The sequence below is a fragment of the Dendrobates tinctorius genome, unplaced genomic scaffold (assembly GCF_039654945.1).
Source record: "Dendrobates tinctorius isolate UK_male_01 unplaced genomic scaffold, ASM3965494v1 ptg000037l, whole genome shotgun sequence".
NCBI classification, from domain to species: Eukaryota; Metazoa; Chordata; class Amphibia; order Anura; family Dendrobatidae; genus Dendrobates; species Dendrobates tinctorius.
Window position 1 is genome coordinate 10,361,604 of NW_027361705.1, and position 144,179 is coordinate 10,505,782.

At 45.2% G+C, this 144,179-nt stretch overlaps 1 long non-coding RNA gene across 2 annotated transcripts; it reads right to left on the reverse strand.

Annotated features, from left to right (window-relative positions):
- Positions 1-3,735: 3,735 nt before the first annotated feature.
- Positions 3,736-99,100, reverse strand: LOC141088130 (uncharacterized). 2 transcript variants are annotated; one of them, XR_012231841.1, is made up of 3 exons: positions 98,990-99,100; positions 12,652-12,988; positions 3,736-3,931 (listed from the first exon to the last, which is right to left on the reverse strand). It is a non-coding gene; the product is annotated as an uncharacterized lncRNA (long non-coding RNA). The 2 variants fall into 2 exon arrangements; XR_012231842.1 differs by having other exon boundaries at positions 98,835-99,048.
- Between the last annotated feature and the right edge of the window lie 45,079 nt (positions 99,101-144,179).

Consider the following 144,179-nt stretch of genomic DNA (forward strand, 5'->3'; position numbering starts at 1 on the left):
CCCCAAAGCTTGGAAAAATGCATCCACATCAGCCAAAATAGGATTCCCAGGTGTCAGAGAAAAAGCCCAGTCCTGGGGATCGCCGCGCAACAGGGAGATGACAATTTTAACCTGCTGCACCAAGCTCCCAGAGGAGTTAGGTTTCAAGGCAAAAAACAGTTTACAATAATTCTTAAAGTTCAAAAATTTAGATCGATTCCCAGAAAATACATCAGGAATAGGAATTTTTGGTTCTACAGCAGACGATTGAGCGAGATAGGCAGAAATTCCCCGAACTTCAGCAGCAAGCCGCTCAACACAATCGGACAACTGCTTAGTCTTCATTAAAGCAAAAATCCTCCTACGATCCCCAGAGAAAAAGAGGAAAAAATATATAAAAAATTCTGACACTTTTTTTTTTTTTTTTTTAATTTTTTCCTTCTTTAAAGTACCCTAGAGTCTACAGTTTTGGGCTGGTGAATCTGTTATGATTCGGTCACCAAGGAGGATTACCGGGGAATTAGCTAAGCAACCAGGAAACCAGAAAGGTTGGCAACTTAGCGGATTGCAGACCCCTAACCTAACAACACAACTAGCATTAGCCGTGGGACGTGCTTACGATGCCCTAGACGCCTCAGCACAGCCAAAGCGTTAACTAAGCCTAAAGCAAGAAAGGGGAAAGCTAAACTGCCCCAGAGTAGAACCCCAAAGGAATAGATAGCCTCTAAACATATATTGCTGGTGAGACAAGATGAGGCACAAATGTAGGCAGAAAATAGAATGAGCAAATGATGGGGCCCAAACTGTCTAAATAGGACAGGACAGAAAAGATACTGTCTGCAATCACGTAAAAACCCTAAAAAAATCCAACACGTTTAATATACAAAAACACTGAGGCCACACGACCTCTCCCCCGCTAGATCAGCATTCTGGTGTGAATTGGAAGCAAAGCTGAACTGTCAGCCTGCTCTCACATACATTTGTTAGATCATGCACTGTACATAATCTAATAAGCTTGCTAGAGCCTGGTGACGCCGATCACAGCATTTAGTTGGTTAAAATGCTTGAAGCAATGTGGGTACTGGTGCTGGCACTGAGTGTCTGGTGTCAGATGTCATAATCTCTGAACATTCGGTGAAGATTGAGCATGCATAGCCTCTGTGCACACAAAATCGCCTGGATGCATCCATACGGTCATGGTCAGTAAGTACCTACCAACCTGGATGTATGAATGAATATGTCCAATATCGTGAAGGGGTTAAAGGGATAATTTTTGGATGGCTTGTGAAGAAGCTCCTGCTTCTTCATTTAGCAAAGTGCTAAGCTTTTGATACTTCCTAAACCGGGATCATTTTTGCACCCAACTGTATGAAAATTAAACTGCTTCTTCAGTTTGTACCATACTGTATGTGCATAAACATAGTAAGGAATGCATCTGTCTACAACAGGGATACCTTTTTGGAATTTTTTTACCATATACGTTGCCTAAAAGATTAAAATTGCTGCTTGTGGTTAACTAGACTGCTGGTTCCCACTGCTAATCATCCATTTTCCCCTAGCCTTATAGTAATATGTCACTTGGACATAAAAAGGCTGTGTTTGCATTAAAGAGCTCAAAATGGATTGAATAGACTTCAATGGGAACACTGAGTGTTATGCACATATTTTCCAGACAAATAAATGCTATTTAGTTATGTGATTTGATGCAAATTGATTGACCACAAATTGACCTTTTGGGGGAAAATTTGGCTTAGTTGGTTAAACCCAATTTCAAAACATCCACTGATCTTAAGCTACCACCTATAAAGTTTTCACTAAAATATGGAATAATTTGTTCAACACTAACTAAAAAAAATTCACACTCATAATATATTGTATTTTTTATTTAAGGCTGCTGCTCTCATTGTATTGCAGTTGTTCTGCATGTTATCTTCTAGAGTATTCTGTGGTAATTGCTGAGCTCTAACTTCCTCATATTAGTGTAAAATCACTCCAAAAAGGCATCTGTATTCTCTGCCCAGCCTTTATACAAAGTAATCCCTCTGATTGGCAGCACTAGACCATATGACTGTCTAAAGCTTCAACACTGTATAAAATGGGCAGGGCATTTTTATCTTTTTGGCAATCCTCATGAATCAAATTGCAAAATGTTTGCATTTGTAAGAGTCTGCAAATTTGAATAAATTCAATTTAAAGCAAATTTATCAGCAATATTTTGCTAATTAAACTACAGGCATTGTCATGAAGACATTGTTACATTGATTAAAAGTGTTAAAAGTTTTCAGTTAATGAGATGCTCATGCTCCGGGGCGGGACTGTAGCAGAGTCTTATCTTGGTGCCCTAGGCCACAGAATCCAAGGAAAGACCTGCACAAAGCATAAATGGTCTGTCTCTCTCTCTCTGTCTCTATGTGAGGAACATGCTTGTGCTTCGGGGTGGCCTGTGGGTAGATCTATTCTTGGTTTCTCTTGCCTAGAGCACCAATATAAGATTATGCCTACAATCCTGCCCCCATCTTATTAACTGAAAACTTCTAACAATAATCACACAAGAACCACAAGATGGATTTCTTCAACTCAAGTATCAGTTAAATCAATGCATCGTCAACATGACAATGCCTGTAGTTTACTTAACATAATCCTGCTGACAGGTTCCCATTAAAGTTGATCTTCTGCAGATCGATCTGCTCATCTTTAACCAGAATGAACTTTGCTGTGGTTTTACTGCACCATTCATCGCTGTGTCAATACTTTTTGCCTAATTTAGACCGTCATAATGCAGCTTCATTTTAGTACCCATATCCCAGATGCAAAGCCCTATCCGATCTATCAGCATCCTAGGATCAGTAATATGGTAAAATATGATTGCATTGCAAGTTAATGAAGACAGTATTACCTAGAATTTCCCTAAATTAAGTTTAATACACCAGTCTTGAACAAAAGTCCTTTGGCATGAGATGTATAACACAAGGAAATCTACACCATCTGCAAGTGGACATATAATTCTGATATTATTATTTATTATTATATAATTAAGGCCAATTTTTGTTGTAGATTATAATTAATATGTTGGGGCACAGTTGAACATGCCACATTCTAAGTCCCATATAATTTTTAGAAAAGTAATTAGGTCAGCATTTTGGCTTTTAAAACTGGTGCTTTACATGTTCTGAATTGGTGGTTCTTAAAGGGTTATAGAAACTATAAAGATACCCATAACTTTTCATTCTGCTGATCAGAGGTTTAGGGGGTGGGGCCCCTACAAATTCCCCTTTAATAACCTACTTTAAGATTCCATAGCAAACCTTTAAAGTAAACTATTGCCACTAAAGCTGGTTCATCAACTTCTATGCAGCTTTTTTTGGACTTTGTGCACTGCTCGACACAATACACGATTACGAGTGCATTAACAGATCAATATTTTATTATTTTTTCCAACGCGTTTCGAAGTATAAAAAAGAAGAAAATGGAAAAAAAAGAAAAAATCATATCAGAAAAAATCACAAACCAGTCTGAGAAAGTTCTAAAAAAAGTGTGTATTATTATTATTGAATTTTAAAAAATAATTTTTTAATATATATAATACACACACTTTTTTTTAGAATAATATATAATTTATTAAATGCATTTTTAATAGGATATATATATATATATATAACAAATTTTAATAAATTTCAAAGAATATACAGTTTGCGGTAAATATAAGCAAGTATATTTTTTATACATTTTATACATTTTTATTATATAGAATCTGCTTTTTTGGGGGCAGTAAGGATTTCCTTGGAGATCTGCTCAGCTGTCCACGTTCCGGTTCCGGTGGTTAGAGTGTCTTGTTGGTTCTCCCTTTTTTGAACTTTCTCAGACTGGTTCGTGATTTTTCTGATATGATTTTTTTCTTCTTTTTTTCCATTTTCTTCTTTTTTTCGTTTCTTCTTTTTCTTATACATTTTATCTGTGAATTTAATAAAGAAATACTGTTATTTTATATAGAAATCAATGATCGCGCTTTATCATGTGATAGATTCGCACGTCACAGTGTGAACTTTGACTTTCTTTCAAAAAACATGTGACTATTGGCGCCAATTTTCAAATGTGAAGTGCATTTAATCTGGAAGCAACGCTACTTTTTCATGTACAGTATGTCATTCCCTGAGGAAGACTATACTTCGAAACACGTTGGGAAAAAGAATAAAGTATTGATCTTTTAATGCATTAGTAATCGTGTATTGTGTCAAGCAGGCCAAAAAAAGCTCCATAGAAGTTGATGTTTCGGCGGTCACTTGCCTGACCTTTGCACGTGCAGCAGCTGATTAATAACTCTATGCGCTATACCTCTCCAATAGCAGGTGAGTAGATCCTTAATACGCTTTTATTTTTATCATCGGATAAGACCCTATTTGCGCTTTTTCCGTTCCTACAGTGCAATACACTAAAGCTGGTTGTTATACATCATATAGAATCATATAGAGATGGATGTGTTTGCCTTTTCGCTGGAGTAGAAATGAAACACCAATTGTAAATGTATGTAATACTTCATATTTCCAAAAAGTAAATGTCCTCTATTATGCAAAAATGTTTTCCTTGGGGATAAAACCAGTACAAGCAGTAAGAACTCTACCCGCAGCAGCAAACATGCCAACTGGCTAATATCCTACATTAACCACAAAACTTCTAAGTAAGCAACATTACATGCGTCAATTCAACAGTACATTGATCTCTTCAAGGAATTTATTAGATCTCCCAAAGTTAGAACAGATCCTTGTGTCTAGACTTAGGTTTTCAGCCAATTTCGATTAAAACGCTTTGCAGAATTCAGAAGAGGCATTTACTGTTAGAATAAAAGGAGAGATTCATGAAACTCCCATTGCTTATGTCAGAATCTTGGATCCTTTGCGCCAACACTTTTATTTGTATATCTACTACACACTAACTAGTTTATAACATTTGTCCTTAGGTTGCTTCAGATTTAATAAGCTCCAAATAAAATGTCATATCTGCTGGCACTGAATGAAAAACAATAAAAACACTTGGCCACAACAATCAATGATTATTAATGTAGATGACTTCCCCTTTCTTCATTTTTTAAAAATATAACTATACTCATAAGACCCTCTAAAATACAACTTGTATCACCCTATTAAGTGCCTTCCTACTAGAAAAGCTTTTGGAATGCAAAGGGTTATTACCTTTTCTAAAGAAAAAAAGCACCATGTGACATCATAAACCAGGAAAGGGTTACATAGATCCCAGAAAAAAGAAGAGAACACAAAAATCCAAGAAAATATGAAATTTTATTAGATAAATATTCAATAGATAAATAGAAGATGAATACATTAAAAAAGTGTCTCACTGAATGGGACTCAGAAAAAGACCAATGATTATAGATGTTATACAGGTAGGTAAAGATAATGTAGTCAACTGACGAGGTACTGCTCAAACAGTAAGGGAAACTCAACATTCAACTGATACATTTAACTAAGGTAATGGTTATACAGAGTACCATGCAGCCTGAGACAACAATATTAGTGTAACTGTAATATTACCTCCTAAATTAGGTCTGTATTGGCCACAATAATATTGGGCACCTCATTCTCCACCCCTACGCATGTTTCACCTTGCTTCTTCTGGGGGCATGTAACTCTTTCCCCATATTATGATGTCATACTTTGTAACTAAAGTGCTATCCTGAATTGCTTACTCACATAAAAGGGACACTTATTTTATGTATTTAAAAAAATAAAACACCAGTTAAATAAAAAGATAGCAATATCTCCGAACCTTCTATTATCATTAGATGTTGGGAAAGAGTCACTATCAACATCTCTGATGGTCTAAGATAATAAAGGAGTCAGTGTCAGTATCCAAATATTGATGTCAAAATTGGTGTAGAGTCGTAGGAAGGTTTAATATAATCATAATAGTAATCTTTATTTAAATTGCGCCAACATATTCCGCAGCGCTTTACACTTTAACAGTTTCAAAACACAAGTCATAAGTAGCAACAATAACAATACAATAATTAAAGCAAAATTAGACCACCCTGCTCATTCGAGCTTACAATCTACAATGAGGTGGGGGAGATACAGAGTACAGGTGTGTATTTACAATTATGTATTTACAATGATGGTCCAGCCATCTTGAGGGAGTGAGGGATAGATGGAGATAGTGAATGGGCAACACACGCACACTTACACATAAAATGACTTTGATTAGTGAACGCAGTAGGCCGCTCTGAGCAAATGCCTTTTCAGGGAGCACCTAAAACTGTGCAAATTGTGGATAGTCCTAATTTCTTGGGGTAGAGCATTCCAGAGGATTGGCGCAGCGTGGGAGAAGTCTTGGAGTCGGGAGTGGGAGGCGCAGATTTGTACAGAGGTTAGTCAAAAGTTGTTTGCAGAGCGCAGTGGTTGGTTAAGCCGATAGACAGAAATGAGGGAGAAGATGTAGGGGGGTGCTGCACTGTGGAGAGCTTTGTGGGTGAGAAGAAGTACTTTGAATTGGATCCTATAATGAATGGGCAGCCAATGTAAGGACTGGCGAAGAGCGGATGCAACTGAGTACCGATTAGCCAGATGAATGACCCTGGTTGCTGCATTAAGTATGGACTGGAGAGGGGAGAGTCGAGTAGCGGGGCAGTTGATCAATATGACAGTGAGGGTTTTTGTTGTTTCCAGGTGAGAAAAGGGCGGATTCTAGAGATGTTCATTAGGTGTAAACGGCAAGAGTGGTGAAGAGATTGTATAAGGGATGTAAAGAGGAGATTGGTGTCAAACATAACACTCAGACAGCACGCCTGCTGCCAGGGTGTTATTATAGTGCCACCCAAAGAGAAGGAAATTAAAGATTTAGGGAGGTTGGTAGACGGCGGGAGCAGAAGAAGTTCAGTTTTTGAGAGGTTAAGTTTCAGATAGAGAGCGGATATGATGTTGGAGACTGTGGACAGACAGTCACTGGCATTCTGTAGTACCGCGGGGGGGGTAAGGTGGGGGGATGACGTGTATAGTTGTGTGTCATCAGCATAAAGATGGTATGCACTAAAAGGTTGAGACAAGAGCGCAATAGGGTCTTATCCGGGTAAAATGTATAAATAAAAAGATATTTATACTCACCTTTTCAAAGAAAAAGTAAAGCCTATATAGTATGTCAGCCTGCTGCACGTCCAACGGTCCACAGCGGTGACCGTAACAGAGTTTCTTTAGGAATAAATTCTTGGACTTTTAGGTGCGCTGCCAGACAAACTCCATAACCACACAAGGTTAAAAAGTTAACCCTTTAATCCCTACGCGTTTCGAAGCATAACACTTCTTCTTCAGGGGTTGACACATGAATACAGAGTGCTGTCACCACATTTATACATGCAGGATTTAAATTTGGCGCCATGAAAGACATGTGATGCGCCGCAGAGGTCAAAGATCAGAATAATTCAAGTGTCATGAAAAGTTCGTAAAAGTTAACTAATCTATACTTAATAAAACCAGTTGTATATTTATTTCATTTTGCAGATAAAAAGAAACGAAAAAAGAAAAAAAGGGAAGAAAAGGAAATGAACCCACATCGTGGGGAAAAAAAGGGGAAAGAGGACCGCAGTCCAACAAACACACCACCACACCAGAGAGAGTGCGTGGATCGGAGAAAGAAAGAACAAAATGTAATCCCATGTGATCATCAGAATAAAATGTGTCTCCAAAATGTATATGTATGAAAAAATGCGTGTGAAAATGACATTAAAGGAATAATAAAAAATATAATTTATATATTAAAATATCATTTATATATTAAAATTATTGAATGATTAATTAAAATGTCCAAGTTTTTATATTGCCTTCAATTCTAAAGAAATCAGTGGCACAACTCGATGGGCAGAAAATGCACATGAAAAAACAGCCCCACAAAAATCAGATATCTCACTGATCAGGACAGAAAATAATCTAATAGTATATAAGATCGATATTAATTTTATTAAAAAGGGGGGGGGGGGAACGTTGAAAACATGATAAAAGAAGGAAAACTTTTTACCGGGAAATCAAATTAACCCATGACTCTACATCAGGGAAAAACGCAAGGAAGGGGTTTAATTAAAAAGAAGTTGTTCAAAAGAAAAAACCCCATGAAAAAGAAACTATATCTATGTGCACACGTGATTGTGAGAATTTTTGTTAAATTATTACTGGAGGAATGTAAAATGTATATCTGAAATAAAAAACAAAAAAACGCATTAGTTATTAGATTCAAAAATTTTAGTGCAGGTCAAGGATTACAGGAAAATGAAAAGAAGTGACAGGAATAAATTGTTGGAAACGAAAAATTATAATACCGAAAATAAAAGATAAAAATAAGATTAACCCATTGTTAATATGTTATGTATAAAAGGAAAAGGGGAAACTGGATATTGATGAGGGACCACGTGTGTTGGAAAAGGGGAAAGAAATACAAAGTACATCTATATATGACAATGTATAATAATAATATAATAGTATACAAAATCGATATTAGTATTAAAAAAAAGGGGGAACATTCGAAACATGATAAAAATGATGAAAGAAGATAAAAACTTTATACCGGAAAATCAGTCTACGCAAGGAAGGGGTTTAATTAAAAGGACGTTGTTCTAAAGAAAAAACTAAAGAGAAAACTATGAAAAAGAAAATATCCCTATGTGTGCACGTGATTGTGGAAATTTTTAATTTATTACTAGAGGAAAGTAACTAAAATGAAAAAACAAAAAAACGCATTAGTTATTAGATTCAAAAATTTTTAGTGCAGGTCCAGGATTATAGGAAAATAAGACAAAGTGACAGGAATAAATTGTTGTAAACGAAAAATTATTATTACCGAAAATAAAAATAAAAAATAAAAATAAAATAAACCCATTGTGTTTTGTATAAGAGGAAAAGAGGAAACTGGATATTAATAAGGGACCAAGTGTGATGGAAAGGTGAAAAGGAGGGGAAAAATACAAAGTACATCTATATATGACAATGTATATTAAAAAATATTAAAAAATACATATAATATGAAAATGCACTTAAAAAGCTAAATAAAATTTATATGTATAAAAAACTATGCTAAAACGTGATATAAATGGATTAACACATAAGTGAAGGTTGGAGATAACAAGATAACGAAAAATATTAGAGAAACACTTCAGATATTTCATTTAACCCATTGGGTTTCAGGGTATTCAGCCTATAGATCCAGAATATTTCTTTCCTATTTAATTGCCCCATCCTATCAGAATGATTGATAGGAATTTGTTCAATGGGGCTTATCCTTAATCCTTGAGGGTTTTTATCATGTTTCAAAGTGAAGTGCCTAGACAGACCATGTAATAAAAAGCCCCTTTTAATATTGTATCTATGAGAATTGATTCTGAGATGTAGTGGCTGTGTGGTTCTACCAACATATTGTCTCCCACAGTCACACTCAATTAAATAGATCACAAATTCAGAAGTACAATTAAGAAAATCTCGGATGGGGAAAGATTCATCCGTGGTGGTTGATCTAAACCATTTCATTCTATGCGTTATAATACTACAGCAAGCACAATTTTTCTTCCCACATCGGAAAATGCCTCTTGGTGGACTGCTGGTCATTACAAGGGTTTTTTTCTCATTTTTTAAACAACTGGGGGCTACAAGATTTTTGATATTCGGAGCCCTCCTAAAAGTGATCCTCGGATTATTTGGGAGTACTTTTTGCAGAAGTGGGTCATTAAGTAAAATGTGCCAATTATTGTGCAGGATTTTCCTTATTTCTTTGTTCTCTATACAAAATTGCGTTGTAAAATTAGTGGTAAATTTATTATCATCAGCTTTAACTTTTTTTATTCCATTGACAAGAGAATTTTGGGACACATTTAAACATCTATTATAGGCATTTCTTATTAATTCTTCGGGATAGTCCTTCTTATTAAATCTATTCATCAGGATTTTCGCTTGATTTTTATAGTCCTCTACGTCTGAACAATTTTTCCTTATCCTTCTATACTGGTTATCAGGGATATTCCTAAGCCATTTTCCATAATGACCACTGTTAAAAGGTATATAGCTATTAATATCAACATTCTTAAAAAAGGTTTTTGTTGCAATGCCATTATCCTTGATAAAAATTGTGAGATCTAAGAAGTTGATTTCATTTTTATCAAATATTGAGGAAAAAGACAGACCCCAATTATTCTTATTTAGGTCATGAATAAAATTATCAATATCATTGTTAGAGTTATCCCATATAAAAAATAAGTCATCAATGAATCTTTTGTAAAGGACTATATTACTATACCATTTAGATTTAAAAATATAAAACTCCTCAAAGATACCCATAAAGATATTTGCATAGGTTGGTGCGACCTTAGAGCCCATCGAGGTCCCCAGCTGCTGATGATACACACATCCTTCAAAAGTGAAATAATTATTTTTTAAAATGAATTCCATACCTTTTAAAATGAAGTTTTTTTGGTCTTTTGTTAGTCTCTTATCCCCTATTAAAATTTTATTAAAACAAGCCAAACCCAAAGTGTGAGATATGTTGGAATAGAGTACATGGAATACATCCATACTTAGAAATATAAAATCTGATTTCCATTCGATGTTATGAAGATACTGTATTAAATTAGTTGAGTCTCTAATGAAACTCCTAAATGATGGGACATGTGTAACCATGATCCTATCTATGAAATGGGACAAATTACTAGTAACCGAGTCTATGCCTAATATAATGGGTCTCCCCGGTGGATTTTCTAGATTCTTATGAATCTTAGGTAAGTGATAAAAAAATTGTGTGCGGGAATGAGCACCTTTCAAAAATTTATATTCATTTTTATTAAAAATATTTCTCTCTTTTCCCTCCTGAATTAATTTGTCATAATTGATTTTAACATTAGGAATGGCATCAAAAGTGGTTCTTTTATAATATTTGGTATCTGATAAAATTCTATAAGCCTCATTACAATAATCTGACCTATCCTGTACAACAATACCACCACCTTTATCAGCTGAGCGGATTACTATATCAGTGTTGGACTTCAAGGATTTTAGTGCTAATTTTTCACTTTTTGTTAAATTATGTTTCGATTTTATAGGATTTAGTTCCTTAAATTCCTTCTGCACGATATCATTGAATACATTGAGGTGGTGCCCTCTGCTCTCAATCGGATAAAATTTGGTTTTAATAGGTACATCTAAGTGGAAATCATCTTGATGTATATTTCCATTATTAGATGGATCAATAATAGGACTTTCTGGGACTGGATTCAATTCCTTCATTAAAAAATGTCTTTTCAGCGTCAATTTCCTAATAAAAACTTGCAAATCAAGAAAAAGGTTAAAATCATTGATTTTATGCGTTGGACAAAAAGTTAGTCCTTTGGATAGGACATTGGTTTCATCTTTCGTTAAAGCATAAGAAGATAAATTAAAAATGTTGTTATTACCGTCATCTGGAATTAAGCCACTTTTTTTCTTTCTTAGGCCTGTTTCACACTTCCGTTTTTGTGTCCGCCAAACGGATCCGTTTCCGTTTTTTTGACGGAAACTGATGCAAACGGATCCGTTTTTTTAAAAACGGATCCGTTTTTTTTACGGATCCGCGGTAACCGTAATGGAAGTCTATGGGACAAAAAAAACGGATCCTGCAAAAAATGGCGGATCCGTTTTTTTACGGAAAACAACGGATTTTGACGGATTTGAAAAAACGGAAGTGTGAAACAGGCCTTAGACTTTTGTTTTCCCTTTCTTTTTTTCTCCCCCCTCTGGTTCCTCTATAGGATTTTTTCTTTTTCCGTTTTTTGGTGAGAAAAAATTCTTGATTTCTGTATTTCTCAGGATTTGGGGTAAAAAAGGAACCGTGGCATTATTATCTAAATTGGTATTGTCAATGAGAATTGTTTCACTGGTTGGAGTACTGGAAATATCATTATCATAAACAGAAAAATCAAAAAGAGATTTTTGTGTACACTCTGGAAATTCGATTAAGGAAGGAGACGGGATGGCTACAGGAATAGGTGTAATAATCTTACACATATCAGTAATAGGATTTACAGAATCAATGAGATTTTTATTATTATTCTCATTGAATCCTTTCATCTGTTCCTTGATGCTATCTAATTGCTTCATAGCCTCAATCAGAGGTGCTGTCATCTTGGTAATTTTTAACTGGGGGGGTTTTGAAAAAATATTATTATTGGTTCCCCCACTGATTTGCTCTTGTACTGGGGTTAATCCATTTGTCTTCAAAACCGGTAATTTAATGCTATGGTTAGTATTAATATTTCTTTCAGAAGCATTCAATTGACTTATGCTACCGCAAACATTTATTTCGTTACTATCAGTTTGGTTTGTGATTCCTTTACCAATTTTATTTTTATTTTTATTATCATTAAAATTCCTGTAGTCCTCCCTGTCTCTTTGTAATTTCTTAGATTTTTTCAGAATGGTCTCATGCTCAACTTGCATGACGTGCGTTATTACATTTGAATTAATTTTCTTATATTCGGGATGTTTAAGAAATGGACCCAAATCTTTAGATAAATTCATCACTTTAACTGCTGCTAATTCAGCAAGTTTGGACCTTTTTTTATATAATAACATTATCATCTTATGCATACAAATGTCCAAACTCTTATCCCATTCTTGTGTAAAGTCTGAGTCCATGGGAAAGGGAGAATCAAAGACTAACCTTAGTCCACGTGGGCAAATATTCTCCTCCAAATAAATGGATAAAAACCGGGCATCCAGGCTATAATGTAGTTCTTCTTTCATGGCCTCTTTGAAGTTTGTAAAGATTTTCCGAAACAACTTGGTCTCTTCATCCTTAAAGACATCTGGAGTTTCATCATTATGAGCTGTATATCCAATGTTCCCGATGGTCTGTAGAATTAACCGTTCCCCTGATGAAAGCCTATTTTGGAAGTATTCCATCCTTTTCCACTGAAACGAACCCTCTGCTGCTCAATCAACCAGGACACCGGCCGTACTTTCCAGGAACCGCCAGAGAAATTCAATAATGGTATGCACTAAAAGGTTGAGACAAGAGCGCAATAGGGTCTTATCCGGGTAAAATGTATAAATAAAAAGATATTTATACTCACCTTTTCAAAGAAAAAGTAAAGCCTATATAGTATGTCAGCCTGCTGCACGTCCAACGGTCCACAGCGGTGACCGTAACAGAGTTTCTTTAGGAATAAATTCTTGGACTTTTAGGTGCGCTGCCAGACAAATTCCATAACCACACAAGGTTAAAAAGTTAACCCTTTAATCCCTACGCGTTTCGAAGCATAACACTTCTTCTTCAGGGGTTGACACATGAATACAGAGTGCTGTCACCACATTTATACATGCAGGATTTAAATTTGGCGCCATGAAAGACATGTGATGTGCCGCAGAGGTCAAAGATCAGAATAATTCAAGTGTCATGAAAAGTTCGTAAAAGTTAACTAATCTATACTTAATAAAATCAATTGTAAATTTATTTCATTTTGCAGATAAAAAGAAATGAAAAAAGAAAAAAAGGGAAGAAAAGGAAATGAACCCACATCGTGGGGAAAAAAAGGGGAAAGAGGACCGCAGTCCAACAAACACACCACCACACCAGAGAGAGTGCGTGGATCGGAGAAAGAAAGAACAAAATGTAATCCCATGTGATCACCAGAATAAAATGTGTCTCCAAAATGTATATGTATGAAAAAATGCGTGTGAAAATGACATTAAAGGAATAATAAAAAATATCATTTATATATTAAAATATCATTTATATATTAAAATTATTGAATGATTAATTAAAATGTCCAAGTTTTTATATTGCCTTCAATTCTAAAGAAATCAGTGGCACAACTCGATGGGCAGAAAATGCACATGAAAAAACAGCCCCACAAAAATCAGATCTCTCACCGATCATGACAGAAAATAATCTAATAGTATATAAGATCGATATTAATATTATTAAAAAAGGGGGGGAACGTTGAAAACATGATAAAAGAAGAAAAACTTTTTACCGGGAAATCAAATTAACCCATGACTCTACATCAGGGAAAAACGCAAGGAAGGGGTTTAATTAAAAAGAAGTTGTTCAAAAGAAAAAACCCCATGAAAAAGAAACTATATCTATGTGCACACGTGATTGTGAGAATTTTTGTTAAATTATTACTGGAGGAATGTAAAATGTATATCTGAAATAAAAAACAAAAAAACGCATTAGTTATTAGATTCAAAAATTTTAGTGCAGGTCAAGGATTACAGGAAAATGAAAAGAAGTGACAGGAATAAATTGTTGGAAACGAAAAATTATAATACCGAAAATAAAAGATAAAAATAAGATTAACCCATTGTGTTATGTATAAAAGGAAAAGGGGAAACTGGATATTGATGAGGGACCACGTGTGTTGGAAAAGGGGAAAGAAATACAAAGTACATCTATATATGACAATGTATAATAATATAATAGTATACAAAATCGATATTAGTATTAAAAAAAAGGGGGAACATTCGAAACATGATAAAAATGATGAAAGAAGATAAAAACTTTATACCGGAAAATCAGTCTACGCAAGGAAGGGGTTTAATTAAAAGGACGTTGTTCTAAAGAAAAAACTAAAGAGAAAACTATGAAAAAGAAAATATCCCTATGTGTGCACGTGATTGTGGAAATTTTTAATTTATTACTAGAGGAAAGTAACTAAAATGAAAAAACAAAAAAACGCATTAGTTATTAGATTCAAAAATTTTTAGTGCAGGTCCAGGATTATAGGAAAATAAGACAAAGTGACAGGAATAAATTGTTGTAAACGAAAAATTATTATTACCGAAAATAAAAATAAAAAATAAAAATAAAATTAACCCATTGTGTTTTGTATAAGAGGAAAAGAGGAAACTGGATATTAATAAGGGACCAAGTGTGATGGAAAGGTGAAAAGGAGGGGAAAAATACAAAGTACATCTATATATGACAATGTATATTAAAAAATATTAAAATATTAAAAAATACATATAATATGAAAATGCACTTAAAAAGCTAAATAAAATTTATATGTATAAAAAAACTATGCTAAAACGTGATATAAATGGATTAACACATAAGTGAAGGTTGGAGATAACAAGATAACGAAAAATATTAGAGAAACACTTCAGATATTTAATTTAACCCATTGGGTTTCAGGGTATTCAGCCTATAGATCCAGAATATTTCTTTCCTATTTAATTGCCCCATCCTATCCGGATGATTGATAGGAATTTGTTCAATGGGGCTTATCCTTAATCCTTGAGGGTTTTTATCATGTTTCAAAGTGAAGTGCCTAGACAGACCATATAATAAAAAGCCCCTTTTAATATTGTATCTATGAGAATTGATTCTGAGATGTAGTGGCTGTGTGGTTCTACCAACATATTGTCTCCCACAGTCACACTCAATTAAATAGATCACAAATTCAGAAGTACAATTAAGAAAATCTCGGATGGGGAAAGATTCATCCGTGGTGGTTGATCTAAACCATTTCATTCTATGCGTTATAATACTACAGCAAGCACAATTTTTCTTCCCACATCGGAAAATGCCTCTTGGTGGACTGCTGGTCATTACAAGGGTTTTTTTCTCATTTTTTAAACAACTGGGGGCTACAAGATTTTTGATATTCGGAGCCCTCCTAAAAGTGATCCTCGGATTATTTGGGAGTACTTTTTGCAGAAGTGGGTCATTAAGTAAAATGTGCCAATTATTGTGCAGGATTTTCCTTATTTCTTTGTTCTCTATACAAAATTGCGTTGTAAAATTAGTGGTAAATTTATTATCATCAGCTTTAACTTTTTTTATTCCATTGACAAGAGAATTTTGGGACACATTTAAACATCTATTATAGGCATTTCTTATTAATTCTTCGGGATAGTCCTTCTTATTAAATCTATTCATCAGGATTTTCGCTTGATTTTTATAGTCCTCTACGTCTGAACAATTTTTCCTTATCCTTCTATACTGGTTATCAGGGATATTCCTAAGCCATTTTCCATAATGACCACTGTTAAAAGGTATATAGCTATTAATATTAACATTCTTAAAAAAGGTTTTTGTTGCAATGCCATTATCCTTGATAAAAATTGTGAGATCTAAGAAGTTGATTTCATTTTTATCAAATATTGAGGAAAAAGACCCCAATTATTCTTATTTAGGTCATGAATAAAATTATCAATATCATTGTTAGAGTTATCCCATATAAAAAATAAGTCATCAATGAATCTTTTGTAAAGGACTATATTACTATACCATTTAGATTTAAAAATATAAAACTCCTCAAAGATACCCATAAAGATATTTGCATAGGTTGGTGCGACCTTAGAGCCCATCTAATAGGGGATAAGAGACTAACAAAAGACCAAAAAAACTTCATTTTAAAAGGTATGGAATTCATTTTAAAAAATAATTATTTCACTTTTGAAGGATGTGTGTATCATCAGCAGCTGGGGACCGCGATGGGCTCTAAGGTTGCACCAACCTATGCAAATATCTTTATGGGTATCTTTGAGGAGTTTTATATTTTTAAATCTAAATGGTATAGTAATATAGTCCTTTACAAAAGATTCATTGATGACTTATTTTTTATATGGGATAACTCTAACAATGATATTGATAATTTTATTCATGACCTAAATAAGAATAATTGGGGTCTGTCTTTTTCCTCAATATTTGATAAAAATGAAATCAACTTCTTAGATCTCACAATTTTTATCAAGGATAATGGCATTGCAACAAAAACCTTTTTTAAGAATGTTGATATTAATAGCTATATACCTTTTAACAGTGGTCATTATGGAAAATGGCTTAGGAATATCCCTGATAACCAGTATAGAAGGATAAGGAAAAATTGTTCAGACGTAGAGGACTATAAAAATCAAGCGAAAATCCTGATGAATAGATTTAATAAGAAGGACTATCCCGAAGAATTAATAAGAAATGCCTATAATAGATGTTTAAATGTGTCCCAAAATTCTCTTGTCAATGGAATAAAAAAAGTTAAAGCTGATGATAATAAATTTACCACTAATTTTACAACGCAATTTTGTATAGAGAACAAAGAAATAAGGAAAATCCTGCACAATAATTGGCACATTTTACTTAATGACCCACTTCTGCAAAAAGTACTCCCGAATAATCCGAGGATCACTTTTAGGAGGGCTCCGAATATCAAAAATCTTGTAGCCCCCAGTTGTTTAAAAAATGAGAAAAAAACCCTTGTAATGACCAGCAGTCCACCAAGAGGCATTTTCCGATGTGGGAAGAAAAATTGTGCTTGCTGTAGTATTATAACGCATAGAATGAAATGGTTTAGATCAACCACCACGGATGAATCTTTCCCCATCCGAGATTTTCTTAATTGTACTTCTGAATTTGTGATCTATTTAATTGAGTGTGACTGTGGGAGACAATATGTTGGTAGAACCACACAGCCACTACATCTCAGAATCAATTCTCATAGATACAATATTAAAAGGGGCTTTTTATTACATGGTCTGTCTAGGCACTTCACTTTGAAACATGATAAAAACCCTCAAGGATTAAGGATAAGCCCCATTGAACAAATTCCTATCAATCATCCGGATAGGATGGGGCAATTAAATAGGAAAGAAATATTCTGGATCTATAGGCTGAATACCCTGAAACCCAATGGGTTAAATGAAATATCTGAAGTGTTTCTCTAATATTTTTCGTTATCTTGTTATCTCCAACCTTCACTTATGTGTTAATCCATTTATATCACGTTTTAGCATAGTTTTTTTATACATATAAATTTTATTTAGCTTTTTAAGTGCATTTTCATATTATATGTATTTTTTAATATTTTAATATTTTTTAATATACATTGTCATATATAGATGTACTTTGTATTTTTCCCCTCCTTTTCACCTTTCCATCACACTTGGTCCCTTATTAATATCCAGTTTCCTCTTTTCCTCTTATACAAAACACAATGGGTTTATTTTATTTTTATTTTTTATTTTTATTTTCGGTAATAATAATTTTTCCTTTACAACAATTTATTCCTGTCACTTTGTCTTATTTTCCTATAATCCTGGACCTGCACTAAAAATTTTTGAATCTAATAACTAATGCATTTTTTTGTTTTTTCATTTTAGTTACTTTCCTCTAGTAATAAATTAAAAATTTCCACAATCACGTGCACACATAGGGATATTTTCTTTTTCATAGTTTTCTCTTTAGTTTTTTCTTTAGAACAACGTCCTTTTAATTAAACCCCTTCCTTGCGAAGACTGATTTTCCGGTATAAAGTTTTTATCTTCTTTCATCATTTTTATCATGTTTCGAATGTTCCCCCTTTTTTTTAATACTAATATCGATTTTGTATACTATTATATTATTATTATACATTGTCATATATAGATGTACTTTGTATTTCTTTCCCCTTTTCCAACACACGTGGTCCCTCATCAATATCCAGTTTCCCCTTTTCCTTTTATACATAACACAATGGGTTAATCTTATTTTTATCTTTTATTTTCGGTATTATAATTTTTCGTTTCCAACAATTTATTCCTGTCACTTCTTTTCATTTTCCTGTAATCCTTGACCTGCACTAAAATTTTTGAATCTAATAACTAATGCATTTTTTTGTTTTTTATTTCAGATATACATTTTACATTCCTCCAGTAATAATTTAACAAAAATTCTCAGAATCATGTGTGCACATAGATATAGTTTCTTTTTCATGGGGTTTTTTCTTTTGAACAACTTCTTTTTAATTAAACCCCTTCCTTGCGTTTTTCCCTGATGTAGAGTCATGGGTTAATTTGATTTCCCGGTAAAAAGTTTTTCTTCTTTTATCATGTTTTCAACGTTCCCCCCCCCTTTTTAATAATATTAATATCGATCTTATATACTATTAGATTATTTTCTGTCCTGATCGGTGAGAGATCTGATTTTTGTGGGGCTGTTTTTTCATGTGCATTTTCTGCCCATCGAGTTGTGCCACTGATTTCTTTAGAATTGAAGGCAATATAAAAACTTGGACATTTTAATTAATCATTCAATAATTTTAATATATAAATGATATTTTAATATATAAATTATATTTTTTATTATTCCTTTAATGTCATTTTCACACGCATTTTTTCATACATATACATTTTGGAGACACATTTTATTCTGGTGATCACATGGGATTACATTTTGTTCTTTCTTTCTCCGATCCACGCACTCTCTCTGGTGTGGTGGTGTGTTTGTTGGACTGCGGTCCTCTTTCCCCTTTTTTTCCCCACGATGTGGGTTCATTTCCTTTTCTTCCCTTTTTTTCTTTTTTCGTTTCTTTTTATCTGCAACATGAAATAAATATACAATTGATTTTATTAAGTATAGATTAGTTAACTTTTACGAACTTTTCATGACACTTGAATTATTCTGATCTTTGACCTCTGCGGCGCATCACATGTCTTTCATGGCGCCAAATTTAAATCCTGCATGTATAAATGTGGTGACAGCACTCTGTATTCATGTGTCAACCCCTGAAGAAGAAGTGTTATGCTTCGAAACGCGTAGGGATTAAAGGGTTAACTTTTTAACCTTGTGTGGATATGGAATTTGTCTGGCAGCGCACCTAAAAGTCCAAGAATTTATTCCTAAAGAAAATCAGCATAAAGATGATACTGTAAGCCAAATCTGCTGATGGTCTGTCCAATTGGGGCTGTGTAGAGAGAGAAGAGAAGGGGGCCAATGACTGAGTCCTGAGGTTCCCAGACAGCGAGAGGAAGAGGAGATGACAAGGAGCCAGCGAACAAAACACACTGAAGGAATGGTCAGAAAGATAGGGAGAGAACAAGGAGAGAGCAGTGTCCTTAATGCCTAGTGACTGGAGCCTAGAGAGTAGGAGACTGTGGTCAAAGTTGTCAAAAGCTGCAGAAAGGTCAAGAAGAATGAGCAGAGAGTGGTCACCGTTACATTTTGCTGTCAGAAGGTCATTGGTAACTTTGATGAGTGCAGTTTTAGTTGAATATAGGGGGTGGAAGCCGGACTGTGAAGTATCTAGGAGCAAGTGAGTGGAGAGATAATGGGTAAGGCGGGAGTAGACTATGCGATGCAAAAGTTTAGAGATGAAGGGGAAATTGGAGACTGGTCTGTAGTTGTTTGTGCTGGATGGGTCGAGAGCGGGTTTCTTTGGTAATGGAGTAAAGAGAGTGTTTGAAGGATGATAGGAAAATGCCCGAGGAGAGGGAGAGATTAAAGATTGTAGTTAGGTGAGTTGTGATGACTGGAGGGAGAGACTGGAGGAGATGTGAGGTAATGGGGTCTGTATTGCATGTAGTTGGACAAGAAGAAGAGAGGAGTCTGGAGACTTCTTCTTCTGTGAAGGGATCAAATGTAGAAAGTGAGACAGAGGAAATGCAGAGAGGGATGGGAGTCACAGCACTTGGTGGTTGGGAGCGGATTTCCTGATGGATATTATCTATTTTTCTCTAAAGTGGGAGGCCAGGTCATCCGCACAAATGTCTGTGATAGAGGTTTGTGCTTTTTGCCTGAGGAGGGAGTTAAAGGTGTCAAAAAGTTTCTTGGGTTTGTTGGCTAGTGAGGAGATCAAAGTGGTGAAGTAGGTCTGTTTGGCGAGGTGAAGGGCAGAGTTATAGGTTCTTAACATAAATTTGAAGTGGATGAAGTCTTCTGTTGTGTGGGTTTTTCTCCATCGATGTTTAGCACTCCTAGAGCATCGCTGGAGAAGTCAAGTTTGTGATGTGAGCCAGGGCTGTTTTACTCTGTGTTTGAAGGTTCTGAGGGTGAGAGGCACTACTTGGTCAAAGGTTCTTCTAAGAGTGTTGTAGTGATGTACAGCCAGAACAGGACAGGAAAAAGAGGAGATTGGGGAAAGGGATGAGTGTAGGGAGCATGAAAGTGTATGAGGGTTAATGGCATGTAGATTTCTGAATGTGTGGTAGGTAGGAGTGTGCTGGGGTGGGTGAGGATTTTTGAGCATGAAGGAGAGAATTTTGTGGACAGAGGGGAAGAGGTGAGTTATTTAGTTAGGAGATTGAACAGAGCTGGACAAAGACCAGGTCAAGGGTGTTACCATCTTTGTGTGTCTCAGAGGTTGAGAGCTGTGAGAGGCCAAGAGAAGTGCTTAGTGACAGGAGCTGGGATGCAGATGTGGAAGTGGGGCTGTTAATTTGGAATGTTGAAGTCTCCCAGGATAAGGGTTGGTAGTTCTGAGGACATGAAGTGCAGCAGCCAGGCTGAGAAGTGGTCAAGGAAGTGGGTGGATGAGCCTGGGGGCCGGTATATGACCGCAACTCTGAGGGAGAGGGGACAGAAGAGCCTGATGGTGTGGACCTCAAAAGAAGGGAATGAGAGTGATGGACCTGGGGGATAACCTGGGAAGTGCATTGTGGGGACAGGAGTATGTCGACTCCACCACCAGGTCTGTATGTGGGTCTCGGGGAATGGGTGAATTGAAAGCCACCATGGGAAATGGCAGCAGGGGAGACAGTGTCAGAATCTTGAATTCAGGTTTCAGTGAGGGCCAACAGATTTAGAGAGTTCAGAAAGTAATTGTGCAGGAAAGGAAGTTTGTTACATATAGACGATGGATTCCAGAGGGCACAATTAAAAGAGGGAGACGAGGGAGTACAAGTAATATTAATAAGATTATTATGGTTTTGATATGGGGTAGAGTAGGGGTTGAGGTTGGGGGATGGTGGATCAGGATTGGGAAAGATGTCCCCTGAAATCAGTAGGAGTAGGAACATAAAGAGCAAGTAGTTCTTTGAAATGTAAGAAGCTTTTTTGTGCGATGTGTTTGGGCAAGATGGGCTGAGGTTTTTCAGGAAGGTGAGAAGGGCATGGGAGCTGTACATGGGAGACAGAAGTATAGAGGGGCTGATGAGTATGAGTCGTGATGGAGGGGGGATGGGGCAGTGAATGTAGATTGCAAGGGAACACAGGAGAATAGAAAAAAACTCATGGTTAAAAGGGAGAGCTGTTGTGAATTTGCTTTCTGGCCTCCCTCTGGTTATTACTGAAGGTAGTGGAACTGGTCAGATCAACAGAGGGGTTGCGAGTTCTCTTTCTGGGCTCCCTCTGGTGGTTATTGGAGGTAATGGAGCTGATCTGATTGACAGAGGCTTGCAACCTGATAATGATGATGACGATTGGAGATCTGGGGTTTCAGATTGGGATTTAAGACAGCTGACTCCCTCTATCCCTGCTGGTGATTTGCTTCCAGTTCCTCCTGAGGTCTGATTTCTCCAGCTCTGTCCCTGCATGTTCAGCTAAGTGGTTTCTTTGCTATTCTGTTAGCATTTGATCTGGTTTTGTCTATCTCTTCTTGGTGCAGGTCAGCCAGCTCTGGCTGGGGCTGTGCTGAATCACCGCCCATATTTTACTGCTTGTGCCAGTTTGTTTTATCCCCTGTTAGATTGGTCTCTTTTTGCTCTGCTTTCAGAATATAACAGAGTGCTGATATAGTGGGGGGCGAAGTCGTGTGACATCAGTGTTTTTTGCATCAGACGTGTTGGACTTTTTGCAGGGTTTTTTGCGTGATTGCAGACAGTGTCTTTCCTTTCCTGTCCTGTCTAGTCAGTGTGGGCCCCATCATTTGCTCAGTCTATTTTCCTGCCTATGTTTGTGTTTTCATCTTATCTCACTGACAATATATGTTTGGGGGCTATCTATTCCTTTGGGGTCTGCTCTGGGGCAGTTTAGATTTCCCCTTTCTTGTTTTAGGCTTAGTTAGCTCTCCGGCTGTGCCGAGGCATCTAGGATCATCATAGGTATGCTCCACGGCTACTGCTAGTTGTGTGGATAGGATCAGGGGTCTGCAATCTGCTTAGGTACCAGCCTCTCTGGTTTTCTGTGGCTTAGCCTGGACTTCCTCTCCTCCTCAGTGACCCATTCATAACAGAATCACCAGCCTAACTGTAGAGTCAAGGGTACTCCAAAGAAGGAAAGAATTAAAAAAAAAAAAAAAAAGTGTCAAAATTTTTTTTTTAACATATTTTTCCTCTTTTTTTTTCCAGGGCTGCAGGAGGAGATTTTTTTTTTCTCTAAATGGAGACTAAGCAATTGTCTGATCGTGTTGAGCAGCTCGCTGCTGATGTGTGGGGAATTTCTGCCTATCTCGCTCAATCATCTGCTGTTTAACCAAAAATCCCAAATCCTGATGTGTTTTTTGGGATCGGTCTAAATTTTTGAATTTTAAGAATAATTGTAAACTATTTTTTGCTTTGAAACCTAACTCATCGGGGAGCTCTGTACAGCAGGTTAAAATTGTCATTTCTCTGCTGCGCAGCGATCCACAGGATTGGGCCTTTTCTTTGACACCTGGAGATCCTATTCTGGCTAATGTGGACGCATTTTTTCAAGCCTTTGGGGTTGTTGTATGATGAACCTAATGCTGAGAAAACCTTATTGGCATTGAACCACGGTCAGGATTCTGCAGAGTTATATTGTCAAAAATTCCGAAAGTGGGCTGTCCTTACTAAATGGAATGACGATGCCCTAGCAGCTCTCTTTCGGAAGGGTTTGGCAGAAACCGTAAAAGATGTTGTGGTGGGATTTCCTGTTCCCTCTGGTCTAGACAACTCTATGTCATTGGCCATTCAAATTGATCGGTGTTTACGTGAACGTGAAACTACACGAGAGGCGTTGCCGCCTTTCGAACGAACGTCTGAACCCATGCAATGTGATAGGGTTTTGTCTAGGGCGCAATGTTTGGAGTTTAGAAGGCGTTATAAGCTGTGTTTTTTCTGTGGAGACTCCTCTCATACTATTTCTGCCTGCCCTAAATGAGTAAAACGTTTTGCTCACACATTTGCGGTGGGCAGTGTACAGCCTAAGTTTCTTTAGGCGATTACCCTGATCTGCTCCTTGTCTACATTTTCCGATTAGGATTTTGTAGATTCAGGAGCAGCTTTGAATCTGATGGATTTGGACTTTGCTAAACATTGTGGTTTTCCCATGATACCCATGCAGACTCCTATCCCTTTGAGGGGTATTGATGCTACTCCTTTGGTGGAGAATAAACCCCAGTTTTGGACCCAGGTGATAATGCGGGTCGCCCCGGACCACCAAGAAAATTGTAAATTTTTGGTGTTGCACAATTTGCATGATACCATTGTTCTGGGTTTTCCTTGGTTGCAAACTCATAATCCTGTTTTGGATTGGAAATCTGTGTCTGTGGTGAGTTGGGGTTGTCAATGTGTTCTTAGTGACATTCCTATTTTCTCCCCTCTCCCCAGTCTCATGATATTCCTGACTATTTGGCTGATTTTTCTGATGTATTTAGTGAGTCTGTGTCTTTGCCTCATCATAGGAATTATGACTGTGTAATTGAGTTAATGCCCAAATGTAAATTTCCCAAGCATCGGCTTTTCAATTTATCCATACCCGAACATGATGCTATGTGATCTTATATCAAGGAGACGTTGGAGAAGGGTCATATTAGACCATCCTCTTCACTTTTAGGTGTTGGGTTTTTTGTGGCCAAGAAAGATGGTTCATTAAGGCCATGTATTGTCTATCGTTCCCTTAACAAAATCACTGTTAAATATCAGTACCTGTTACCCTTGATTTCTGATTTATTTTCCAGAGGTAAAAGTGCCTGTTGGTTTACCAAGCTTGACCTCAGGGGGCGTATAATCTTATTCACATCAAGCACGGGGATGAATGGAAGACGGCGTTTAATACTCTGGAGGGACATTTTGAGTACCTGGTGATGCCTTTTGGGCTCACTAATGCCCCCTCTGTCTTCCAATCTTTCATGCACAATATTTTCTGGGACTTCGTGGATAAGTTTTTGATCATTTATCTTGATGATATTTTGATCTTTTCCAGTGATTGGGATTCTCATGTGGAGCATGTCCGGACTGTGTTCCGGATTTTGAGGGAAAATTCTCTGTATGTTACGGGATCAAAGTGCCTTTTTGGTGTACAGAGGATTTCCTTTTTGGGATTCATTTTGTCCCCGTCTGCTATTGAAATGGACCCAGCCAAGATACAGGCCATTTATGATTGGGTTCAGCCCACTTCTTTGAAGGCTCTCCAGAAGTTTTTGCGTTTTGCTAATTTCTACCATAAATTTATAAGTAATTTTTCTGGTATTGTTAAACCACTGACTGATTTGACCAAAAAGGGCACTGATGTGGTGCATTGGTCTCCAGAGGCAGTCTCGGCATTTCAGGAGCTTAAGCGGAGATTCACTTCTGCTCAGGTTCTACGGCAACCTGATGCCTCACTCCCATTTCAGGTGGAGGTAGATGCTTCTGAGATTGGTCCAGAAGCCGTTTTGTCCCAAAAAGATCAGGTGACTTCTAAGATGAATCCCTGCGCCTTCTTTCTCGAAAATTCTCCCCATCTGAACGCAACTATGACGTGGGGAATCAGGAATTGTTGGCCATGAAATGGGCATTTGAAGAGTGGAGACATTGGTTGGAGGGAGCTAGACATCAAGTTGTGGTCCTCACCAACCACAAGAATTTGATTTATCTTGAATCAGCCAAACGCTTGAATCCTAGATGGGCTAGGTGGGCCTTGTTTTTCACACGTTTGAATTTTGTGGTCTCTTTTCTTCCGTGCACTAAGAATGTTAAGGCAGATGCCCTTTCTTGGAGTTTCTTTGTGGATTCTCTTGAAGTGACTGAGCCTACTACCATTCTAAATGAGGGTGTAGTTCTTTCCGCTATTTCACCTGATTTGAGACATGCCCTGGAGGAATTTCAGGAGGACAAACCTGAATGTTGACCTATGGGAAAATTGTATGTCCCTGGCCAGTGGAGGCTCCGTGTTGGCTGGTCATCCAGGTATTTTTGGTACCAGAGATTTGGTGAGTCGGTCTTTTTGGTGGCCTGCCTTATCTCGTGATGTCAGGAATTTTGTGCAGTCCTGTGGGACTTGTTCTCGGTCCAAGCCCTGTTCTCGTTCTAGTGGGTTGTTGATGCCCCTGCCAGTGCCCTGGAGGCCATGGACCCATATCTCAATGGATTTTATTTCCGATCTTCCTGTCTCTCACAGAATGACTGTTATCTGGGTGATTTGTGATAGATTTTCTAAGATGGTCCATCTTGTACCACTCCCAAAGTTGCCATCTTCTTCTGAGATGGTGCCCTTGTTTTTACAACAGGTGGTTCGGTTACATGGGATTCCTGAGAACATTGTGTTGGACAGAGGAGTCGAGTTTGTTTCCAGATTTTGGAGAGCTTTTTGTTCCAAACAGGGAATTCAGTTATCTTTCTCCTGTGCATTTCATCCTCAAACCAATGGGCAGACTGCTGATCAGGATGACTTGGTTTCATTTTTGTCCTGGGCCGAATTCGCGCTAAACAATAGAGCTAGTTCTGCCACACTGATGTCGCCCTTTTTCTGTAACTTTGGGTTTCATCCTCGATTTTCTTCAGGGCAAGTGGAATCTCCGGTCTGCCCAAGTGTGGACTCTGTGGTTGAGAGAATGCAGCAGATTTGGGACCAAGTGGTGGATAAGTTGGTCCCACTCTCAGGAAAAAGCCCAACGGTTTTCCAACTGGCATAGGACCATTGGTCCCCGGTTTAAAGTGGGTGATATGGTTTGGTTCTCTTCAAAGAATATTCCTATGATGGTTGCGTCTCCAAAATTCAAGCCAAGATTCATTGGACCTTATAAGATTTTGGAGATCCTTAATCCCGCTTCTTTCCAATTTGCTCTTCCAGTTACGTTTAAGATCCATAACTAGAGTTGAGCGACTTTTGTTTTTTTATGGTCGAGTTTCATTTCGTGAAACCCGACTTTTCCAAAAGTCGGATCGAGCAAGATCGGCCGATTATAGGGAAAAGTCGGGGGTCGTCCCGAAACACGAAACCCAATGTAAGTCAATGGGGAATAAAAGTCGGCAGTGAGAGGAGGACAGGAAACACACCTACAGTGCTCATTTGAATGCCAAAAGCATCAATTCTTCTTACTTAAGCTGGTCAACCTTAATTAACTTCATAATACAAGTTACGCACTGAAAAATGGGGGTTATTTGGCTAAAGTTGTGGGGGGGGAGGGCTGGATGCAGGTTTTCATGTGCCCTGGGCGAAAGAGCGCTCCATTAACACATACCACAACTCATCATGCTCCGATACGGCAGAGAAATAGCGGTATAGTACAATGAAAAATACTTCACTTTTTACATCTCATGACGAGGCCCATCTATTTCTCCATACAGAATCATTGGTCCCATATAATGTTTGAAACAGTATATGATGCGCTCCACATAATGCTACAGTATATGTTGGTCCCCATGGATGAAGCTCCACTGTCTTATGGGCCCAAATAATGCTCCAAACATAATGGGCCCCATTTCTAATGCTCTAGTGTATAATGGGCCCTGTAAATGCTGCTCCAGTGTCTGATGTCCACCTTTGGAATATTCCAGTGTATGGTGGGCCCCATCTATCATTCTCCAGAGTATAGTGCTCCCCAAAAATTGCTGTCCCAACATTTAAAACAATCAAATAAGTCTCCTCGCTAGGGAATCCCTGTACTAGTCTGGACTCCTCGTCGTCCCCATCTTCCATTTCACTGCACAGTATTTCAACCTTGCAAGTGCTGTGATCCTGAGCAAGCAGGGGGGGCCCACTTGTTGGCGACGGCACTGGCACAGGGCCCCTGATAGTACGGTGGTGTGTCTGATGGCGGGTGGGCCGAACCTGCACTTTCATCTGCAGCTTCCTCTTTGTCACCGTGTAAGATGGAACTGTATATGGGAAGGGTAACCTGAGTTTCATCAGGGTCAGATTCAGACCGGGTAGCGTGCGAGGGGAATGTAGTGGTCTGGGTCAATGTACCAGCAGATTCATCGAGCAGTGGCTGGGCATCAGTGCACTTGTATCGCCCCCAGGAGTACGGTCGCCACAGTGGCATTACCTTCTTCCTAGGGAGTGTGATGTCATGCTTGGGAGCAACGAAGGATCTCTCTAGCAGGTTAACTGATTGGGCGGTGTTATTCCCACGAGTCATGACCCTCCAAACAGCGTTCATGAAGGCAAAGTGTTTGTTTTACGTGGGCAGTATGGTTGCAAAGCTGAACCTTAAAGGAATGTCCAGAAGGGCACCACCAGGAGTGGAGCCTACAGCGTAATTTGACTCAACACGGGCAACCTCAACCATGCCAGCTACAGAACAGATGCACACATTGCAAGCTTAATTCCGTTAACGAACGAGACTCCGTCATGCCCCGCGGTCCGAGTCCGGCTTACTAGAGGGACACGTGAGGCTCTGGCACATGAGATTGGCCAATAACTGGTGTGTCATGCCCTTACATGTCCGTGGCTGCATGTGCGCTACACTGAAAAGGCCAGCGTTTGTCGCTTACAGGTGCAGATAACCCGCTGAACAACATTAGTGATGGGGATCACTGATTACAATTATTACTCGCGAACGATGATTTCCCAGTAAGTGCAGGTCAACCGCAGTTCCGGAATTAGGCCTAACCGTCATTCCTGAAAAAATGAAAAACTTACGTGTGCAAACCACAGGTGCTGTAGCTTGCTTAACAGCTCGCCAGCCGTTCTCACGCCCAGTATGGATTACACGTGATTGCACAAAGGTGAGAAAGGGTACCGTATCCCCGGATAACATGTATGGATAGCGTACACATTCAAAAGATATGTCTATACATCTGGAGGCAGGCTCAGACGGTGTTAGGCCCAGTATGGCTTGCACGTGATTGCACAAAGGTGAGAAAGGGTATCGTATCCCCGGATAACATGTATGGATAGCGTACACATTCAAAAGATATGTCTATACATCAGGAGGCAGGCTCAGATGGTGTTAGGCCCAGTATGGCTTGCACGTGATTGCACAAAGGGTACCGTATCCCCGGATAACAGGTATGGATAGCGTACACATTCAAAAGATATGTCTATACATCAGGAGGCAGGCTCAGACGGTGTTAGGCCCAGTATGGCTTGCACGTGATTGCACAAAGGTGAGAAAGGGTACCGTATCCCCGGATAACATGTATGGAAAGCGTACACATTCAAAAGATATGTCTATACATCAGGAGGCAGGCTCAGACGGTGTCAGCCACAGTATGGATTTGACGGCCCAGACTACACAGCGGAAGAGCAGGGAGAGGTAAAGATTGCAAATGCTGGGGCCCTGCCCAAGCAAGGGGGGCCCACTCGTGGGCGTCGGTACTGCACTGGGCCCCTCATAGTACGGCGGTGTGTCTGACGGCGGGTGTGCACCACCACCGTCAGAGACACTTGATTGCACTATGAGGGACCCTGTGCCAGTGCCCGCGCCCAAGAGTAGGCCTACCCACCTGTCCAGGGCAACGGCACTCACACGGTGTCGTGCGCTAGGTGGTGACCCCGGCCATGGGGGGGGAGGCAGCACAGTTAGGGAGTTTTAGAAAGTGGTATATGTTGATGTTGGACATTCAGCTGATGCAAAAGGCAAAATAGGTCAAGTCCCAGGAAGAGGTGGACCAAAGCAAGCCATTTTTCTGTCACCCTATGTGTCATCAGGGGAAGGTGGGACAAAATCCTTGGAAACCCATGCATGGTTCATTTTAATGAAGGTTAGATCATCCACATTTTGGGTTGACAGACGGGTCCATTTTTCTTTCAGGATTGATCCAGCTGCGCTGAAGACTCTTTCCGATAGCACACTTGCAGCTGGGCAAGCGAGCTCCTGTAAGGCATATTGTGCCAATTCAGGCCAGGAGTCCAGTTTAGCAGCCCAATAGTCAAAGGGGAATGACCTGTGTGGGAGAACATTGATATGGGAGGAAAAGTAGTTTGTAACCATAGTTGACAACTGCTGTCTCCTGTCACTTTCCATCGATGCTGTATTACCAGTTGTGTGAGCGGTACTTGAAAAATCAGTCCACAACATTGTCATGAAACCCCTGTCTCCAACGCCACTTCTGCTGTGTGCACCATGAACACCTCTGCCAAGCTGCCCCCAGCCCGTACGGCTCGTGTGAGAACCAGCACCGCTGCTGTGTGCTGGGAATGCCTCAAGCAACCGATTTACCAGAGTTGCTTGTTTATTAGCCAATATTAGGTCAAGGTTCTCCTGTGGCATGATGTTTTGTAATTTGCCTTTATAGCGTGGATCCAGGATGCTGGCCAACCAGTAGTCGTCATCGTTCATCATTTTGGCAACGTGGGGGTCCCTTTTTAGGATCCGCAAGGCATAATCTGACATGTGGGCCAATGTTCCCGGTGTCAATGATGCACTGTGAGTGCTGGTTGGAGGAGCACTTTCTGGCAAATCCACATCCCTCCAGTCACGCAGAAACCCTGTACCAGACCTTGCCACGCCAACATTTTCACTTGCCCCACGAGATGCATCCTCCTCCCCTAAGTAATCATCCCCATCATCATCCTCCTCCTCCTCTTCTTCCTCCAACTCGTCCAGGAGAGGTCCCTGAGCAGACAATGGCTGAATGTCGTCAAGGATTCCCTCCACCTCTTCCTCCTCGTCAACATTGGCTGCAGACGCCTGCTCCTTAAGGTGCGTCAAAGTTTGCATGAGCAGACGCATAAGTGGGATGCTCATGCTTAGGATGGCGTCGTATGCGCTTACCAGCCGTGTGCATTCCTCAAAACACTGAAGGACTTAACAGAGGTCTTTCAGCTTCGACCACTGCACACCTGTCAACTCCATGTCTGCTCTCAAAGTGCCTGGCCGTGTATCCTCCCACAAATGCATTATGGCCTGCCTCTGCTCGCACAGCCGCTCCACCATGTGCAGGGTGGAGTTCCACCTTGTTGCAATGTCGATAATGAGGCGGTGGTTGGGAAGGTGGAGCAATCGCTGCAGCTTCTGCATACGAACGGAGTGTACAGGCGACCGGCGGATGTGCGCGCACAGTCTTCCCACCTTATGGAGCAGGGCTGTTAACTCTGGATAATTTTTGAGGAAGCACTGCACCACCAGGTTCAAGGTGTGAGCCAAGCAAGGTATGTGGCTGAGTTTTGAAAGGGCTATGGCTGCCACAAAATTACGGCCGTTATCACTAACTACCTTGCCTGCCTCAAGATGTACACTGCCCAGCCATGACTCAGTTTGTCGCTTCAAGTACTCGGCCAGCACCTCGGCGGTGTGTCTGTCGCCCAAACACATCATCTGCAACACAGCCTGCTGACGCTTTCCACTAGCTGCTCGATAGGGGGACACCTCGTGTGCAACAGTGGCAGCTGCAGATGGAGTGCTCGTACGACTGCGCTCTGTGGACGAGCTTTCGCTTCTGGAGGAGGAGGAGGAGGAGGAGGGTTTAACGCCTACAGCCAACTGTTTCCTATACCGTGGGCTAGGCAGCACTGTCCCATCACCGCTGTCCCCTGTGGACCCTGCATCCACCACATTAACCCAGTGCGCAGTGATGGACACGTAACGGCCCTGGCCATGCCGACTGGACCATGCATCAGTTGTGAGGTGCACCTTTCCACTCACTGACTGCTCGAGTGCATGGACAATGCGGTCTTTTACATGATAATAATAATAATAAACTGTAAAGCGCTGCGGAATATGTTGGCGCTATATAAATAAAGATTAACAGTTTCAAAACACAAGTCATAAGTAACAACGCTAACAATACAATAATTAAAGCAAAATAAGACGAAATAAGACGACCCTGCTCGTGAGAGCGTACAATCTACAATGAGGTGAGGGAGATACAGAGTACAGGTGTGTATTTACAATGGTGTATTTACAATGAAGGTCCAGCCATCTTGCAGGAGTGAAGGATGGATGGAGATAGTGAATGGGCTACGCACGCACACTTACACAGAGAATGACTTTGATTAGTGAATGTGATAGGCCGCTCTGAACAGGTGTGTGTTGAGGGAGCACCTAAAACTATGCAAATTGTGGATAGTCCTGATTTCTTGGGGTAGAGCATTCCAGAGGATAGGAGCAGCACGGGAGAAGTCTTGGAGTCGGGAGTGGGAGGTACGGATTAGTGCAGAGGTTAGTCGAAAGTCGTTTGCAGAGCGCAGCGATCGGCTAGGCCGATAGACAGAAATGAGAGAAGAGATGTAAGGGGGTGCCGCACTGTGGAGAGCTTTGTGGGTGAGAACAAGTACTTTGAATTGGATCCTATAATGAATGGGAAGCCAATGTAAGGACTGGCGAAGAGCGGACGCGTCCGAGTACCGATTACCCAGATGGACGATCCTGGCTGCTGCATTGAGTATGGACTGGAGAGGGGATAGTCGAGTGACGGGGAGGCCAATTAATAGAGCGTTGCAGTAATCCAGGCGAGAGTGGATCAATGCAACAGTGAGGGTTTTTGTTTTTTCCATAGTGAGAAAAGGGCGGATTCTAGAGATGTTCTTTAGGTGTAAGCGGCAAGAGCGGGCAAGGGATTGTATATGGGATGTAAAGGAGAGATTGGTGTCAAACATAACACCCAGACAGCGCACCTGCTGCCGGGGTGTTATTGTGGTACCACCCACGGAGAAGGAAATGTCAGATTTAGGGAGGTTAGTAGACGGCGGGAGCAGAAGAAGTTCAGTTTTGGAGAGGTTGAGTTTCAGATAGAGAGCGGACATGATATTGGAGACTGCGGACAGACAGTCACTGGCGTTCTGTAGTACAGCGGGGGTAAGGTCGGGGGAAGACGTGTATAGTTGTGTGTCATCAGCATAAAGATGGTACTGAAAGCCAAATCTGCTGATGGTCTGTCCAATTGGGGCCGTGTAGAGAGAGAAAAGAAGGGGGCCAAGGACTGAGCCCTGAGGTACCCCGACAGCAAGAGGAAGAGGAGATGACGTGGAGCCAGAGAACAAAACACTGAAGGAGCGGTCAGAGAGATAGGAAGAGAACCAGGAGAGTGCAGTGTCCTTAATGCCTAGTGACTGGAGCCTAGAGAGTAGGAGATGGTGGTCAACAGTATCGAAAGCTGCAGATAGGTCAAGAAGAATGAGCAGAGAGTGGTCACCGTTACGTTTTGCTGTCAGAAGGTCATTGGTCACTTTGATGAGTGCAGTTTCAGTCGAATGTAGGGGGCGGAAGCCGGACTGTGAAGGGTCTAGAAGGGAGTGAATGGAGAGGTAACGGGTAAGGCGGGAGTAAACTAGGCGTTCCAAAAGTTTAGAGATGAAGGGGAGATTGGAGACTGGTCTGTAGTTGTTTGTGCAGGATGGGTCGAGAGCAGGTTTCTTTAGTAGTGGAGTAACGATGGCGTGTTTGAAGGAGGATGGGAAAATGCCCGAGGAGAGGGAGAGATTAAAGATTGTAGTTAGGTGGGTTGTGACGACTGGAGAGAGAGATTGGAGGAGATGTGAGGGAATGGGGTCGGTAGTGCATGTAGTCGGACGAGAAGAAGAGAGGAGTCTGGAGACTTCTTCTTCTGTTATGGGATCAAATGTGGAGAGTGAGCCAGGGGAGATGTAGGTAGGGATGGGAGTCACAGCACTTGGTGGTTGGGAGCAGATTTCTTGACGGATATTATCTATTTTTTCTGTAAAGTGGGAGGCCAGGTCATCAGCACAAATGTCTGTGATAGGGGCTTGTGCTTTTGGCCTGAGGAGGGAGTGAAAAGTGTCAAAAAGTTTCTTGGGGTTGTTGGCTAGTGAGGAGATCAGGGTGGTGAAGTAGGTCTGTTTGGCAAGGTGAAGGGCAGCGTTATAGGTTCTTAACATAAATTTGAAGTGGATGAAGTCTTCTGGTGTGCGGGTTTTTCTCCATAGGCGTTCAGCACTCCTGGAGCATCGCTGGAGAAGTTGAGTTTGCGATGTGAGCCAGGGCTCTTTTACTCTGTGTTTGGAGGTTCTGAGGGTGAGGGGAGCTACTTGGTCAAGGGTGCTTCTAAGAGTGTCATTGTAGTGATGAACAGCCAGATTAGGACAGGAAAGAGAGGAGATTGGGGACAGAGATGAGTGTAGGGAATCTGAAAGTGTCTGAGGGTTAATAGCTTGTAGATTTCTGACTGTGTGGTAGGTAGGAATGAGCTGGGGTGGGCGAGGATTTGTGAGCGTGAAGGAGAGAATGTTGTGGTCAGAGAGTGGAAGCGGTGAGTTGTTTAGGTGGGAGATTGAGCAGAGCCGGCAGAAGACCAGATCAAGGGTGTTACCGTCCTTATGTGTCTCAGAGGTTGAAAGCTGTGAGAGGCCTAGAGAGGTGGTTAGTGATAGAAGCTGGGATGCAGATGTGGAATTAGGGCTGTTAATGGGGATGTTGAAGTCTCCCAGGATGAGGGTTGGTAGTTCTGAGGACATGAAGTGTGGCAGCCAGGCTGAAAAGTGGTCAAGGAAGAGGGTGGGTGAGCCTGGGGGCCGGTATATGACCGCTACCCTGAGGGAGAGGGGACGGAAGAGCCTGATGGTGTGGACCTCAAAAGAAGGGAATAAGAGTGATGGGACTGGGGGGATGACCTGGAAAGTGCATTGTGGGGACAGGAGTATGCCAACTCCACCACCAGGTCTGTTTGTGGTTCTCGGGGAGTGAGAGAATTGTAAGCCACCGTAGGAAATGGCAGCAGGAGAGACAGTGTTAGAATCCTGAATCCAGGTTTCAGTGAGGGCCAACAGATTAAGAGAGTTGTTCAGAAAGTAGTTGTGTAGGAAAGGAAGCTTGTTACAAGCAGACGGTGGATTCCAGAGGGCACAATTAAAAGATTGAGATGAGGGAGTGCAAGTAATGTTAATCAGATTATTGTGGTTTCGATATGAGGTAGGGTAGGGGTCGAGGTTGGGGGATGGTGGACCAGGGTTGGGGGAGATGTCCCCTGAAATCAGTAGGAGAAGGAAGATAAAGAGCCTATAGTTGTTGGAATTGCAAGTAGTTTTTTTCTGCGATGTGTTTGGGCAAGATGGGCTGAGGTTTCTCAGGAAGGTGAGGAGTGTGTGGGAGCTGTACATGGGAGAGGGAAGTATAGAGGGGCTGATGTGTATGAGTCGTGATGGAGGGGGGATAGGGTGATGAATGTGGATGGCAAGGGAACACAGGAGGATAAAAATAAAGCACATGGTTAAAGGGGAAGGCAAGGTGTGGGTTACCTGACTCCTGCCCTGACTAACTGCCATGTATAACTGCCGTTTTGCTGGACGCTTATCTTCTGTGATGCTTTGCTTATGGGATGCTTGCGTGCTGTACCCCACACTGCGTGCTTCCCCTTAGCAACTACTACATATATAGGCCACACTACAGGGTCAGGAGAGAGGGATTGTGGGAGATGGTTGGGTATAATTTGGCAGCTGGGGCCAGCACACCAGGGGATGGTTAGATGATCAAAGGCACTAGACCAAGATGTGGCAAAATGCTATTGCACCTTCCACCTGATAAGATCTAGAAAGGCCCCAGTCACAGATCTAAAGCAGTAAGTATTACATACAGTGCAACAAATGAATTATACCAAAGCTTTAGCAAGCACATTTAAATATGCAGCAAAATGGTCAAGCAGCAGAAGTATGGAGTTGTACCATTTGGATATATTACAGCAGAGAAATAGAGGCAGCAGAGGTGGGAAGTTGTATCATTCAGGCTGCTTGCTGGCAGTGAATGGAGTACATACATGCAGGGTGGCTCAGTTGATTACCATTTGGATATATTACAGCAGAGAAATAGAGGCAGCAGAGGTGGGAAGTTGTATCATTCAGGCTGCTTGCTGGCAGTGAATGGAGTACATACATGCAGGGTGGCTCAGTTGATTACCATTTGGATATATTACAGCAGAGAAATAGAGGCAGCAGAGGTGGGAAGTTGTATCATTCAGGCTGCTTGCTGGCAGTGAATGGAGTACATACATGCAGGGTGGCTCAGTTGATTACCATTTGGATATATTACAGCAGAGAAATAGAGGCAGCAGAGGTGGGAAGTTGTATCATTCAGGCTGCTTGCTGGCAGTGAATGGAGTACATACATGCAGGGTGGCTCAGTTGATTACCATTTGGATATATTACAGCAGAGAAATAGAGGCAGCAGAGGTGGGAAGTTGTATCATTCAGGCTGCTTGCTGGCAGTGAATGGAGTACATACATGCAGGGTGGCTCAGTTGATTACCATTTGGATATATTACAGCAGAGAAATAGAGGCAGCAGAGGTGGGAAGTTGTATCATTCAGGCTGCTTGCTGGCAGTGAATGGAGTACATACATGCAGGGTGGCTCAGTTGATTACCATTTGGATATATTACAGCAGAGAAATAGAGGCAGCAGAGGTGGGAAGTTGTATCATTCAGGCTGCTTGCTGGCAGTGAATGGAGTACATACATGCAGGGTGGCTCAGTTGATTACCATTTGGATATATTACAGCAGAGAAATAGAGGCAGCAGAGGTGGGAAGTTGTATCATTCAGGCTGCTTGCTGGCAGTGAATGGAGTACATACATGCAGGGTGGCTCAGTTGATTACCATTTGGATATATTACAGCAGAGAAATAGAGGCAGCAGAGGTGGGAAGTTGTATCATTCAGGCTGCTTGCTGGCAGTGAATGGAGTACATACATGCAGGGTGGCTCAGTTGATTACCATTTGGATATATTACAGCAGAGAAATAGAGGTAGCAGAGGTGGGAAGTTGTATCATTCAGGCTGCTTGCTGGCAGTGAATGGAGTACATACATGCAGGGTGGCTCAGTTGATTACCATTTGGATATATTACAGCAGAGAAATAGAGGCAGCAGAGGTGGGAAGTTGTATCATTCAGGCTGCTTGCTGGCAGTGAATGGAGTACATACATGCAGGGTGGCTCAGTTGATTACCTGTGTGAAGAGAGAAGATGAATGTTAATTCCATGCCATGTATAACTGCCGTTTTGCTGGACGCTTATCTTCTGTGATGCTTTGCTTATGGGATGCTTGCGTGCTGTACCCCACACTGCGTGCTTCCCCTTAGCAACTACTTCCCCTTAGCAACATGATGGTGGAGGGCTGGGATGGCTTTGCGACAGAAGAAGTGGCGACTGGGTAGGTCATAGCGTGGTACTGCATAGGCCATGAGTTCGCGGAAAGCAGCGCTTTCCACCAACCGATAGGGCATCATCTCAAACGAGATTAGTTTGGCAATGTGGGCGTTCAAACCCAGTGTACGCGGATGAGAGACTGAGTACTTTCTTGACCTACTCATAGTGTCTGGGAGGGTGAGCTGGACTTGAGAGCTGCATATGGTGGAAGTAGCGGTGGACAGGGCGGACTGAGAGAGGGTTGATGATGGTGATGGAGTAGGTGTTCTTTCTGATGGCCTAGATTCAGTATTTCGTTGATATAACAGTGGGATTCCCTGACTGCTGTGGCCTTGCAACGACACCTCAACATTTGCTGCTGTGCTAACCGGTGGGCTTACAGTGGGGGAAACAATGTAGCGTTGCTGACTACCTTCTTTGTGATCAGTTGTACATGTGGCACTTGAGGTTTGGTGTTGTGTCCACGCTTGCAAGTGCATGCTGGCTAAATGTCTAAGCATGCAACTGGTATTCAAATTTTTCAGATTTTTCCCTCGGCTATAGGTCTTTGCGCACTTCTTACAGATAACCTTGGCCTGATCATGAGGATTTTGTTCAAAAAGAGCCACACTGCACTCTTCCTACTTTGGCAGACATTTTGCAGCCTAGCAGGCTGTGATGTTTTGACCCTCTGGACAAGCTGTCCAGCAACTCTTGATTTTTGGAACCTGTCTTTGGAGTGCTCCGGGCCTGCCAGATAACAGCTGTTGCGATGTTGATGTCTGATGTGGATGCTCCTCATCTGAGCTATTGGAAGCAGCACCCTCTTCCCCCAATGGATGCCAATCTGGGTCAACAACTGGGTCATCCATCACCTCCTCTTCAATGTCATGTGCACCTTCCTCTTTGTCACCGTGTATGGTGGTATAGTGTGCGGGAAGGGGCACCTGAGTCTCATCAGGGTCAGAATCTGGCTCTGTACACTGCGAGGACAATGTAGTGCTCTGAGTGAATGTACCACCAGAATCATCTATCAGCGGCTGTGCATTAGTGCACTCCATGTCCGATTCATCTTGGCCTGGGTAATTCACCATTTCACTTGATAATCCAGGCATGGTATGTGAAAACAGCTCCATGGAGTAATCAGTAGTATGGCCTGCGTCATCCTTCAATCTTGGTTGGGGTGAAGGACACAAGGAAAGGTGTGGTTCATGAACATGAGCCTCCAATGACGACTCAGTGCTTTTACTTTTTACCACTTCAGAAGAGGAGGCGATAGAGCTGGAGGCTGAGTCAGCAATGTAAGACAAAACTTTTTCCTGATGCTCTGGCATTAAAAGCGGTTTGCCAACTCCTAGAAAACTAAGCCTTCGAAGCCTTATGGAGCCAGACGATGACGCAGGCTCAACACCTCCTGCATTCGGTCCTATTTTGCTTTTGCCACTACCATCAGATCCACCACCAACACCATCATTACCAGCTGACAACCCCCGCCCAATTCCATGGCCTCTTCCACCAGCCTTCCTCATTTTTGGTAGAAATGTAGACAAAATCCAACAAACTATATAGTAATGTAAAACAAGGTACAAGGTGTCTATAGGACAGGGGAGATTTAGATTTTCTGCAGACACTTGTGGACACTGGACACTTGGATTGTGTGAGGCCCACTGAATATCAGAGCGCTATGTCACAGGCTCGATGGCACAGGTGTGAAAAAAGTGACTACAGGATAAGGGAGATTTTGAATTTCTGCAGACACTTGTGGACACTGGACACTTTTGGATTGTGTGAGGCCCACTGAATATCAGAGCGCTATGTCACAGGCTCGATGGCACAGGTGTGAAAAAAGTGACTACAGGATAAGGGAGATTTTGAATTTCTGCAGACACTTGTGGACACTGGACACTTTTGGATTGTGTGAGGCCCACTGAATATCAGAGCGCTATGTCACAGGCTCGATGGCACAGGTGTGAAAAAAGTGGCTACAGGATAAGGGAGATTTTGAATTTCTGCAGACACTTGTGGACACTGGACACTTTTGGATTGTGTGAGGCCCACTGAATATCAGAGCGCTATGTCACAGGCTCGATGGCACAGGTGTGAAAAAAGTGAATTGTAGAATTGGGCAGAATAGGAATCTCCCTAGAGTGTAGGTCTGTAATAACGGAACAAGTCCTCCACTTATCCTTCCACAGTGACACACAGATAGCTTCACTGTGGCTGTGATAACAGCTGTTACACGGTACTGTGTGAGGAGCGTACACTGCTGTATGGTGTGAATAAATGCACGCTCAGTACCTCAGCAGGACAAAAAAAAAAATTGTGATTGCTTTTAAAAAAGCAGTTTGCAGAGCAGTGGGGAAACAGCAATGCAGCTGTCAGGAAGCCTTAGAAGGCAGCCTAACAACCAACACCGCTGATCCACCACAATATAACCTCCCCTTGCACTGCACACACAGTGACTGGTGTGTTGCACAGGCAAAATCGCTAGCAGCAGAAGCAGTTTTTTTTTCTTCTTCCCTGCCTAACGCTCTCCCTACAGAATCAGCAACCTCTCCCTATGCTAAGATCGGCAGAAGTAAGATGGCGGTCGGCGTGCACGCCCTTTTATAACCCCTGTGACGCTCACCAAAGCAAGCCAATCACTTGCATGCCCTTCTGAAAGATGGTGGTGACCCCTGCCTATGTCATCACGTTGCCCACAGTGTCCGTGGATCCTGATTGGCTGAAAAAGAGCGCTAAACAAACTTTTGAAACGCGACTTTGGCGCGTAAGTCGCCGACCTCGTGGCCGACCTCATCCTAGGGTCGGGTTTCGTTTCATGAAACCTGACTTTGCCAAAAGTCGGCGACTTTTGAAATTGTTCGACCCGTTTCGCTCAACTCTATCCATAACGTGTTTCATAAATCTTTGTTGAAGAGGTTTGTGGAGCCAAAAGTTTCTATGGCGGCGCCTCCTGACCCTATATTGGTTAAAGGCAATTTAGAATATGAGGTAGAGAAAATATTGGATTCTCGTTTGGCAAGACGGAGACTCCAGTACTTGGTCAAATGGAAGGGTTATGGCCAGGAGGATAATTCTTGGGTCTCTGCTTCTGACTTTCATGCCGAAAGATTGGTTGTGCTTTTCACCGGGCCCATCCTGATCGGCCAGGTGGCGTGGATGAGGGTTTGTTGACCCCTCCTCAAGGGGGGTACTGTTGTGAATTTGCTTTCTGGCCTCCCTCTGGTTATTACTGAAGGTAGTGGAACTGGTCAGATCGACAGAGGGGTTGCGAGTTCTCTTTCTGGGCTCCCTCTGGTGGTTACTGGAGGTAATGGAGCTGATCTGATTGAAAGAGGCTGGCCACCTGATAATGATGACGACGATTGGAGATCTGGGGTTTCAGATTGGGATTTAAGACAGCCGACTCCCTCTATTCCTGCTGGTGATTTGCTTCCTGTTCCTCCTGAGGTCTGATTTCTACAGCTCTGTCCCTGCATGTTCAGCTAAGTGGTTTCTTTGCTATTCTGTTTGCATTTGATCTGGTTTTGTCTATCTCTTCTTGGTGCGGGTCAGCCAGCTCCGGCTGGGGCTGTGCTGAATCACCGCCCATATTTTATTGCTTGCGCCATTTTTTTTTTATCCCCTGTTAGATTGGTCTCTTTTTGCTCTGCTTTCAGAATATACCAGAGTGCTGATATAGTGGGGGGGGGGGGGCGAAGTCATGTGACTTCAGTGTTTTTTGCATCAGACGAGTTGGACTTTTTGCAGGGTTTTTTGCGTGATTGCAGACAGTGTCTTTCCTTTCCTGGCCTATCTAGTCGCTGTGGGTCCCATCATTTGCTCAGTCTATTTTCCTGCCTATGTTTGTGTTTTCATCTTATCTCACTGACAATATATGTTTGGGGGCTATCTGTTCCTTTGGGGTCTGCTCTGGGGCAGTTTAGATTTCCCCTTTCTTGTTTTAGGCTTAGTTAGCTCTCCGGCTGTGCCGAGGCGTCTAGGATCATCGTAGGTACGCCCCACGGCTACTGCTAGTTGTGTGGATAGGATCAGGGGTCTGCAATCTGCTTAGTTACCAACCTCTCTGGTTTTCTGTGGCTTAGCCTGGACCTCCTCTTCGGTGACCCATTCACAGCAGAGAGCAAAGTGTGATTTACCTGACTCCTGCCCTGACTAACTGCCATGGAGTAACTGCCTTTTGCTGGATTCTTAGCTAGTGCGATGCTTTGCTGAATGCGTGCAAGCCCCACACATTCATGCACCCCTTAGAATGATTCTAAATTTAGATACCACACTACAGGGCCAGGAGAGAGGGATTGTGGGAGCTGCTTAGTTATAAATTAGCAACAGCTGCTCAACACATCCTGGTGTGGAAGAGATGATCAAAGATGCAGTCCTGATTCCATCCCTATGCTATAGCACCTCTCCTGAGATAACATCTACAGAGTCCCTCCCCCATGGATATATACAACAGTAAGTACTGAGAACAATCTAACAGATGAACTATAGCAAAGAAGTTAAATGACATGATTAGCATTCACGCTGCCTGCTAACATTGAATGGAGTGAAATACATGCAGGATGGTTCAGATCAGAAATTGAATATGAATGAATCATATTGGATGATCTACGGTAGTACTTAAGGGGTTATTGTTTCTATGCCTGGAGGCCAAGGATTAAAGAGGAATGTTAGAGAAAGTAATAATCCACTATAACTAGCGCCTAACAGTTGATTAGTTATTGTTTTTGGACCAACCTTAATCCAAACAAGTCCCCTTTCTGATGGAGGTGTTTTGTGTGAGCCATATATGCTAGACAAATCCATTGTTTTATAATCCTATATAGAGAAAGGAGCAAAATAACCCTCAACAATACAAAGTATGAGATGAAACAATGTAATTAATAAAATATAAAAATCTTTATTAATCCACTTACTTACATAATTAGTAGGGGCATATAGTCCTAATTGTAACAAACAAGACGAGTGTAGAAAATAGGGAGGGGGGAATGACCAGGTCTCACCACCTACAATACCTCCATATAGACAACATGCCATGAAACAGATACAACTAACACAACTTAGGCAGAAGCACAGATGCTGTAAATGTATAATTCTCTTGGAAAAAGTTTTCCTGCAGAGAGGAGCTAACCACGCGAAATGCGCGTTGGGGCTAGAGCAAGCACCTTCCACTGGATACCTCCTCCCCACATGATGAGTAAGCACTTTAGTACTCCATGTAATGTTAGGAAATTTTTTATATGACTCCATTGCACACTTGTGAATGGATATAGATTATATGGTCATAGTATTTTCAGGACTTTGGCAGATACATTTATTTATAGTTCTCTCTCTGCAGGGAAACCTTTTTCCCAGAGATTTATACATTTACAGCATCTGTGCTTCGTCAAAGCTCAGGCGAAACGTGCGTCGGGCAGAGCGGGCTGCTGCATGGGCTTTACCTTTGGTTAGTATACTGCCATTATCCTCCTCTATTTTGTACTTTTACACTCTGGCACTTTGCATTTCATAAACTCTTGCACTTTCGTGGGCAGTATAAAGGAGGAAAAAAAGTGTGGACACCGAATGGAGAGGGGACAGCATATAGGAGGGTCTTTATGAGAGTAAAGGACAGTGTGAGATCATAGTATTAGAGGCAATAAACAGGAGTGACAGTGGGAGGTCACAGTATGGATAGGGGAGAGTATACAGGTGGGAAATTGAGGTTTCAATGTGGACAGGGGGCTGTATACAGGAGTTACAGTTTGAGGTCACAGTATGGGGAAGTCTATACAGGAGAAACAGTGTGAGGTCAGAGTACGGGGAGTCAGTATACAGGAGTGATAGTGTGAGAGCAGTGTGGAGAGTTGACAATAAAAAGGGAGGACAGTATGAAGCAACAGTTTTGGAGGTAGTTAACTTGAGGGATAATGTGAGGTCATATTGTGAAGATGGGGACTGTGTTGAGATGTTCTGGGAACAATATCAGTCCATCTACGTCAGTAGCATAGCTACTGGGGATGCATAGGGAGTGGTTATAGAGCACCTGCCAGGGCCATGGGGTACTCAGTACCAGGCTACTTCTTAAAGGGGCAGTGTCGCGGCAGCGGTGACCCGGTCCGTGGCCCTGGGCATCCAATAAAAGGGCATGAAAAATAAAGAGTTTGTAAAGTGTTCGCGATGCCACCTGTGGTTTCTGGTCACAGGTGACTAGCACTGCAGTTTAGATCCTCTGGGACTGACGGTGTGATGCAGCAGAGTTGGAATAGCTCTCCACAGGCAGAGCTGTTGTCCCAGGGCAGTAGTTGTTATTAAAGATGTATTTGATGATAATAGATGTAGAAGTGCTGAGTGAGTGTTGAGGAAAGAATTCAGAGGACACAGCGGGGTGCAGTTCCAAAGCTTTACTCACAGTTCTGATGTACACAGATACCCGCTTGGTGCCGTGTCCTCTAGGTGAAGGGCTCAGTCAACTCCCAGGCGGATGGAGAACACCCTTCCAGCACTCCTTTCAGTATATGCCTTTCCTGGCCATCTCACTGTGTTGCTTTCTTGCCTCTTCCTACGCAACACCTCACGGTCAGTGTCCCAGGCCAGCAGCCATGGACCTTGTTGGATAACGTACACTCTGAGTTTCCTTGCTCCCTTTTGGCTGCTTTTCTGGCGAAGATATCTGTGGTTAGTGGCTGAGGTACCTAAAGGTGCCACAGCTGCTGGCTTGCTAGCTGAGTTCGTTGTCCACTACATTAGTCTAGGGGTCGAGACCCTTCTGTGACCTGATCCCTCCACCTGATGGCCGTCAGTGTGGAAAGAGCCCCACGGGTGGCTCTCGCTCAGTCCATGCCTCTGGGATCTCTTCCCTCTACAGGGAGCTTCTTTCTGTATCTATCCCTTCCAGCAGCTCCCCAAGAACAGCAGTTGCTCCACATACGTCCTTCCACCTCTTCCCTTATGGGAAGACTGTCCTAACTTCCTCTCTATTCTACCGCTCTAACCTTCAAGCTCCACCCACCCCCAACACCCTTTATGACCCAAGCAGGGACTATCCAGGGTGCCCTGCTACTCCAGGGGTTGTGTTGGTTGCAGGTGTAAGAGTGCTGTCAGGTGCCCCCACCTTACCTGGGAAGTGGGATGCCACACCTCTGGCTGAGGTGAAGTTCCTCTGGGGCAACTGAACACTCAGGTGCACCACAGTTACCACAGGACCCACACTCTGAGGGGCCCAACCAGAGCTTTGTTACTGTTAACTGAATGGGTGTATGCAGCAAGCCAATACAGTTAAACTCTGTGGCAGAGCAGGGAAACTCAATCTCCCTGCCCTGCCATCTATCTGCTATGGGGCCCGTGAGCCAGTACCTGGTGCCAGCAATAGACTCCCATCTATTATCACAAGTTCAACTTTATCAGCTCCATGCCGATACAGTTGAAACCAGTAATGCGACAGGGAGCTTCACGCTCCCTCTGCCATTATTCCCCCTATGCGTCTGACTTCAATGACGCAGACACTAGCAGTGGGTGCCAAGTAAGCCAAGTAATAATGTCATTACATGTGCTGTCAGGGTCTGCGTCCTGAAATGTCCAGGCACTCTGAGCAACAGGGAAATGAGGGGGAGGGGGAGTGGTGAGTATTATATTTATTTTTTTTCACTATTTTTTTATGCGGAGTGCATTACAGTATACTGCATGGAGGACTATAGTGACTGTATTATACTATGTTAATACAATATATAATACTATATAGGTCTATTGGAATGCATTATACTATATAGAATCCGACAATCGGGAGTGCATTATATTACATAGAGTCTGCCTATTAGGAGTGCATTATACTATCTAATGCAAGTCAATGGGAAAGCTGAAAATTTTTCTCCTGGACCCAACACACAGGTCCTTGGGCATAAGAAAAAAGCTGAAGTGGATGGGAAAGAGCTAAAACTAAATGGAAACAGCATGGAGAAGATGCCTGCATGCCTTTCTGGCTCACATATGGTATCTGGGAATAATGTTGTCAGACGATTGAGCCAGTTTTAAGGATTTATGAAAAGACCTACCCAACCAAACATAATTTTTTTAAGGGAAAAATGCTAAGAAATATTTTTTCCTTCATAATTACATGTATATGATGCAAAAAATAGAAAATAAATAAATTAAAAATTATACCTCCCATTTAGCATATGTTCACACAGAGTATTTTGGCTTTATTTTTTCCATAAACATTTGTGAGGGCTCTCACTGCTACATTTGGGAGGTTCCTCCCTCATTCCAAATTGTTAGCTAAATAGTGGAATGCATATTCTCCATCACTTTACAATGACAGCTAAGACCTGCCCATTTGAATTTTGGGCTTCGCCTGCCACACCACCACGTCCACTGCCACGTCATTATGCGGCCCTCGCTTCACATTTTCAGAGGGCAAGCAGGTGCCGTGAAACATGAGTTTTGTGAGCTCCACAGTTAATTTCGGCCAACAGAACACAATGGAGCCACTGTCATAGCGGGTGAAGTGACTGAAAGGTGAATATAATACAGGAGTTGGGGAAGCTGTATGATCAATGTCCGTAAATTGGATTCTACAAGACACCAAAAGCATTAGAATTAAATTCTGAATACACTGTTTGCAAGTGAGGGCCTGTATTGTGGTCAGTCTGTCAGGCCTGAAACCGATGTCAGGAATATGTATAAGCCTCATTTTACTTGGAAGCAGCCTCCTCATCAAAAATAGACAGGGGTGCCATTGACCAATCTGCACAAGCCTACGAACTTCTTCTGGAAACTACCCAACCAGCAGAATGTATCTTTTGCATGGTTTTGAGCAACAATTAAGTAATTACAGGATATGTCCCAGAGAGTGACGAGGTCTGTGGAGGGCATTATTCAGGTGACAGGCAATGCTACAGAGCTCAGGTAAAGGTATTAGCGTGGCAATGACCTTGTTCCAAAATGTGCAAGGCTGCGGCCTGAATAGGTCTGAGGAGCATATTAACCCAGTCTCTTAAACATGCTGTAAAGAAACTGGGCAATATCCCACCACCTATTTTTTTTAAGACCTAAATTTAGAAGATTTAAGGGAAGCGAAAGTTTAATAAACAGACACAAGTCTCATTTAGGCGCCTGGAAAAGACAGAAATTTTTTTTATCCAGCACTAGACAATGTAAAGTGGTAACGAATATGTATGCCCTATCTAACTAACAGTTTGTGAACAGACATATATGCTGACAAGGGACAACTGAACGATACGCTGGGATAACAAACTGGATGTGGTTGCTGACTGTTGCGTCTGTGCAGTTGCAGGTTGTAGACAGGAGGTATCAGCACCTGCTTCCTAGACAGCACATTGGGAAGTCCGTAACACAGGGGAAGGACCAGTGGTTTCACCCTTTGACACAGAATTTGTACCCAGGCATTCTTCCCACCTACTGGGGTGCACATATCTGAGCAGTATATGGCGTATGCTGTCAGAGGTATTATGTCAAATATGTCTTTATAAAGGGATGTGTAGGTAAGATTTTTGAACTAGCAGCATAGATAATGTTTCATTACTCATATTATTATTCTATGTAAGGATGAAATCTGAAGAATTGTGTGGAGCATATTAATGCATTAATGTTCCAAAATGTCCAAGTGCAGACCAAAAAATACACATCAGGCTACCAGATATATGCTTAAAGAGACCGTGAGAAGGACAACATAATAAGAAAAAAATATAATAATAGAATATATAGAGATTGAGAGTAGAAATTTGACCATTGCACAATGTACAAAGATTTCCAAAAATTACCCAAGGGATCAGTATCATACACGCTGAAAGAGGCAGTGATGGGGACCTCACAATACATTTTGCAGTTATTATCAATGCTAGAGATAAGGAGTACAAGTTTCACCATTGCACAATGTGCAAAGGTTTCCAAAAATTACCCAAGGGGTCTGTATCATATAAGCTGAAAGAGTCCGTGATGGGGACCTCACAATACATTTTGCAGTCATAACAATAGGTAGAGATAGGGAGTGAAAGTTTCACCATTGCACAATGTGCAAAGTTTTCAAAAAGTAATAGACATTACCCATGCTGGCTATACATAGATAACCACTAAGTACTTGTTGCAGAAGCAGGAGGGGGAGGAAGAAGAGGTTATTTCCTGAACAAAATGGGTTTGGATGGGAAGGAATGGATGATAAGACAACTTCCAAAAAAAAAAATTTGTTCTGCATTTGTTGTGCTGCTGTGATCCATAGGGCTTACAAAGTTGGAGGACATCCAGTTTTTGTTCAATTTTAGAACAGTCAGCCTGTCTGCTTTTTCCGTTGACAGGCATGTGCGCCTATATGTTATGATTGTGCCGGCTGAACAAAAAACCCGCTCAGACAAAACACTTGCGGCAGGGCATGGCAGCACCTCCAAGGTGTATAAGGAGAGATTGGGCCAAGTGTGCAGCTTGGATAACCAATAGCCAAAGGACACTGAAGAATCAGGAAGGATGTTGGTATGATCACTTAAGTAGTCCTTCACAATCTTGGTCAACTCCCTCCTCGTCATAGTTACACTCACAGATAGCCCTTGCTGATGTGACGGTTTCATGACAGGGCCAATTTGGTTGACATTCCTTCCCCCCTGAGTTGCACCTGGTGTGCGTGGTCCTCCCTTGTAATCCTTGTGGGTTAAAAGAGCCAGTATCTCTGCCAACAGCGTTGTCTGAGGGTAATCTTTTCAACAAGTCTTCCAAAACTGCCCTTTGGCATGCATACAATGAAAATGGCACGTCGGAAATTTCTCCTTGTACCGTGGGTCAAGAAAGGTGCACAGCCAATTGTTATGATAATGTAAATATGATCTATGGGTTCCCTTATTAACACGCCTTCCAGAATCTTCCATTCACTACACTTTTCTAGAACGATCCATGGCTTGTACACACACACACGCTGCAACTGTGACCCCCCCGCTCCAGGGGAGATCTCTTCACTCACAGCCTGTAACACTATTCTCCCTCCTCCCTCAGGAAAGTAGTAATTAGCAGAATACCATACAATCCTTTGTCTTCCAGAATGTGCTTTGGATTTCAGATAGTATAGATTTAGAATCTAACCATTCGGCATAACTTTGGCCCAATCAGTGACAGATATATGAAAATTACATATCTGGGACATGCGCTGACAGAGCCTCTTAGGTTGTGTTTTTCCAAGCTACAGCTTCAGTGGAATCCGAGAAATGGATTTCTACTGAAACAAGTGGAATAGCTACGCCATGTTTAGAGTTGATAGGAAGCTAACGCCAAGAAAAGATGAGTAATGGTTCTGGCGCTACTCTGCTAGGTTCTCTGTTGTGAACTCATTTTCTGGTCTACCAGTTGTGAGTTCTTCTTTCGGGCTCCCTCTGGTGGTAACAGGAGGTAGTGAGGTTGTTTTAATTAGTAGAGATCTGCCACCTGATGATGAGGATAACGATTGGATCTCAGGAATCTCAGACTGGATTTAAGACAACCGACGCCCTATTCTGGTGCTGGTGATTCCTTCTGGCTTGTCAAGTCTTGGTTTTCAGCTCTGTTCCAGTCATCTCAAGCTAAGTGTTTCTGCTAATGTTCACACTTGATTTTGTTGGTCTATTCAGTTTTTTGTGTGGTCAGCCAGCCCCGGCTGGGGCTGTGCTGAATTTCCACTCTTATTTATCAGTATTTGCCAATTCGCTTTTTGTCCCTTATTAGATTGGCCTCTTTTTTGCTCTGTCTCAGAATATTTCAGAGTGCTGATATAGTGGGAGAAGTCTAGTGACTTCAGGGTTAATTTTGTTATCAGAAGTGTTGGACATTATTTTTGTAGGGTTTTTTTGGGCAGATTGCAGACAGTGTCTTTCCTTTCCTGTCCTTTCTAGTTAGTTTGGGCCCCATCGTTTGCTCAGCCTATTTTCCTGCCTGTGTTTGTGCTTTCATCGTCAATACATGTGTGGGGGCTGTCAATTCCTTTGGGGTCTGCTCTGGGGCAGTTAGTTTTCCCCTTTTCTTGCTTTAGGCTTATTTAGTCCTCCGGCTGTGATGAGGCATCTAGATTCATCGTAGGAACTCTCCATGGCTGCTGCTAGTTGTGTGGTTAGGATCAGGGATCTGCAATCTGCATAGTTACCAACCTTTCTGGTTTTCTGTGACTTAGCTTGTTTAGTTTTCCTCCTCGGTGACCCATTCATAGCGGAATCACCAGCCATACCGCAGACTCTAGGGTACTCAAAAGCAGGAAAAAGTTGTTAAAAAAGGAGAAAAAAAAAGTGTCAGAATTTTTTTTTTATGTATTTTTTCCTCTTTTTCTCTGGGGCCGTAGGAGGATTTTTTTTTCCTTATGGATATTAAGCAATTGTCTGATCTTGTGGAGCAACTTGCTGCTGAAGTGCAGGGAATTTCCACCTACCTCATTCAGTCACATGCTGCTGAACCTAAGATCCCTACTCCTGATGTGTTTTCTGGGGATCGGTCTAAATTTCTGAATTTTAAGAATAATTGTAAATTATTTCTTGCCTTGAAGCCTAACTCATCGAGGAGCTCTGCGCAGCAGGTTAAAATTGTCATCTCCTTGCTGCACGGCGATCCCCAGGATTGGGCTTTTTCTCTGACACCTGATAATCCTATTCTGACTAATGTGGATGTATTTTTTCAAGCCTTGGGGTTGTTGTATGATGAACCTAATGCTGTTGATCAAGCTGAGAGAACCCTGTTGGCATTAAACCAGGGTCAGGATTCTGCAGAGTTATACTGTCAAAAATTCCGAAAGTGGGCGGTCCTTACTACATGGAATGATAGTGCATTGGCAGCTCTCTTTCAGAAGGGTTTATCAGAGACTGTAAAAGATGTTATGGTGGGATTTCCTGTTCCCTCTGGTCTGGATGATTCTATGTCATTAGCCATTCAAGTTGATCGGCGTTTACATGAATGTAAAACTACACAGGAGGCGCTGCCACCTTTTGAACAAACGTCTGAACCTATGCAATGTGATGGGGTTTTGTCTAGGGGGCAATGTCAGGAGTTTAGAAGGCGTAATAAGCTGTGCTTTTTCTGTGGAGACACCTCTCATTCTATTTCTGTCTGCCCTAAACGAGAGAAAAGTTTTGCACACACATTTGGTGTGGGCAGGGTACAACCTAAGTTCCTTTTGGCAATTACTCTGATCTGCTCCTTATCCACGTTTTCCACTAAGGCTTTTGTGGATTCAGGTGCAGCTTTGAATCTGATGGATTTGCACTTTGCTAAACGTTGTGGTTTTTTTATGATGACTCTGCAGATGCCTATTCCTTTGAGGGGTATTGATGCTACTCCTTTGGCGGAGAATAAACCTCAGTTTTGGACCCAGGTGATAATGCGAGTTGCCCCAGGCCACCAAGAAAATTGTAAATTTTTGGTGCTGCATAATTTGCATGATACTATTGTTCTGGGTTTTCCTTGGTTGCAAACTCATAATCCAGTTTTGGATTGGAAATCTGGGTCTGTGGTGAGTTGGGGTTGTCAGTGTGTTCTTAGGGACACTCCTGTTTCCTCCACCTCTCCTCAGTCTCATGATATTCCTGATTATCTGGCCGATTTTTCTGATGCATTTAGTGAGAGTAAGTCTGCGTCTTTGCCTCCTCATAGGAGTTATGACTGTGCAATTGAGTTGATGCCTGGTTGTAAATTTCCCAAGGGTCGGCTTTTCAACTTATCAGTACCCGAACATGATGCTATGCGATCCTATATTAAGGAGTCGTTGGAAAAGGGTCATATTAGACCATCCTCATCACCTTTAGGTGCTGGGTTTTTTTTTGTGGCCAAGAAAGATGGTTCATTAAGACCATGTATTGATTATCGTTCCCTTCACAAGATGGCGGCTAAATATCAGTACCCATTACCTCTGAAGTCTAATTTATTCTCCAGAGTTAAGAGTGCCTGCTGGTTTACTAAGCTTGACCTCGGGGGGGCGTATAATCTTATTCGCATCAAGCACGGGGATGAATGGAAGACGGCATTTAATACTCCGGAGGGACATTTTGAGTACCTGGTGATGCCTTTTGAGCTCACTAATGCCCCTTCTGTTTTCCAGTCCTTTATGAAAGATATTTTCCGTGACTTTGTGGATACGTTTTTGATCATCTATCTGGATGATATTTTGATCTTTTCTAGTGATTGGGATTCTCATGTGGAACACGTCCGGATTGTGTTCCGGATTCTGAGGGAGAATTCCCTGTTTGTTAAGGGATCGAAATGCCTCTTTGGTGTACAGAGGATTTCGTTTTTGGGATTTATCTTGTCTCCGTCGACTATTGAAATGGAACCGTCCAAGATACAGGCCATTTATGATTGGGTTCAGCCTACTATGGCTATGATGGGAGAAGAGTGGTAGAAGCAGCATAAGAAGGGCACTCTTGCTGCCCTTTGTGGGTTGTGGTGGATCAATACCACAAACAAAAACAAAGACCAACTGGTCGCGACTTTGGTGCAACGGGAAAATGCCCAGAGCCCAGCGGGTGGAGAGGTCCAACCACCGAATGCTGAACCCCCACCTGCAGGCGGCCTTGGAACAATTCCCCGCCAAAGATACAGACAGACATCTGCAACTGATCATGCAAGCTCAAGAAGAGCAGCGGGAGGCTGAGAGAGCCCAGTGGGAGGCCTAGAGCTGAGCAGGCAGCCCCGAGAGCCAAGCGGGTGGCTGAGAGAGCCGAGCGCCAAGCTCAGAGAGACCATGAACTGGAGATGGTCCGTCAGGGGGGATACCCTCCACCGCCCGGAGCCGTGAGCCCAACAGTGCTCAGATACCAAAGCCCCAGCCAGAGCACTTTCCCATGATGGAGAAGACGGGACTTGGACACTTTTCTGTGGGCCTTTGAGAAAGCCTGCAGAAAGTACCAGCTGCCTGTGAACCAGTGGGCCAGGTACTTGACCCCAGGGCTAAAAAGCAAAGCCCTGGAGGTGTTCGCTTCTCTTCTGCAAGACCAAGATGACAACTATGAGGCCATCAAGCAGGCCCTGATCACTAAATACCAGCTGACCCCTGAGGTATACCGCAAGAAGTTCCGGAACCTCCAATGTGGCCCACACGATAGTTATAGCGATGTGGTGCAAGGACTCAGGACCCACTTTGACCAGTGGATCCAAGGACTGTCAGAAACCTCCTTTGAGCTGCTGAGGGACCTGATGATCAAAGACCAGTTCTTACATCTTTGCCCAGCTAAGGTCCGACAGTTCGTACTGGACCGAGAGCCAAAGGATGTGGACAAAGCAGCTCAGACCGCCAACACCTATGAGGCCAATCGGAAAACGTAGACGCGGAATCCAGTCACTGACAGCTGGAGAGGGGGTAAGCCTGCCAACCACCTCCGTGCCCCTGCCAGCCGACACTCCGGAGGCCATGTCCCAATTACCAACACCAGGCCCACATCAGACCCTCGCCAGAGTTTTACCTGCAGACTGACTGGGCATATCACAGCCACCTGTCCGGAGAGGCAGAAGAACCCCCCAGCCAAGGCCTCTGGGCCCAGCGCATCCTTTCTTTTGGTGGGTGGGGTGGTTTGGAGGGTCGAGGACAATGTGCAACCCGTCCGTGTGGGGGCCCTTTTGCTAGCAGCTTCAAAGACACCGGGCCGAACGAACCCTGATCCGACCCGTACTGGTGGTCCCTGAAGAGATGATTCATGGGAAAACCCTAACTGTCACCGGAATTGGGGGCATCCGTTCCCCCTTGCCAATGGCCCAGGTTTTCATTGATTGGGGTGTCCGGACTGGAGTTAAGGAAGGAGGGTGACTGAACACTTGCCCACTGATGTTTTATTGGGGACTGATTTGGGGAGGATGATTGCATATTACGTCTCTGACACCCCTCCCAAATCTGATAACAAGGGTAACGCTAGCCCTGATGATGCTGATGATGGGAAACTGAATGTGTTAGACCTCTTTCACACATCAGGTTTTCGCCGTCAGGCGCGATCTGGCTCTTTTGACAAAAACCGGATCCGGCGAAATGCAATGCCGGATCCGGTTTCCCCCCCATTGACTTGCATTTGCGCCGAATCGCGCCGGATGGCCATGCGTTTCGTCCGGTTTTCGCCAGATGCGGCAATGTGTCGCAATCCGGCGTCTGGAAAAAATGGCTACTGTAACGTTTTTTTATCTCTGGCGAAAAAGCCGGACCCGCCGGATCCGGCGCGTCCGGCTTTTTCACACAATGAAAGTCTATGAGCGCCGCAATGCGCCGGAACCGGCGAAAGCCGGATCCGGTAGCCGGATCCGGTTTTTTGGGTCTGAGCATGCTCAGTAGCTCTGCCCACAGCACACATATATAAAAGCATAACAGTGGGACCCTCAGCCACACCCAACATGCCACCCAAGACAGGAACCAGGCACAGGAGATGGCAGGAGACCACTGCAGCACCATCAGCACCACCACAAATGGAGCAGCAAAGGGAGAATGCCGAACAACGGGAGGGGAGTCCACCAGCAGATGGTAATTATCAAATCCCCCATTCCTCAAAACTAGGGCCATGGAATATCAAGATATTCATTGGCCCTTTGTTTCTCTTCATTCAACAGCCGCCCAAGAGATGCAGCAGAAGCAGCAGCAGCACTGGCAGCACTAGCAGCAGCAGCACCACCCACAGCCATGGAGTCTGGCCAGCAAGAGGACACATCTTCTGGGAGCCCTCCCTCGCATCGTCAGCGTTTGACAGTAAGTTTTTATTTCCAAAATCCATCATCTCTGTAATATATGTCTATTCATTGCCTTTTATTTCAAAACAGGAATCACAAGCTGAAGAGGAACTCCCAGAACAAGAAGGAAGGGGTGAACAGACACCTGGAGTGGGCTCACAATTGGTAAGAATTTTTCATCAAACGCAGAAACACAACATCACACTACACACAACACATAGAAAACAATGTACCACAGACATCACACAGCAAACAAATATGGCAACATCCAAACACATACATTTTTTCTTTTCTTCTCTAGTCTTCCCAATCTGGTGCTCGGCCAAGAGGTCCTCGCAGTGCCTCCCAGGGTCGTCGGCGACAGCAACGCGGCGGTCACCAGCGTGTAAGTAGAATATTTAAGTTAAATTTTGGTACACTTTTTATTTCATGTCTTAAAGTGTGGTGACTAATTTTGCTATTTTTCTATTTTACTTTAACAGCCTTCACAGCGTGCTCCCGACTCTGACGGTGAGGATGGAGGAATAGATGTGGACCACCTCATCGATCTCGTCAGAGAAAGGGAGCCGCTATGGAATATGGCTGACCGCCGCCATGCTGACCTGATTGTTATCCGACGGCTCTGGGAGGAAATCTGTTCGCTCCTTGTGGACCGCTGGGAGGACCTCGATGCTCGGGCCCAGATTAAAGAGCGTAAGTATATACAGTACTGGTTGCTTGATGTAAACAAGTGTTTCCCGAACTCCAGTCCTCGTGGTCCCCACGGATCATGTGTTCAGGATTTCTATTTACTATGGAAATCCTGAAAACATGACCCCTGGGGACCATGAGGACTGGAGTTTGGGAAACACTGATGTTGTATACTAACCACTTTGTCCTTTCTCGTTTCAGGGGACAGAATTGTGAAGCGGTGGCGGTCTGTGAGGGATCGTTTCAAGAAGGAGTTCAATAAAGAGATGTGGGCCCCGAGTGGATCTGGAGGACGCAGGAGCAAGTACAAGTACGCACGAGCCCTGTCGTTCCTCCGGGATACAACGGTCACCAGAAGGTAAATATTGCACACCACATGTAAAAAAAAAATGTTTAGCTGTAACAATTTTTTTTCAGCCAGGGCCATGCCATGTCACTATTTTAATTGTTTTTTTTTCTCTTTATTCCACAGCACGGTGAGCAGCACTCGGGAGCCTGCATGATTGGACCCTTCTGAGGTGATCCCTGAGGAGACCGGCACCAAGGGACACTTCGACCGCCCCGGGACATCTGCACCTTCCCAGCCTTCCCACATATTCGACCCATCTGTCCCATCCACCAGCACAGGAGCATCGTGGTCGCCTACATTACATGAAGCTGCTGGTGAGGAGATCGCTTTCCCTTTACCCACCCTTCTGCCCCTGCCACCTCTAGTACACCTGCGGGTACTGGGTGGCAGCGGCAGAGGGGTCAGGAAAAGACTTATGCGCCAGAGTTCTTGCATCTGAATGCATCTTTCCAGAACTGTCTAAAAGTCTTGTCAGAGCAAATCTCCGCAGGCTTTCAGCAGATCAACTCCAGCATTCTGGAGGTGAAGACACTTCTGCAAACCATGCATTCAGAAGCAAGATCTTCGCCAAACCACACCTTTTTCAGGTCTGTTGTGGAGCGCATGGAAACGCTCTCTCCTAGCCAGCAGATGCATGTAATGCATTCGTGCCACGGTGCTCTCCAGCACGTTACCTCCCAACCTCCTCCTCCCACTCCAGTAGTTCCTCCACCTGCACCCCCTCCAGCCACTTTCCATCCTCCCCCTCTTATTACATACCAGCCACCTCCCCAGTACCAGCAACCTCCCCAGTACCAGCAACCTCCCCAGTACCAGACATCTCCGCACTTCCAGCAACCTGCCCCGTACCAAACTCCTTCCCCGTACCAAACTCCTTTCCCATACAACTTTCCATCAACATCATCTGCTCCTACAGTCCCTGCCCAACCCTCCACTCCACCACCCACCACCTCTTCTGTCTCCCACATGTCCACCCATTCTGTAGCTTTTTCCACACCTTCACCTCTAACTGTTCCTTCCCCACCACGATCCCAGTCCTCTCTCCACACTCCCAGTGTCGAAGTGTCCCGCAGCTCCTCCAGCTGTATTTCCACCCCACACTGCACCAATTTATAATGTGTGTTTTGTAATAAAAATGACCAGTTGGTTTCAAACCTTTATTAAAAAAGTTTTTTTAACTTTAAAAACAGTTTACAAAAAAAAAAAAAATTTTAAATAAAAGTTAAATTATCGTTTACACTGGTTGTCTGTTATTTCTTTCTGCGGCGAAATATGTTTAAAAGAAAGGCTAAATACAGGGTATTTAAAAGGTAAAAAGGTATTCAAAATCAGGTATATAACTGTGGGTAAATTTTAGCTTTTTGCCACAGTTGTGTTCCTGGTTGTGTTTGAAGCAAAGTATTTCACCTAAAAAGTTGTGTTTATTGTTGGTGATTTCCTAACAATGTACACAACTTTTGTTAAAAGGTGAAATACTTTGCATAAAACACAACCAGGTACACACCTGTGGCCTAAAGGTAAAAATAGTAAGACCATGACAAGATAGCCATCTTTGGTTGGCAAAGGTATATACTGTTGGTACAGAAGGTACACAAGTTTGGTTAAGGGCACAAATCTTTCACACTCATCCTGCCAGTGTACTCTGCCTTGAGGTGACATAAAGTATAGTGCAAAATTGTCCCTCATTACTGAAACCGTCACAGAACTTCTAGTGGTAATGTCATGGTAATCTTGCAAGGTGGTTTCTTCAGAGGTGTCCTCAATGGAAATGGGTTCCTTGCAGATAACAAAATTGTGGAGTACCACGCAAGCTTTGATCACCTCGACCACAGTTTCTGTCTTGAGGTTGATCGCAGTCAATAGGACCCGCCATTTGGCTGTCAGAATACCAAAGGTACATTCAACCATTCTTCTTGCTCTTGTGAGGCGGCAATTAAAAATGCGTTTTGTTCTTGACAATCCTCTGCTACCGTACGGTTTCAAAAGGTGTTCTAACAGCTGGAAGGCTTCATTCCCTACTCAGACAAATGGCATAGGTGAACCAGATGTTTGCGGCAGCGGTCTAGGGGATGGGAACTGGAAGGTGTTTCCATACAGTTTACGCCCCATGGCAGACAGTTTGAAAACTTGAGAGTCATTGGAGCGGCCATAGGCCCCAATATCAACAGCAATAAATTTGTATTCCGCGTCAGCGATGGCCATGAGGACAATTGAAAAATATTTCTTGTAATTGAAATATTCCGATCCCGATCCGGCTGGCTTTACAATGCGGATATGTTTCCCGTCCACAGCGCCCAAGCAGTTCGGAAACTGACATATCTGTTGAAACTTTTCTGAAATTTCAATCCACCTCTCTGTTGTGGGCTCTGGTAAAAACTCTTCAGCTAAGGAGTCCCACAGTGCACGGCATGTGTGCTTCACTATTCCAGATATGGTGGAAATCCCGAGTCTGTACTGGAAATGCAGTGACGAAAGGGATTCTCCAGTTGCAAGAAATCTGTGGGGAATTAAAAAACAATCAATTAGTTTAAAATCACAGCATTACATACCAAAACTCAGCTATAACACTTGGAGATACAAACTACCACCAACAAGATTGCAGTGAAAGTGTGCTCTGATGCGAGCATATCCAATAAATGTTTCTTACCTTAAAGTCACCATCAGACGCTCTGAGGGTGAAACAGAGAAGCGGCAATAGGTGTCCGATTTTCTTATGAGGTGTGCAAAGCGCTCCACCAAGTAATCAAAATTCTCCATTTTCATCCGAACATATCCAAAAAATTTATCCGGGTTTCGTCTAAGGTCCATGCAGAGTGTAGAATAGACCCCACGCGTCATTCTCTTGGCTGTGATGGGGTGGATCCACAAACGTCGTCTACGATGCCTGATGGGCTGCTGTCTCGCTCGCTCCTTCTCCAGAACAATCACCCTCAAACGATTCGCCTCCGCTTTAAAATCCGCCAAATTCTTCAAAATATTTCCAATCACAACATCCATCTTCGCCAGTCACTTGCTCTTCTCTCCAACCTGCACTTTCTCCTCTACAACCTGTCAAAGAAGGGCTGTAGGAACACGGTATATATAGTTTTTCAGTAGCCAATCCCGTTTGGAAGGCCACAAGAGGCCTTTTTAAAAACCGGATCTGGCGTAATCCGTCGAAAAACGGATCGAAAACCGGATGAACCAGATGAGACGGTTTTACAAAACATTTGCATGCATGTTGCATGCATGTGGTATATATGTAGTATGCATGTAGTATATATGTGGTATATATGTAGTATACATGTTGCATGCATGTAGTATATATGTAGTATATATGTAGTAGGTATGTTGCATGTAGTATATACAGTATGTGGTATATATGCATGTTGCATGCATGTAGTATATATGTAGTATATATGCATGTTGCATGCATGTAGTATATATGTAGTATGTATGTTGTATATATGTATGTTGCATGCATGTAGTATATATGTTGTATATATGTATGTTTCATGCATGTGGTATATATGTGGCATATATGTAGTATGCATGTTGTATATATGTTGTATATATGTATGTTGCATGCATGTAGTATATATGTTGTATATATGTAAGTTGCATGTTGCATGCATGTGGTATATATGTAGTATGCATGTAGTATATATGTGCTATATATGTAGTTTGTATGTTGCATGCATGTAGTATATATGTAGTATGCATGTTGCATGCATGTAGTATATATGTAGTATGTATGTTGCATGTAGTATATATGTAGTATATATGTATGTTGCATGCATGTGGTATATATGTAGTATGTATGTTGCATGCATGTTGCATGCAGTATATATGTATGTTGCATGCATGTAGTATATATGTGGAATATATGTAGTATGCATGTTGCATGCGTGTAGTATATATGTTGTATGCATGCTGCATGCATGTAGTATATATGTTGTATATATGTAGTATGCATGTTGCATGCATGTAGTATATATGTAGTATGTATGTTGCATGCATGTGGTATATATGTAGTATGTATGTTGCATGCATGTAGTATATATGTAGTATGTATGTTGCATGTAGTATATATGTAGTATATATGTATGTTGCATGCATGTAGTATATATGTTGTATATATGTATGTTGCATGCATGTAGTATATATGTTGTATGTAGCATGTATGTAGTATGTAGCATGTATGTAGTATGTATGTTGCATGTATGTAGCATGTATGTAGCATGTATTTTTTTTTTTACATTCAACACATTAGCCGGATGATGGGACTACTATTGTCCCATCATTGGCTAATGTGTCAATCACCGTCATGGTAGCAGACATCGCCCGATGGGACTTGTAGTCCCATCAGACGATGCCTGCACAGACCCTCGGACAGTCGGCACAGACCACCGGCAGGCCGGCACAGCCCCCCGGCAGGCCGGTACAGACCCCCGGCAGTCCGCACAGACCCCCGGGCAGTCGGCACAGACCCCCCGGAAGGCCCGAACTGACGGCGCATCATGATGCGCAGAGACCGCGCATCATGATGACGTCATTTCGGCAGCCAATCAGAGCCACAACAGTGGCTCATTGCATTATGGGAACTTCCGATTCCGATATCCGATTTTGAAAAAATATCGGTACTCGGTATCAGAATTCCCATACAGCGAATATCGGCCGATACCCGATATTGCAGTATCGGAATGCTCAACACTAATAATGAGGCATATGATAACCATTTCCCCCTAAGAATGATGCAGAAAATGATGTAAATGTGCTGACTGAACCTGATAACCATTTTTCTGAAACGGTAGAGGTGTTCACAGGTGCAGGAGTGCTCAGCCACGTCGTTCTGCGGAGTGAGACGGCTGAGGAACCCCTAGCAGGAGCAAGCAACGGTGCTAAAGGAAATGGGGAGATGCATGGGAACCGTGAGGAAGGTAATGCCATGCAACTGACCAGTGCCAACGAGGATGGTAACTAGCCCATAAGTTGCACTGATCCTGAAGTGTTGGGGGTGGATGGGAAGGTAGAGCCCATAGCAGCACCGGCTGATGGATCTGTAGAAATCCCTGGGGAGACAGCCTACGTAGCCACTGTCACCCACAGTCAGAGTGTCCGGAACACAGGTAACGTCCTGCCTTCTGGGCCCTCTTCTGCCACAGGAGTGACTGAACCAGAGGTGGACCCAGAGCAGGTCCCAGAGGGTCCCAGTGAGGAGGGTACCTTGACGTCACTTCTGGCTGCCTCCAGCCAGGAGTTCCAGGCTGCTCTGCACTCAGATGCGAGCCTGGAGAAATTGAGATACCTTGCTGAGACGCCCACCTCCGTGACTAATAAGGAGCGGGTCTACTGGGAACGAGGTAGCTTGTACCTGGAGACAGTACCCAGAGAATCTCAAAAGGAGTGGTTGAGGGAAAGACAGCTGGTCGTCCCCTATCAATTCAGGGGTGAGCTGTTGCAGATTGCCCATGAGATTCCACTTGCTGGACACTTGGGGGTCATCAAAACTAAGGCCCGGCTGTCTCAACAATTCTATTGGCCCAAGATGGGGACAGATGTAACCAACTACTGCCGCTCCTGTATTACCTGCTAAAGAGTGGGGAAGGTGGGGCCTGCTCTTATGGTTTCCCTTATCCCCTTGCCAGTGATATAGGAGCCTTTCCAGAGAATTGCAGTGGACATTGTGGGCCCGCTGGCCATCCCCAGCAGCTCTGGAAAGCAATACATTTTCACTGTGGTAGACTACTCTGCCCGGTACCCAGAGGCAGTAGCTCTGTCCTCAAGCAGGGCGAATAAGGTGGCGGATGCACTGGTGACCATCTTTTCTAGGGTAGGATTCCCAGGGAGATGCTTACCGATCAAGGGACCCAATTCATGTCTCGCCTAATGTAGGCTCTCCGTAAGAAAATGCCGGTGATGCATCTAGTATTGAGTGTGTATCACCCCTGTGGGTGATACACAATGGCTTGTGTAGGAGCTTCAACGGTACTCTCGAACAGATGCTCCACATGCTGGTTGAAAACCTGGGACGTGACTGGGAGCAGTACCTCTCATACCTGGAATTCACTTACAGAGAAGTTCCGCAGGCCTCCTGCAGGCGAGACCGGGGACCAATTGGGTTGGTAAGTGAATCCTGGGAAGATGAGCCGAGCCCTTCTGAAGTGTCTATCGTGGATTATGTCATGCGCTTCCGTGACAAGATGCAGACCTTGACACAGTTGGTGCATGACAACAGGATGCAGGCTCAGGCTAACCAGAAGCACTGGTACGACTAGAATGCCCAGGAGCGGACCTACTGGGAAGGACTGAGTTAGCGGTCCATGAGGTGGACACCGGAAATCATGCCCCACTACAGCGAACACCTTATCGGATTTCTGAGGAGGTGCAGCAGGTTATGCCCCAAGAGATAGATGAGATGTTACAGCTGGGGGTGATTCAATGGTCCAAGCGCGCGTAGGCCTCACATGTAGTTCTCATGCCCAAAAAGGATTGGAACACCAGGTTCTGCATGGACTACAGGGGGCTCAACTCCATCACAACCTCTGATGCGCACCCGATGCCGCGCATTGAGGATCTGCTTGAGCGGTTGGCAAATGCAAGATACCTATCCATCATGGATTTGAGTTGGGGATACTGGCAGATTCCCCTGAGCCCTGAGGCGCAGGAGAGATCCGCCTTTATCACCTCCTTTGGACTGTACGAGTCCACGGTCATGTCCTTCAGCATGAAAAATGCCCCTGCCACTTTCTAGCAGATGATCAACCACCTGCTTCGGGGACTGGAGAAGTACGCGGTGGCATATCTGGATGACATTGCCATCTTCAATTCCACCTGGGAGGAACACCTGCAGCATCTCCAGGAGGTGCTCAAGTGTATTCTCCAAGCAAGTCTGACTATTAAGCTGGGAAAGTGCCAGATGGGCATGAGCAAGGTCCACTACCTGGGGCACTGGGTAGGTGGGGGTTCCAATAGCATGTCCTGGCCCACCCCCAGGACCAAAAAACAGGTGATGTCCTTCTTGGGCACTTCAGGGTACTAGAGGTGATTCGTACAGGACTATAGCAGCCTTGCAAATCCCTTGACGGACCTCACCAAGAGGAAGCTACCCAAAACAGTTGACTGGACAGACGGCTGTGAAGTGGCCTTCTGGGCTCTGCAAATAGCCCTGTGCAGCTCTTCAGTGTTGAAAGCAGTTAACAGCAGTCGGCCATTCCTAGTACAGACCGACGCCAGCGAGTTTGGCCTCGGTGCTATGCTCAGCCAGTTTGACTCGGTGAATCAAGAGCACCCCGTGTTGTACCTGAGCCGGAAACTTCTGATCCATAGCTTGTACACACACACACACACGCTACAGCTGTAACCCCCCCCCTGCTCCAGGGGAGATCTCTTCACTTGCATCCTGTAACCCTATACTCCATCCCCCTCCTCCCTCATGAATGTAGTAATTAGCAGACTACAATCCTTTGTCTTCCAAAATGTGCTTTGGATTTCAGATAGCATAGATTTAGAATCTAACCATTTGGCATAACTCGGGCCCAATCAGTGACAGAAATATGAAAATTACATAGCTAGGACGTGCTTTTACAGAGCCTCTTAGCCTGAGTTTTTCCAGGCTCCAGCTTCAGCAGAATCCGAGAAATGGATTTCTCCTGAACCAAGTGAAAGAGCTACGCCATGTTTAGAGTTGATAGGAAGCTAAAGCCAAGACAAGATGAGTGATGGTTCTGGCGTTGCTCTGCTAGGTTCTCCAGCCCAGTTATGTAGCCAAGTAGTTTTCCTAACCAAGTTGCAACTCAGAGAAAAAGGGGAGGGCGTTCATAACTCAACCCCTTTAAGTGATGTCATGACCCAGAAGTATAAGCTACTGTCACTCAGGCTGCAGTCAGTCTTGCCTGGTGAAACTGAGATGCAGAGCCACTCTGTAATGCATTGCTAGGTATGGCTCTTCCCACCAGCCTGGTCTGCCTGAGATGATCTAAGCAATTGTAAGTGTTTCTCTTCTTCTTTAATCCCCATTATTTTGTAATTGCCTTGTACATACTTTAATTGTCTTATATTGTAAAATCTTCTTATACCTTCTGTAAACACTGCCTACCTTTTTGGAGTAAAATATAAAATTACTAGTTTTGCTTTCTCCGTGCTGTAAACCGAATTTGCACATGCCTGAAGTGAATTACACTACTAATTTGGGTAGGCTTCGGACCCCCATTATTAATTAAGGAATATTTATAGATAAATCGGAGCTGGTGGCAGCGATGTGTGTTTTGGGCTAGTTGGGTAACGCTGGCAGTGACGGATCGGATTTTATAGGCTGATTGTCTGGCTGCGGCCAGAGCATTAAAAATTCCCTCGCTGCAGCATGCCTAATAGCCAGTACACATCCAAGCGGCCCGACTGGGGACTAATTATCTTAGGTGCAGTTCCCTGACTGACCCGAGGGTAAGGGGGGCGCCGGAGAGCTGCAAGTTCCAAAGTGGAACTGGAAAGTGGGATATACATAAATCCCTGCAGTTCGTAACATATTGCTGGCAGCGGTGGGATAACTAAAATAAGCCCTTGTGGTAAATTGATAGGTCATTAGCCTTGTTTGCTGTTTTTCATCACATTGGTGGCAGCAGAGCGATAACTAAGATAAGTCCCCCTGCGAATGTGATAGCCGTGTGCTGGCCAAAGGTCCCTTCCTTACTCTGTTTTATGACAATAATTCATGCTGGACAAAATATCTTTCACAGGAGGGTCTTGGGAAAGGCATTTGGACATGAACTGTGTCATATGTGGCAGAATACAGAGTCAAATGTTCAGTGTCCTCACCTGGATGGATAGTCTTAATGATGCGCACTCATAAAATAGGTAGCGGTGCTGGCTAGACTGGGATCAGACCCAAGTACTAAGGCATATAATACCATGAGGGTTCCTTCAAAATATATACTTTTTTATTTATTATTCTGGACTAGAGTTGAGCGATACCGTCCGATACTTCAAAGTATCGTATCGGATGGTATCGGCCGATCTTTAAAAAAAGTATCGGTATCGCCGATTCCGATACCGGAAGTCCCATTCAAGTCTATGGGACTTCCGGTATCGGAATAAGAAAAACCCTTTCCTGCCCTTGTACAGCCTCTCTGGGGTCTGTACGGGCCTTTCGGGGGGCTGTGCCGGCCTGCCAGGGGGTCTGTGCAGGCTCCGGTGGTCTGTGCCGGCCTGCCGGGGGGCTGTGCAGGCTCCGGTGGGCTGTGCCGGCCTGCCGGGGGGCTGTGCCGGCCTGCCGGGGGGCTGTGCAGGCTCCGGGGGGCTGTGCCGGCCTGCCGGGGGGCTGTGCCGGCCTGCCGGGGGGCTGTGCAGGCTCCGGGGGGCTGTGCCGGCCTGCCGGGGGGCTGTGCCGGCCTGCCGGTGGTCTGTGCAGGCTTCGGGGGTCTGTGCAGGCATCGTCCGATGGGACTACAAGTCCCATCGGGCGATGCCTGCTACCATGACAGTGATTGACACATTAGCCAATGATGGGACAGTAGTAGTCCCATCATCCGGCTAATGTGTTAAATGTAAAAAAAAAAAAAAAAAATTACATGCTACATACATACAACATGCATGCTACATACATGCTACATTCATACTACATACTACATACATGCTACATTCATACTACATAAATACTACATGCAACATACATACTACATATATACTACATACATACTACATATATACTACATGCATGCTACATACATACTACATGCTACATACTACATACATACTACATGCATGCTACATGCTACATACATACTACATATATACTACATGCATGCTACATACATACTGCATGCTACATACATACTACATATATACTACATGCATGCTACATACATGCTACATACATACCACATATATACTACATGCATGCTACATACATACTACATGCTACATACATACCACATACATACTACATGCATGCTACATGCTACATACATACTACATATATACTACATGCATGCTACATACATACTACATATATACTACATGCATGCTACATACATACTGCATGCTACATGCATGCTGCATACATACTACATACATACTACATACATACCACATATATACTACATACATACAATACATTCATACAATACATACATAGACATACAGTACATATAACATAGAGTAACATACTTACCAATACTTGTCACATTGTTCCCCGAAGCCATTGTCGTCTACGGAATAAATATTAACATAACAAACCACAAAAATACTCACCCACGATCCGAAGCAGTCCACGAGTGTGTCCCACGACGATCTTGGGTAGAGAACTGCAGCATCAGATGATGCTGCCGTTCTCTACGGGCTGCAGGAATCCAATGACGGAAGGTAGGTATCCTTCCGCACTGTATTCCTCCGCCACTTAAAAAAAAAAAAAGTCCCTAGTCTCACTTTATGCCATTGCTGTGTGGGAATTTCCCATGCAGCAATGGCATAAAGTGAGACTAGGGACTTTTTTTTTTTTAAGTGGCGGAGGAATACAGTGCGGAAGGATACCTACCTTCCGTCATTGGATTCCTGCAGCCCGTAGAGAACGGCAGCATCATCTGATGCTGCAGTTCTCTACCCAAGATCGTCGTGGGACACACTCATGGACTGCTTCGGATCGTGGGTGAGTATTTTTGTGGTTTGTTATGTTAATATTTATTCCGTAGACGACAATGGCTTCGGGGAACAATGTGACAAGTATTGGTAAGTATGTTACTCTATGTTATATGTACTGTATGTCTATGTATGTATTGTATGAATGTATTGTATGTATGTAGTATATATGTGGTATGTATGTAGTATGTATGTAGCATGCATGTAGCATGCAGTATGTATGTAGCATGCATGTAGTATATATGTAGTATGTATGTAGCATGCATGTAGTATATATGTAGTATGTATGTAGCATGTATGTATGTGGTATGTATGTAGCATGTAGTATGTATGTAGCATGCATGTAGTATATATGTAGCATGCATGTAGTATGTATGTAGCATGCATGTAGTATGTATGTAGCATGCATGTAGTATATATGTAGTATGTATGTAGTATGTATGTGGTATGTATGTAGCATGTAGTATGTATGTAGCATGCATGTAGTATGTATGTAGCATGCATGTATATGTATGTAGCATGCATGTAGCATGTATGTAGTATGTATGTGGTATGTATGTAGCATGTAGTATGTATGTAGCATGCATGTAGTATATATGTAGTATGTAGTATGTATGTGGTATGTATGTAGCATGCAGTATGTATGTAGCATGTATGTAGTATGTATGTAGTATATATGTAGTATGTATGTAGCATGTAGTATGTATGTAGCATGCATATAGTATGTATGTAGTATGTATGTAGCATGCAGTATGTATGTAGCATGTATGTAGTATGTATGTAGCATGTAGTATGTATGTAGCATGCATGTAGTATGTATGTAGTATTTTTTTTTTTTTTTTTTTTTTTTTTTTAACATTTAACACATTAGCCGGATGATGGGACTACTACTGTCCCATCATTGGCTAATGTGTCAATCACTGTCATGGTAGCAGGCATCGCCCGATGGGACTTGTAGTCCCATCGGACGATGCCTGCACAGACCCCCGAAGCCTGCACAGACCACCGGCAGGCCGGCACAGCCCCCCGGCAGGCCGGCACAGCCCCCCGGAGCCTGCACAGCCCCCCGGCAGGCCGGCACAGCCCCCCGGCAGGCCGGCACAGACCCCCGGAGCCTGCACAGCCCCCCGGCAGGCCGGCACAGACCCCCACAGGGTGCACAGACCACCGGCAGGCCGGCACAGCCCCCCGGCAGGCCGGTACAGACCCCGGGCAGTCCACACAGCCCCTCCGGCAGGCCGGCACAGCCCCCCGGCAGGCCGGCAGAGACCCCCGGAAGGCCCGAAATGACGGCGCATCATGATGCGCACACACCGCGCATCATGATGACGTCAGTCTGTCAATCAACTTTGAACTTCCGATTCCGATGCCGAATTCCGATATTGAAAAAATATCGGAAGTCGGTATCGGAATTCCGATACAGCAAGTATCGGCCGATACCCGATACTTGCGGTATCGGAATGCTCAACACTATTCTGGACACAAGTTCACCACAGTGATAAATAACAGAAGAGTGAAAAAATGAAAATTTTTTATCCAATCGATTTATGTTAATGTTTCGAGCCCGGGTCTTTCTCAAATTCGCTAAAATAAAACAAACATTGCCAGTGTATTGTACAGACATGTAGATGATAATAACAACAGGCTACAAACAATGTTAGAAAAATAAATAACAGCATAAACAAATAAATAAAATCAACTAAAAGATCAGTCTAGACAAATTAATCAGCAGGGACTACCACTATCTAGGCTAGTCTCGTAGGCGACACTGGATAACAATGGAGTTTGCTATTTAAAGAAATCAAAGAGACATAAGGAGTCATTCATAAGCATTTCGAGATGAAGTTTTGAAAGAAAATGTTTTGAAAAAATAACGTGTAAAAAATAGCATTTAAAAAAAAATACTGATCAAGTGTGAATAGTAGTAGAGATGAGCTGGAGATGAGCTGATACCTTGTATATAGCTAAAGAATATAAAGTGAGAGTAACTGGAGGGTCTGGAAGTGGGGGTTGAGAAGGGGGGAAAAATAAAGTGGAGTTAATGCATAGCAGTGAGCCTCCTATGAGAAGGTAAGTGGGGCTAAAGAATAAGGTAGTGTGCATAATAATAAAAAAGTATATATTTTGAAAGAATCCTTAACTGTATGAACACTAACCTTCTTCACCTCCTCACAACGCATTGGCTCCTCCTCTTAGGGCCATCCGCGCCAGACAGGATTGAAGCAGGGATTTGGAGTCCCTCTGTAGCGCAGACCAAAATCTCCTTTTCCTCCTCATCCTCCTTCTCCTGTTCCTTGTCATCACCCTATGTGGCCTGAGAATATAGTGTGAGGCTGGGCTGTGTGGTATCAGCCACTGTAAAATCTTACTTCATAGCCACCTGCTCAGCATTCAAAGCTTCCTCTTTGAGATTCTGCAACAAACATTTTATTAGACAGAGCAGCAGGATGGTTACACTGAAAACAGTGTCATCAGTGCTCACTATCTTGGTGCAGTACTCAAAGTTTTGAAGAACTTCACATATATCAGCAATCCACACCCACTCGGCAGTTGCTATGTGTGAGGCTGAGAGAGTTACTCTGATGGGCATTGAGAAGCTGGCTTTCAGACAATTCCCTCTGCTGCTCACTAAGCCTTGCCAACATATGAAAGGTTGAATTCCAGTGTGTGGGCAGGTCACAAATCAGTCGGTGATGAGGCAAATTAAAGCGCTGCTGCAGGGAAGCGAGATCAGTGAATGCCTGAGATGACTTTCAGAATTGTGCGCTGACACGACGTACTTTGACAAGTAGGTCTGGCAAGTCTGGGTATGTTTTTAGAAACCGCTGTACAACCAAGTTCAGCACGTGGGCCATAAATGAAACGTGTACCAGCTTACTGAGATTTAAAGTTGCCACGCTCATTATCGCACATAATGAGACCTGGTTGGAGGTTCAGCGGAAAGAGCCACTGATCGTTCCGGTCTTTTATCCCTTTCAACAGCTCTGCTGCATTGTGAGCTTTATTACCTAAACAAATGAGATTCAACAGAGCATGCTTCCACTTCACCAAGGCAGTGCTGCAGACCTCCCAGCTGGGGAGTGATTGGGAGGCTAGTTCCTACAGAGGAGGAGGAGAGACAGGAAGTGGAATACAAGGATACTGAAACCCAGATGGAAGTTGGTCCCGCTATTTTGTGGGTAAGATGTGTGATGTCCCATCCTCTGACTCTGTGCCAGACCTACCTGGTTTACCCAGTATGCCGTCAAGTAAATGCAGTGTTCCTGTCCACAAGAACTTGTCCACGTGTCTGTACTTGGGTGGACATTCCTTGTGGCATTGACCAGAGCATGGCTGATATTGTGTAACACGCACTTATGTAATCTGAAAATTATTATCATTATTATTTATTTATATAGCACCATTAATTCCATGGTGCTGTACATGAGAAGGGGGGTTACATACAAAGTTATAGATATCATTAACAGTAAACAAATTTGCAATGACAGACTGGTACAGAGGGGAGAGGACCCTGTCCTTGCGGACTTACATTCTATGGGATAGTGGGGAAGAGACAGAAGGTCGGGGGTTCAGCAGCTCTGGTGGTTTTGAGGCGGCGGCTCGCGTGGTTGTGAGGCGGTAGAATGGTTATTGCAGGCTGTAAGTGGGTCGCCCCCTTCCTAGGGCTGTGGGATACTCGGTAACGGGCCGGTGTCAGTGGCATGTGTCGCGGCGACGGTAACCGGTCCATGGCCCTGGGCACCCAAATCAATGGTGGTTTGTGATATAGTTTATGTGATAGTTCGTGACGCCACCTGTGGTGTTTGGCAAGCAAGATGTTAAGCCAGCGCTGCATGCAGATCCTCTGGGGCTGATGGTGTGTTGCAGGTGAAGCTGTAACCCCAGGGCAGTGTATAGGTGCAGGCTGTGAGAGGAATGTTGGTACCCAGATGTAGCGGTGCTGACGGTGTTGGTGCACAATGACTGGAAGACACCAGGGCTTGTAGTTCCAAAGCTTTACTCACAGTTCGTGGTACACACTGGTGCCTGCCTCCGTGCCGTGTCCTCCGGGGTAGAGACTCAATCAACCTCCCGGGCAAGTTAGGCTTCTCCTCTCCAACACTCTGCCAACATGTACCTTTCCTGAACAACTCCTCTATTGCGCCTTTAGTGTGAAGAGCTCCAGTACCGTGGTACTCTGAAGTTCCTCCTGTCAGATGTTCCTAACAACTCTACTTGTATGACAGACTGCTGCAGCCTCTCAGGGACTCATTTCTCCAGAGTCCTGGCTCTCTATTCAGTTGCTGTTGTGTCCCAAGTCTTGGATGGGAGTAGTGCATTTACAGCCAACTACTCCACCGGTGTCTGCTGCAGAACCATAAGTGTCCATACAACCTCGGGGACTGGGCCCCAGCCTTGCGCTGAGAACCTATAGGCAGGGTTCCTCTTCCAACCCACAACTCCTCTCTGTTCTCCTACTCCTTCGTTCCGCGCTGTTCCTTCTCTCTCTTATTTCCATCTTAGGTTGCAGTTCTACGTCTTTCTCCTTCTGTTCCTTTCCTGTGCCAGCCGGCTCAGATCACTGAGGCAGCTGCAGCACCCCTTCTCTTCCTCTCCTAGGGAGCTCTGTTGTGAGTTCATTCTCTGGTTCACCAGTTGTGAGTTTCCCTTCCAGACTCCCTCTGGTGGTAACAGGAGGTAGTGAGGCTGATTTGATCGGTGGAGATCTGCCACCTGTGAATGAGGATGACGATTGGACCTCAGGATTCTCAGATTGGATTTAAGACAGCCGACGCCCTATTCAGTTGCTGGTGATTCCTTCTGGCTTGTCAGCTCTTGGTTTTCAGCTCTGTTCCAGTCATCTAAAGCTTAGTTTTTCTGCTAATGTTCACACTTGATTGTGTTGGTCTATTCAGTTTTTTGTGTGGCCAGCCCCGGCTGGGGGCTGTGCTGAATTTCCACTCTTATTTATCAGTATTTTGCCAATTGGCTTTTTGTCCCTTACTAGTTCGGTCTCTTTTTGCTCTGTCTCAGAATATTTCAGAGTGCTGATATAGTGGGAGAAGTGTTTTGATGAGTCACCGAAGGAGGAAAAAACAAAATACCAGCTAAGTCCAGAAAAACCAGAGAGGTTGGCAGCTATCGGATTGCAGACCCCTGAACCTATCCACAACAACTAGCAGTAGCCGTGGGGGGTTCCTACGGTGCCCTAGACCCCTCGATCACAGCCGGAGAACTATATAGCCTAAAGACAGAAAGGGGAAAAACTAAACTGCCCCAGAGCAGACCCCAAAGCAATAGGCAGCCCCCAACATATAATGATGGTGAAGCAAGATGAAAACACTAACACAGATAGAAAGATAGGTTGAGCAAATGATGGGGCCCAAGCTAACTACATAGGACAGGATAGGAAAGCTGCTGTCTGCCATCCGCAAAAACCCTATCAAAATGAGCCAACCGACTGATAGGAAAAACAGGCCCTGAAGTCGCTAGGCTTCAAAAGACTATATCAGCACTCAGGTATATTCTGAAGACAGAGCAAAATATCAACAGATCAGAGACAAAAATGGAATCCAGCTCACCCCCGGCCGGGGATGGCAGAACTCCCAAAAACAAGGCAAAACAAAAACAAAACTGAAGAGTACAAAGCAGAGCAGAAAAACTTAGCTTTCAGATGCAGGAATCAGACTGGTCTCCAAGAATCCAGCAGGAAAATCACCAGCCAGGAAGAAGGGCGTCGGCAGCCTTATATCCAGTCCTCAATTCCAGCCACCCAGTCATCATCCAGCTGCCCAGGTGTTTGGTAATGAGTCTCACTACCTTCTTTCACTAGAGGGGGGAGTTCATCAGACCTCAATGGTGAAGGGAAAAATGAACTCACAACAGTACCTCCCCCTTGAGGAGGGGTCACCGAACCCTCATCCATGCCACCAGGGCGATACGGGTGAGCCCGATGAAAGGCACGCAACAATCTTTTGGCATGAATATCAGAGGCAGAGACCCAGGAATTATCCTCCTGACCATAACCCTTCCACTTAACCAAATACTGGAGTCTCCGTCTAGCCAGATGGGAATCCAGTATTTTCTCTACCTCATATTCCATGTTACCTTCAACCAATATAGGGTCAGGAGGTGCCACCACAGGAACTACTGGTTCAACAAACCTCTTCAACAAGGACTTATGAAACACATTATGAATTTTAAATGTGACAGGAAGAGCCAACCGAAAAGAGACCGGATTAATAATCTCCAAAATCTTGTAAGGTCCAATAAATCTAGGCTTAAACTTAGGAGAAGCCACCTTCATAGCGATATTTTTTGATGACAACCAAACCATATCACCCACCTTAAACTGGGGACCAACGGTCCTACGCCGGTTGGAAAACCGCTGGGCCTTTTCCTGGGAGAGAGACAACTTATCCACTACTTGGTCCCAGATCTGGTGCATTCTCTCCACCACAGTGTCAACACCTGGGCAGGCAGAAGGCTCCACCTGCCCTGAAGAAAATCGAGGGTGAAAACCAAAGTTACAAAAAAAAGGTGACATCAAAGTGGCAGAACTAGCTCTATTATTCAAAGCAAATTCGGCCAAGGGCAAAAATGAAACCCAATCATCCTGATCGGCAGAAATAAAACATCTCAAATACGACTCCAAAGTCTGGTTTGTTCTCTCCGTCTGCCCATTGGTCTGAGAGTGAAACGCAGAGGAGAAGGACAACTGAATTCCCAGCTTGGAACAGAAAGTCCTCCAAAATCTAGACACAAACTGAACTCCTCTGTCAGATACAATGTTCTCAGGAATCCCGTGCAAGCGAACCACCTGTTGCAAAAACAAGGGCACCAACTCAGAGGAAGATGGCAACTTAGGGAGTGATACAAGATGGACCATCTTAGAGAATCTATCACAAATCACCCAAATAACAGTCATTCTCTGAGAGACAGGCATATCAGAGATAAAATCCATTGAAATATGGGTCCATGGCCTCCTGGGCACCGGCAAAGGCATCAACAAGCCACTAGAGCGAGAACAAGGTTTAGACTGGGAGCAAGTCCCACAGGACTGCACAAAATTCCTGACATCACGAGACAAGGCGGGCCACCAAAAAGATCGACTCACCAGATCTCTAGTACCAAAAATACCTGGATGACCAGCCAATGCAGAGCAAAGAACTTCAGACATCACTCTCTTCCTCCACTGGTCAGGAACATACAACTTTCCACTGGGACAACGCTCAGGTTTGTCCTCCTGAAACTCTTCCAGAGCACGTCTCAAATCGGGCGAGATGGCAGAAAGAATTACCCTCTTGCCTAAGATGGTAACAGGCTTAGTCACAACAGGAGAATCAGGAAGGAAACTCCTAGACAGGGCGTCTGCCTTGACATTCTTAGTGCCCGGAAGAAAAGAGACCACAAAATCAAAATGTGTGAAAAACAAGGCCCACCTAGCCTGTCTAGGATTCAAGCGCTTGGCCGACTCCAGGTAAATCAAATTCTTGTGGTCAGTAAGGACCACGACTTGGTGTTTGGCTCCCTCCAACCAATGTCTCCACTCCTCAAATGCCCATTTCATGGCCAACAGTTCCCGATTCCCCACATCATAATTACGTTCGGATGGGGAGAACTTTCGGGAAAAGAAAGCACAAGGATTCATTTTAGATGTCACAGGATCTTTTTTGGGACAACACCGCTCCTGCACCAATCTCAGAAGCGTCCACCTCCACCTGAAATGGGAGTGAGACATCAGGTTGCCGCAAAACCGAAGCAGAAGTGAATCTTCGCTTCAGCTCCTGAAAGGAAGAAACAGCCTCCGGAGACCAATTCAGCACATCAGCACCCTTCTTAGTCAAATCAGTCAATGGTTTGGCAATACCAGAAAAATTAGCTATAAATTTCAGATAAAAATTAGCAAAACCCAAAAACTTCTGGAGGGCCTTCAAAGAAGTGGGCTGAACCCAATCATAAATGGCCTGTACCTTGGCCGGGTCCATTTCAATAGTTGACGGAGACAAAATAAATCCCAAAAATGAAATCCTCTGTACCCCAAAAAGGCATTTCGATCCCTTGACATACAGGGAATTCTCCCTCAAAATCCGGAACACAGTCAGAACATGTTCCACATGAGAGTCCCAATTCTTGGAGAAGATCAAAATATCATCCAGATAGATAATCAAAAATGCATCCACAAAGTCTCGGAATATATCGTTCATGAAGCACTGAAAGACAGAAGGAGCATTAGTGAGCCCCAAAAGGCATCACCAGGTACTCAAAATGTCCCTCCGGAGTATTAAACGCTGTCTTCCATTCATCCCCATGCTTAATGCGAATAAGATTATACGCCCCCCTGAGGTCAAGCTTGGTAAACCAGCAAGCACCTTTAACTCTGGAGAATAGATCAGAAATGATGGGTAACGGATACTGATATTTAACAGTAATTTTGTTGAGGGCACGATAGTCAATACAAGGCCTTAATGAACCATCCTTTTTAGCCACGAAAAAAACCCCAGCACCTAAGGGTGAAGAGGATGGTCTAATATGACCCTTCTCCAATGCCTCCTTAATATAGGAGCACATAGCCTCGTGCTCGGGTACAGATAAATTGAAAAGCCGACCCTTGGGGAATTTACACCTCGGGTTCAGCTCAATAGCACAGTCATAACTCCTATGAGGAGGCAAAGACGCAGACTCATTCTCACTAAATACATCATAAAAGTCAGCCAAATAGTCAGGAACATCATGTGACTGGGGAGAGGTGGAGAAAACAGGAGCATCACTAAGGGCACACCGACAACCCCAACTCACCACAGACAAAGATTTCCAATCCAGAACTGGATTATGGATTTGCAACCAGGGAAACCCCAGAACAATGGTATCATGTAAATTATGCAACACCAAAAATCTGCAATTTTCTTGATGGTCTGGGGCGACCCGCATTACCACCTGGGTCCAAAACTGAGGTTTATTCTTCGCCAAAGGAGTAGCATCAATACCCCTCAAAGGGATAGGCGTCCGCAGAGGTGTCATAGGAAATCCACAACGTTTAGCAAAATCCAAGTCCATCAGGTTCAGAGCTGCTCCTGAATCCACAAAAGCCTTGGCGGAAAATGTGGACAGGGAGCAGATCAGAGTAATTGCCAGAAGAAACTTAGGTTGAACACCACCCACAGAAAACGTGTGTGCACAACGTTTCTCTCGTTTAGGGCAGACAGAAATAATATGCGAGGCATCTCCACAAAAAAAACACAGCTTATTACGCCTTCTGAACTCCTGACATTGTGCCCTAGACAAAACTCTATCACATTGCATAGGTTCAGACATTTGTTCAACAGGTGGTAACATCTCTCGTGTAGTTTTGCGTTCACGTAAACGCCGATCCACCTGAATGGCTAATGACATAGAATCGTCAAGACCAGAGGGAACAGGAAATCCCTCCATAGTATCTTTTACAGTTTCTGACAAACCCTTCTGAAAGAGGGCTGCCAAGGCACCATCATTCCAGGTAGTAAGGACCGCCCACTTTTGGAATTTTTGACAGTACAACTCTGCCGAATCCCGACCCTGGCTTAATGCCAACAAGGTCTTTTCAGCCTGATCAATAGCATTAGGTTCATCATACAACAACCCCAAGGCTTGAAAAAATGCGTTCACATTATTCAGAATAGGATCATCAGGTTTCAAAGAAAACGCCCAATCCTGGGGATCGCCGCGCAGCAAAGAGATGACAATTTTAACCTGCTGCGCGGAGTTCCCCGATGAGATAGGCTTCAAGGCAAAAACATAATTTACAATTATTCTTGAAATTCAAGAATTTAGACGGATCCCCCAAAAATACATCAGGAGTAGGAATCTTTGGTTCACCAGCATGTGAATGAGCAAGATAGGCGGAAATTCCCCGCACTTCAGCAGCGAGCTGCTCCACACGATTGGACAATTGCTTTATCTCCATTGAGAGAAAAATTCCCCCTATGGCCTCAGAGATATAGAAGAAAAAATATGCACAAAAAAAAAAAAATTCTGACACTTATTTATTTTTTTTTACAATTCTCTCCTGCTATTGAGTACCCTAGGATCTGCGGTATGGCTGGTGATTCTGTTATGATGAGTCACCGAAGGAGGAAAAAACAAAATACCAGCTAAATCCAGAAAAACCAGAGAGGTTGGCAGCTATCGGATTGCAGACCCCTGAACCTATCCACAACAACTAGCAGTAGCCGTGGGGGGTTCCTACAGTGCACCAGACCCCTCGATCAAAGCCGGAGAACTATATAGCCTAAAGACAGAAAGGGGAAAAACTAAACTGCCCCAGAGCAGACCCCAAAGCAATAGGCAGCCCCCAACATATAATGACGGTGAAGCAAGATGAAAACACTAACACAGATAGAAAGATAGGTTGAGCAAATGATGGGGCCCAAGCTAACTACATAGGACAGGATAGGAAAGCTGCTGTCTGCCATCTGCAAAAACCCTATCAAAATGAGCCAACCGACTGATAGGAAAAACAGGCCCTGAAGTCGCTAGGCTTCAAAAGACTATATCAGCACTCAGGTATATTCTGAAGACAGAGCAAAATATCAACAGATCAGAGACAAAAATGGAATCCAGCTCACCCCCGGCCGGGGATGGCAGAACTCCCAAAAAACAAGGCAAAACAAAAACAAAACTGAAGAGTACAAAGCAGAGCAGAAAAACTTATCTTTCAGATGCAGGAATCAGACTGGTCTCCAAGAATCCAGCAGGAAAATCACCAGCCAGGAAGAAGGGCGTCGGCAGCCTTATATCCAGTCCTCAATTCCAGCCACCCAGTCATCATCCAGCTGCCCAGGTGTTTGGTAATCAGTCTCACTACCTTCTTTCACTAGAGGAGGGAGTTCATCAGACCTCGATGGTGAAGGGAAAAATGAACTCACAACAGAGAAGTCTAGTGACTTCAGGGTTAATTTTGCTATCAGAAGTGTTGGACATGATTTTTGTAGGGTTTTTTGCAGGTTGCAGACAGTGTCTTTCCTTTCCTTTCCTGTCTAGTTAGTTTCGGCCCCATCGTTTTCTCAACCTATTTTCCTGCCTGTGTTTGTGCCTTCATCTTGTTTCACCATCAATACATGTGTGGGGGCTGTCTATTCCTTTGGGGTCTGCTCTGGGGCAGTTAGTTTTCCCTTTTCTTGCTTTAGGCTTATTTAGTCCTCCGGCCGTGACGAGGCGTCTAGAAACATCGTAGGCACGCTCCACGGCTACTGCTAGTTGTGTGGTAAATTCAGGGATCTGCAATCTGCATAGTTACCAACCTCTCTTGTTCTCTGTGACTCAGCTTGCTTTGTTTTTTTCTCCTCGGTGACCCATTCATAACAGAATCACCAGCCATACCGCAGATTCTAGGGTACTCAAAAGCAGGAAAAAGTTGTTAAAAAAAAAAAAGTGTCAGAATTTTTTTTTTTCATATATTCTTTCCTCTTTTTTCTCTGTGGCCGTAGGAGGATTTTTTTTTTTTCCTAATGGAGATTAAGCAATTGTCTGATCGTGTGGAGCAACTTGCTGCTGAAGTGCAGGGAATTTCCACCTACCTCATTCAGTCACATGCTGCTGAACCTAAGATCCCTACTCCTGATTTGTTTTCTGGGGATCAGTCTAAATCTCTGAATTTTAAGAATAATTGTAAATTATTTCTGGCCTTGAAACCTAGTTCATCGGGGAGCTCTGTGCAGCAGGTTAAAATTGTCATTTCCTTGCTGCGCGGCGATCCCCAGGATTGGGCTTTTTCTCTGACACCTGAAAATCCTATTCTGACTAATATGGATGCATTTTTTCAAGCCTTGGGGTTGTTGTATGATGAACCTAATGCTATTGATCAAGATGAGAGAACCCTGTTGGCATTAAACCAGGGTCAGTATTCTGCAGAGTTATACTGTCAAAAATTCCAAAAGTGGGCGGTCCTTACTACATGGAATGATGCATTGGCAGCTCTCTTTCGGAAGGGTTTATCAGAGACCGTAAAAGATGTTATGGTGGGATTTCCTGTTCCCTCTGGTCTGGATGATTCTACGTCATTAGCCATTCAAGTTGATCGGCGTTTACGTGAATGTAAAACTACACAGGAGGCGCTGCCACCTTTTGAACAAACGTCTGAACCTATGCAATGTGATGGGGTTTTGTCTAGGCCGCAACGTCAGGAGTTTAGAAGGCGTAATAAGCTGTGTTTTTTCTGTGGAGACGTCTCTCATACTATTTCTGTCTGCCAAAAACGAGAGAAACGTTTTGCACACACATTTGCTGTGGGCAGTATACAACCTAAGTTTCTTTTGGCAATTACTCTGATCTGCTCCTTATCCACGTTTTCCACGAAGGCTTTTGTGGATTCAGGAGCAGCGTTGAATCTGATGGATTTGGACTTTGCTAAATGTTGTGGTTTTTCCATGACGCCTCTGCGGACGCCTATTCCTTTGAGGGGTATTGATGCTACTCCTTTGGCGGAAAATAAACCTCAGTTTTGGACCCAGGTGACAATGCGAGTTGCCCCAGACCACCAAGAAAATTGTAAATTTTTGGTGCTGCATAATTTGCATGATACTATTGTTCTGGGTTTTCCTTGGTTGCAAACTCATAATCCAGTTTTGGATTGGAAATCTGGGTCTGTGGTGAGTTGGGGTTGTCAGTGTGTACTTTGGGACGCTCCTGTTTTCTCCACCTCTCCTCAGTCTCATGATATTCCTGATTATCTAGCCGATTTTTCTGATGTATTTAGTGAGAGCAAGTCTCCGTCTTTGCCTCCTCATAGGAGTTATGACTGTGCAATTGAGTTGATGCCTGGGTGTAAATTTCCCAAGGGTCGGCTTTTCAACTTATCAGTACCCGAACATGATGCTATGCAATCCTATATTAAGGAGTCAATGGAGAAGGGTCATATTAGACCATCCTCGCCACCTTTAGGTGCTGGGTTTTTTTTTGTGGCCAAGAAAGATGGTTCATTAAGACAGTGTATTGATTATCGTTCCCTTAACAAGATGACGGTTAATTATCAGTACCCGTTACCTCTGATGTCTGATTTATTCTCCAGAGTTAAGAGTGCCTGCTGGTTTACTAAGCTTGACCTCAGGGGGGCATATAATCTTATTCGCATCAAGCACGGGGATGAATGGAAAACAGCGTTTAATACTCCGGAGGGACATTTTGAGTACCTGGTGATGCCTTTTGGGCTCATTAATGCCCCTTCTGTCTTCCAGTCCTTTACGAATGATATTTTCCGTGACTTTGTGGATAAGTTTTTGATCATCTATCTGGATGATATTTTGATCTTTTCTAGTGATTGGGATTCTCATGTGGAACACGTCCGGACTGTGTTCCGGATTTTGAGGGAGAATTCCCTGTTTGTTAAGGGATCGAAATGCCTCTTTGGTGTACAGTGGATTTCATTTTTGGGATTTATCTTATCTCCATCGACTATTGAAATGGACCCGGCCAAGGTACAGGCCATTTATGATTGGGTTCAGCCTACTTCTTTGAAGGCCCTCCAGAAGATTTAGGGTTTTGCTAATTTCTATCGTAAATTTATAGGTAATTTTTCTGGTTTTGTCAAACCACTGGTCAGATCAGTATCTGACCAAGAAGGGCGCTGATGTGCTGAATTGGTCTCCTGAGGCTATCTCAGCATTTCAGGAGCTTAGGCTACTTTCACACTTGCTTTTTTTTGCAGCGCGTTTTTCCCGCAAAAAAATGCATTGAAAAAACGCATACAAATGCTGCGTTTTTTTCAAGCATTTTTATGAGCATGCTTGAAAAAAACGAAGCGTTTTTATGCATTTGTATGCGTTTTTAGTGCGTTTTTACTGCGTTTGCGTTTTTTTCCAACATTAGGTGGCCCCTCACACTAACCCAAACCATGACTTTACTAACCCTAACCCTAACTCTAACCCTAACCCAGACCCTAACCCTAACCAATCCATACTAACCCTAACCCTAACCCTTAACCAAACCATACTAATCCTAACCCTAACCCTTAACCAAACCCTAACCATAACCCTAACCCTGACCCTAACCCTAACCCTAACCATACTAACCCTAATCCTAACCCTTAACCAAACCATACTAACCCTAACCCTAACCCTTAACCAAACCCTACTAACCCTAACCCAAACCCTAAACCCTAGCTAACCCTAACCCTAAACCCCCTTAACTAACCCTAACTCTAACCCAAACCCCTAAATTCCAATGGTAAAAAAAAAAACGCATGCGCAAAAAAACGAATACATAAGCATGCCAATGTGCACATATGCACACCCATAGACTTATAATGGGTGTCTTGCTGTAAAAAAACGCATTGCGCGCGCATGCTTTTTTTGAGGCAAGTCGGACGCCCAAAAAATGCAACAGGATGCATTTTGTGCACCCGAGCGCATACCGCAAAAAAACGCATGCGCGGAAAAACGCATACAAACGTATGTGTATGCGCACATAAGCGCATCCCATGCAAAATATAGGGGAAAAAAAGCATGCGTTTTTTAGCGCTAAAATCCAGCACAAAAAAACGCAAGTGTGAAACCAGCCTTAAGCAGAGATTTACTTCAGCTCCAGTTTTACGGCAACCTGATGTCTCACCTCCATTTCAGGTGGAGGTAGATGCTTCTGAGATTGGTGCAGGAGCTGTTTTGTCCCAAAAAGACCCTGTGACTTCTAAGATGAATCCCTGTGCCTTCTTTTCTCGAAAGTTCTCCCCATCTGAACGCAACTATGACGTGGGGAATCGGGAATTGTTGGCCATGAAGTGGGCATTTGAGGAGTGGAGACATTGGTTGGAGGGAGCTAGACATCAAGTTGTGGTCCTCACCGATCACAAGAATTTGATTTATCTGGAGTCGGACAAACGCTTGAATCCTAGACAGGCTAGATGGGCCTTGTTTTTCACTCGTTTTAATTTTGTGGTCTCTTTTCTTCCGGGCACTAAGAATGTTAAGACAGATGCCCTTTCTAGGAGTTTCTTTGTCAATTCTCTTAGTGTGACCGAGCCTACTACCATCCTAGGTGAGGGGGTAGTTCTTTCTGCCATTTCGCCCGATTTGAGACGCGCCCTGGAGGAATTTCAGGAGGATAAACCTGAACGTTGCCCTATGGGAAAATTGTATGTTCCTGACCAGTGGAGAAAGAGTGATGTCTGAAATTCATTGCTCCGCATTGGCTGGACATCCAGGTATTTTTGGTACCAGAGATTTGGTGAGTCGGTCCTTTTAGTGGCCTGCCTTATCTCGTGACGTTAGGAATTTTGTACAGTTCTGTGGGACTTGTTCTCGGTCTAAACCCTGTTCTCATTCTAGTGGGTTGCTGATGCCCTTGCCAGTGCCCAAGAGGCCATGGACCCATATCTCAATGGATTTTATTTCTGATCTTCCTGTCTCTCAGAGAATGACTGTTATCTGGGTGATTTGTGATAGATTTTCGAAGATGGTCGATCTTGTACCACTCCCACTCTTGTCCCACTTGCCGTCTTCCACTGAGTTGGTGCCCTTGTTTTTACAACAGGTGGTTCGGTTACATGGGATTCCTGAGAACATTATGTCGGACAGAGGAGTCCAGTTTGTTTCCAGATTCTGGAAAGCCTTTTGTTCCGATCTGGGAATTCAGTTATCCTCCCCCGCGTTTCATCCCCAGACCAATGGACAGACTGAGAGAACAAACCAGACCTTGGAGTCTTATTTGAGATGTTTTATATCTGCTGATCAGGATGATTGGGTCTCATTTTTGCCCTTGGCCGAATTCGCACTGAACAATAGAGCTAGTTCTGCCACTTTGATGTCACCCTTTTTCTATAATTTTGGGTTTCATCCTCGATTCTCTTCAGGGCAAGTGGAATCTTCATCCTGCCCAGGTGTGGACACTGTGGTTAAGAGAATGCAGCAGATAAGGGACCAAGTGGTGGATAAGTTGTCACTCTCTCAGGAAAAGGCCCAGCGATTTTCCAACAGGCATAGGACCATTGGTCCCCGGTTTAAAGTGGGTGATATGGTTTGGTTGTCGTCTAAGAATATTCCTATGAAGGTTGCATCTCCTAAATTTAAGCCAAGATTTATTGGTCCTTTTAAGATTTTGCAAATTCTTTATCCTGTTTCATTTCGATTGGCTCTTCCAGTTACGTTCATGATCCATAACGTATTTCACAAATCTCTGCTGAAGGGGTTTGTTGAGCCAGTGGTTTCTTTGGCAGCACCTCCTGACCATGTGTTGGTCGAAGGCAATGTGGAATATGGGGTAGAGAAAATATTGGATTCTCGTTTGGTTAGACGGAGACTCCAGTATTTGGTCAAATGGAAGGGTTATGGTCAGGAGGATAATTCTTGGGTCTCTGCCTCCGATATTCATGCCAATAGATTGGTTTGTGCTTTTCACCGGGCCCATCCTGATCGGCCTGGTGGTGTGGATGAGGGTTCGGTGACCCCTCCTCAAGTGGGGGGTACTGTTGTGAGTTCATTCTCTGGTTCACCAGTTGTGAGTTCCCCTTCCAGACTCCCTCTTGTGGTAACAGGAGGTAGTGAGGCTGATTTGATCGGTGGAGATCTGCCACCTGAGAATGAGGATGACAATTGGACCTCAGGATTCTCAGATTGGAGTTAAGACAGCCGACGCCCTCTTCAGTTGCTGGTGATTCCTTCTGGCTTGTCAGCTCTTGGTTTTCAGCTCTGTTCCAGTCATCTAAAACTAAGTTTTTCTGTTAATGTTCACACTTGATTTTGTTGGTCTATTCAGTTTTTTGTGTGGTCAGCCAGCCCCTGCTGGGGAATTTGCTGAATTTCCACTCTTATTTACCAGTATTCTGCCAATTGGCTTTTTGTCCCTTACTAGTTCGGTCTCTTTTTGCTCGGTCTCAGAATATTTCAGAGTGCTGATATAGTGGGAGAAGTCTAGTGACTTCAGGGTTAATTTTGCTATCAGAAGTGTTGGACATGATTATTGTAGGGTTTTTTGCAGGTTGCAGACAGTGTCTTTCCTTTTCTGTCTAGTTAGTTTGGGCCCCATCGTTTTCTCAGCCTATTTTCCTGCCTGTGTTTGTGCCTTCATCTTGTTTCACCGTCAGTACATGTGTGGGGGCTATCTATTCCTTTGGGGTCTGCTCTGGGGCAGTTAGTTTTCCCTTTTCTTGCTTTAGGCTTATTTAGTCCTCCGGCCGTGACGAGGCGTCTAGGAACATCGTAGGCACGCTCCACGGCTACTGCTAGTTGTGTGGTAAGTTCAGGGATCTGCAATCTGCATAGTTACCAACCTCTCTGGCTCTCTGTGACATAGCTTGTTTTGTTTTTTCTCCTCGGTGACCCATTCATACCAGAGCTCATTCCACTAAGACCAGTCCTCAGCCTCTCCTGACTGACTACCTTCCTCTGCCTTGAGCTCCCCTCAGGCTGACCTCCTGCTGCCTGCTCTCAGCCTCCTCTCCCGACTGATCTGAACCCTAATTCTAAACTTTCCCACTCTTTTATATCTAACTCCATCCACCTCCCAGCACATCTCGTGTTACGAAGCAAGGACCCATGAAAGGTGCTCTGCTACCCTCTAAGCATGGAGCCGCAATCTGGTCCTTTGCTGAACTTTCCTGTGTGTGGGTGCAGGTGTTGGAGTGTGGAAAGGAGCTCCCAACTTACCTAGTTGGTGGGGCACTACACCTTAGGAGAAGTTGCAGTACCTCTGTGGCGACTGAGCCTCAGGGGCGTGACATAAGCTTTCCTGAAAAGATGTGTTTTCAGGTTCCCTTTGAAGGATCCGAGGGTGGTGGATAATCGGACATGTTGAGGCATGGAATTCCAGAGGATAGGGGATATTCAGGAAAAATCTTGGAGGCGGTTGTGTGAGGACCGAATAAGTGTGGAGGAGAGTAGGAGGATCGAAGATTACGTGAGGGAAGATATACAGAGATTAGTTCAGAGATATAGGGAGGGGATACGTTGTGGATGGCTTTGTAGGTCAGCGTTAGTAGTTTGAACTGGATGCGTTGGTGAATTGGGAGCCAGTGGAGGGATTTGAAGAGGGGAGAGACAGGGGAAATGGCACACCATGAAAAATAGAGGCGGCTGGGAATCAAGTACTGTGGGGCTGCCACTGCCAAGAAGTCACGGATGGAAAAACTCAGTTCCCAAATGCCAAAATGGCAACATTTCCAGGGCTAGCAATCTGGTAACGTGGATGTTTAGTATTTTGACCGGTGGGTGGATATTTCTGCTTCATGTGAAACGTCTGGGGCAGGGACAACTGAACACTGCGCTGGGACGGAACTGGATGTGGTTGCTGACTGTTCTGCCTGTGCAACTGCAGGTAGTGGGCAGGAGGCATCAGTGCTTGCTTCCTGGAGAGCAGATTGGGAAGGCTGTAACAAAGAGGAAGGGGTAGTGATTTCACCCTCAGACACAGATTTTCTACCCAGGCGTTCCCCCCACCTACTGGGGTCATTGGTTGCCATGTGGTTTTGCATGCTGGTGGTGCTCAGGTTGGCAGTGTTAATGCATCTTCTTAGATTGGTATGGCAGATGCTGCAAATTGCAGTTGTTTTGTCTGAAGGAACTTCAGAAAAAAACTGCCACACAGGGGAACAGCGCACACTTGGCCTGTTATCTAGCCGAGTAGGGGGCTCTGTTTAACAGTTGACCAAGTTCTACTTCTAGTCAAACCACTACCTCTTCTTGCCTTGCTTTGGATCCAACCCTTTTTGCACTGCTGTGCTTGCTAGGCGTACCATCGTGCCAGGATGGCTCAGTTTCCTCATCATCTACCATGTTGCCTTCCCATTCATCAATCTTTTTCTTTTTAAACATCTTTTTATTGGTTTATATAATACAAATAAACAATAATGTAAAGTTATGTACGTTTTTTTCCAATATAATGTTGTCAGAAGTTCCTTCATTAGGTCGTCACATAGTACATGGTAAGATTAATAACAGTAGAAGTTAACATGTCTCATTCAACAACAGTTCGTCATCATTTTCCTACTGCTTTATAATGAAGGAGTCTAATCCAGTGTGTACACACCTATAGATCTTAAATTATAACATTGACACATAGAGATATATAGAGAAAATAGGGAAAGAAACACCAGAAGAAAGGTGGGGTAAGGGGAATCTTCCATGTAAAAGAGGATAGTGGTATCGGCAGTTAGCGCCTTACAGCTTCATGAGATCTATGTAACAAGCATTAACCTCTGATGAAAGCTTGTTAGGTTTCAGGGTGGATGCCCGACCATCATTCAGTCACTGTGTGGGATGGCTGACCTACTACCTTTAAATATTCATCTGATTCCCTGCACAGTACCCATGGCTCCCATGTTACCCCAAACCTGACATCTACATAATAAAGCTGGTTGACTCTTTGGAGCCAATCAACAACGTTTGGTCTATTCTGAGAGCGCCATTTTGTGACAATAATTGGTTTGACCGCTGCTAATAAAAATAGGAGTAGTGGTTTGTACTTGGCCTGTGAGATGTCGCTAGACCAGTTCAGAAAGACGAAGCTCGGCCGTGGGGGTTTCAAAAGTTTGCACAACTTGGTAATAATTTTCAGACCATCATCCCAAAACAGTCTAATCTTATCACATGACCACCAAATGTGCAGGAACAGCCCATTGTCTCTATTACATCTCCAAGGCTGGGGGTATATTGGGGTACCATGTATGACCCATTCATCAATCTGATTCTCCTTCTGAGTTGCAATTTTAGGCTGACCTGATGGCAACTGTGCATAATGATTATCCTCCACCTCTTCACACATTAATTGACCTTCCCCAGCATGGCTTTCTCCTGGCCGTGGATGCGCAAATGTTTGGGCATCCCTGCACTCCACCTCCTCATGACCCTCTTTAATGATGCACATTGAGAGGACTGAAAAATTACAAGGGAACATAAACAGTTCCTCAGAGTGGCCAACGTTGGGGTCTTTTGTCTCCTCGGACACTTGATGGTGGGAGGAAGGAGGACCAGGTTGAGGATTCAGAGGCCCAGCCTCTTGGCTACTGAGACTAGACCATGTGGAAGACTTTGTGATGCTGCTTGTCAACACACTGGAGCTTTTGCATGCCATCCAACCCACAACATCCTTGCACTTGTCTGGGTTCTTCAGTGGTATAGTGCGCTGACCAGATTTTGACAGGACGCTAGAACGATATCCAGTCACCTGATTTGTAACACGGTTTTGGCGGGCACCATCACAACCACGTCCCTTAACATCATCCTTTCTCATATTGAATGAGTTATGCTTATGAAAAAAAAATTCCTGGCTTTATTTTTCACAAGTTCCCTCACAGAGGTGTTATGTACAAATTCACTGTATCTAGCAATGTGTGTCAATTTTTTTTTAAAATATCAGTTTTATTACGCACGGCAACAGCAGACTCATGAAAATTAGAGGTGAAAATTCAACTTTGCGTATCTCAGCAGGCTTTGTGCCAGTTTCAGAACTGCTAGATAAAAATACGCTATTTATTAAACCAATAGAAAATTTTTTATTTTTAGATTGCCTTGCTGGCACACTGCAACAGCAGACTAATGAAAATTATTGCCATTCTAAATTGTGACATTTGTTTATCTCTGCCCAGATTGCTCCAGTCGCACAAATGCTTGATAAAGATACGCTATTTATTAAGCCAATAGAATTTTTTTTAATATCGCCTTGCTGACAGACTTCAACAGCAGACTAATGAAAATTATTGCCACTGCTAAATTGTGATGTTTGCTTATCGTGGTACGGATTGCACCATTTGCACAACTGCTAGATAAAAACACGCTATTTATTTTACCAACAGAAATTCTTTTGAATTCTTTACATCACCTTTATGAGACATGTCAACAGCATATTTAGGGAAATTACTGGTAAATAATGACGCTTCCGTAGCTCAGCAGGTTTTGTGCCACTCGCACAACTGTTAGATAAATATTAGCTATTTAAGCAATAGACAAGAAATATTATTTAGCAATTAGCTTTTAAAATGAATGTTACTACATGCTGGCACAGAGGAATATTATTTAGCTGTAAAAAATAATTTTTAATAGGCTGCTACACAGGAATATTATGTAGCTTCAAAAAACTTTTTTGCTTGTACTACCTAATATTATTTGCCTCTACAAAGAGCTGATTTGTATATTATGGTTGTGGATGAAACCCTCACTATTTACCCGTAATCTTGCAGTCGGCTGCAATGTGCGAAAGATGGCACCGGCAGCCATTAAATATCCCTTATGAAGTTGTAAGGCCAGCCAATCACAGTAATGCCACACCAAAGATGGTGCCGGCATTACTGTGATTGGCAAGCCAGCCCAACATGTTCATTGGCTGCAAATAAAGCACCAAAAATGCTAGGCGGGTCACTCGAATATACGGTGGTGAATACCAAATTACTCGATGAGTAAAGAATAGCCCAAATAGCATACTATTTGTCCGAGTAATGAACAGTGTAGAACAGGGGTCCTCAAACTTTTTAAACAGGGGGCCAGATTACGGTCCCTCGGACCGTTGGAGGGCCGGAATATAGTTTAAAAAAAATTATGAATAAATTCCTGTGCACACAATAGGCAACACAGGTCCCCATTAGGCAGCACAGGTCCCCATTAGGCAGCACAAGTCCCCAATAGGCAGGTAGATGTCCCCATTAGGCAGATAAATATCCCCAATAGGCAGGTAAATGTCCCCAATAGGCAGCACAGGTCCCCATTAGGCAGGTAAATGTCCCCAATAGGCAGCACAGGTCCTCATTAGGCAGCACAGGTCCCCATTAGGCAGCACAGGTCCCCATTAGGCAGCACAGGTCCCCATTAGGCAGCACAGGTCCCCATTAGGCAGGTAGATGTCCCCATTAGGCAGATAAATATCCCCAATAGGCAGGTAAATGTCCCCAATAGGCAGCACAGGTCCCCATTAGGCAGGTAAATGTCCCCAATAGGCAGCACAGGTCCTCATTAGGCAGCACAGGTCCCCATTAGGCAGGTAAATGTCCCCAATAGGCAGCACAGGTCCCCAATAGGCAGGTAAATGTCCCCAATAGGCAGCACAGGTCCCCAAAAGGCAGGTAAATGTCCCCAATAGGCAGCAAAGGTCCCCATTAGGCAGCACAGGTCCCCATTAGGCAGGTAAATGTCCCCAATAGGCAGCACAGGTCTCCATTAGGCAGGTAAATGTCCCCATTAGGCAGGTAAATGTCCCCAATAGGCAGGTAAATGTCCCCAATAGGCAGCAAAGGTCCCCATTAGGCAGCAAAGGTCCCCATTAGGCAGGTAAATGTCCCCAATAGGCAGCACAGGTCTCCATTAGGCAGGTAAATGTCCCCATTAGGCAGGTAAATGTCCCCAATAGGCAGGTAAATGTCCCCAATAGGCAGGTAAATGTCCCCATTAGGCAGCACAGGTCCCCAATAGGCAGGTAAATGTCCCCATTAGGCAGCACAGGTCCCCATTAGGCAGGTAAATGTCCCCATTAGGCGGCACAGGTCCCCAATAGGCAGGTAAATGTCCCCATTAGGCAGCACAGGTCCCCAATTGGCAGGTAAATGTCCCCATTAGGCAGCACAGGTCCCCATTAGGCAGGTAAATGTCCCCATTAGGCGGCACAGGTCCCCAATAGGCAGGTAAATGTCCCCATTAGGCAGCACAGGTCCCCAATTGGCAGGTTTAATGTCCCCATTAGGCAGGTAAATGTCCCCATTAGGCAGGTAAATGTCCCCAATAGGCAGGTAAATGTCCCCAATAGGCAGGTAAATGTCCCCAATAGGCAGGTAAATGTCCCCAATAGGCAGGTAAATGTCCCCATTAGGCAGCACAGGTCCCCATTAGGCAGGTAAATGTCCCCATTAGGCGGCACAGGTCCCCAATAGGCAGGTAAATGTCCCCATTAGGCAGCACAGGTCCCCAATTGGCAGGTTTAATGTCCCCATTAGGCAGGTAAATGACCCCAATAGGACCCGGCGTAAAAAAAAAAAAAAAAAAAAAAAAAAGTACTCACCTATGTCCCCCGCTGCTCTGAAGAGGCGTCCGCTCATCTCAGTCTTCTTCCTGCACAGGCACACAGGCGGCGTGATGTCATCAGGCCGCGCAGGCGGCGTGATGACAATCATGCCGTCTGTGTGCATTGTGTGCTGCTGCATACGGAGGGCTGCGTAACGCCTTTCCTCGGCGCCTCGTCCCGCCCGCGATTACAGGGCCCGCCGGCATTGAACTGCAGTGCAGTTCATGAGTTCATTGTCGGCCTGGCGGGGGGCCGGATAAAAGTCCTTGGCGGGCCGCATGTGGCCCGTGGGCCGTAGTTTGAGGACCCATGGTGTAGAATGTATTCACTCATCACTAGTAATGAGCACCCAAAAATTTTAATGCTTTCTCATCACTACCCGTGACTCTCGCAATTGACAGTAGGATTGGGCTTCATCAAACAGGGCATATCAACACAACTTTGGTAAGCAAGGAAACACCATGAATGAAATAGATTCTGTGTGTAACACTTCCACTTTTATGTACACATTCTCAACCTTAGATGTAACAAGACTTTGGGTAATGGGAGAATTATCAATTGCAAACACTTGAATAAGATGACCAAAAGTTGAAGCTGTGTGCTCACACTCTATAGTAAAATCGCTGTCAACGAGATCCAAGGTGGAACTTGAATCAACAAAAGCAGAGATAATTATAACTCCCAATTTGGTAAGCAAATTCACTTGTATAAAAAAAGTAGTATGCATGAGAGATAACTTCAAACCTTTAAAACCAGTGTCCTTACATATTAATGATTACTTACGTTACACTGCATCATTACATGACCCATTCCACTATAGTATAGACAGAGATGAGCAGTTGATACAAGTTCAACTACTTCCTTAGACTTTATGCAGGCCTCAATTTGCATAAGGTCACCTGCCTCCATAGAATGAGAGGAAGAAGTCACTGAAACACCCTCAAGTTTGCTTTTATCTCTAAGACTTCTGTCTAAATGCACTGCCAGTGACCACTTCTTCCAGGGACATTGGGGAGGGACCAAAAACCATCATATACTGACGAGCAAATGGGTAAAAATGTTTTGAGCTTTTGACTTTCAGGCTCCATATTTCACTATTCACTTCTGCTTCGAATGCATCATTTTATAGGCAATCATCTTGGCTATCTTAATCATAAATTTGTCCATAAATTGAGAAAATAGATATCCGGCATCATTATGTGGAAAAATACCCTGAATGTCTGCACATATATTTTTCACATTAATAAAAAACACCTTAATCCCACTTGGAACGGGTGCTCAATCCCATATTGAAAAAACAGAACATTTTGTTGTGGAGAAAGAAAAAACAGGATGGCACTCACCGTTCATGTGAATAAAATCACTTTATTTCACATATACAAGGCATCGGCATAGACACGGGAGCAATGTGCTGGAAGACGGACAACAGCCGTTTCGCGTTCAATACGCTTCAACAGGTCCTATGCTCAGAATACAGGTAATGCAAATTAAAACACATGTGTGAATAATAACTCTTCCCCTTCACCTGAGCATGTCTTGTGACTCCTCTTGTGATCCGGTCATCAGCCCGTGTGCTTAAGTGCAATAGTCAAGTATCAAGTGCAGTTATCGTGTGCATGGAGGGTGTGGAGAAAGATGAATATTAGGGTGCAGATTCAGAATAATATTTGGGAGGAGGGAACAGGGCAAAGTTAGTTTACTGAGTAGTTGATGTGGTAGGCTTGTTTAAAGAGATGGGTTTTCAAAGCACGCTTGAATAGGTCGGGGCTAGGTATCAGTCTGATCGTCTGGGGAAGTGCATTCCAGAGAGCTGATGCAGCATGAGAGAAGTCTTGGAGACGGAGGTGCGAGGTTCGGATTACGGGGGATGTTAGTCTTAGGTCATTTGCAGAATGGAGGGCACGTGTAGGGTGATAGACAGAGATGAGAGAGGAGATATAAGGTGGTGCAGAACTGTGGAGAGCTTTGTGGGTGAGAGAGATGAGTTTATACTGGACCCTGTAGCGACTAGGTAGCCAGTGTAATGACTGGCTCAAGATGGAGGCATCGGTGAAGTGGCTGGACAGAAATATGACCCTGGCTGCTGCTTTCAAGATGGATTGGAGAGGAGAAAGTTTGGTAAGAGGGAGACAGATCAGAAGAGAGTTGCAGTAGTCCAGACGAGAATGAATAAGAGCGACAGTAAGAGTCTTAGCAGTTTCAAAGGTGAGAAAAGGTCGGATTCTGGAGATGTTTTTAAGATGCAGGTGACAAGAGCGAGTGAGTGATCGGATATAGGGAGTAAAGGAAAGTTCGGTGTCGAATATGACCCCAAGACAGCGGGCATGCTGCTTGGGAGTTATGGTTGAACCCTCCAGGGTTATGTCAATGTTAGGTAGAGTGAGTTTGGTAGAGGGGAGAAACACAAGAAGTTCAGTTTTGGAGAGATTTAGTTTCAGATAGAGGGAGGACATGATGTTAGAGACAGCAGACAGATAATCCTTGGTATTTTGAATTAGGGAAGAGGTGATGTCAGGGGAAGAAGTGTATAATTGGGTGTCATCAGCATAGAGATGATATTGGAATCCAAATCTGCTGATTATTTGTCCAATAGGGGCAGTGTATAGAGAGAAGAGGAGGGGCCTAGGACTGAGCCCTGCGGGACCCCGATAGTAAGGGGACGAGGAGAGGAAGAGGAGCCGGCAAAAGATACAGTGAAGGAGTGGTCAGAGAGGTATGAAGAGAACCAGGAGAGGGCTGTGTCCTTGAGGCCTATAGAGCAGAGCATAATGAGGAGGAGATGGTGATCCACAGTATCAAATGCGGCAGAGAGATGCAGGAGAATCAGCAGGGAGCAATGACCTTTCGATTTAGCTGTTATTATATCACTAGAGACTATAGTGAGAGCAGTTTCAGTAGACTGTAGAGAGCGGAAACCAGATTGTAAGGGGTTGAGAAGAGAGTTTTCCGAGAGATAGCAGATTAGACGGGAGTGGACCAAGCGTTCCAGGAGTTTAGAGATGAAGGAAAGGTTAGAGACAGGTCCGTAGACAGCAGTGCAGTTCTGGTCCAGGGATGGCTTTTTAAGTAAAGGGGTTTTGATGGCATGTTTAAATGAGGAGGGAAATATACCTGAAGAAAGAGAGAGGTTAAAAATGTTTGTCAGGTGAGTGATGACCACTGGTGAGAGAGACTTCAGGAGATGTGAAGGGATAGGGTCACTGTTGTAGGTTGTAGGCCGAGAAGAGGCGAGGAGCTTGGAAACTTCTTCTGAAACAGGCTCAAAGAAGTCTAGTGAGCTTGAGGTGCAGCAGGGAAGGGGATCCAGGCACTGAGGAGATTGGGCTGAGATATCCTGATGGATGTGGTTGATTTTTTCTAGGAAATAGGTGGCCAGATCCTCACCGCTGAGGTTGGTGATGGGGGGCCTGCACTTTTGGTTTCAGAAGGAAGTTTAAGGTTTCAAAAAGCCGTTTTGGGTTGTTGGATAGTGAGGTGATGAGTAGAGTTGAGCGACTTTTGGGTTTTTAAGGTCGAGTTTCGTTTCATGGAATCCGACTTTTCCAAAAGTCGGGTCTAGCAAAATCGGCCGATTATAGGGAAAAGTCGGGGGTCCGACCGAAGCACGAAACCCAATGTAAGTCAATGGGGAATTAAAGTCGGCAGTGAGAGGACAGGAAACACACCTACAGTGCCCATTTGAATGCCAAAAGCATCAATTCTTATTACTTAAGCTTGTCAACCTTAATTTACTTCATAATACTAGTTACGCACTGAAAAATGGGGATTATTTGGCTACAGTTGTGGGGGGGTAGGGCTGGCTCCAGGTTTTCGTGGGCCCAGGGCCAAAGAGCGCCCCTTTAACACATACCACAACTCATGATGCTCCGATACGGCAGAGAAATAGCAGTATAGTACAATGAAAAATACTTCACTTCTTGCATCTCATGACTGATATCCATTTTAAATTCTCCAATACCTCCAAAAACGGACAGTATATAACTCCATGCAGTATTATGGCCAGCGCTTAGTGCGCTATACAGAGTAATGAGGCCCATATATTTCTCCATATGGAATCATTGATCCCATATAATGTTTCAAACCGTATATGATGAGCTCCACATAATGCTACAGTATATGTTGGTCCCAATGGATGAAGCTCCACTGTCTTATGGGCCCAAATAATGCTCCATATATAATGGGCCCCATTTCTACTGCTCTAGTGTATAATGGGCCCTGTAAATGCTGCTCCAGTGTCTGATGTCCACCTTTGGAATGCTCCAGTGTATGGTGGGCCCCATATATCATTCACCAGATTATAGTGCTCCCCAAAAATTGCTGTCCCAACATTGAAAACAATTACATAAGTCTCCTTGCTAGGGAATCCCTGCACTACTCTGAACTCCTTGTCATCCCCATCTTCCATCTCACTGCACTTGGCTGTTTAGGCCCTCCCACCGGCAGACTGCATACTATGCGGTGCCCTGTGCCAGTGCCATCGTCCATGAGTATGCCCCCCCACCTGCTCAAGGAACCTGCACTTTCATCTGCATCTTCCTCTTTGTCACCGTGTAAGGTGGTATAGTATGCGGGAAGGGGAACCTGAGTTTCCTCTGGGTCTGATTCTGGCAGTGTAGAGTGCGAGGGGAATGTAGTGGTCTGGGTCAATGTACCAGCAGCATCATCCAGCAGTGGCTGGGCCTCAGTGCACTTATGGCGTCCCCAAGAGTACGGTCGCCACTGTGGCATTACCTTCCTCCTAGGGAGTGTGTTGTCAAGCTTGGGAGCAACGAAGGATCTCTCTAGCAGTGAAACCAACACACAACACATTTCCCACTCCAGGCTAGCAGGGAGACCTCTGAACCTGACTGCGGAGGAGCTGCTCTGTGGTTGGGAGGAGGTAAGTTAGGGCACTCTGTGCAGGGAAGGGGAAGTGTGTGGGCGTGAGAAGGGGAGCTGGAGGATGAGCAGAGTTAAGGCTCACTCCTAGCTGGAGCGCATGGTCCCGATTCCGGTCTCCGAGTTTGTAGGGACACTGACGTTCATGTAGCAGAAACCGGGGGAAGTAGCAGCTATAAATGCTCTGTACCCAACTAAGGCTCGGAGGCCCCAGCATCGACATGTGGGAGCCAGAAGGAAAAGGCTACAGCTGTCTGCCATACAAGTAAAGTCTGAGGAACATCTGTTAGACAGGAGGTGCTTCAGTGAACCACGGTCCTGTGAGTGCTTCCCCCACAAGCGCTAGAAAGGAGACATTCAGGAAGGTACATGTTGGCGGAGTGTTTGAAGGGAGCTTTCCATTTTGGTCCCGGAGGTTGGCTGAGGTCCTGACCCGGAGGACACAGCACGGAGGCAGGCATCTGTTTAACCAGCAGACTGTGAGTAAAGCTTTGGAACTGCACGCTCTGGTGTCCTACAGTTATTCCAGCACCGCTATATCTGGGTACCAGCACCTACACCGCCTGTGCCTTTCCCCCATCACTACATCTACACTTCCCTGGGACTCTAGCTCCACCTGTGGGGAGCTTCACCATCTTTGCTGCACAACACCATCAGTCCCAGAGGATCTGCATGCAGCGTCGGCCTAACATCTATGTTGCCGAACACCACAGGTGTCATCAAACTATCTATATAAACTCTTTACCATTATACCACGCCATTTACATGGGCGCCCAGGGCCACCGTCCGGGTCACCGCTGCTGTGACACATCCCACTGACACCGGCCCGGTACCGAGTACCCCACAGCCCTGGGAGGGCGACCCATGTGCCAACTGCTGATCGGGCGGCGTTATTCCCACAAACCTCCAAACAGCGTCCATGAAGGCAAAGTTTTTGGTTTCCGGGGCAGTATGATTGCAAAGCTGAACCTTAAAGGAATGTCGAAAAGGGCACCACCAGCCTGTGGCTTAATTGGACTCCACCCGGGAAACCACAACCATGCCACCTAAATAAAAGATGCACACTTTGAAAGCTTTGTCGATTCGGTGTGTGGTGTGGTATGTGTGTTTGTAGTTGTGCTAGCGATTTCTCAGCTTTATTCCGTTAACAACCGAGACTCCGGCATGCCCCCGCAGTACAGTCAAGCTTACTAGAGGGATAAGCGAGGCTCTGGCACGTGAGATCGAGCAATAACAGGTCTAGCATTACCGTACATGTCCAGGGCTGCATGCACGCTACACTGAAAGGACCAGCTTTTGTCGCTTACAGGTGCAGATAACCTGCTGAACTCCGTTAGTGATGGAGATCTGGGATTCAGATTATTCCCCACAAACGATGATTTCCCAGTAAGTTCAGGTCAACCGCAATTCCGGAGTTAGGCCTAACCGTCATTCCTGAAAAAATTACGTGTCCAAACCACAGGTGCTGTAGCTTGCTTAACCCTCCGTCAGGCGCAATAGATCTGACAGGCACACAGTAATTAGTTTCACTTCTCTCTCCTTGCCCACTTATCAGAAAACCCCACCCCTCCTAGTTATCTCCTGACTCTACAGGCTCTGTGAAACCTGATATCACAGTGACTCAGCAGACCTTCTAGTGAGCAGATATCAACACTTTGGCTTCTCAGGCACATTGCGCCTGATTTCAACACAAATTGAAAGGTTAGTATTTTCTTTTTTTATTCATCACGATTGTGTATTTAGCTTGTTTTATGAAGGATTAATGCTAAGTTAGTGTACATAAGTACTGTTTTCTTAGACAAAAGGAGGGTGGCTTCTAAGGCACATTGCGCCCTAACACATACTCTTTCTCTCTTGCTTCAGATTTTCTGCTGCAATGGCCAGAAAACAGTATGATTCATCTAAACCCCTTCATTTAGAAGAAATGAAGATTTTTTTGTTAGAAGATGATGAGGAAGAACCAGCAGTAACTGAGGATTTAGAGGAATCTAGTGACATTTCATCTGAAGATGAGGTAGCAGAATGTAACACTGATTCTGGAACAGAGCAGGATGGTGATGACACTGATACAGAGGAAACAGACACAGATCTAGCTTATTATTTGGGCAAAGATAAAAATACAAAGGACGTCCCAAGGACGTTCCAGAACAAACACCGACTCTACCACCTTCTAAAAGACGCAGTTGTACTACCTGCTCATTTGTATCTGGTTTCAGAAGGCTTTCTAAATATGACTGCAAAATATGTAAAGAATCAATCTGCCTTTCCCATGCAACTTTCGTCTGCCAGCCTTGCTTTTCTAAGTGTACCTGTGCTGCTTCTGCTGCAATTGAAACCACTGAAGATGAGTAGAAAATAATTAAGTAACATCTAAGTGCAATATCCTTTAAGTTTTTTTCCATAATTTTATATTTAAGCAATAGTTAAGTAAAGATAACTGGAGCCTATTTGGCGGTACTACCGAAAAGTGGTACTTTTAGTTTTAATAAGTTTATGGTTAATAAATGTTTTTTTTTGCATCTGATTTGGTGTAATCTCTTTTAATACATTCCTATGAAGGTCACTGACTACTTCTATAGTCCTGAAATTGAAATATGTAGCTACTATAGGTGGTTTTCTGACCTGTGCTTGTCAGGCACATTGCGCATGAACTGAGGAGAATCTATATTGCGCCTGACGGAGGGTTAACAGCTCGGCAGCCGTTCTCAGGCCCAGTATGGATTCAACAACATTGTAGAAAGTTGATAAAGGGCACAGTTTCACCGGATAACACGTATATATGTAGCCTAGTTTACACATTAAAAATATATGTCTATAGATCAGGAGGCAGACTCAGATGTTCTCAGGCCCAGTATGGATTTGACCAAATTGTACAAAGTTGAGAAAGGGTACTTTATCACTGGATAGCAGGTATATATAGCATAGTTTAAACATGTAAAATCTCCATGTTCTCAGTATGGATTACACAGCAATCTGAAAAGTGGAAAAAAGGAAATGCATTTGAGGCGTACACAACTATATACTTTTGGTGTTATTTTTAAATCTTCATATATATTTCTGTCTCAGTAATACAGTCCAGCCTCTCCGCAATAGGAAATGAGATGCATACAATTAGTGACATAAAGGCTAGTGATTGCAGAAATCTAGGAATTACTATTCACGGGAAAAACTTCCGTCACAATTCTCATAGGCGATGCTGACCCTCAATTAATTTGTGTGTTGAGACAGTGAAAACATTTTTTTGTGAATAAAGTCTTGCTGTATCGCACTTCCGTTGATTCCATCACTGTTACTCATCTCAATCCAATTTTTATCACAGGGAGCGATGTAAACATGGTGCTCACTGGCTATCATGATCTGTCACGTAACTTTGGAGTGCAAAAGACAGAAGCCAGAGGCCGTAGGCGATTCTATTTGATTGGCATGAGAGAGCACATTTTAAAATGTGTGCCGGAATGTCACACGTTTGTGAGTAGGAAAACTGTGAAAGCTGATGATAAACCACCACTGCATGTCATTGTGAGTCGACGTCCATAAGAAATGGAAGCCATTGATCATCTGGAGCTAGAGCCTAGCCAGCAGGACAGGGCATAGCTACATCTTAACCATCATCTTTCAGTTCAATCAATTTGTAGTGGCACTCCCAGTGAAGGATTTGACAGCCCAGACTACACAGCGGAGGAGAAGGGAGAGGTAAACATTGCAAATGCTGGGGCCCTGCCCAAGCAAGGGGGGCACACTCGTGGGCATCGGTACTGGCACTGGGTGGGCCCCTCATAGTACGGCGGTGTGTCTGATGGCGGGTGTGCACCACCACCGTCAGAGACACTTGATTGCACGATGAGGGACCCTGTGCCAGTGCCCGCGCCCAAGAGTCGGCCTACCCACCTGTCCAGGGCAACGGCACTCGCACGGTTTTGTGCCCTAGGTGGTGACCCCGGCCATGGGGGGGGCAGCCCAGTTAGGGCGGTTTACAAAGTGGCATATGTTGATGTGGGACATTCAGCTGCTGCAAAAGGCGAAATAGGTCAAGTTCGCGGAATAGGAGGACCACCAAAGCAAGCCATTTTTCTGACAACCTATGTGTCATCAAGGGAAGGTGGGACAAAATCCTTGGGAACCCATGCATGGTTCATTTTAATGAAGGTTAGATCATCCACATTTTGGGTTGACAGACAGGTCCTTTTTTCTGTCAGGATTGATCCAGCTGCACTGAAGACTCTTTCCGATAGCACACTTGCAGCTGGGCAAGCGAGCTCCTGTGAGGCATATTGTGCCAATTCAGGCCAGGTGTCCAGTTTAGCGGCCCAATAGTCAAAGGGGAATGACCTGTGCGGGAGAACATCGATATGGGAGGAAAAGTAGTTTGTAACCATAGTTGACAACTGCTGTCTCCTGTCACTTTCCATCGATGCAGTATTACCAGTTGTGTGAGCGGTACTTGAAAAATCAGTCCACAACATTGTCATGAAACCCCTGTCTCCAATTCCACTTCTGCTGTGTGCACCACGAACACCTCTGCCAAGCTGCCCCCGGCCCGTACGGCTCGTGTGAGAACCATCACCGCTGCTGTGTGCTGGGAATGCCTCAACCAACCGGTTTACCAGAGTTGCTTGTTTATAAGCCAATATTAGGTCAAGGTTCTCGTGTAGCATGATGTTTTGTAATTTGCCTTTATAGCGTGGATCCAGGATGCTGGCCAACCAGTAGTCATCATCGTTCATCATTTTGGCAATGTGGGGGTCCCTTTTTAGGATCTGCAAGGCATAATCTGACATGTGGGCCAATGTTCCCGGTGTCAATGATGCACTGCGAGTGCTGGTTGGAGGAGCACTTTCTGGCAAATCCACATCCCTCCAGTCACGCACAACCCCTGTACCAGACCTTGCCACGCCAACATTTTCACTTGCCCCACGAGATGCATCCTCCTCCCCTAAGTAATCATCCCCATCATCATCCTCCTCCTCCTCTTCTTCCTCCACCTTCTGCATACGAATGGAGTGTACAGGCGACCGGCGGATGTGCGCGCACAGTCTTCGCACCTTATGGAGCAGGGCTGTTAACTCCGGATAATTGTTGAGGAAGCACTGCACCACCAGGTTCAAGGTGTGAGCCAAGCAAGGTATGTGGCTGAGTTTTGAAAGGGCTATGACTGCCACAAAATTACGGCTGTTATCACTAACTACCTTGCCTGCCTCAATATGTATACTGCCCAGCCATGACTCAGTTTGTCGCTGAAAGTACTCGGCCAGCACCTCCACGGTGTGTCTGTCGCCCAAACACATCATCTGCAACACAGCCTGCTGACGCTTTCCACTAGCTGCTCGATAAGGGGACACCTCGTGTGCAACAGTGGCAGCTGCAAATGGAGTGCTCGTACGACTGCGCTCTGTGGACGAGCTTTCGCTTCTGGAAGAGGAGGAGGAGGAGGGTCGAACGCCTACGGCCAACTGTTTCCTATACCGTGGGCTAGGCAGCACTGTCCCACCACCGCTGTCCCCTGTGGACCCTGCATCCACCACATTAACCCAGTGCGCAGTGATGGACAGGTAACGGCCCTGGCCATGCCGACTGGACCATGCATCTGTTGTGAGGTGCACCTTTCCACTCACTGACTGCTTGAGTGCATGGACAATGCGGTCTTTCACATGATGGTGGAGGGCTGGGATGGCTTTGCGAGAGAAGAAGTGGCGACTGGGTAGGTCATAGCGTGGTAGTGCATAGACCATGAGTTTGCGGAAAGCTTCGCTTTCCACCAACCGATAGGGCATCATCTCTAGCGAGATTAGTTTGGCAATGTGGGTGTTCAAACCCAGTGTACGCGGATGAGAGACTGAGTACTTTCTTCAATGCAAAAAATGGTGGGGGGAACAAGAGGCGCAATAGTGCCCTATCACTAGTGACACTTGAAGTATGAGCGGTATAACACAGTTCCACTCACCTATTCCAGTTGTGTAACCCACAACTGGCTTGAGAGCATATCACAGAATCAGCTGCTGCAGGACCTCCACCAACCACTCACACGTGGAAAAACCTTCAGAAAGGTGTGGGACACAGGGTGTGTTGCAGTCCGCGCTGCCAAGATTCACAAATCACCTGGGATACAAGATGTTGTAGCAGTGTACTCCTTTATTTCCTCCTACGCATTTCGGCGCCCTTCCTGGCACCTTCCTCAGGGATATTACATCAGTCATAGGAGCAGGGAATTTATAGCCCCTTACATTAGCAATTATGGGTGTGTTCTGTTTACATGTGATGTCATAATGGTCATCACTGGGGGAGGGGCCAGCATTTTTGGCGGAATTTCTCATAAATAGCATGATAAAACAAGAAAATGGTTCAAAACATTTGCTAAAATGTACATAAAAATCTTACAAACAGAATGATGTAAAAATTTCCATGAAAAATGCAGCAGAAACGTTGCTAAAATATCCAGACTATCACTGCAGAAAAAATGTTTTATAAACCCACTGTCACGGTAGTAGACCCCATGTATTTGCTGGTTTCAGTGTTTTCTCTTGTGACTAACGTTGAGCGCCACCGTCTCACTGGTATCAGTGCTGTTGGATCAAAGGTTCTATAAACTGCTTTTTCATGACACTATCCTGTTAAATATATGGTCCTATGGTTGTTATAAAAGAATTGTTATAAAAAATTATTAAAAAAAAATTATCAAAGAAATATGTCAAAAATATTATTATTATGTTGACAAACAATCTTCTTTATTTTTGTTTTAGGAGGGGAGCAAAGAGTGGTGCTGCTATTAAAAAAAAACTTCATAAAATATAAACCAGATTATTCCTAAGATCAACTGCTTCTTAAAAGTTTTTATTTTTATTTTATTTTAATTATTTATTGTCAATAAAAAAATATCTAAAAAATTGTATTAAAACTATTAAAAATAGCTTAAAAACTGTGTTTCTCATCTTCCATGTGTTTATGGTCACTATTTTATATATTGGTTGTGGTGGTATCACCCATAGATCGTGTGTCCGTTGGTACAGCAAACCTAGGTTCTAATACCCAGGAAGATGACAAGTCTCCATACAGGCACAAACAATATAGCACAAGCAATAAAGCATATAAAGCATTATTCTAACAAATACTAGTGAGTTGTGATTGCTATATACCAGTGGAAAAAATAAAGATAAAAAGTAAATACAAAACTGTGAGTGAAACAAATTTAAAAATAACAGATTTTAGAAAGGGATTGGGAGTGATCTGGTGTGTATGTGTTTATACTAATAGCATCTATTACCTGTGATTGTGTCACCCACTTAGATAAATGTCAGGAAGTGAGCGTGGTGTGGGAATTCAGAAATTATATTCAAGCCTTTTGGTTTTAATGTGTCCAGCTTAAACATCCAATATTTCTCACGTTTTTTTAGGTGTTCGAACCTATTTGGTACATTGTCTGCTATGTGATCAATTGGGATTAGTTTGATTGCTCTTATATCTCTGTTGTGATGAGTGTCATAATGGAGTGACACACCATGGGCTCTATAACCATTCTTTATATTTGAACGGTGTTTGTTTAGCCTTTCGTGAAGCGGTCTGATGGTCCTCCCTATATATTGCAATCCGCACGGGCATTCAAGCAAATAGATAACGAATTCTGTTAACTGGCCCCTCCCCTAGTGATGACCATTATGACATCACATGTAAACAGAACACACCCATAATTGCTAATGTAAGGGGCTATAAATTCCCTGCTCCTATGACTGATGTAATATCCCTGAGGAAGGTGCCAGGAAGGGCACCGAAACGCGTAGGAGGAAATAAAGGAGTACACTGCTACAACATCTTGTATCCCAGGTGATTTGTGAATCTCGGCAGCGTGGACTGCAACACACCCTGTTTCCCACAACTTTCTGAGTACTTTCTTGACCTACTCATAGTCTCTGGGAGGGTGAGCTGGACTTGAGAGCTGCATATGGTGGAACTAGCGGTGGACAGGGCGGATTGAGAGAGGGTTGATGATGGTGATGGAGTTGGTGTTCTTTCTGATGGCCTAGATTCAGTGTTTCGTTGATATAACAGTGGGATTCCCTGACTGCTTTGGCCTTGCAACGACACCTCAACATTTGCTGCTGTGCTAACCGGTGGGCTTACAGGGGGAGAAACAATGTAGCGTTGCTGACTACCTTCTTTGTAATCAGTTGCACATGTGGTACTTGAGGTTTGGTGTTGTGTCCACGCTTGCAAGTGCATGCTGGTTAAATGTCTAAGCATGCAACTGGTATTCAAATTTTTCAGATTTTTCCTCGGCTAAAGGTCTTTGCGCACTTCTTACAGATAACCTTGGCCTGATCATGAGGATTTTGTTCAAAAAAGTGCCACACTGCACTCTTCCTACTTTGGAAGACATTTTGCGGCCTAGCACGCTGTGCTATTTTGACCATCTGGACAAGCTGTCCAGCAACTCTTTTGATTTTTGGAACCTGTCTTTGGAGTGCTCCGGGCCTGCCAGATAACAGCTGTTGCGATGTCGATGTCTGCTGTGGATGCTCCTCCTCCTCATCCGAGCTATTGGAAGCAGCACCCTCTTCCCCCAATGGATGCCAATCTGGGTCAACAACTGGGTCATCCATCACCTCCTCTTCTATGTCATGTGCACCTTCCTCTGTGTCACCGTGTATGGTGGTATAGTATGCGGGAAGGGGCACCTGAGTCTCATCAGGGTCAGAATCTGGCTCATTACACTGCGAGATCAATGTAGTGCTCTGAGTGAATGTACCAGCAGAATCATCTATCAGTTGCTGTGCATCAGTGCACTCCATGTCAGATTCATCTTGGCCTGGGTAATTCACCATTTCACTTGATAACCCAGGCATGGTATGTGAAAACAGCTCCATGGAGTAATCATTAGTATGGCCTGCATCATCCTTCAATCTTGGTTGGGGTGAAGGACACAAGGAAAGGTGTGGTTCATGAACATGAGCCTCCAATGATGACTCAGTGCTTTTATTTTTTACAACTTCAGAAGAGGAGGCGATAGAGCTGGAGGCTGAGTCAGCAATGTAAGCCAAAACTTTTTCCTGAAGCTCTGGCTTTAAAAGCGGTTTGCCAACTCCTAGAAAACTAAGCCTTCGAGGCCTTGTGTAGCCAGACGATGACGCAGGCTCAACACCTCCTGCATTCGGTCCTATTTTGCTTTTGCCGCTACCATCAGATCCACCACCAACACCATCATTACCAGCTGGCAACCCCCGCCCAATTCCACGGCCTCTTCCACCAGCCTTCCTCATTTTTGGTAAAAATGTACACAAAATTCCACAAACTATATACAGTGGGGAAAAAAAGTATTTAGTCAGTCAGCAATAGTGCAAGTTCCACCACTTAAAAAGATGAGAGGCGTCTGTAATTTACATCATAGGTAGACCTCAACTATGGGAGACAAACTGAGAAAAAAAAATCCAGAAAATCACATTGTCTGTTTTTTTTTCATTTTATTTGCATATTATGGTGGAAAATAAGTATTTGGTCAGAAACAAGCAACCAAGATTTCTGGCTCTCACAGACCTGTAACTTCTTCTTTAAGAGTCTCCTCTTTCCTCCACTCATTACCTGTAGTAATGGCACCTGTTTAAACTTGTTATCAGTATAAAAAGACACCTGTGAACACCCTCAAACAGTCTGACTCCAAACTCCACTATGGTGAAGACCAAAGAGCTGTCAAAGGACACCAGAAACAAAATTGTAGCCCTGCACCAGGCTGGGAAGACTGAATCTGCAATAGCCAACCAGCTTGGAGTGAAGAAATCAACTGTGGGAGCAATAATTAGAAAATGGAAGACATACAAGACCACTGATAATCTCCCTCGATCTGGTGCTCCACGCAAAATCCCACCCCGTGGGGTCAGAATGATCACAAGAACGGTGAGCAAAAATCCCAGAACCACGCGGGGGGACCTAGTGAATGAACTGCAGAGAGCTGGGACCAATGTAACAAGGCCTACCATAAGTAACACACTATGCCACCATGGACTCAGATCCTGCAGTGCCAGACGTGTCCCACTGCTTAAGCCTGTACATGTCCGGGCCCGTCTGAAGTTTGCTAGAGAGCATTTGGATGATCCAGAGGAGTTTTGGGAGAATGTCCTATGGTCTGATGAAACCAAACTGGAACTGTTTGGTAGAAACACAACTTGTCGTGTTTGGAGGAAAAAGAATACTGAGTTGCATCCATCAAACACCATACCTACTGTAAAGCATGGTGGTGGAAACATCATGCTTTGGGGCTTTTTCTCTGCAAAGGGGCCAGGACGACTGATCCGGGTACATGAAAGAATGAATGGGGCCATGTATCGTGAGATTTTGAGTGCAAACCTCCTTCCATCAGCAAGGGCATTGAAGATGAAACGTGGCTGGGTCTTTCAACATGACAATGATCCAAAGCACACCGCCAGGGCAACGAAGGAGTGGCTTTGTAAGAAGCATTTCAAGGTCCTGGAGTGGCCTAGCCAGTCTCCAGATCTCAACCCTATAGAAAACCTTTGGAGGGAGTTGAAAGTCCGTGTTGCCAAGCGAAAAGCCAAAAACATCACTGCTCTAGAGGAGATCTGCATGGAGGAATGGGCCAACATACCAACAACAGTGTGTGGCAACCTTGTGAAGACTTACAGAAAACGTTTGACCTCTGTCATTGCCAACAAAGGATATATCACAAAGTATTGAGATGAAATTTTGTTTCTGACCAAATACTTATTTTCCACCATAATATGCAAATAAAATGAAAAAAAAACAGACAATGTGATTTTCTGGATTTTTTTTTCTCAGTTTGTCTCCCATAGTTGAGGTCTACCTATGATGTAAATTACAGATGCCTCTCATCTTTTTAGGTGGTGGAACTTGCACTATTGCTGACTGACTAAATACTTTTTTTCCCCACTGTATTAATGTAAAACAAGGTACAAGGTGTACATAGGACAGGGGAGATGTAGAATTTCTGAACACACTTGTGGAAACTGTTGGATTGTGTGAGGCCCAGTGAATATCACACCGCTATGTCACAGTCTCAATGTCGCAGGTGTGAAAAATGTCACTATAGAACAGGGGAGATGTAGAATTTTTGAACACACTTGTGGACACTGTTGGATTGTGTGAGGCCCAGTGAATATCACACCGCTATGTCACAGGCTCAATGTCGTAGGTGTGAAAATTGTCACTATAGGACAGGGGAGATGTAGAATTTCTGAACACACTTGTGGACACTGTTGGATTGTGTGAGGCCCAGTGAATATCACACCGCTATGTCACAGTCTCAATGTTGCTGGTGTGAAAAATGTCACTATAGGACAGGGGAGATGTAGAATTTCTGAACACTGTTGGATTGTGTGAGGCCCAGTGAATATCACACCGCTATGTCACAGGCTCAATGTCGTAGGTGTGAAAAATGTCACTATAGGACAGGGGAGATGTAGAATTTCTGAACACACTTGTGGACACTGTTGGATTGTGTGAGGCCCAGTGAATATCACACCGCTATGTCACAGGCTCAATGTCGTAGGTGTGAAAAATGTCACTATAGGACAGAGGTGATGTAGAATTTCTGAACACACGTGTGGACACTGTTGGATTGTGTGAGGCCCAGTGAATTTCACACCGCTATGTCACAGTCTCAATGTTGCAGGTGTGAAAAATGTCACTATAGGACAGGGGAGATGTAGAATTTCTGAACACACTGTTGGATTGTGTGAGGCCCAGTGAATATCACACCGCTATGTCACAGGCTCAATGTCGTAGGTGTGAAAAATGTCACTATAGGACAGGGGAGATGTAGAATTTCTGAACACACTTGTGGACACTGTTGGATTGTGTGAGGCCCTGTGAATATCACACCGCTATGTCACAGGCTCAATGTCGTAGGTGTGAAAAATGTCACTATAGGACAGGGGAGATGTAGAATTTCTGAACACACTTGTGGACATTGTTGGATTGTGTGAGGCCCAGTGAATATCACACCGCTATGTCACAGTCTCAATGTCGCAGGTGTGAAAAATGTCACTATAGGACAGGGGAGATGTAGAATTTCTGAACACACTTGTGGACACTGTTGGATTGTGTGAGGCCCAGTGAATATCACACCGCTATGTCACAGTCTCAATGTCGTAGGTGTGAAAAATGTCACTATAGGACAGGGGAGATGTAGAATTTCTGAACACCCTTGTGGACACTGTTGGATTGTGTGAGGCCCAGTGAATATCACACCGCTTTGTCACAGGCAGAAATTTGCTAGTGTATGACAAACTACTAGGTGTATATAGAATTGGGCCGAATAGGAATCTCCCTAGAGTGTAGGTCTGTAAGAACAGAACAAGTCCTCGACTTATCCTTACAGAGTCACACACAGATAGCTTCACTGTGGCCGTGATAAGAGCCGTTACACGGTACTGAGAGAGGAGCGTGCACATACACCGCTGTCCGGTGTCCATAAAATTGTCAAGCTCCGTGTTTTTTAAGTATACTGACTGACACACGCCGTCTCTCTATAGTTTTGAATGTGATCAAACAGCAAATATACTTAACTGTTTGAAAACCAGACAAAACTAGAAGGTGGAGGTCTGTAAGAACGGAACATGTCCTTGACTTATCCTTACAGAGTCACACACAGATAGCTTCACTGTGGCTGTGATAACAGCCGTTACACGGTACTGAGAGAGGAGCGTGCACGTACACCGCTGTCCTTTGTCCGTAAAATTGTCAAGCTCCGTGTTTTTTAAGTATACTGACTGACACACGCTGTCTCTCTATAGTTTTGAATGTGATCAAACAGCAAATATACTTAACTGTTTGAAAACCAGACAAAACTAGAAGGAGGAGGTCTGTAAGAACGGAACAGGTCCTCGACTTATCCTTACAGTCACACACAGATAGCTTCACTGTGGCCGTGATAACAGCCGTTACACGGTACTGTGTGAGGAGCGTACACCGCTGTATGGTGTGAAAAAATGCACGCTCAGTACCTCACCAGGACAAAAAAAAAAATTTGGATTGCTTTTAAAAAAGCAGTTTGCAGAGCAGTGGGAAAACAGCAATGCAGCTATCAGGAAGCCTTATAAGGCAGCCTAACAACCAACACAGCTGATCCAGCAAAATATAGCCTCCACTTGCACTGCACACACAGTGACTGGTGTGTTGTACAGGCAAAATCGCTAGCAGCAGAAGCAGTTTTTGGTGTCTTCTTCCCTGCCTAACGCTCTCCCTACAGAATCATCAGCAGCAGCTCTCCCTATTCTGAGATCAGCATGAGTAACATGGCGGTCGGCGTGCACGCCCTTTTATACCCCCTGTGACGCCCCCCAAAGCAAGCCAATCACTTGCATGCCCTTCTCAAAGATGGTGGTGACCCCTGCCTATGTCATCACGTTGCCCACAGTGTCCGTGGATCCTGATTGGCTGAAAAAGGGCGGAAAACAAACTTTTGAAACGCGACTTTGGCGCTAAAGTCGCCGAGCTCGTGGCCGACCTCACCCTAGGGTCGGGTTTCGTTTCATGAAAGCCGACTTTACCAAAACTCGGCGACTTTTGAAATTTTTCGACCTGTTTCGCTCAACTCTAGTGATAAGGGTGGTGAAGTAGGATTGTTTGGCCAGATGAAGGGCAGAGTTATAGGTTTTGAGCATGAACTTATAGTGGATGAAGTCTTCTCCTACGAGAGATTTTCTCCACTGCCGCTCTGCACACTTTGAGCAGCGCTGAAGAAAGCGTGTTTGCATTGTGTGCCAGGGCTGCCATTGTCTGTGTCAGGTCTTTCTGCATGTAGAAGGTACTGCTTCATCTAGGGCATTCTTCAGTGTATTATTGAAGTGTGACAATGCTAAGTCTGGACAGGAGAGGGAGGAGATGGGAGCTAAAGATGTGTGGAGATTGTCCATAAGCTGCTGGGTATTAATGGTACGTGTATTCTGATAAGTGTGGTAAGTGGGGGTGTCCTGGGTGAGGAGACAATTCTTGACAGAGAAGGAAAGAAGGTTGTGGTCTGAGTGCGGGAGAGGGGAGTTAGTAAAGTCATGCAGTGAGCCGGGACGGGAGAAAACCAGGTCCAGAGTATTCCCATCCTCATGTGTAGGAGAATTAGTAAACTGTGAGAGGCCGAATGAAGAAGTTGGAGAAAGAAGATGAGAGGCAGATTGGGAGAGGGGATCATTGATGGGGATGGGGATGTCACAGGATAGAAAGTGAGTAAGCCAGGTGGCGAAGTGGTCTAGAAACTGGCGGGAGGAGCCTGGAGGGCGATAAACAACCGCCACTCGTAAGGAGAAGGGCTTAAAGAGTCTGATGGCGTGGACTTCAAAGGAAGGAAATGTAAGTGAGGGAACTGGGGGGATGACCTGGAAAGCACATTGTGATGAAAGGAGCAAACCGGCACCTCCACCCTGTCTGTTCTCAGGTCTGGCGGTATGTGAAAATTTCAGCCCACCAAACGAGAGAGCGGCAGCAGCGGTGATGTCTGAATGCTGGATCCAGGTTTCTGCAATAGCCAGAAGGTTAAGGGAATTAGAGAGGAAAAAATCATGAATGTAAGTTAGTTTGTTACAGACCGTGCATTCCAGAGAGCACATTGGAAAGCGATTGGAGAAGGCATGCACTGAATGTTAATAAGATTAGCAAGGTTTCTATATGCAGCTGGAGGAGAGAAATGTATGCTGGTGGAAGGAGGCGCAGGGTTGGGTGAGATGTCACCTGCAACTAGGAGAAAAAACAGAAAGAGCAGGTGGTGGGATGATTTATATGAACGTTTTGAGTGCTGCATGGAGGTACTGGATGGTTTGGAGTGGGTAAGAAATGTCAGTAGAGCCTCAGAGTTATACATGGGAGAGGGGAGAAGGGAGGGGTGGATATGGAGAGAGTGCACAGAATGTGTTAAAGGGCGGGCGAGTTGTGAGAAAGCAGAAGTTAAAACAAATAAGCAGCAGATTGATATGATCAATGCATAATGTAGAAGGACTGACCAAGAAGTATGTTTGTATGAAAAACTTACCTTACCTGTCTCCTGCACTGTCCAACTGCCATTATCTAACTGCAAAGCACTTTATCCTGTTGCACTTAATATCTGTTGCATGCGTGACCCCACACACATGCTATCCCAGCCAGAGCTATAGATGTTATGAATGAGTCACAGAGGAGGAAAAACAAAAACAAGCTAAGCCCCAGAAAACCAGAGAGGTTGGTAACTAAGCTGATTGCAGACCCCTGATCCTATCCACACAACTAGCACTAGCCGTGGAGCGTACCTACGATGATCCTAGACGCCTCGTCACAGCCGGAGAACTAAATAAGCCTAAAGCAAGAAAAGGGGAAATCTAAACTGCCCTAGAGCAGACTCCAAAGCAATAGACAGCCTCCAAACATGTATTGACGGTGAGACAAGATGAAAACACAAACACAGATAGAAAAATAGGCTGAGCAAACAATGGGGCCCACACTAACTAGAAAGGGCAGGAAAGGAAAGGTGCTGTCTGCAATCATGCACAAAACCCTGCCAAAAAATGTCCAACACTTTCTGATAACAAAAACCCTGAAGTCGCTAGACTTCAATTCCCTATATGAACACTCTGGTATATTCTGAAGACAGAGCAAAAAGAGACCAATCTGATCAGGGACAAAAAGCAAACTGGCATAAATAGAGACATAAGAATGGAAATTCAGCACAGCCCCAGCAGGGGCTGGCTGACCACAAAAACTGAGTAAACCTGACCAAATCTCATGTGAAAAATAGCAGAGCACACTTAGCTTGAGAAGGCAGGAACAGAACAGGAAACCAGAACCTCAGTGCAGGAGAAAATCACCAGCACAAAATTAGGGAGTCGGCTGTCTTAAATCCAGTCAGAGACTCCTGATGTCCACTCACAGTCCTCCTCCTCAGGTGGCAGGTCTCTGAAATTTAGATCAGCTTCATTACCTGCTGTCACCACGAGAGGGAGCCCGGATGGAGAACTCACGACTCCTCTGTCAACACAGCCATCTCAACCACCCTCACCAGAAGCCAGAGGTAAACCAGAAAATGAGTTCACAACAGTACCCCCTCCTTGAGGAGGGGTCACCGAACCCTCATCCACGCCACCAGGCCAATCAGGATGGGCCCGGTGAAAAGCATGAACCAATCTATCGGCATGAATGTCAGACGCAGAGACCCAAGAATTGTCCTCCTGGCCATAACCCTTCCACTTGACCAAATACTGGAGTCTCCGTCTAGCCAGACAGGAATCCAGTATTTTCTCTACCTCATATTTCACATTACCTTCAACCAACACAGGGTCAGGAGGTGCCGCCATAGGAACCACTGGCTCAACAAACCTCTTCAACAGAGACTTATGAAACACGTTATGGATCTTAAACGTAACTGGAAGAGCCAATCGAAAAGAAACCAGGTTAAGAATCTCCAAAATCCTATAAGGCCCAATAAATCTTGGCTTGAACTTTGGAGACGCAACCTTCATAGAGATATTTTTTGACGACAACCAAACCATATCACCCACTTTAAACCGGGGACCAATGGTCCTATGCCGGTTGGAAAACCGTTGGGCCTTTTCTTGAGAGAGGGACAACTTATCCACCACTTGGTCCCAAATCTGCTGAATTCTCTCTACCACAGTGTCAACACCTGGGCAGGCTGAAGATTCCACTTGCCCTGAAGAAAATCGAGGATGAAACTCAAAGTTACAGAAAAAGGGTGACATCAATGTGGCAGAACTAGCTCTATTATTTATGGCGAATTCGGCCAAGGGCAAAAATGAGACCCAACCATCCTTATCAGTAGAAATAAAACATCTCAAATAGGACTCCAAAGTCTGGTTTGTTCTCTTAGTCTGCCCATTGGTCTGTGGGTGAAACGCAGAGGAGAAGAATAACTGAATTCCCAGCTTGGAACAAAAGGCTTTCCAAAATCTGGAGACAAACTGGACTCCTCTGTCCGACACAAGGTTCTCAGGAATCCCATGCAACCGAACCACCTGTTGTAAAAACAAGGGCACCAACTCTGAGGAAGATGGCAGTTTTGGGAGTGGTACACGATAGACCATCTTAGAAAATCTATCACAAATCACCCAGATAACAGTAATTCTCTGAGAGACAGGAAGATCAGAAATAAAATCCATTGAGATATGGGTCCATGGCCCCTTGGGCACCGGCAAGGGCATCAGAAACCCACTAGAATGAGAACAGGGTTTAGACCGGGAACAAGTCCCACAAGACTGCACAAAATTCCTGACATCACGAGATAAGGCGGGCCACCAAATAGACCGACTCACCAAATCTCTGGTACCAAAAATACCTGGATGACCAGCCAACGTGGAGCAATGAACTTCAGACATCACTCTCTTCCTCCACTGGTCAGGAACATACAATTTTCCCATAGGACAACGCTCAAGTTTGTCCTCCTGAAATTTTTTCAGGGCACGTCTCAAATCGGGCGAGATGGCAGAAAGAACTACCCCCTCACCTAGGATGCTAGTAGGTTTGGTTACAATAGGAGAATCAGCAAAGAAACTCCTAGAAAGGGCATCTGCCTTAACATTCTTAGTGCCCGGAAGAAAGGAGATGACAAAATCAAAACGCGTGAAAAACAAGGCCCACCTTGCCTGTCTAGGATTCAAGCATTTGCCAACTCCAGGTAAATCAAATTCTTGTGGTCAGTGAGGACCACAACTTGATGTCTAGCTCCCTCCAACCAATGTCTCCACTCCTCAAATGCCCACTTCATGGCCAACAATTCCCGATTGCCCACATCATAGTTGCGTTCAGATGGGGAGAACTTTCGGGAAAAGAAGGCACAGGGACTCATTTTAGAAGTCACTGGATCTTTTTGGTACAAAACAGCTCTTGCACCAATCTCCGAAGCATCTACCTCTACCTGAAATGGAAGTGAGACATCAGGTTGCCATAAAACAGGAGCAGAAGTGAACCTCTGCTTCAGCTCCTGAAATGCCAAAACAGCCTCTGGAGACCAATTCAGCAAATCAGCACCCTTCTTGGTCAGATCAGTCAGTGGCTTGGCAATACCAGAAAAACTAGCCATAAATTTACGATAAAAATTAGCAAAACCCAAAAACTTCTGGAGAGCCTTCAAAGAAGTGGGCCGAACCCAATCATAAATGGCCCGCACCTTGGCCGGGTCCATTTCAATAGTTGACGGAGACAAAATAAATCCCAAAAATGAAATCCTCTGTACACCAAAAAGGCATTTTAATCCCTTAACATACAGGGAATTCTCCCTCAAAATCCGGAACACAGTCCAAACATGTTCCACATGAGAATCCCAATCACTGGAAAAGATCAGAATATCATCCAAATAGATGATCAAAAACTTATCCACAAAGTCCCGGAAAATATCATTCATGAAGGATTGGAAGACAGAAGGGGCATTAGTGAGCCCAAAAGGCATCACCAGGTACTCAAATTGTCCATCCGGAGTATTAAACGCCGTCTTCCATTCATCTCCATGCTTGATGCGAATAAGATTATACGCCCCCCTGAGGTCAAGCTTAGTAAACCAGCAGGCACCTTTAACTCTGGAGAATAAATCAGAAATCATGGGTAACGGATACTCTTGTTAAGGGAACGATAGTCAATACAAGGCCTTAATGAACCATCTTTCTTAGCCACGAAAAAAAACCCAGCACCTAAGGGTGAAGAAGATGGCCTAATATGACCCTTCTCCAATGACTCCTTAATATAAGATCGCATAGCCTTGTGTTCAGGTACAGATAAGTTGAAAAGCCGACCCTTGGGAAATTTACACCCAGGCCTCAACTCAATTGCACAGTCATAACTCCTATGAGGAGGCAGGGACGCAGACTTACTCTCACTAAATACATAAAAAAAAATCAGCCAAATAGTCAGGAACATCATGAGACTGGGGAGAGGTGGAGAAAACAGGAGTGTCACCAAGAGCACACCGACAGCCCCAACTCACCACAGACACAGGTTTCCAATCCAAAACTGGATTATGGATTTGCAACCAGGGGAAACCCAGAACAATAGTATCATGCAAATTATGCAGTACCAAAAAACTACAATTTTCTTGGCGGTCTGGGGCGACCGGCATAATCACCTGGGTCCAAAACTGAGGTTTATTCTCCGCCAAAGGAGTAGCATCAATACCCCTCAAAGGAATAGGCATCCGCAGAGGTATCATGGGAAAAACACAACGTTTAGCAAAATCCAAATCCATCATATTCAAAGCCGCTCCTGAATCCACAAAAGCCTTGGCGGAAAATGTGGATAAGGAGCAGATCAGAGTAATTGCCAAAAGAAACTAAGGCTGTACGCCACCCACAGCTAATGTGTGTGCAAAATGTTTCTCTCATTTAGGGCAGACAGAAATAATATGAGAGGCATCTCCACAGAAAAAAACACAGCTTATTGCGCCTTCTATACTCCTGACGTTGCACCCTAGACAAAACTCTATCACATTGCATAGGTCCAGACATTTGTTGAAAAGGTGGCAACATCTCTCGTGTAGTTTTACGTTCATGTAAACGCCGATCAACTTGAATGGCTAATGACATAGAATCGTCAAGACCAGAGGGAACAGGATATCCCACCATAATATCTTTTACGGTTTCTGATAAACCCTTGCGAAAGAGAGCTGCCAAGGCACCATCATTCCATGTAGTAAGGACCGCCCACTTTCTGAATTTTTGATAGTATAACTCTGCAGAATCCTGACCCTGGTTTAATGCCAATAGGGCTTAATCAGCTTGATCATTAGCATTAGGTTCATCATACAACAACCCCAAGGCTTGAAAAAATGCATCCACATTAGTCAGAATAGGATTTTCTGGTGTCAAAGAAAACTCCCAATCCTGGGGATCGCCGCACAGCAAGGAGATGACAATTTTAACCTGCATAGCCACCAATGGGTGGCTATGCTCACGCCATTGTGCTCCTAGTACTCTGCACACACTAGTGTCCGATGGTGTCGCCCACTGCACTATCGTACTGCGGCAAGTGGCAGCTACCGCCTGTGCAGTGCCTTCCGCAACCTGTGCGCTTATCTGGCCCAACCCTGGGCAATTAGATGCATCTGCCTGAGCAGCTCTGTGCACACCTACACGCTTATCTGGGATTATAATCCCGTGCTGGCACCGCTGCAGCGGCGCCGAGCGCTAGTGGACTAGAAGGACTCTAGTCCCGTGTCCTTGGGACAGAGTCCTGTGTCCGTATTCTAGGGCTCATCTGGCCAAGCCTTGTGAGCTTAACAGGCTTCGGCATTTACTTTGTGCGGCACTGCGGTTCTGTGAAGTAACAGAACTCGCTTCTGTACACACCGGGTGACGCTAACCCTCATGTGTTCATTTATTGTCTGCCGTATAACCTCCGCCATTACCGAGCAGCAGTTCTACATCTCTGTACGATGGACCACAGGCTGTGAACGCACCTCGTTGTTATTTTTATTATTTGGTGCATTCCATGAGCCTAACATTACTGTATACCAGAGCCAGGATCTGGCTAGTAATGGCGGACGAACAGCGACTGCTGCAGTACATCTGGCAGCTGGAGGGCAGGTTTGTGGCTCTCGATCGTTCAGCCTCAACTGCGGATGTTACTGCGGTCGCTGTTCAGGCAGCTATGGAGGCTGATTCCCATGTGACCACTGCCATCCCTGTTCTGACTTTGTCCCGCCACCCGCTGCCCGAGAAGTTCTTGGATGATAGTGCTTCATGCAGGGGCTTTGTGAGCCAGTGCTCTATACAGCTAGAGCTGCTGGTGGCATGATTCCCCTCAGAGCAGGCTAAGGTGGGATTTGTCGTTTCCCTCTTGTCAGGCAGGGCTTTGGAGTGGGCCACACCGCTGTGGAAGCGTGGTGATCAAGTGGTGCAGAGCGCTTCTCTGTTCTTGGTCGCTCTGAAGCAGATCTTTTTGGGACTGCGAGCCACCCATGACACTGCGCTCCAGCTGCTGGCATTATCACAGGTCTCGTCCTGTGAGGGAGGGCTAATGTAATCCTTCACGGTTGACCAGGTGATTTCCAAATTAATCCACAAGATGTTGCTAGCAACTGAGAATGACCAGACGGAGATATGTCTCTGTATGGGAGGATCAAAGGAGATTGCTATCCCCGTTTATTATGTCACCTTTTTTATAGTATTTTGCTTATTTATGCAAAGTGCATAGTTACCAATAGCATAATCGGGACACATTAACTTTATAAGCCAATAGTTTTGCAAGAAAACCGGAAACTACATTTATGTCCATATCTACATAGCATAGAGAATAGAACAATAGCACATTCTTCAGGCACTCATATCTCATATCTTGTTCAAGCTGGAGCAGTCTGGTTTCATAACAACTGTGAACTTTCCCCGAATTAAGTTACAAAATTTTTCAGGTAAACAACAAAATGGCATCGCAAGCACAAAAATGGAGTCTTTGAGAACAAGATGCCCCATACATCTGAATACTGTACTTCACAGTCCTTGGTCAGCCACTTTGCCATCCAGTTGCGGACTTTGGCCTCAGAGTTGGAGTGGCCAGATAAGGTCCTAGTTTCAGCTTTCTGGAGAGGTCTGGCTGACCATTTGAAGGACGCCCTGGCCACTAGGGAGGTTCCCGCCACACTGGAGGAGCTTATCAGCGTCTCCACCCGCATAGACCTTCGCTTTACTGAGCGAAGGTTGGAGCGGTCCCAGTGTAGGCAGAGGTTTAGGTTGGCACCTAGTTTTGCTAAACTTCTGGAATCTCCCGATTGAGCGTCCGAGCCTCCCGGGGGGTTTCCCGTGAGGGATCTAGGCCCCGGTCCGCTCAAGCTCCGTGACTAGTCATGTTTGCTGGCAGTCTGGTTTCCTTGCCAACCGGTGCCCACAGTGGCCGGAAAAACGCACATGTTTAGTAGCCATAGGAGGCAGCTCGCTAGAATCAGCGGCGTTTTCCTCCAAGCTGTCCTTTAAGGGGACACTTGAGTTTGGTTATTCCACTCTGGCAGTGAAGGTTTGCGTGGATTCCAGAGCGGAGGGCAATTTTATGTCATCTGCCTTCGCTCAATGGCACGCTCTACCTCTGGTTATGATATCTAAGGCTAGTTTCACGCTAGCGTTCTCGGGCGCAGCGCAGGGCCACCACTAAGCCACGCCCATGGCCACGCCTCCTCCAGTCAGTTCCTCCTCTGATCGCATGACACTGCATGCGATCAGTGTACCCTATATTTAGTGTTGGGTACGCTGGTCATGCGCTGACCGTGCGTTGGTATGATTTTGCTGGCACTGCGCCCTTTTGGTGGTGCTCCCAGCGCACAAAAGCACCTTGCTTCTTCTTCTCCAAGACCTTATCACCAGCGGAGAGGAATTATTCCATCAGGGACAGGGAGTTGTTAGCTGTGAAGTTGGCCTTTTCGGAGTGGAGACATCCCTTGGAGGGGACCCGGTTCCCCTTTCAGGTGTTTACCAACAGCAAAAACTTGGTGTACCTACAGACAGCCCAATGGCTAAACTTTCGACAGGCCAGGTCCCTGTTCTTCTCCCGGTTCGACTTTACCCTCCACTTTCTCTCCGGGGAGAAGAATGTCCGAGCCGATGCTCTCTCTCGCTCCGTGGTGTCATCGGAGGAGGAGACTGAGCCTCATCTGATTTTCCCATCTGAGAGCCTGAGGACCATGGCTACTGTCACCCTCTAGTTGTTGCCTCCGGGCAAGACATTTGTCCCTGCCCGTTTGCGACCAGAGGTCCTCTCTTGGGCTCATGCATCCAGGGTGGGTGGACACTTTGGGACAAAGCGAACATCTGAGCTCTTGACGAGGACGTACTGCTGGCGGCACATGGCCCGTGATGTCAGAGACTACACTCGGGCATGCGTGTCCTGTGCTAAGAATAGGCCTCCTCGGCAATGGCCTGCTGGGCTGCTCTACCCCCTGCCGGTGGTGGACAGGCTGTGGGAGATGGTTGGTATGGACTTCGTGGTGGGCCTACCCACGTCCAGTGGCAGCACGGTCATCTGGGTCGTCACGGACCATTTCTCTAAAATGGTGCACCTGGTGCCTCTCCCACGGCTACCTTCTGCATGGGGCCTGGCAGCATAGTTCATCAAGCATGCTTTTCGCTTGCACAGCATGCCAGACAAATTGTCAGTTACCGGGGTCCCCAGTTTGCATCTCGGTTCTGGAGAGAGCTCTGTCGCTTGCTCAGCATTGAGCTGAATATCTCCTCGGCCTATCATCCCAAGACAAACGGGTTGGTAGAGAGGGCCAACCTGACCCTGGTCACATATCTACGACATTTTGTCTCGGCCAGGCAGAGTTTACCCTGAACAGTGCTGTGGCCGACTCAACCGGTCAGACCCCATTCCTCCTTAATTACGGCCAGCATATCAGGATCCTGTCAGCGCCGGCAGACTGCCGCGGCTGAACAGGGTAACTCACCCGGACTACAGGAGGACCCAGGGTCCGATACTGCTGGGAAAGTTCAGACAACAGGACCTGCGATACTGAAAGTAGTTAGCAGTACAAGGACCTATGATCATGTGACCACAGGGGGCGTGGCTTAGCATCCTACTGCAGGAGAGGGCTATAGGGTTCTATTACAGGAATCCTGGAGTAAAGGCTAGGGAAACTCAGGTCAGACAAACGGGGGTCATACACGGAGAGGACGGCGCAGTACCAGAGGGACAAGCAGAGAATAGTCAAAACGTAAGCAATGAATCATACACAGAGATAGCAACACAGTACAAGGGAGGCAGTCAGAGAATAGTCAGGTCCAAGGCAAAAGAGTCATACACGGAGATAGCAGAGCAGTACAAAAGGAACAGGCAGAACTCATAACAGGGACAGAACCAGATCAAAACCAAGCAAGCATAAAGTATCACAGTCACAAAGCACACCAGGGTCACACACTCAGCCAAGGGTCAGAGTATAAGCAACAAGGAGTGAGCCCACAATGAGGCTATAAAAAGCCTCCCAGAATCTCAGTGAGGCACCGAAGAATTTGTTCAAGCGACTGGTTGGTGCATTCAGTTTGTCCATTGGTTTGTGGGTGATATGCTGAGGAAAATGACAGAGATATCCCAATTTTTTGCTGAATTTAGACACAACCTGAGTCCCCCTGTCTGACACAATATTAATGGGAACCCCGTGTAAGCGTACCACCTGGGACAGAAAATGTCTAGAGAGCGTCTCTGCTGACGGTAAACTTGTCATGGGAACAAAATGTGCCAATTTAGAAAACCTGTCCACCACAACCCAAATTACAGTATTACCACGGGAAGATAGAAGATTGGTGATGAAGTCCAAGGACAAGTGTGTCCATGGCCTTCCTGGGCCTGGCAAAGGCAACAATTCCCCGGCCGGCCAGCAACTAGAGCTCTTAGGCTACTTTCACACATCAGTTTTTTGCCGTCAGGCAGGATCCGGCTATTTTTAGAAAAAAACGGATCCGGCATAAATTTTGGAGAACTGTAGAAACGGATCCGTTTTTTTGCTGGATCCGTCTAGCAGGTTATATCTGTTCCTGGGGGCTGGCCAATTGGATCTGAGCATGCGCAGACTTAAAAAAACCGGATCCGGTGGCTGGATCCGTCTTTTTCTGGATCTGGCGCATTCCGGCGCCCATAGACTTTCATTGTAGCAAAAAGCTGGAAGCGCCGGATCCGGCGCTTCCGGCTTTTTCGCCGGAGACAAAAAACATTACAGTAGCCGTTTTTTCCAGACGCCGGAATGAGACAAGTTGCCGGATCCGGCAAAAAACGGATGAAACGCAATGCCATCCGGCACGATCCGGCGCTAATGCAAGTCAATGGGGAAAAACTGGATCCGGCATTGCATTTTGCCGGATCCGGTTTTACAAAAAAAAGCCGGATCGCGCCTGAAGGCAAAAAACTGATGTGTGAAAGAGGCCTTAGAATAGGCAAAAATCCCACATGCTGCGACATATTTTTTGATATCTGAAGCCATTAAAGGCCACCAAAAGACCCTTGCCACTGCTTTTCTTGTGGCGGTTATACCAGGATGTGCACTCAACTTTGAATCATGGAACTCCTCCAGGAATTTGTTGCACAAATGCTGCGGGACAAACAACTTGTCTACAGGTTTGGAGCTTGGAGCCACAGATTGAGCCCCCACAATCTCTCGCTCCAATTCCAACTACACCTCGGCAACCACGAGACTACGTTGAAGAATGGGGGATGGTGGATCGGGGGTGGATAACGGCTCAAAACTACATGAAAAGGCTTTGGCCTTTACATTCTTAGACCCTGGCCGAAAGGTAATCGAAAACTGAAATCTGGAAAAAAAAAGTGACCAGAGGGCTTGCCTGGGAGTCAGTCTTTTAGCTGATTTGATGTACTCTAAATTTTTATGGTCAGTGATAACCATGATAGGGTGAGCTGCCCCCTCCAAAAAGTGCCTCCATTCTTCGAACGCCAATTTAATAGCCAGAAGCTCTCTGTTGCCTATGTCATAATTTTTCTCCGCCGGAGAAAATTTTTTAGAAAAAAAGGCACAAGGCCTGAGATTCGTCAGAGACGCTGGTCCTTGTGACAAAACTGCCCCCACCCCCACCTCGGAAGCATCCATCTCGACCACAAATGGTTTGGAAGGATCCGGTTGGACCAGGATAGGGGCAGATGAGGAACACTTTTTTAGCATTAAAAAGGATTGTTTAGCTAACGAGGACCAGTTTCTAACATCCGCCCCTTTACAAGTGAGGTCTGTGAGTGGCTTAGTTACCTGTGAAAAACCCTTAATAAACTTGCTGTAATAAATTGCGAATCCCAAGAAGTGCTGAAATCCCCTAAGGTCCCTGGGCTGGACCCACTCCATAATAGCTTGCACTTTCTTGGGATCCATGTGAAACCCCTGAGGTGAAATTATCAGACCTAGATATGACAATTCCTGAACAAAAAAGGAACATTTCTCGAGTTTGACAAACAATTGGTTTTCTCTGAGACGCTGCAGCACTGTTTTAACATGCAACAAATGGGAAACTCTGTCAACAGGATATATCAGGATATCATCTAGGTATACCACTACAAAACAACCAAAGAGATCTGAAAACAACACATTGATAAAATTTTGAAACACTGCAGGTGCGTTGGTGAGCCCAAACGGCATTACTAAATTCTCAAACAACCCCTCAGAAGTAAGGAAAGCCGTTTTCCACTCGTCCCCCTCTCATATTCTTATTAGGTTGTAAGCCCCCCTCAGATCCAGTTTAGAAAACCATTTGGAGCCAGAGAGCTGGTTACAGAGATCAGGAATCAATGGTAGGGGATAGGTGTTCCTGACCGTAATTTTGTTTAGTTCTCGAAAGTCGAGGCAGGAACGTAGGCCGCCAACTTTTTTCTTAACAAAGAAAAACCCTGCTGCTACCGGGGAAACTGAGGGTCTTATGTGCACCTTACGGAGACTTTCAGAAATGTACTGTTTCATAGTTAGTCGCTCTGGGCCTGATAGATTGAAAAGGCGAGCTTTGGGCAATTTGGCTCCATGAATCAGATCGATGGCACAATCAAATGGCCTATGAGGGGGTAACGCCTCAGCCTCGCTCTCAGAAAACACGTCCTCAAAGTCTCTCAGGTACTCCGGAATACCCTCCAGACCAGTAGAAGACACAGAGACAGGTTTAGCGATTTTCACACATCAAATTGATTTATGGTAACAGTCAATACACTTGGACCCCCACTTAACAATCTCCCCAGAGTCCCAGACAATCACTGGGTTATGGCACTGAAGCCACGGCATGCCCAGCACCAGCCCGGTGGGCAATTTGTCCATGACAAAACATTCAATTTCTTCCACGTGGGAGGAACCAATTTTCAAAGTAAATTTTTCAGAAACAGAAATTATCCCAGTTCGGGTAAGAGGAGATGAGTAAATAGCCACGACTTTAAGTGGTGTAGGAAGCCTGACTATCCCTATCTGGAATTGGGAAACGACAACAGAGTTGACCAGGTTGAGAGATGAGCCACTGTCCACCAGTGCTGTAGAAAAAAAATTGGCATTGTCTACCAACAGTTCAACCCTTAAAAACAAATTAGAACATGAGGAAGAAAGTACCTGAAGGTCTGAGCAGCCTCCTCGACTACTACCCAGACCTAGTCGTTTCCCGTCGCTTTGGAGGATGATGGGCACGAGGGGCAATCCTTTATCCAGTGACCAGATTCCCCGCAGTAAAAACAGAGCCGCTTCTCCCGACAGCGTTTCCTCTCCTTCTCCTTGACCGAAGTGGTGCCAATCTCCATGGGTTCAGGAGAGACACCGGTCTCTTTGCTGCTGGAGAATAGGGATGTCTCGGAATGCATGACACCCCTAGCCCGCAGCCTGTGGTCCATACGCACGGCCTGAGTAATGGCATCTTCCAAGGTGTCAGGTGGGGAATGGAGGGCCAGAGCATCTTGGAGGCGTTCAGACAGGCCTCTGTGGAATAAGCCCCGAAGGGCGACATCATCCCAAGAGACCTCCGCAGCCCAGCGTTGGAACTCCGCACAAAATCACTCAGCCGAGCGTTTGCCCTGACGCACACTCATGACCATATCTTCAGCCACACGTACTCTATCAGGCTCATCATATATGCGGCCCAGGGCATCAAAGAAGGCATCCACTGTCATTCTCTCGGGGGCACTGGGACACAGAGAGAATGCCCAAGCTTGGGGGGCACCCCGCAGCAGAGAGATAACAACCCCCACCCTTTGGAAATCATTCTCAGAGGAACGAGGCCTTAAGGAAAAAAAGCTTACATCCCTCCCTGAAGGACCTAAACTCCTTTTTATCCCCTGAAAAGGGGTCAGGCAATTTGACCAGAGACTCAGGGGATGCCACAGATACGTTCCTATTCCCGGGATCAAGAGACCCTGCCACCATGGCCCCCTGCACGGTGTCCACCAACTGCTGTTGTGTATGTGCCATAGTGCATTGCTCCTCATTGAGTTTTTGGAACATTTGGGTTAACTGTTTGACCTGATCAGTCAAAGCCTGCAGGGGATCCATAGTGCTGATTTGCCCAGAAAATTTACACAACTGTCCCCAATCCTAATAAATGTGCGGTCGCTTATAATATCAGGATCCTGTCAGCGCCGGCGGACTGCCGCGGCTGAACAGGGTAACTCACCCAGGCTACGGGAGGATCCGGGGTCCGATACTGCAGGGAAAGTTCAGACAACAGGACCTGCGACACTGAAAGTAGTTAGCAATACAAGGACCTACGATCATGTGACCACAGGGGGCGTGGCTTATCATCCTGCTGCAGGAGAGGGCTATAGGGTTCTATTGCAGGAATCCTGGAGTAAAGGCTAGGGAAACTCAGGTCAGACAAACGTGGGTCATACACGTGTTGTGGATTTTTTGACTGATTGGGTAGATATACCCTTGTGCGTGCTGTGGCCTGTCCTAATTAGACAGAGTCTTATTGAGCGCTCAAGGAGAGAAAGACGCCACACCTGGTTAGCAGCAATACCTTCCAGCAAAACTCTGCTGGTTTATTGAAATATACATGGTTTTTTATCAGTTCGTACAAAGGAGTGGTTACTCATTAACATAAAGGCTGAACTTCTTATCTAATTGGTCAGTTTAAATACATGAACATATATGGGTGTCTGCCCTTGAGTGACTTAAGCATCAGATGATATACTGCCCCTTGTCAAGACTCCAATATCGGCTTGGACCATCTGGCCTAACTTCCTCTTCTGTATGTCTGGGACAAATGTCACAAGACAATGTTCTGGCTTCATGGGGTTAGGTCATCTTTAGCAACTGATTACAAAGTTCAGGACAGCTTTTAATATATCTCTAAGTGTGCATATAGAAATATATACTTTAGAGTGTATATGAGTATATTGCAGTATATAGCCTATAGCAGGCAAGTGAGATCTAGATTAAAATACATATACATATATTTTTCCATAACAATCCCCCCTTAGATATCACTTGCCCTAAAATCCTGCTCCTGGCCCAAAGCGCTGCAACTCTTTTATGCTGCCAGTGGACTGACATATGCCTAGTGCATACATCCTCCTCTGTACAGACTTTCGCAAATGGGCGGTCAGGAGATCTGTCCCTAACGAGGGTTTGGTGTGATGTAATCAAAGTCTCTTAGCAGTCTATGCAGTCAGTGCATGCGTATTGTCTATCAGGTAGGTAATTTATTCAGTCAGGTAGGTCATCCACAACATCATTCCAGCTCAGGTGTATCTTCTGGTATGAAGGCCTTTTCCCGCAATGCGGTGCGTGGATCCAGGTGGGGGTTTTCCCTCCAGGTTGGTGGCATCAGCACGTGGAGAAGGGCCATCGGATCTGGGATTGAGTGCTTCTCTTTATGGACTTTTTCCACCAATACTCAGCAGTCTCCTGACTTCATGGCGTGCATACCAGGCACCGAATCTGGACCTGGCAATGAAGGAGAAAACTTGAGAATGGACATTAGTAAGATTCTTGATAAATTCAATTACACATGCAGACAAAGTATCATTTTGCATAGTTAACTGCCAAGTAAAGAATACCCCTAACCTGGGGGATAGACCCAAATAAGGTCTCATATTGGTGACAGCTTTTTCTGAGCCTATGGGAGTGTCTAATGCCAGGGTTTGTCTGTTTTTTGACAGAATTTTTTAGCTTGCTGCTCTAAGGCTACTTTCACACTTCAGGTTTTCGGCGTCAGGCGCGATCCGGCGTCATGCCGGAACGCCGGATCCGGCAAATGTTTAGTAAAACCGGATGTGATGGATCCGGTTTTCTGCCGGATCCGTCTTTTTCTTGACAGACAAAACCGGATCCGTCTCATCCGGTCCATCCGTTTTTCTATCCGTTTTTCGACGGATTACGCCGGATCCGGTTTTTAAAATTGACCCTTGTGGCCTTCCGAATGGGATTGGCTACTGGAAAACTATATATAGCATGTTCCTACAGCCCTTCTTTGACAGGTTGTAGAGGAGAAAGTGCAGGTTGGAGAGAAGAGCAAGTTACTGGCGAAGATGGATGTTGTCATTGGAAATATTTTGAAGAATTTGGCGGATTTTATAGCGGAGGCGAATCGTTTGAGGGTGATTGTTCTGGAGAAGGAGAGAGCGAGACAGCAGCGCATCAGGCACCGTAGACGACGTTTGTGGATCCACCCCATCACAGCCAAGAGAATGACGCATGGGGTCTATTCTACACTCTGCATGGACCTTCGACGAAACCCGGATAAATATTTTGGATATGTTAGGATGAAAATGGAGAATTTTGATTACTTGGTGGAGCGCATTGCACACCTCATAAGAAAAGCGGACACCTATTGCCGCTTCTCTGTTTCACCCACAGAGCGTCTGATGGTGACTTTAAGGTAAGCCACATTTATTGGATGTGATCGCATCAGAGCACACTTTCACTGCAATCTTGTTGGTGGTAGTTTGTATCTCCAAGTGTTATAGCTCAGTTTTGGTATGTAATGCTGTGATTTAAAACTAATTTATTGTTTTTTAATTCCCCACAGATTTCTTGCAACTGGAGAATCCCTTTCGTCACTGCATTTCCAGTACAGACTCGGGATTTCCACCATATCTGGAATAGTGAAGTACACATGCCGTGCACTGTGGGACTCCTTAGCTGAAGAGTTTTTACCAGAGCCCACAACAGAGAGGTGGATTGAAATTGCTGACAAGTTTCAACAGATATGTCAGTTTCCCAACTGCTTGGGCGCTGTGGACGGGAAACATATCCGCATTGTAAAGCCAGCTGGATCGGAATATTTCAATTACAAGAAATATTTTTCAATTGTCCTCATGGCCATCGCTGACGCGGAATACAAATTTATTGCGGTTGATATTGGGGCCTATGGCCGCTCCAATGACTCTCAAGTTTTCAAACTGTCTGCCAAGGGGCGTAAACTGTATGGAAACACCTTCCAGTTCCCACCACCTAGACCGCTGCCGCAAACATCTGGTCCACCTATGCCATTTGTCTGTGTAGGGGATGAAGCCTTCCAGCTGTCAGAACACCTTTTGAAACCGTACTCTAGCAGAGGATTGACAAGACCAAAACGCATTTTTAATTACCGCCTCACAAGAGCAAGAAGAATGGTTGAATGTACCTTTGGTATTCTGACAGCCAAATGGCGGGTCCTATTGACTGCGATCAACCTGAAGACAGAAACTGTGGACGAGGTGATCAAAGCGTGAGTGGTACTCCACAATTTTGTTATCTGCAAGGAACCCATTTCCATTGAGGACACCTCTGAAGAAACCACCTTGCAAGATTACCATGACATTACCACTAGAAGTTCTGTGACGGTTTCAGTAATGAGGGACAATTTTGCACTATACTTTATGTCACCTCAAGGCAGAGTACACTGGCAGGATGACAGAGTGTGAAAGATTTGTGCCCAACCAAACTTGTGTACCTTCTGTACCAACAGTATATACTGTTTGCCAACCAAAGTTGGCTATCTTGTCATGGTCTCTATTTTTAGCTTTAGGCCACAGGTGTGTACCTGGTTGTGTTTTATGCAAAGTATTTCACCTTTTAACAAACGTTGTGTACATTGTTATGAAATCACCAACAATAAACACAACTTTTTAGGTGAAATACTTTGCTTCAAACACAACCAGGAACACAACTGTGGCAAAAAGCTAAAATTTACCCACAGTTATATACTTAGTTTTGAATACCATTTCACCTTTTAAATACCCTGTATTTAACCTTTTTCGCCGCAGAAAGAAATGACAGACAACCAGTGTAAAATAATTTAACTTTTATTGAAAAATGTTTTTTTTAGTAAACTTTTTTAAAATTTTAATAAACTTGTTTAATAAAGCTTTGAAACCATAAAACTGGTCATTTTTATTTAAATACACACATTATAAATCTGTGTAGTGTGTGGTGGAAATACTGCTGTAGGGGCTGCGGGACACTTCGACACTGGGAGTGTGGAGAGAGGACTGGGATCGTGGTGGGGAAGGAACAGTTAGAGGTGAAGGTGTGGAAAAAACTACAGAATGGGTGGACATGTGGGAAGCAGAAGAGGTGGTGGGTGGTGGAGTGGAGGGTTGGGCAGGGACTGTAGGAGCAGATGATGTTGATGGCAAGTTGTATGGGGAAGGAGTTTGGTACGGGGCAGGTTGCTGGAAGTGGGGAGATGTCTGGTACGGGGCAGGTTGCTGGAAGTGGGGAGATGTCTGGTACGGGGCAGGTTGCTGGAAGTGGGGAGATGTCTGGTACGGGGCAGGTTGCTGGAAGTGGGGAGATGTCTGGTACTGGGGAGGTTGCTGGTACTGGGGAGTTTGCAGGTACTGGGGAGGTTGCTGGTACTGGGGAGGTTGCTGGTACTGGGGAGGTTGCTGGTGCTGGGGAGGTTGCTGGTGCTGGGGAGGTTGCTGGTGCTGGGGAGGTTGCTGGTGCTGGGGAGGTTGCTGGTGCTGGGGAGGTGGATGGTATGTAATAGGAGGGGGAGGATGGAAAGTGGCTGGAGGGGGTGTAGATGTAATAGGAGGGGGAGGATGGAAAGTGGCTGGAGGGGGTGTAGATGTAATAGGAGGGGGAGGATGGAAAGTGGCTGGAGGGGGTGTAGGTGGAGGAACTACTGTGGTGGGAGGAGGAGGTTGGGAGGTAACTTGCTGGAGAGCAGCGTGGCATGAATGCATTACATGCATCTGCTGGCTAGGAGAGAGCGTTTCCATGCACTCCACAGCAGACCTGAAAAAGGTGTGGTTTGGCGAAGATCTTGCTTCTGAATGCATGGTTTGCAGAAGTGTCTTCACCTCCAGAATGCTGGAGTTGATCTGCTGATAGCCTGCGGAGATTTGCTCTGACAAGACTTTTAGACAGTTCTGGAAAGATGCATTCAGATGCAAGAACTCTGGCGCATAAGTCTTTTCCTGACCCCTCTGCCGCTGCCGCCCAGTACCCGCAGGTGTACTAGAGGTGGCAGGGGCAGAAGGGTGGGGTAAAGGGAAAGCGATCTCCTCACCAGCAGCTTCATGTAATGTAGGCGGCCACGATGCTCCTGTGCTGGTGGATGGGACAGATGGGTCGAATGTGTGGGAAGGCTGGGAAGGTGCAGATGTACCGGGGCGGTCGAAGTGTCCCTCGGTGCCGGTCTCCTCAGGGATCGCCTCAGAAGGGTCCAATCGTGCAGGCTCCCGAGTGCTGCTCACCGTGCTGTGGAATAAAGAGAAAAAAAAACAATTAAAATAGTGACATGGTATGGCCCTGGCTGAAAAAAAAAAGTTACATCTAAACATTTTTTTGTCACATGTGGTGTGTAATATTTACCTTCTGGTGAGCATTGTCTCCCGGAGGAACGACAGGGCTCGTGCGTACTTGTACTTGCTCCTGCGTCCTCCAGATCCACTCGGGGCCCGCATCTCTTTATTGAACTCCTTCTTGAAACGATCCCTCACAGACCGCCACCGCTTCACAATTCTCTCCCCTGAAACGAGAAAGGACAAAGTGGTTAGTATACAACATCAGTGTTTCCCAAACTCCAGTCCTCATGGTCCCCAGGGGTCATGTTTTCAGGATTTCCAAAGTAAATAGAAATCCTGAACACATGATCCGTGGGGACCACGAGGACTGGAGTTCGGGAAACACTGGTTTAAATCAAGCAACCGGTACTGTATATACTTACGCTCTTTAATCTGGGCCCGAGCTTCGAGGTCCTCCCAGCGGTCCACAAGGAGCGAACAGATTTCCTCCCAGAGTCGTCGGGTAACGATCAGGTCAGCGTGGCGTCGGTCAGCCATATTCCATAGCGGCTCCCTTTCTCTGACGAGATCGATGAGGCGGTCCACATCAATCCCTCCATCCTCACCGTCAGAGTCGGGAGCACACTGTGAAGGCTGTTAGAGAAAAAGACAAAAATAACATAATTAGCCTCCACAAAAGAAATGAAATAAAAAGTGCAAAAAAAAAAAGCAAAAATATTTATACTTACACGCTGGTGACCGCCGCGTTGCTGTTGCCGACGACCTCTTGGCCGAGCACCAGATTGGGAAGACTAGAGAAGAAAACAAAAAATATTATGTCTTTGGATGTAGGCATTTGTTTGCTGTGTGTGGTCTGCAGAACATTGTTTTCTATGTGTTGTGTGTAGTGTGATGTTGTGTTTCTGCGTTTGATGCAAAAACCTTACCAATTGTGAGCCCACTCCAAGTGTCTGTCCACCCCTTCCTTCTTCTTCTGGGAGCTCCTCTTCATCTTGTGATTCCTGTTTTGAAATAAAAGGCAATGAATACACATATATTACAGAGATGATGGATTTTGGAAATAAAAACTTACCGTCAAACGCTGACGATGCGAGGGAGGGCTCGCTGAAGATGTGCTGTCTTCCTCATGGCCAGACTCCATGGCTGTGGGTGGTGTTTCTGCTGCTGCCATTGCTGCTGCTGCTGCATCTATTGGGCGGCTGTTGAATAAAGAGAAACAAAGGGCCAATGAATATCTTGATATTCCATAGCCCTAATTTGGAGGAATGGGGGATTTGATAATTACCGTCTCTCATCTGCTGCTGGACTCCCCTCCCGCTGTTCAGCATGCTGCTCCATTTGGGGTGGTGCTGATGGTGCTGCTGCTGCAGATGTCTGCTGCCTTCTCCTGCTCCTGGTTCTTGGCTTGGGTGGCATGTTGGGTGTGGCTGAGGGTCCCATTGTCTTGCTTTTATATATGTCCTGTGGGCAGAGCTACTGAGCATGCTCAGACCAAAGAAACCGGATCCGGCGCATTGCGGCGCTCATAGGCTTTCATTGTATGAAAAAGCCGGACACGCCGTATCCGGCGTGTCCGCCTTTTTCGATGGATACAAAAAACGTTACAGTCACCGTTTTTTCCAGACGCCGGATCGCGTCACATTGCCGGATCCGGCGAAAATCGGATGAAACGCATGGCCATCCGGCTCGATCCAGCTCTAATGCAAGTCAATGGGGGGGAAACCGGATCCGGCATTGCATTTCGACGGATCCGGTTTTAGTCAAAAGCGCTGGATCGCGCCTGAAGCAGAAAACCTGATGTGTGAAAGAGGCCTTAAGTGTCCCACCTAGTCTATGATGCGGGATGGTGGGTAGTGTGTGTAGGCCTAAGTCTGACCCTACTTCTGATCAGATCTCTTGTGTCAGGTTTGCTGTGTATGTGGATCACTTGCTATTGCTTCTGGAACCCCCATATCTGCTCACTATTTTTTGAGAGTAGCTTCTTTGCAGTAGTCTTCGCCAACCGGTTCCTTACTGGGAAGTCTTCAGGCCGGATGGCGTGGAGGAACTTTTCCTGCTTGTCCGATGTTGAATTTGTCGGAGGCCAGGCAGCTGCTAGGAATTTGGCTGTTAAGGTGGGAGTCCAGCCTAATCAGGTCATTCATCTGTGTCTTCAATTCTGTGCGGGGGCCATGTGCCCATTGAACCACTGTAGGGTACACACTTTGAGGTAGACTGGGTCTGTCTTGAGGTAGACGTTTTGAGGTAGACAGGTTCCTGGAGCCCAGTGCTTTTGCCCTATAGCATCCAGCTTTCCTTCTCCTCCTTCCGAGTCTGATCCTGCTACTTCTTGTACAGGTTTCAGGAAATCATTTTGTCAGGTTTAGTTGACTGGGTTGTGGTAATTGACATTCTCTGAGCTGATTGTGGGATTTTAGCTGAGGTTTCGTCTATGTCCGTGCCTCCCTCTGTATGAAGACTCGGGTTAGACTGTGTCAGAGGAGGACTTGGGACTTGTTGCATTGGTACAGATCCAGCCGGTATTCTCCAGGGATGAGGGGGAAGATCAAACTGTTGTAGCCTTGGGATACCTTCGGACTCATGCAGCTCGTCTCGGGGGGATGGGGTAAGTGTTGCTGTGGACTGCTGACCGTAGGACTGTGCTGGAGAAGAAGCTTCCCCACGAGGGGGTGGTGGAGGACAATCTTCTGAAATGTTCTCCATCAAATACGTCCTTTCTGGTAAAGGTGGGCACCATTGTTCTGCCTCAGAATTCATATCCCCGTCAGAGTCTTCATCCTGGAAGTAATTCAGCTCGTTGGCTGGTGGAGGAAGAGGCAGCACTTCTGTCCAATTCAGAGATGGTGTCTTCACCGGTTTTCCCATTGACTTCTGTATGCCAGGTTTTCTAGTCTTCAGTCGTCATGTAGTAGCCATCCGGCTCTACGACCTCTCCCATTTTCCATATTGTCTTCTTCTGGCTGCTTCTTTTGCTGCCACGTCTGCCATGTTGATGCCCCGTGTCTGTACTGTGTTCAATTTTCTGTGTGCCTTGACCTTCAACACTGCCACCACTTTTAGTAGTTGGAGCGTGTCCAGCAGGTCTCTGATAGCTCCATGGTGCTTCATGGTCGACCCGCTTGCTGTGATGAAGTCTCTTGCAGCCCAGATGGGTCTGAAGTCATGTGCTATGCCATGCGAGTACCTGGAAGTTTAGTTCTTCGCAATCTGGCAGGCCTTTCGTCAGCTCTATCAGTTCCGCTTCTTGGGCTCTTTGGCTGACAAACTTCTGGACCATAGGATGTCTTGATTGCTGGTCACTGCACATCCCGTGTGGAATCTTCCTTCATCATTTGCAAAACTGGAGCCATCTACGGTATCTTGCAGATTTTTCATCTGAGGGTCCATATCCGCATCCCCCCTTGGGAGTGGGAGTAGAGACAGGTAACGGCTGAGAGCACTGAAGAGTGGTGGAGAGCAGCCTTGTCAGGAGGGCGTGTGCTGCAGATATTGTTTTGATGCAGGAGGGCCCCCCTTGCAACTGGATACAGGCCGGCTGAGAGGTAGTCTAGAGGCCTCAGGTTTTCCTCAGCAGGGTCTGTTTTAGGACTGGCCAGTAGCATGACCTTCTCCATCTTTGCCCTTCCTTTTCCGTTCGGCCAAGACGGGATGGCTTCTCATAGTCAGTGAGGCCTAGAGCTGGCGCAGAGACCATGAAGTCTTTCAGTTTCCTGCACGAGACGAAGGCTGTATTAAGCCAGGAGCACCAGGGATAAAAGTTCTGCAGTACGAGACTAGACCACCAGGGAGGCCTGAATCTTTGGAGTTGTTGAGGGAGCCATCTTCTCCTCTGCGGTCCTCCGGTCATCTGTCAAGTGTTTCATCTAGTGAGCGATACGGTGTCTTCAGGAACTTGCTTTTGACACCACTGGACTCTGTTTTTGCCGAACTTACGTTGCTGCTCCGCCAGGCAGAGTAGAGGAGACATGGAAAGCGTTGTGCAGGTAGCGATGTCGATGACTTCTGCATGCTCCTCAATCCAGTTGACAGGGATGGAGGACAATGCTCTGGCGAACTGTGAAAGGCTGTTCCGGGCCCTCTTGGGCATCACTGTCCATTTGTTCCTCACCCCCTTGTGCATTTTCAGGAACTGGTCATCCAGGTGAGGGGGAACATTGAGGGGAGCTTTGGGCAGATCCATTGCCGTGAGCACCGTTGCTGTGGCTGGCAGGTTTGTCAGCAGAGTGTGCAGATCTGGCACAACTTGGGGTTTCAAACACGGTTGCTTCGCTCACAGCTCTTAAGTTTATGCACCATTCAGTCCAGTCTGGTTCTCCTTTCACAGTCTTCCTCTTGATCGAGAAAAGCTAGGACTGCATGATGATTCCCTTGGGTGAGGCGGCTCAATCTGGTCTTGCTCTTCATAGTGCCATGAGTGACTCCCAACTTCTGGCACAAGGCCGGCAGGAAAACAAGCCATTTTCTGGGGTCCTCTTCATTGGAGATGACGTCCGGCAGAGCTTTCTTGCTCTCACAGGGGGTCTTTTTGCTGGGGTGTCTTCTTTACCAGCCAGCAGCAGTTCCTTTTTCCCAGCTTGATCTCAGGTCAGCATCTTGTTAAGCAATTTGAGGAGCTGAGTGGCAGTCTTCTGGTCCAGGGCCTGGATTAACTTCAGAGAGCACCTTCAGAATCTTGTCCAAGATGATCCTCTGGCGCTGGAGCCGGAAGCATTGCAGCCATTTCACGAAGCGGGTATGGTCCCTCTGGGTTGAGAGTTTTCCTGGCCCGTGCCAAAGTTCTTAGGCCGTTTCTTGAACAGCAGTTCCACTTAGACCTCCAGTTGGTCAGAGGCAGTTTGGCTCTGGGTGATGAGCAGCGGATGCAGGGCCTTCTGAGCGTCCGGGGTTCCAGACTTCTACCGTAAACTGGAACAGGATGGAGTATCCTGGCTGTGTCCACATGCTCAGGGGCTTGCGAGCTGAGGAAAGTCTGTCTTGACCTGCAGTCCCCATATAAGACACACAGTGCTCTGATAGACTGGTGGGGTCGAGGATTTTTCACTTCTGACTGCACCAGTGTCCACAAGGAAGGATATGACAGCCCTCAGTGATTTGAGGTATTGGGTCCGCTGACAGGGTTTCACATGTCAGGGGCGTGACGTCTGGCAGACCTGGTTTGCCTCTGTCCTATGGACAGGGTTCTTCATTGTCTTCTGTGTTTCTTTCTTGGCCTATTCCTCTGCGGGATGACCTGGGTTGCCGGGGTGCTGTGCACTGGTTCCGGAAATGGCCAAAGTTGCCACAGTTGAGACACCTGCCAGCTCTCCTAACTCTGTGTGATAGTTGCTCCTCCATGTCAGTGGCCACCACAGGAGGGCCTGTCCTCCGCACTCCTGGGAGGGAATCAATTCTTCTGGCTACTGCGAGCAGGACATCTACTGCTATTGTCCTGTACTCAGGCCTGGTCACTATCAGTAGTTTCTTGATTGGTTCTTTTAGTCCATGCACAAAGGTCTGTGCCAACATTTGTCCGTGTATCTGATCATGAATAGTGAAGCCTAAAATTTGGAATACTTGCCTCACTCTGCCATGAAACTCATCTACAGACTCTGTCTCGGCTTGGCTCATGTTATCGAGGCTGAGTGCTTGTCTGGCTTTTGCCCACTCTCTGAGCTGTTCAATTAGCTTTGATCCTGATTCCCAGGAATGCACATCTAATTCTGGTGGAAGCTTGAAGTGTTCCTTCAAGATTGGCCAGAGTGTTTCACCTGCTTTTATCTCCATTATGGACCAGAGATCACTCCAGGTTGCAGCATATGTCTGCTGGCTCTGCTGCATTCTTCGGTAAAATGGCATGGGGTCCATATCTGGGTCTGGCAGACTTTTTAGAATACTGAGCACCTGACTAGGGGTGAAGGACATATAGTGTAAGAGTTCTGGCTCTATCTGCCCCTGCCTTCTTGGTGTCTGTGAGTTTCCCCTAGTACTATGCAGCATAATCTCCTCTTCATGTTCATCAGAGGAGAAACTGTGCCATTGTGTGTGGGTAGTACTCCCCCCCTCTGAGACTGCAGCTCCGTGTCAGACTTAAAAGGTGCAGTCTCTGATGGCACACACCTCCCTTCTGCTAGCTGTTGTATCGGGAGGGCAGCTGTGTTGTTATGTGTGGGGAGTGATTTACTTTCCTCTCCCAGTGTCATAGCTGTCTCTTTAGAGAGGGTGCCCTGTGGAAATGGAGACACCCCATTGCCTGGATCTGGCACTGGGCCAGCTGATGAACGGAAAGGTGGGGGAAGAAGAGCGAGAGAAGCAGGGAAGGGTGGAGGAGAGATTAGGAACAGGAGAAGAAGTGAGAGATAGTGGAGGAGAGTGGGGAGGAGACAAAAGAGGGGGAGAGAGTGAAGATGAGGGCGAGAGAATGAGAGATGGGAGTTGATGAGGAAGGTGGAGAGGGGGAGAGATAAGAGAGAGAAGGGGGAGAGATAGGTGGAGATGAAGAAGATAGAGGAGGGAGAGAGAGAGATGGTGAGGGAGGATGAGGTATAGGAGGAGAAATAGATGAGAGAGGGGAGGTGGGAGTGAGAATAGCAGAGATAGAGGGAGGAGAGAGGTGAGAGGGATGGGAGGAGGGGAGAGAGAGAAAATGGTGGGGGGAGCGAACTGCTTCCCCTTTTCTGTCGTCACAGAAGACATTCTTAGACCTGTGGTCCCTCTCAGACGGCACAGATTAGAATGCCGCTGAAAACACTTTTTCTACACTTAAAAAAAACAATCCTTTCCTGTTCACACTATCTGTTAGCACCTTCTACGCTGTAAAATCCTCTGTCACTTTAAGAAATGCAGACGGCAATTACTAGCTACTTCCCTTTTCTTTTCAATACATTATGCCATGCTACAGGTTAAAGAAAAACTGTTCTTGCAAAAAACCACGTACTTAACTTTCTGAATAACACCCACTGTGTCTGTTTTAAAGTCTGGAGAAAAGTGATTAAAACTTTAAAAACTTTGCAACCCCTTTTAACTTGCTAAAAAGGGAAGGAAAAACAAAACAAGAATATTTCGTGAAAAAACTCCAAAAGTAGTGGAAACAAAGGAGGAAAATCAAAATTGACAAGAGAACACAGGAATTACCCAACGCAGGTAAAAATTCTCTTTTTAACAAAAAAACTGAAAGAAATAAGTGAAAACTAAAACCTTAAAAAAACTGATAAAATGTCACAAAAAGTGGAAGAAAACTAAAAAGAGATAAAAAAAGGGAAAAATGATTTTTCTTTCTCTTTCTAAGAAAATAAAAGAAAAGGAAAAAAAAATCTCTATGAGTGGTGAAAACCAAAAAGACTCATAACTAGTGTTGAGCGATACCGTTCGATACCCCAAAATACCGTATCGGATGGTATCGCCAATACGAAAAAAATATCTGGTATCGCCGATTCCGATACCGGAAGTCCCATTCAAGTCAATGGGAATTCCGGTATCGGAATTTAAAAAAGCCCTTTATTTCCTTGTTGGCTAATTCTACATAATTGAAAACAAATAAGAATCATGTAGAATGTATTGTGGGAGGTGGAGGAGACATTAAAGGCATAGTGGTTTATTCAAACCACATGGCATAGCATTAATTCCAATTTGTTTTTTTCAAGACGTTCGGAGTTAAAAAGATATTGACTATGTTAACCTTTTTTAGATTTTGTCAGATATGTATGTTTCACAACTTCCATGCTCTTCACCTTCTTTTGTACTTCTCCCACACTTTCTCCTTCATGATCCGCAGCAGTAGCATTTTTTTCATCAACTTTTTCTTCACCTTATTCATCTTCTTCTTCTTCATCTTCTTCCCATTAATTTTTTTTTTCCATTCTTCATATTCTTCTTATTCAGCTATTATTAATTTTCATATGCTATTTCTCCATCTTCTTCCTATTCTTCTTTTTCTTTATTTTCTTATGGTGACAGGCATTCCTGTAGTACTTATCTATAAAAGTTATAAGATTATAGCTTACGTTCTGCCTGTCACAAAAGATTTACAACAGGATTTGTCCGCGTTCAGTTTGGCCTGCAGAAGCAGGCATTTTCCAGGGGCACAACGAGGAGGAACAGACTCACCCCCATTTACTGCTTAGTCTTCTGCTTATAATTTTGATTTCTTCTATGATGATTTTTAGTCTTATGCTTAATGTTCTTCTGCTTTCTGTTCTTCTGCTTCTTGTTCTTCTGTATCTTGGTGGTTGTCTTCATGTTCTTTGTCCTCTTGGTCATATTATTTAGGGTCATATTTCTGGTCTTCTTTGGAGTGGTCTTCAGGGTCATCGTCATCAGGGTCGTCGTCATGGAGATCAATAAGGATTACCAAAGACAATTTCAAAAAGCTTGATCTTGGTAATGTAGCAGAAGGTACAAGAAGGCTGAGAAACTGGCGAGAACCAGCTGACAGTACTGGAACCCCTATTGGCAGCAGAAGGAACAATAGCCAATGGCACTACTGAGGAACAGCTGACGGTGCTGGACCCCGGTTACTATGGAGGAGGTACCTGTGCTTGAAACCACTACCAAGGACTAGCTGACCTTGTTGGACCTCGGATACCGAGATGGAGGCACCTAGGCCAAAGGCTCTGGTGAGAACCAGCTGACAGTGCTGGCACCCGGATGGGTAGCAGAAGGAACAAGAGCCAATGGCACTACCGAGGACCAACTGACGGTGCTGGATCACGGTTACTAAGCAGAAGGTACCTGTGCTAAAAAGCACTACCAAGGACCAGCTGACGGTGCTGGACCTCGGATACCGAGATGGATGCACCTAGGCCAAAGGCTCTGGCGAGAACCAGCTGACAGTGCTGGAACCCGGATGGGTAGCAGAAGGAACAAGAGCCAATGGCACTACCGAGGACCAACTGATGGTGCTGGACCACGGTTACTAAGCAGTAGGTACCTGTGCTAAAAAGCACTACCAAGGACCAGCTGACGGTGCTGGACTTCGGATACCGAGATGGAGGCACCTAGGCCAAAGGCTCTAGCGAGAACCAGCTGACAGTGCTGGAACCCGGGTGGGTAGCAGAAGGTACCCATCCAAAGCAAAGTAGCCAGGCCGCAAGCCGGTCGCAGTTACCAAAACCCACAGTCCTACAGGGGGTCCATGTCCCATTGGCACTACGGATTCAGCCTTCAGTGCCAGTTCCCGCAGCCCACATAGGAGTCACCTAATCTGCAGGCACCGTAGAGTCGGCTAACCCAGCCGCAAGACGACAGGACAACGGATTGCTGGCATAGTGACCTTGACACTACCCGGAAACAGCTGGCGTGCTGGAACCAGGCTGGGCAACAGGGAGTACCCGTGCCAAAGACACTGCCGAGAACCAGCTGACGGTGCTGGAACCCAGATGGATAGCAAAAGCTACAAGAGCCAATGGCACTACCGAGGAACAGCTGACGGTGCTGGACAATGGTTACTAGGCAGGAGGTACCTGTGCTAAAAAGCACTACCAAGGACCAGCTGACGGTGCTGTACCTCGGATACTGAGATGGAGGCACCTAGGCCAAAGGCTCTGGCGAGAACCAGCTGACAGTGCAGGAACCCGGGTGGGTCGCCGAAGGTACCCATCCAAAGCAAAGTAGCCAGGCCGCAAGCCGGCCGCAGTTACCGAAACTCACAGTCCTACAGGGGGTCCATGTCCCATTGGCACTACGGATCCAGCCTTCAGCGCCAGTTCCCGCAGCCCACATAGGAGTCACCTAATCTGCAGGCACCGTAGAGTCGGCTAACCCAGCCGCAAGACGACAGGACAACGGATTGCTGGCATAGTGACCTTGACACTACCCGGAAACAGCTGGCGTGCTGGAACCAGGCTGGGCAACAGGGAGTACCCGTGCCAAGACACTGCCGAGAACCAGCTGACAGTGCTGGAACCCAGATGGGTAGCAAAAGCTACAAGAGCCAATGGCACTACCGAGGAACAGCTGACGGTGCTGGACCACGGATAACGAGATGGATGCACCTAGGCCAAAGGCTCTGGCGAGAACCAGCTGACAGTGCTGGAACCCGGATGGGTAGCAGAAGGAACAAGAGCCAATGGCACTACCGAGGACCAACTGATGGTGCTGGACCACGGTTACTAAGCAGTAGGTACCTGTGCTAAAAAGCACTACCAAGGACCAGCTGACGGTGCTGGACCTCGGATACCGAGATGGAGGCACCTAGGCCAAAGGCTCTGGCGAGAACCAGCTGATAGTGCTGGAACCCGGGTGGGTAGCAGAAGGTACCCATCCAAAGCAAAGTAGCCAGGCCGCAAGCCGGCCGCAGTTACCAAAACCCACATTTCTACAGGGGGTCCTTGTCCCATTGGCACTACGGATCCAGCCTTCAGTGCCAGTTCCCACAGCCCACATAGGAGTCACCTAAACTGCAGGCACCGTAGAGTCGGCTAACCCGGCCACAAGATGACAGGACAACGGATTGCTGGCATAGTGACCTTGACACTACCCGGAAACAGCTGGCGTGCTGGAACCAGGCTGGGCAACAGGGAGTACCCGTGCCAAGACACTGCCGAGAACCAGCTGACGGTGCTTGAACCCAGATGGATAGCAAAAGTTACAAGAGCCAATGGCACTACCGAGGAACAGCTGACGGTGCTGGACCACGGTTACTAGGCAGGAGGTACCTGTGCTAAAAAGCACTACCAAGGACCAGCTGACGGTGCTGGACCTCGGATACTGAGATGGAGGCACCTAGGCCAAAGGCTCTGGCGAGAACCAGCTGACAGTGCAGGAACCCGGGTGGGTCGCCGAAGGTACCCATCCAAAGCAAAGTAGCCAGGCCGCAAGCCGGCCGCAGTTACCGAAACCCACAGTCCTACAGGGGGTCCATGTCCCATTGGCACTACGGATTCAGCCTTCAGTGCCAGTTCCCGCAGCCCACATAGGAGTCACCTAATCTGCAGGCACCGTAGAGTCGGCTAACCCAGCCACAAGACGACAGGACAACGGATTGCTGGCATAGTGACCTTGACACTACCCGGAAACAGCTGGCGTGCTGGAACCAGGCTGGGCAACAGGGAGTACCCGTGCCAAAGACACTGCCGAGAACCAGCTGACAGTGCTGGAACCCAGATGGGTAGCAAAAGCTACAAGAGCCAATGGCACTACCGAGGAACAGCTGACGGTGCTGGACCACGGATACTAGGCAGGAGGTACCTGTGCTAAAAAGCACTACCAAGGACCAGCTGACCTTGCTGGACCTCAGATACCGAGATGGAGGCACCTAGGCCAAAGGCTCTGGCGAGAACCAGCTGACAGTGCTGGCACCCGGATGGGTAGCAGAAGGAACAAGAGCCAATGGCACTACCGAGGACCAACTGATGGTGCTGGACCACGGTTACTAAGCAGTAGGTACCTGTGCTAAAAAGCACTACCAAGGACCAGCTGACGGTGCTGGACTTCGGATACCGAGATGGAGGCACCTAGGCCAAAGGATCTGGCGAGAACCAGCTGACAGTGCTGGCACCCGGATGGGTAGCAGAAGGAACAAGAGCCAATGGCACTACCGAGGACAAACTGACGGTGCTGGACCACGGTTACTAAGCAGAAGGTACCTGTGCTAAAAAGCACTACCAAGGACCAGCTGACGGTGCAGGACCTCGGATACTGAGATGGAGGCACCTAGGCCAAAGGCTCTGGTGAGAACCAGCTGACAGTGCAGGAACCCGGGTGGGTCGCCGAAGGTACCCATCCAAAGCAAAGTAGCCAGGCCGCAAGCCGGCCGCAGTTACCGAAACCCACAGTCCTACAGGGGGTCCATGTCCCATTGGCACTACGGATCCAGCCTTCAGTGCCAGTTCCCGCAGCCCACATATGAGTCACCTAATCTGCAGGCACCGTAGAGTCGGCTAACCCAGCCGCAAGACGACAGGACAACGGATTGCTGGCATAGTGACCTTGACACTACCCGGAAACAGCTGGCGTGCTGGAACCAGGCTGGGCAACAGGGAGTACCCGTGCCAAAGACACTGCCAAGAACCAGCCGACAGTGCTGGAACCCAGATGGGTAGCAAAAGCTGCAAGAGCCAATGGCACTACCGAGGAACAGCTGACGGTGCTGGACCACGGTTACTAGGCAGGAGGTACCTGTGCTAAAAAGCACTACCAAGGACCAGCTGACCTTGCTGGACCTCGGATACCGAGATGGAGGCACCAAGGCCAAAGGCTCTGGCGAGAACCAGCAGACAGTGCTGGAACCCGGATGGGTAGCAGAAGGAACAAGAGCAAATGGCACTACCGAGGACCAACTGATGGTGCTGGACCACGGTTACTAAGCAGAAGGTACCTGTGCTAAAAAGCACTAGCAAGGACCAGCTGACGGTGCTGGACCTCGGATACCGAGATGGAGGCACCTAGGCCAAAGGCTCTGGCGAGAACCAGCTGACAGTGCTGGAACCCGGGTGGGTAGCAGAAGGTACCCATCCAAAGCAAAGTAGCCAGGCCGCAAGCCGGCCGCAGTTACCGAAACCCACAGTCCTACAGGGGGTCCATGTCCCATTGGCACTACGGATCCAGCCTTCAGTGCCAGTTCCCGCAGCCCACATAGGAGTCACCTAAACTGCAGGCACCGTAGAGTCGGCTAACCCGGCCGCAAGACGACAGGACAACGGATTGTTGGCATAGTGACCTTGACACTACCAGGAAACAGCTGGCGTGCTGGAACCAGGCTGGGCAACAGGGAGTACCCGTGACAAAGACACTGCCGAGCACCAACTGGCGTTGTTGGAACCCAGGACAATTATGGTGAAGGCCGAGGCCTACTTGGTGGTAGTTTTAGCATCTGTCTCCACTCTGTTTCCAGGATTTCACGTGACCACCAACACCGCCAGTTTATGCGTACAGTAGCCATCTGCCCAATCCACACGTGTTCCTGTGTTACTGGGGTTCTGTAATGTCAGCAGATCCCCTGATGTGTGTCTGCCACTGTCTCCTGCTCTGTCCACATTCCCATCACTTGTAGTGGGAAGGTGGACAGCGCAGGAGACAGTGCCGGACACACATTGGGGGATCTGCTCACGTAACAGAACACCAGGAACACAGGAACAAGTGTGGAATGCGTGGACGGCAACTGTGAGCAGGAACTGGCGGTGTTGGAGGTCAGGGGAAATACTAGAGACAGAGTGGAGACAGAGGACAAATCAGAGAATGTTTAAATCTGAAGTAGTTACAATTTGGAGGCAGCAGCAGTTTGCCCTCCACACAGCAGGGGATCAGCTGACGTTACCGACCCCCACTTTCACATGAACGAGTGTTTTTTTCTGTGTGGACAGCACTTCCGAGCAACAACTGACGATGTTGGACCCCAGGGATAGTCATTTTGTAGGCTGAGGCCTACTTGGAGGCAGTTTAAGATAAGACGTTAGGATTTGGAGGCAGCAGGAGAGTTTGCCGTACACACAGCAGGGGATCAGCAGACGTTACCGAACCCCACTTTCACATGAACAAGTGTTTTTTTTCTGTGTGGACAGCACTTCTGAGCACCAGCTGGCGTTGTTGGAGCCCAGGGACAATCATGGTGAAGGCCGAGGCCTACTTGGTGTCAGTTTTAGATTGTTTGTAGGCTACAACAGACTGTCAACGTGCTCCAATTAGGCATCTGTCTCCACTCTGTTTCCAGGATTTCACGTGACCACCAACACCGCCAGTTTATGCGTACAGCAGCCGTCTGCCCAATCCACACATGTTCCTGTGTTACTGGGGTTCTGTAATGTGAGCAGATCCCATGATGTGTGTCTGCCACTGTCTCCTGCTCTGTCCACATTCCCACCGCTTGCAGTGGGAAGGTGGACAGCGCAGGAGACAGTGCCGGACACACATTGGGGGATCTGCTCACGTAACAGAACACCAGGAACACAGGAACAAGTGTGGAATGCGTGGACGCCAACTGTGAGCAGGAACTGGTGTTGTTGGAGCCCAGGGACAATCATGGTGCAGGCCGAGGCCTACTAGGAGCCAGGTGTAAATCGGAGGTATTTTGACTCTGGAGGGAGCAGGACACTTTGCCCTCCACACAGCAGGGGATCAGCTGACGTTACCGAAACCCACATTCACATGAACAAGTGTTTATTTCTGTGTGGACAGCACTTCCGAGCATCAACTGGCGTTGTTGGAGCCCAGGGATAGTCATTTTGTAGGCTGAGGCCTACTTGGAGGCAGTTTAAGATAAGACATTGTTTGAATTTGGAGGCAGCAGGAGAGTTTGCCGTACACACAGCAGGGGATCAGCTGACGTTACCGAACCCCATTTACACATGAGCGAGTGTTTTGTCTGTGCGTACAGCACTTCTGAGCACCAACTGGCGGTGTCGGACCCCAGGGAAAATCAGGTAGTAGGCCGAGGCCTACTTGGAGCCAGGTGTAAATCTGAGGTTGTTTGACTGTGGAGGGAGCAGGACACTTTGCCATACACACAGCAGGGGATCAGCTGACGTTACCAAACCCCACTTACACATGAGCGAGTGTTTTGTCTGTGCTTCCAGCACTTCTGAGCACCAACTGGCGGTGTCGGAGCCCAGGGAAAATCAGGTTGTAGGCTGAGGCCTACTTGGTGGCAGTTTTAGATTGTTTCTAGACTACTACTAACTGTCAACGTACTCCAATTAGGCCTCTGTCTTCACTCTGTTTCGAGTATTTCTTCTGGCTTCCAACCACGCCAGTTGCTGCTCTGAAATGCCGTCTGCACAACCCACACTTGTTCCTGTGTTACTGGGGTTCTGTAACAGCAGCTTCTCCCTAGAGGTGAGTCAGGTAATGTCTCCTGCTCTGTCCACTTTTCCACTACAAGTAGTGGGAATGTAGACAAAGCAGGAGACATTGCCGGACTCACCTCTGGAGATGAGCAGATGTTACAGGACCCAGGTAACACAGGAACAAGTGTGGCTTGTGCAGATGGCACTTGAGAGCAGAAACAGGCGGTGTTGTAGGCCGGAGGAAATACTCAAAACAGAGTGGAGACAGAGGGCAAATCAGAGAACATATTAAATCAGAGGTAGTCAGAAGTTGTAGGCAGCAGGAGAGTTTGCCGTACACACAGCAGGGGATCAGCTGACGTTACCGAACCCCACTTACACATGAGCGAGTGTTTTGTCTGTGTGGACAGCACTTCTGTGCAACAACGGGCGTTGCTGTAGCCCAGGAAATAAAGTTCAGGTCATAGAAACATGAACACAACAGGAGACCTGAATCCTGTTGCCAGCCAATTATTTATTCTGGAAGAGGACTGGCAAATTCAGGTGAGATCCAGGCCTTGTTCATTTTCAGAAAAGTAAGCCGGTCAACATTATCGGCGGATAGTCGCGTGCGACGGTCTGTTACCACACCACCTGCAGCACTAAAGACACGTTCCGATAATACACTGGCAGCAGGGCAAGCCAGCACCTCCAATGCATACTGGCTAAGCTCTGGCCATGTATCCAGCTTAGAGACCCAATACTTGAATGGGGAAGAGCCGTCTGGGAGTACACTAACAGGGCAAGACAAGTAGTCTGTCACCATCTGACAGAAACGGTGCCTCCTGCTGACTGGAGCCGTCTGTGATGGTGTAGCCATTTGTGGCGGTCCCACAAAACTTTTCCACATTTGGGCCATACTGGCCTTGCCTTGTCCTTCTACACTGCCTCTGCTACCTCTTTGTGCAGAGCTTCCTCCACTGCCTCTACCCACATGGCTGCTTTGAAAAGCACTACCAGCAACACTTGCGGGGGGAATGGAGAACATAATGGCCTGCACAAGTGTTTCTTGGTACTCCCGCATTTTACGCTCCCGGTTCAACTGTGTATGAGGCTTTGTAAGTTGTCCCGGTAGCGAGGATCTAGGAGGGTGTACACCCAATAATCAGCCGTGTGGAGAATGTTGGCGATGCGGCGGTCATTTAACAAGCACTGCAGCATGAAATCAACCATGTGCTGCAGACTGCCAACTGGACCGGAAACGCTGTCCCCAGCTTGAGGCAGCATCTCAGCCTGCTCAGCATCACCCCACCCTCGCTCTACACACTGACTACTAGAGCCTTGTGTACCTCCCTCCTCTGGAGAGATGTATTCCTCCTCCTCCATTGACTCCTCGTCATCCTCCTCACTAAGTGTCCCCTGCCTGGGCCTTTGTGTGGAAGCACGTTGCGCAGACTTGCCAGAAGCAGATGGCATTTCTGACTCCTCATCCTCAACCTCTTCAAAAACCTCCTCACTTAGTGCTTGTAAGGTTTTTTGAAGCAGACAGCTAAGGGGGACAGTCATGCTGACTAGTGCATCATCTGCACTGGCCATCCGCGTGGAGTCATCGAAGGCACACAAAACTTGGCAGATGTCCCTCATAGTGGCCCACTCAGTGGTGGTGAAGTGTATCCGGCGCACAGTGCGACTTGTTTGCGCCTGATGCAGCTGGTACTCCATTACTGCTGCCTGCTGCTCACACAACTGCTCCAACATATGTAAAGTTGAATTCCACCTGGTGGGGAGGTCACATATGATGCGATGTTCTGGCAGGCGGAATCGGCGTTGCAGAGATGCAATGCGCGATCTTGCCATGCTGGAACGCCGCAAGTGAGCACACTCTAGGCGAACCTTGTGCAGCAGTGCATCAGGATAGTGCCTCAGAAAGCTCTGCACAACCAAATTGAGCACGTGTGCCAGACATGATATGTGAGTGAGGTTGCCTAGGCCCAGAGCTACCACTAGATTTTGGCCATTGTCACTCACTACCAAACCTGGCTGGAGATTCGCTGGCACAAACCACACATCGCTCTCCTGCTTGATGGCATTCCAGAGCTCCTGTGCTGTGTGGCTCCGATTCCCCTAACAGGCTCATGCAGTGCTGATTCCGAGGAACTAGAGTAGGAGGAGGACTCAATATGTACAGACTGCATTCCTGCAATCCTTGGAGTTGGCAGAATACGTACAGAGCCACTCTCCAGATCTGTACCCGGCTCCACAACATTGACCCAATGGGCAGTGAGGGAAAGGTATCGTCCCTGTCCATGGCTACTGGTCCACGCATCGGTGGTCAGGTGGACCTTGCTACTGACGGCATTTAGTAGCACATTTTTAATTTTTCCCTCCACATGCTTTTGCAGGGCAGGGACGGCTTGCCTGCTGAAATAAAAGCGGCTGGGCACATTGTATTGTGGAACTGCCAATGACATCAAGTTCCGGAAGGTGTCAGTCTCCACCATCCTGAATGACAGCATCTCAAGGGCCAGAAGTTTGGCAATGCCGGCATTCAGAGCCAGTGCTCGGGGATGGTTTGCCGAGTATGGCCGCTTTTTCTCCATTCCTGTGCTACCGATTGCTGGTGAGTGGCCTGGGAGTGTGCTGATGACTGAGAACGTGGTTCAGTGGGTGGAATTTCACTGGGTCTCTGGACAACAGTGGCAGTGGTTCTTCCATGACATTCCAGTGAGGAAGCCAAACCAGCTGTGTGTGAGCTGGAGGAAGAGGCCCCAACACGAGCTGAAGAGGTGGTAGGTGCTGCTGAAGGTTGGCCTACATCTTCAGTGTGTCTGTGTAACTCCACCTCGTGCTTGGTAAGCACATGTTTCCACATATTTGTGGTATTGAGGTTGCTCACATTTTTCCCTCGTTCAACTTTCTGATGACACAGCTTGCATTTGACAAAGCAAATATCATCTGCAACTGTGTCAAAAAAAGACCACGCACTGCAAGTCCTGGGAGCGCTCGTTTTCTGTTTTGGAAGAGGATTGCTCCTCATGGGTGCCAAAGTGGAGGCTACAGGCAACCAAGTCTGCCCCCGCCCTCTCCCTCCTCTTTTGGCTGTTCGGGGAATCTCTTCCTCAGAGCAGCTCCCACCACCTTCCTGTGGCTGACACCATGATGGGTCAAGGACCTTATCATCTCCACTCCCCTCTTCAAGCATCGGCTGGTCCTGGGTTGTCTCGCCAGCACCGTACGCACGAGAAATTGGCAAGTGAGTCTCATCATCATCAGATGAGCACTGAGGTGTGCTGACAATAGGCACTGGCCCACCCGCCTCTTCAGATTCAGAGGGACAAAGCAGTTGCGCATCACTGCATACTCCCTCTTCTTCATGCTCTAGAATGCTGCTTGACTGGCCACCTCTTTCCAAGCCAACAGATTCTGAGAACAGAAGTAAAGATTGAGATGGCTCCTGACCAGGGCTCTCAGACTGCCTGGGCAATTTGGCAGGTGGTGAAGAGACA